The 144,179-nt window shown below is 34.9% G+C and overlaps 1 long non-coding RNA gene and 1 other non-coding gene across 3 annotated transcripts; one reads left to right on the plus strand and one right to left on the minus strand.

Annotated features, from left to right (window-relative positions):
* The first annotated feature begins 1,734 nt into the window (after positions 1-1,734).
* LOC120614278 (uncharacterized) lies at positions 1,735-113,405 on the plus strand. 2 transcript variants are annotated; one of them, XR_005655924.1, is made up of 3 exons: positions 1,735-1,950; positions 4,350-4,444; positions 45,150-45,195. It is a non-coding gene; the product is annotated as an uncharacterized LOC120614278 (long non-coding RNA). The 2 variants fall into 2 exon arrangements; XR_005655925.1 differs by lacking the exon at positions 1,735-1,950 and adding an exon at positions 113,248-113,405 and having other exon boundaries at positions 4,384-4,444; positions 45,150-45,179.
* On the minus strand, positions 84,878-84,996 carry LOC120614297 (5S ribosomal RNA). The gene has a single exon (XR_005655930.1). It is a non-coding gene; the product is annotated as a 5S ribosomal RNA (ribosomal RNA).
* Positions 113,406-144,179: the final 30,774 nt, after the last annotated feature.

The following is a 144,179-nucleotide window of genomic DNA, read 5'->3' on the forward strand; positions in this document are numbered from 1 at the left end:
TATCTGACTATTTTGTTAAGCATGTAGGAGAGACATATATTTCATTTGCAGGAATTTCATTGTCTGAGATGACTACTTTCTAAGGATTTTCTTCAAAGCTAGTATAACCAACTTGTCCTGGATGTTTCTAGGTTCGAGCATTGAAAGTCTCTCTTCCAGGGACTTCCTCAATTCCAGACAAACTGGGAAGATTGGTCACCCTAAAGCCTTATTCTTTTCTTTTTCCTTTTCTTTTTTTTTTTCTTCCTTTCCTCTTCCACAAATGTTGATTGAATGCCTGTTGCACCAATTTCTGTGCTGGGTGGAGGAGAAATATAAGTGGTGGAGAAATAGCAGTGAATGGGACAGACACATTTAATGTTCTTTTTTAACATACAGTCTATGGTGGTAGATAGAACCCGAACAAGTAATTTAAGTGTGAAGAGAGAGTAGAAAGGCAAAGTACAAGGTATCCTGGAAAAGAGTAATGGGACCTGTGGAACCTCCATTTGGTTTAGTGGGTAGTGAAGAATCAACTGAGAACAGGAGAAAATTCTTACTCTCATGGATCACATTCAAGTGTATGTGTGTGTGTGTGCAATCGCACATGTGTGTGTAGGCGGTGTTGGAGGAGATAATCAACAAGTAAACAAAGTGAATACTCTAAATAAAATAAAACCAGGCAATGAGATAATAACTTGGAAAGAGGTCAGGTGATCAGGGAAATTCTCTTTCAGGTGACATTTTGGCTGAGACTTGCACATAGGAAGGAGGTAGCCATCTGTAGTCATGGGAATAGAAAGGAGGCTAGTGTTATTGGAGTTACAATAATGAGTGGTAGGAGATGAGGGCAAATAAATAGGCAAAGTCCAGATCACACAGGACATTGGGTTTTATAGGCAATGCTAAAAAATTTTATTCTAGGGGCGATGGGTGTGTTTTATGTGACCTGATCTCAATTCAAGGCATGGTTCCCTTCTTGAGTCAGATGATTAAAGATAGAGGTAATCGCAACTATAGTATTTAACTTAGAGGGATTAGAAGGTTGATAGTGTCATTCAACATCATAGAGAATTTTAGAAGTGATATCTTATGGAGAAAGAAATTGTTTCATATTCAAGATGTTAAATTTAAGAGGAGCAATAAAGCATAAAAATTATTGGCTAAAATTTTTAATTTAAGGCTAATTTTTAAACTAATATTTGGAAACCACTGTGTATTTGTACCAGTGGTTGAAGAGATGTGATCATATTAATTTCTCAGAGCAGTGAGAACAGAAAGAGGATATGAGAGAACCTAGGATCATGTGAGAAGACAAATCCAGTTTTACTACACCAAATGTTTTAACCTTGGTTTTGAGGCATTTATAATGGCAAAAGTGTCTTGAGCTCAGCAAATAAATGATCAATAACAATGGTTTACAGACACCGAAGAGCTATATTTGACTATGAACAACCCTTGCCTCAGGAAAGATGATCTGATTCTCACACTTTTAAAGTAATGCTAATTGTCCATGGAAACTGCATTCCAACTTTAACTTGAGCACTTACACAAAATAGATGACTAGATGGTATTTTTTTCAGAATGGGAATATTTCAAGTGATGTTTTAACATGGAGACTATAAATTTTATGGAAACATCATAGACAAATATTATGAGTCTAGTCTGGGTCAATTTGCTGCTCTTCTTTAAGAGCTGATGCTCAGCTCATTCTTCAGAAGAAGACTGACAAGGGAACAAATGAAGAAGTGGTAAGAGAAGAAAGAGGAGGGACCAGTGAAGAAACAAGGAGTAGGAATCTGAGAGTATACGGAACTAGTCTAAGGCGATCTTTATATGTTACTTTAAGAGGTAGGGAGTGGAGTAATGGACTAATCTTCTTTGCCAGTATGAAGGACAGTCACAGAGAGAGGAATGAGAGGAAACTCACATTTCCTGCGTTTTCGTAACAAATGACCTGAGTTCAATAAGGTAGGTATGAATTCTGTGTATAGATGACATAAGGGCATGGTAATATGTATAAAATCTCAGAGATAGTAAATATAGAACTAGAATGAGCGCTATAGCAATCATGTGTTCCTAATTTTTCAGCAGAATTATGATTTCAGATTTTTGCTAAATGATACCCATGGAACATTTTTATTTGTGAAATCACATGTCTTAACTTACTAGAAACCATGTATTTTAGATCCTGGCCCAGCACTCTTTCCACTGTACTTACCACAATATCTCTCAGAGGAAGTCTGTCAAATTCTGTTACTTTGATGCATATTACCCAATTAGAGGTTTACCCAACTGATATCTAACAGAGAAGTGAAATTCTTCTCACAGTTGAGATAATTTACTCTTAAGTTGTGGGTGACCACTGGGCAACCTGTTTGAGATGGAAACTTCTGAAATATGACCAAGCCACTAACAAAAAAGCATTTATTTTACTCCGGCAGTAGATATCATGGAAAAACGAATCATTGGTTTTGTATGGAAGAATAAGGGGAAGCATTTTATCTTCCTAACTAAAACATTGGGACATTTTGGCAGTGTAAATGAGAAAGATATTGGAAATAGGACTGAGATGTATATCCCAGAAAAGGAAAAATGCCTTGGCATGATACTAATCTACTTATTCTTTAAGGTGAGAATGTCATCTGTGATTTGATGTTTAGGAACTATTTTCTATTAAAAAATAAAATTTTAAGGCAGAATCATTAATAATTTGGCCATTGGAAATTTCAAAGTTTAATAATGATTCAAGAACATAATAAAATGTATTTTGAAGCAAAGCATCTTTATTGGTGAGAAATTCAAAATGTACAGACCATATTTGTGAACAGTAGCTTGTTTTGGATGTAGGTAATATGCAGAGTAAAGATTCTGATTTACAATAGTAAAAGTCTTTGAAAGTTTAATAACTTCTAATAAATAATTTCTTATAAGAATGTCTTATCTGTTTACCCTCCATTAGAAGCACAGAGTGTCATGTAAGCTGGCAATAATTAGAAAAATAGGTCTTGTGGAGAATCTACAGTATTTTTTGCTGGACAACAGATGGTTGAGTTTCAATACTCTTATTGAATATTTCACTAGGTAATGTAGAGGCTTAAAACTAATCTCAGAGGGGTCTTTGCCCTCAAGAAGCTTATAGTCAAGTAATAAAGATAAGATATATAAATATAAACAGCCAATCAGTCTCTCTTTGATTCTTATCTCCATTTACTTCCTATCATCTATCTAATTTAGGCAAACCGTATTATTCCTATTTCCACAAAATACTAAAACACTTGAATCTTCTTGCCTTTACTCACAGTTCTCATGTCTTAGAAAAAAGCTCCTTCTCTTAATCTATGCATAGCCATATCCTATCTTTCGGGGCCAACATGTGATTATATTTAGCTAAGATGGAAGAAAGGACTTTAGAATTGAGAAAGTTGAGAAATTAGACATTGAGACATTGAAATTGTTGAAGTCACTGAGAAATGATGACTGATGGTAAGATAGAAAGGAGGATTATGAGCAAGTGGAAGACACAATGAAGAGAGTGTTTTAGGAATTGGTATTTGATGGAAAAGAGGGTGAGGAAAAGATGGCATAAATGGAGAGTTTCCCTTTAGAAGAGGAAAGGCAATTGAGAGGGAATTGTAGAAAAGTGGTTTGGTAACAGAGTTTGGAAGGAAAAGGGAACTTTTCAATGAGCCCAGAAGTGGAGTATTTAATGCTGGATATGTAACTATCAGCTTTGTGGTATCCCCAATTGATAGTTTGGTTACATTTAAGAGCTGAGGTGGAAAGGCCCACCAATCAAATAAAAGCCTGAGGCTATAGAGATGCTAAGACTTTGTTCCTGATTGAATAGGATTTCCACAGAGCAGAGTGCGAGACACAGATCAGGCAGATTAGGTGTTGACTTTGGATGGACCATGCAGAATAGGGAAAAGAGTATGGAGGAAATTGAAGAAGGTGGAGGCTTGCTCTGAGGATGCTGAGAATGAATAACTGGATCAGAAAAGGCAGCAGATTAGGAGACAGCTCAGAGGATATAGTAAAAAAAGCAAGACATGGATAGAAAGAAGTTGAAACTCTATATTTTTAAGTATGATTATTTACTAGATTTGAAAACCATGGGCTGTGGATTTCAGTACCAACTCTATCAATGAATAGAGCTTCCATGCTAGTAAATTAACATGTTTAACTCTTTCTTAATCTTTATTGGGATCATGACACTTGCCAGTCATTTCTTATGAGTTGTCTTGAGAGTTATATTAAATATAATAATGTTAAATATACGTACTGTTTTAGGGGAAGTAATCTTATTTAAATTAAATTAATTGGTAAATTGTTGTTTAAATTTAACAATTATATTCATTTTTTCTTAGGTTAGAATTTATCAACCCAGAGTTCCAAGTGGAATGATGATATTCATCTGAAGAAATTACTTTCTCCATTCAAGATATCGACATGTCCTTCTCAGGTGAATTGCACTAGGTGAAACAGGGTTCAGCAAAGTTGCCACAGGGAATTGAATCTTGGAATCTAATGAAAGATGGAAAGAGATTAAAATTAGTGTGGCCTTATGAGCTGTAATTGTATTTTAAATCTTGGTGTTTTCTTGGAACTGTAAAAAAAGAAAAAACAAAAACCTTTATATCCTTTTTCTATTGATCATTAGATATCTGCTTTATCTTCCCATGTTCAAGCTGATCATTCTGTTGAAAATTGTCGCCAATGCTGTGTGCACTGTTTAGGGAAAGGGTGCTAGAGGGGAGTAATTACAAGTACTTCTGGCCTTTCATCCAAACCCAGGAATCTTAAGTGACAGCTGTTTGAGGGACTTGTCATTCAATTAAGTGGTTGGAAACCCTCCCTATGGGTAAAAACCTGTGGTTCATGAGTTTGCAGCCACTGGGGCCCATACTGTCTCACCAGAGTACTCACATTTCATCGGAAACCACTGCTTTGTTGGAGCAGAAGGATGCTGGGCAGACATCCTGACCATGATGTTTATTTCTGGAAGGCAAAAATCACAGTGGAAACTGGACCTGAGTCTAGCAGAAAATGATCCTCCCCTCCCCCAAATATATAACATGGCAGTTAGAAATGTAATATTTGTATATGTTATTAGTCCACAGTGAAGATGCAGAAGGGTTAGTATTAAAGGAGAGCGAGGTTTGCTTTATATACTCTTTTTTCCTTCCCACCAAGAAATCTCCATTTCTAACTTCAACTGATAATGATTAAATTTCTCTTTCACAAATGGTATTGCACTAGGTGCATGTGAGATGAAATGAAAGTAGAAAGCAAAGTACTTTCTAGAATTTGCAAATTACTGGGATAGTTACAATCGATAAGGAACAATTAATTTCAAGGCAATTTGTAAGCCCCAGTGAGATTGTTAAGAACTGATGAAGTCCATATAAGCATAAGTTAGGAAATAAGCTCCTTTAAGTGTACTTTCTAATGAACAAGTTTTTCAGAGAGAATGACAATGCCACGAAGCCCACGCTGTAAGAGAGGGAAGTAGTGCTTCCCCGAACTAGTTCTCTAGAATCAGTCTGGTCCATCTCTCTTTGTTTCCTCTGTTTTGGTTGGCCTCTGCTTTGCCTTTTTTTTTCTTTGTTGTAACTGTATTGCCCTACATATGGGAGGCCAAATATTTATTTATTATCCATTTTCCATGGACACATATTGTTTTTTGCTCTGAAAAGTGGTTAGGATTATCTCAAAGAGGTCTCTTTCATGGAATAAATTCCTAATCTTAAGGACTTTTAGTATATTATGTCAAAACCTTTTAAGAGCTATTATAGATACATAGACTTATTTATAATAAATAAATATAATAGAAATAAACAATACATAAATGATTTCTTACAGACTGCTGTATAGGATGGTAGAAATTATGCAAAATGTTCTTACCTCAGTTTTATGCTATTGCAGTTAAAAAAAACATATTGGATGAGTGTTGTGGGACCAACATAAGATAAAGATACTTAAGTATAAAAAAGCAAAATGAGGTTAACCTACTCTCGTTTTATGTCCTTCATTGATGTCATCCAAATTACCTAGTGCCAGAATTATATTGCCTTTCTTTTAAATTTGGTGGCCAAGCAGGAAGCCTTTCTTATCAATGCCTGTCCTTGCACCACCAATTTACGAAGCCTATTCTGTGAGAACAAAGGACATCCCCGTTCACAAAGTTGCCCCCTGTAACCCTAACCTGATACCTGTTTGCCTTTAAACTTTCCACAGTAGATTATTCCTCAGGCTCACAAAGGCAGATCCTCTCCCAGCTCCACATTTATCAACAGAAAAAAAGCAAACATCGCCATTTCACAGGTACACAGTGTCTCCACACCTATTACAGCTGAGGGCATTGGTGACCTCACCCTGGCCCAAACCACCCACGAGTAGTCTTTGATGTTACTGGAGCCTCATGTTTTAATACAGTCTAAATACACCACATTTGAACTGCAAGAGTCCTGTTTCCAGCCATGTTAGAAGTGATATCAAAGACAGTCACATTTTAATGGTCTTTCAGTCTCAGACAGGGCAACGGGCAGGGGAAAACTTGGTGAGGATGTGTTTCTTCCCTGTTTTTAACTCTCTTGCCCATCCACACTCCATCTTTCCTACCCCGCTCTATCCAGATGTCACACGTCTGTCATTGGAGGGATTGACTGCTTCTGGGAAAAGAAAGAGCCCTCAGAGAAAATGAACCCACTTCTTTTTACAAGTAAAAAAAATTCTTAAGAGATAATTCTACATGGACTTTTCCCAGCAGAGTGGCTGACATTCATATTTGGGGTTAGGCACTTGGTGGATTTATAGCACAGTGGGAGAGCAGTCACAATAGGTCACTAATTAGCCAGTGGGCCAAGGAAGTCAGGGGTCTCAGACTTAAGGCTGATGATCATTTGAGCAGGAAGAAAGTTTAACAATCATATTGTACAAGAAATTTATTTTATAGGTAAAGGTTTTCTTAGTATGAAATAGAGTCAAGCCCTTTATGGAAAAAGACTCAGTGATCAAAATTATTTCAGGTGAGGGATGATGTTGAAAGGCTCTGAGGAGCTGTCTGTCATTATAATACACATTCACATAAGGTAGTTAAATTATATGTTCAGACTCTTAAAGGTCATTTTTGTTTATGGACTCATAATAATAATAATAGCATGCACTTACTATATGATTATATGTCTTATACTCTTCTAAGCCCTTGATAGATTTAATTCATTTAAACCTCACTATGACACTGTGAGGTAGGTACTATCATTATCATTTCAATTTTCCAGATGGGACAACTGAGGGATAGAGAAGTTAAGTGACTACTTCAAGATCACTGAGCGAGGAAGTGGCAGAGGTAGAGTCCTAAGCCAGGCTTTTGGCCCCTGAGTTCGTGCCCTAAACCACCACATTATATTTGTCTCTGATAGTATCTGACATAGAAAATTGGAAATATATGTATTTTAAATTTCTCATCAGATTTAAAATTAAAATTATTAGGTTAGTTTTTTTTTTTAGAAGAAATATATACTTCTATGTTTGTGTTGCTCTCACTGTGTCAGTACAATGACAGATAAATATTCAATTGATTAACTTCTGTGCTTTCTTGCCAGGCAACAATGTTAACAAGGAAGAAAACTCTTCCGCAGCTTTGACTAAATTGTCCCATTTGTATACCTCTCTGGAGGGAAAAATATCTTTGAAAATTTCTTGACAATACTTTCTTTGAATTGTTAAAGTCTTTTATTTACCAAACAGTGTACACTGTTAAAAGTAAAACTTCCTCTGTGTTCTAAATTTTTGGTTAATCTTTCAGGAGTGTTGAAAACAGGGCTTTAATTAGCAATTTTATCAGTTAACCTAGTCACTCATCTCCAGTTCTTATCTGAATCTGTGGTAGTGCAGGCACTTAGGGACATCAGAAAAAGGCCGACTTGTCAGTGTGACAGTTGAGAGGACTTCTGTGGAGGAAAAAAGAAAGATCTCAGAAATGGACAGTATTAAATGGAATCTGATACCAATCCAAAAGAAATTATCTCACCAAGGGAAGCTAGAATAGGACTTGGTTTCTCTTGTATTTCTCTGTAATCCTCTATGGTATGTCACCTTTGTTAGTCAAGACCGAGTCAGGGCTCCTGTGTAATGTGAAGATGGGTCCTAAAAAGAGAAAATTTCTAAACCAGTTAGTCACTGAGTTGAGCATAACCCCGGAGTGGTTTTTCAGTATGCAACACCAAAGGATTGTTTGGGGAATTAACATAGGACTTGAAGAACTCAGTTTCCTTGTGAAAGTGAGAAAATACCAATAATATGAAGTATGTAAAAAGAATATTAACTTTTCCATCTCTAATGCAATCCAATCAGGGATGCTTGAATCTTCCTGAAAACACTTTATGTTCCCTTGTGATATCATTTATTGATTATATTCCTAATTTACTAAATGTCTTGTTTTTCCTGTATTTGAACTGTATTAAAATGTATCATTACTTGGAAATAAATCTCTACCCTTAAGAAATGAAAAGCACTTAAACTATAAAAAGAAGATCCATAATTTTGTTATCTCAGCATGGGCCTGCGATCATTGCAACAGCAGTGCAAGTAACAGGAAAAAAAATTCCATAAGGGATACATTGAAGCCAGGAGATATATATGCTTGCCTAAGCAGTTCTGATGATTTGATAGTTGAAATGTTTATGCTTTTGTTCACTTAGATAATGTACTTAGGACATCTATTTTAAACAACAGATAATCGTAGTGTTGTACTGAGGGGGCTGACATAGTGGTAGTTGGTATCTGAGGATTATTAAAACAAACAGATGGTTGTAGCCTAGGGTGACTATTTTTGGCAAAGCAATTATTTAATGTTTCATGCTAAGAATGATAATGTTTTAGATTTATTATGAAACAACAGAAAAACACATTTTTCTTCAGAAGCAGAAGGGTAGGACATTATTTAGAGCTTAAGGAAACTTAACTTTGTTCTTATTTTTCTTTCAGCCAGGCTTGAAAGTAAAATTGGTATATAACCTTATTTTGTCTTTTATTCTATATATGTCCCTGTTTATTGTTTAATATAATTTGAAGGTAGCTAAAAGTATGAAAATCAAAGACCAGGTTAAATTTTCCCTAAAGGATATCGAATGTCATGATCATTATTCTAATAATAAGAGGTTTGTTTAGCTGCTTTGATTTCCACAAGCTTGATAGCCACTGCTCTGAAGAAAAAAATGCATCTACCTAAAGTTTTCTCACAAGTAAGCAAGCTAAATATCACGCCAATCTTAGAACTTGTAGCAAGTTGGAATCCCTGTTGCTTTCGATTATTTATTGAGATATAGGGAATTATTAGCAAACAAAATACAAAACTTGGCTTAATAGACTTTATTAGGCTGTGTTTTCTATAAATATACATTATAGGAGACTTGAATCTTATACTTTGCTAGTTCTAATAATGGAAACTTGCAACACAATTCCTGACTCATCACAGGGTTAATGGTTTCTCAGATTTATAGGATGACTATAATTGTCATACGTATAAAATATATAATAATATATGCATATGGATAGTAATAACCTTAAGCGGTTGTAAATCTCTTTCCTCATAATTTCCCAGCTCACACCCTTTTGTACCCAGACACTGACATCTACCTGGGATCTACAGTCTGTTGTTCTATCATCTTTCATCGTCCTTTCCTACTCTCATATCCCTCCTTTCTTCTTTATCTGACTTACAGTCTATCATTATAATCACTTACTTGCATACACCTTCAACTCTTTGCCCCTTTCTGGCTTTGTTGTACTGACTTCTTGCCTGCTATGATCCTGTGCAGCTAAAAACGGCTGGAAAAACACACATAAGCAAGTTGAATGACCTCATTTGAAACCCATGACCACTAACCGCAAGTGAGCATCAAGATGACCACAATCTGTTTACATTTTCCTAATCCATTCACTCTTTTGTCTCTCAGTAGAGTCAGTGGTTCTTAACCTCTGGAGGACATTGGCAATTTTGGAGTTGTTTTTGGTAGTCACAACCTGGAGGAGGGTGTGCTACTGGCATCTAGTGGATAGAAATCAGGGATGCTGCTAAACATCCTATGATACACAAACAGCCTTTCCCCACCCCCAACTAAGAATTATCCTGCCCCAAATGTCTATAGTGCCAAGGTTGAGAATCCCTGTGTAAAGCATTTAAATCTTTTCTCTCTTTAAATGCACGAAACTCTCTCTTATCTGTACTTTCAGCTAATCTTCCTTTTTCATCTGAGAAAATAAAAGCTATTTGAAGAGACTTGCTCAAGCTCCCTCTAGCACACCCATCCACCTTCCTGTATCTGTGCTTTCCTTTCTGTTACTGTGGAATTCCTTCTCTGGTCCTAGATAAGGCTGACCCTGCTACCTATGTACTAAACCCCATACCTTCTACTCTACTCAGGGGCAGAGTGGCAGTAATTTTCCATTTTCTCTCTTGAATTACCAATTTCCCTTTGTCATTCTCATCAGGAAAACAACTTGTTGATAATATCTCCTATCTTAAAAATGAAAACAAACAAACAAAAATGCCAAATCTCTCAAGATTTTACATTTCCCTTTAGGGGCTTCATGGTCCCTAATTTTCCCTCTCTCACTCTCTCTTGAACATACTCCAAACAGATTTTGATCTCCTCAACTCAAGAAAAGCAGTTTTTATGAAGGTCAGTAGTCATGTACCCATTGTTTAATCCAGTAATCATTTATTTGTCTTCAACTTTCTTGTGCCATCAGAGACTTTTTATGCATCAATCACTCCCTCTTTCTTGAAACTCATCCTTCACTTTGCTTCAGAACACTACAGTCTCCTACTTTTATTCCTCCTTCATCTGTTTCTTCTCTCAACTTCCTTTGTTGGTCTATCCGTATAGTGTAATAAGAAAAATATTTGATCTTTGTCCTTGGGTTTCTGGTATTGAGCTCCTAAAATCTTTAGAATTTCCTGAGTGATAAGGATGGTAGGAGCATCTTTTATTCTAATGAGGTGACTCTTGGTGGGCTCCTAGAGAGTTTCAGGGTGGGGGATGGTCACCAGAAAAACCAAGTCTTCATTAGAAGCATAAAAATTTAAGCCCCCAATCCCCAACTTTTGGGGAGGGCAGAAGAGGTAGAGATTGCGTTAATCACCAATGGCCACGATCATGCCAGTGTAATGAAACTTCCATGACAATCTCTTAATGATAGGATTCAGACAGCTGCCGAATTGGCAAATACACCCAAATGTAGGAGAGTGGCATACCTCAGCTGCATGGGGACAGAGGCTCCTGCAATTGAGACACTTCCAGACTTTGCCTTATGTACCTCTTCATTTGGATGTTCATTTGTATCCTTTATAATAAACTGTAATAGTAAGTATAGCATTTTTATGGTTCTGTGAGTAATTCTACCAAGTTATTGAACCTAAGAGTGAGATTCGCGGGGATTCCTGACTTTTAGCCAAGTTGGACAGAAGGGTGGTAGCCTGAAACATGATATTGGCAACTGGTGTCTGAAGTGAGGGTAGTGTGGGATTGAGCCCTTAAGCCTGTGGAGTCTGATACTAGATCTGGGTTGTTAGTGTCAGAATTGAATTAAATTGTAGGATACGTCATTGGTGTCAAAGGGTTGGAGAGGTGGTTGGTGTGAGAAAAAGTCACTCATTTGGTGTCAGGAATGGGATTTGCTAGAACAACCCTGGTTCATGGAAACATGTGGTTTGGGAAGAGAAAGAATAATAGAGCAGAGAACGAGGAGCCTTTTACTCCTGGATAGCCACCTGACCTATATATGATGCGGAGCAGCAACTGTGCTGTGATCAGTTACTAAAGGTAAAAGTTACCAATGGCATTTAGAGATGGATGCAACACTCAAGTGATTGGTTCATTAGATACATAAGAAAAAGAAAACTATAAGAAAAATAATCAAAGTATACAATCCCTTGGTTTTTATTACCTGTAATAGCTAAAATGAAATTAAAAGAATGCTGGGTCAGATCTTGATGCTAGACCAAGCTCAGATTTTGCTCAGTCTGAGCTTTGACCACTAGCGTCAAAGCTGCCTCCCGAAGGAAAAATTATGTTGTACAATAAAGAGTACTTCTAAACTCTCTGGCACCAAGAAGGTTGTCATGTTGGGGAAGGCAAAACCAAGAAATTATTGACATGAGGGGGTATGGTGTAAAAGAATTTTTTAATTTTGTGAACTGGTATCATTACCTCTCTAAAGAATCTTTATTAAAATGGATTGTGAAAGTGACAATTTTAGCAGAAGTGTCTTTGTTATTGAGTGCTGTGACACATGCTAATAAAAACATTAGATTAATTAACAATAGAATAGAGGCAGAGGAGAGAGTCAAGGGACTTGTCACAGCAGGCTGGACATCTTTAGAAAGATTAAGAAATCAGGCGAATAAAATAGACATTGATAGGGTTGCAATAAATATTTTAAATACAGCACTATCAAAGGTTAGCTGGACCAAAGGGATCCCCTGCTGGTCCTCCAACATTAAAATGCCCTAAATATACCTCAGTTTGGAAAAATTTAAAAAGTCATAAGGCATATATTATGACGAGAAACCTGATTTGCAGCCGCTTCGGACAATATTCAGGCAGATAATCAACATAAAGATTGACAAAAGGTCTTCAGTCCCTTGACCTTTTCACCACTCTCTGAGGCCCCTAACTTGATGATTGCCAAGCTAAGTTCTCAGGACACAAAACAAGACAAACAAGAAGGCAATAGCTGTTCGTGGGCGAGAAAGAACCAATAACAAATGGGTACCCAAAAGCAAATTCATAAATCACAATTCAAAGATCTAATTTTTACAATAATTAATTTGCCTGTCAATCTGAATTTGGAAAGGAAGGGACAGTATGAAATTTTACTTTCTTCTCTTGAACAGGCAGGCACCTCAGATAGAGATCTGGGAGAGCTGACTTTAGTGAGAATTCTTACTTTTTGCCAGCTTCTGCCAGTTATCCCAGAATGCCATATATGCAGGCTCTGGAGCAAGTAGGGTGTTCCAGCTGGTCTTATTCTGGTCACCAGAAACTATAGAGAAGGAAAAATAATTTTTCCTTAATGCTTTCTGGTGAGTTCTTGGCTGAGACCTCTTTTTCTCTAGGGCACTTAGTAAATGGATAAGCTTATTTAAGATGGTTAAAAGTTCCCCACTGTGGCCACTGTTGAAGATTATCTTTGGTAAGGTTAACCTGCTGTTCAGCCTTAAAACAAAATTTTATTTACCTGAAGCCTCACACTGGACCCAATCCAGCTTAAGTCAGACTGAGTATGATCCCAGACCTGGTCTGGTTTCTAAGTTGAATCAAGTCCAACTCTGGACATGGTCCGGTTTTTACGTCGGACCCAGTCTGACTCTGATTGTTTTGAGACCCAGTCAGGATAAAGAAAAACTCAAGTAAAGTCTGAAAGCTCATAATGCAAAGCTCTGGAGGATCTGAGAGGGACTTACATTTGACCTCCAGAGGCAGAGAGAAAAGCAGCGAGCTCAAGAGGCTCAACAGGTACCCATGCCTGGTCGATTATTGCTTCTGGGGGTTGTCAGGGGTCTCCTGCAGTTCTTTTTTCTGACACTAGAGCTGTTAAAAGGTAAACTGAGGCATATTAAAATTTTTTAAGAGTTTATTTAAACAATAATTAATTTGAATTGGGCAGCATTCCATCTAGCAAATAGGAAGGAGCTCTGAGGAACTATATAAAGTGAGACTTTTAAAAGCAGAAGGGAATGGGAACAAGGAAGTTAGTTATAAGAGGCAAAAAAAGTGGTTGGTTAGTCAAGTTACTTTTCTTTAAGGGTCAGCAAGGGTTTGTCAGGCAGATTACCTTACTAGTGTTGATTAGCTGATTCCTCATTGACTGGTTTAAGATTCCATTTCTGGGAGAGCCAGAACTGTAATTAAGTCAAGGCTCAGTTTGGTGATGTGGGGCTTAGCACAAGTGACTCTATTTTGGGCTTCTTTTCTTGTTTTTAACGCTGGCAACTGGTGTTTGAAGTGAGGGCAGTCTTGTGGGACCAAGCCCTTAAACTTGTAGATTTTGATGCTAGCTCTGGGTACTTAGTGTCAATATTGAATTGAATTGTAGGACACATATTTGGTGTTGGAGAGTAGGAGAATTGGTTGGTGTGAGAAAAAAGCCACTCACTCTGGGTCTGCCTGACCTCTAGATACTGACCGCCACATGTCTCAGCCTTGAATCTCTTCTCTGCTCTATCTACACTGGCTACTGATTGGAGATTACATCTAGTTTCATGACTTTAAAATATTATCTATATATTCTTGAATCCTAGGTTTTGATTACCACTTTAAATTTTATTGTCAATTTCAGACTCTTTTATCCAAGAGTCTTTTTTTTTTTTCATATATTCACTCTTGATATTTAGTGCATCTATAAAACCTAACAAGTTGAAACCAAACTCCTGTTCTTTCTTCCCCCAAATTCTCTTTTCCTAATTTTTCTCAATAACTGGAAAATTTATCCTTTCAGTCACTATTGGCAACAGCCTAGGTGCCATCCTTGTCCCTTCTTTTTTTGTGATCTCACATCTTGCATTCAGTCTATCAGCAAATTCAGTTAGCTTTGCCTTCAGAATATTGGAACTTGACAACTCCTCATCATCCCCACTGCTTCCATCCTGACCAAGCCACCATTATCTTTCACCTGGAATGCTGTAAAATATACAGCTTTGGTCACCTCTCTTTCACTCCCTCTGCAATCTACTCTATTTTCAGATGCCTTCCATATAACTCAGAGTAAAATCCACAGCCCTTAAAATGTAGCCCGCATTCTAACCTAACAATCTCTTACCCATTAAAGACATTCCATTCCTGGCCTTGCTGTTTTTCTAACGTGCCTGACTTGCTCCTGTCTTAGGGCTTTTACACTTGCTTTCCCCCTCTACCTGTGATGTTATTCCTCAGATATTTCAGTAGTCCTCTCTCATTTTCTTCAAATATTTGCAGAACTATATCCTTCTCTACTCTGGTCATCTTATTTAAAATTGTAACCAAAATTGAAGCCTACTCTGGTCATCTTATTTAAAATTGTAACCACAACCAGTCCCAGCATTCTGTGTCACTCATTTCTTTTTATTAAATTTATTGAGGCGACATTAGTTAATAAAATAATATACATTTCAGGTATATAATTCAGTAATATGTATATGTATATTGCATTGTGTGCTCACCACCCTAAGTTAAATTTCCTTCTGTCACCATTTATTTGATCCCCTTTACCCTTATCTACCTCCCCACCCCTCTCCTCTGGTAACCACTAAACTGTTGTCTGTGTCCATGAGTCTCCATTTGTCTTGTTCATTTGTTACTTTCAGTTTTATATCCTGCATATGAGTGAAATTAGATGGTTCTCAACTTTTTCCATCTGACTTATTTTGCTTAGTATGATAATCTCAAGATCCATCCATGTTGTTGCAAATGGCAGTATTTCATTTTTTGTTATGGCTGACTGATATTCCATTGTATGTATATACCACGTCTTCTTTATTCAATCATCTATCGAGGGGCACTTGTCATTCTTTCTTGTTATGCTTTCTCCATAGCAATTCTACTAAAATCTTATACCATATGTTTTACTTTTTTGAAAAAAAATCTATATTCCTTGATGACCATAGAAGTATCATATATATCAGGATTTTCTGGTTCTGCTGTGTTCACTGTTGTATTCTTAGCACCTTGGACATTCCCAGGAGCATAGTAGATATATGACAAATATGTGCTAGAAGGTAAGTGAATAATAAAATTGTAACTGGATACCATACAGGCTATTCAGTGATACAAAGTCTGTCTGGCTTAAGAAAAAGTCCTAAAAGACAGTATTAGAGGGATAAATGTTTCAGTGAAAATAGTGGAGAAAACGGAATGAACAGCCATTGACTACTCTGTTTCAGGTGCTATGCTAGTTTCTTTATATACAGTATCAAATAAATTTATAATAATTCCTGTGATATGGGTATTAAATAATTTTATAGAAATGGTAACTAAGAGGAGTAAATTGAATAGTTGAAGGTCACATGGTTAGTAAGTGGAAGAACTGATATCAAAGCTAATACTCATTCCAACTATCATAAGCTTTCCATGTTAATTATACTTTTTACAAGGAGACAAAGAAATAGCGAAAGACACTGAGATGGGTTATTAGTGCCACAGCTTCCTCTGATGGACATCATTGAGTTTTGATATTTCTTTTCCAGAGTTTCTTAAAAATATTCATATCTAAAAATAATCAGATATCACAGGATTTGGATAATACTTATAGGAAAATAATCAAGTGTTTAATCAACATTATCATAATTAAATTACACTTTTTATTTTAGAAACTCCTTTTGGGAAAATGATCTCAAGATTATACTGTTGTATAGAGTAAAATTCCATTGAAATATTAACCACAACTCGGTGGCATTTCTTTCTGAAGGTGCAGAAACACTTTTATCTTTCTGACTTAAGTAATTTTTAAAAGTTGCATCACTTTATACATTTTGAGATAGCTTCTATTTTCTGTTCTATTATAACGATGCACTATACAAAATACAGTGCAACACTTCACTTTCTTTTGAATTTGTTGCTGTGCCCATGGGGACATTTCCCAACACCTACCCTCACAAGCTTCAAAAGAAGATGCTTTTACCCTTTTAACAGAGAAAGTGAAAAACTAGATAGTATTTAATGAATTCAGTTGATTATATGGATGGGTTCCCTTTTGGAAGGGGAAAATTAGATAACCCCATAATAGATTTATATTTTATTTTTGACTTTACCATCTTCAATTTAGGGCAGAGAAATTAATCATTTTGTATGCCAATAGAGGTTATAGAGCAGTCAGTGACTTGATACCAATGTTTGATAATTCATACTGGTTCTTTTATTTTGTAACCTTTTACAGGACATTTATTAACTTTTGCAGGATACCTTTCTATGGGATGTGAGAAAGGTTTATCAGGTGGAACAAACTCAAAGGAAGATATTAACTTGTATGGGGTTGAAGAGCACAAAATCAGTGATCCCTTACTCTAAATGGCGGCTGAAGGGTCAGCACATGATGAAGAAATAATTTTTTATATGATTATAGGATCACAAAGTTCTTTGAATCATGTAATGTCAAATATTGAAAAAATGGAAGTTATATAAAAAGGTGAAAAATTAAAAGCATAGTTTTACCATGACTTGGAACACCAAAGAATCATAAAAATTATAATATTGAATAATTACATGAACATGGGAAATTGTTCCCAATGTAGTGCCAGATAAAAAGACTACAAGACAATGTGTACAATAGGGCATACATACTTTTTGGAAATATATATCCATATTCGCACATAAAAATGTTTAATGTTTATACTTGAGAAATGGTATATTCCTTAAGGTAATTCTGTAGCCACATTAATTTTACTAAATCAATTGCTGGCTGCGGGGACAGACAGTTTGGGGTGGAGCTATTCCACATAGTCATTCCAAGATTCAGGCTGATATAGGTTCCACCATCTTTAACTCAGGATTTCCAGTGTCTCCTGGACATTGACAATCAACTGGCACATGGGAAAGAAGGACAGTGGAAGATCTCTGGAAGGTTTTATGGTCAGGCTAAAAGTGGAGCAAATCACTTCTTCCACTTTGACCAGAACTCAGTTCTATGGCTTCATCCAATTGTAAGAGGGATAGAATATATAGTTTTCCTATATGCCCAGGAGATAAAGAAAATGGGTTTTGGTAAACATAGAGCAGTCTCTGTCTCAGGTAAGATCCTGGGTAATATGTAGCCATTCTTATACTTTACTCTGTTTTTAAGTGGTCTTCGGATTTCTATGTACCCATAAAGTCCTATAGATTGAAGGCATTGTCTCTGCCTCCCAGACGTGGTAGTAGTACCAATCCTTACTACCTCTGCCACCACCAGAACTTGAGGCTGGCAACAGGGTTCTATATAAAGGGACCTAAGGTGGACACTACCTAGGATTGGCTTTAAAAAAAAATTATTAAATTTATTGGAGTGACATTGGTTAATAAAATCATATAGGTTTTAAGTGTACCATTCTAGAATACATCATCTGTATATTTATGTGTTTACCACCCAAAGTCAAGTCTTCTGTCACCATATATTTGACCCCCTTTACCCGCTGCTACCTCCCTCTCCACTCCCTTTCCCTCTGGTAACCACCATATTGTTTTCTGTGTCTATGAGATTTTGTTTATTTGTTTGGTTTGCTTGTTCATTTGTTGCCTTCAGTTTTAAGTCCTACATGTGAATGAAATCATATGGTTCTTGACTTTTTCACCTGACTTATTTCACTTAGCATGATATTCTCAAGATCCATTCATATTGTTGCAAATGACAGTATTTCATCTTTTCTTATAGCGAAATAGTATTACATTGTGTATAGTACCACATCTTCTTTACCCGATCGTCCATCAAAGAATACTTAGGTTTTTTTTCGTATCTTGGCCACTGTGAATAATGCTGTAATGAACATAAGGGTACATATTATATCTTTAGAACTAAGTGTTTTCAAATTTTTCAGATAGATACCCAGAAGAGAGATTGCTAGGTCATATGGTCAATTTATTCTTAATTTTTTGAGGAAACTCCATACCGTTTTCCATAGTGGCTGCACCAATTTACATTTCCACCAGCAGTGTATAAGGGTTACTTACTGTTTCTTAACAATCTCTCCAATACTTGTTATTTGTCTTGTTGATAGCAGCCATTCTTTAAAATATAACATTGGCCATGAATACTCTGTTGTGTCAACCATTATTTTATCCTGAGTCAGTCTGGACAACTTGTCATCAATTCCTTGAGCATATAAATCATAAACCATAACAACAAATAACCATAAAAATGAAATGGCTGATTGCAGCCACAAACGTTTTATGTACTTGGCATTTGGTGCCTAGTTGGCGCTAGAGGCATGCTTGTTACTGACTGATAGGCTTCCTCAGTTTATCCGAGTGGTGTTCTTTGCTGTCCATATGCCAGTAGCCCCTGGAAGGCAGCGATGGTGCTTCCATTCTGTACATCTCTGTTGGAGCTTGTTTGTTTATTGGTTCTCAGTCTTGTACCACGTGATGGAGACTCTGTAAGTGTATGTTGTTAAAACCAGATGGAAAGATCTCTGGTTTTAGCGGTAGAAGCGTAGCTTGGGAAATTATCACCCTCTAAGAGGTCCTTAGACACAATGGCATTCGTTAAGTCTTTTTTGGATGATTTAGGCAAGTAATTTCTCCTCTCTGCCAATTATTTCTTCATCTCTAAGATTAAGATAATACTAAACACCTGCTCTATCTCTGGTATCCCTGTAAAGATTAAACTGTTCTTAATTTTTAATTATGAACTTAAAGCATGTATGTGACCTATCTAGACTTCAGAAATATGGGCATTTACAATATTCAATTAAATTCTGTTGGATGTTCTCTATTTGCCTTTCTAGATCTATTATTCAGTCTTCTCCAACCTTCTCTGTTACCCAAGAGGCTGACGTCTATAGATTATTATCAGCTAGGCACTCTTGACCAACGGGTTAGGCCAAAGGGAAGTATAACTACAGATTGGATGGCTGGAGGAAAGAGAATTTGGGGTATTTATTCTGTAGCTTCTTTCCCTCAGGGTCGTGGGTTGGCAGTGGCTGTGCTCCTCTACCAAAGGTTGCAGCTCCTGTCTGGTAGGTCTTTCCTGTAGTTATAGCTTTTTTCAGGTTCCTATCATGTCTCTTTCCCCATGCCCTTTTAAGCCTAGGGGTGGTAGTAGTCTCAGGAATGCTAATCTTGCATGTTTTTATAATCTTTGGTTGCCTTTACCTCTGCCCATACCTTTGTTAGTGGCCCTTCATTAAACTCAGATCATTCACCCCTTTTGAGTGTGCTGTCTGTATCCTTCTGGGACTCTGACCTATATATACTCCAAAGACATCTGTGCTGTATCAGCACACATAATGTGCCACACTTAGGAAAATGATAGTGCTTAATCCATGAGCCATAACAAGAGATTTCTTCAGATGTAGAAGTAACTTTCATAATCCCCTATATGGATTATGTAGTAGCAACACAGGCTAAGCCTGAATACAGGAAACTGAACAAAATTCCTGACATTTACAATTTTAGGGCCTTAAAACTTCACAGACACCATCAACTTGGAAAGAAACAATGAAAAGGCATATAAACATTGATAAATTTCAGATGCAAACTATTTACAAGTTGTGCAAATATTGTGCATGCCTAACGATATAGGACATTACACATTTATCTAGGTCAGCTCCTAGGCAGAAGGCTCTTCAATTTCCTCCTGCTTGGGTAACTTTTAGCCACCTCCTCAAAGAAGTTAAATTTTTCCCCTGAAGGGTTCACCTTTGGTGTCCTTTCTTCAAAATGTTTCTCTGGCGTAATATAGGGGTTTAATATATAATTAGGTTGACCCTACATCTCAGTTTGAGACAGTTTCAACTTAATTAGGTACCAGTTTAATTATTAGAAGGCCCTCCTTATACCCTAAAAAGTTTCCCTGTTTGGATAAATTATATGGCTCCCTATGTATAATGATCCTTTACTGCCATTTGTGGAGCTCTTGAGCTATAAGCTATCTATAATCTGCATAAGTTTTAAATATACAGCCTCATTCTGCTATACCATTTCATTAACATATACTCTTCTAGTCTGTGACTCTTGGTTTGTTTCTGTGATTGGCTACTCAAGTATGATACACTTAATTCTCTGGTCAGTTTTTCTTTCTTGGTCCCAGGTTTAGCATTGAATTCTACATTAAAATAGTTTGGTCTGTAGGTATTTCAACTTTATATAAGTCCTGCAGTCTTTTCTAAGGCCGCAAAGTTCTTTGCTTTTCTTAACTACATGCAGTTTTTCTCTGATAGTTTGACTAACTATTTATTTTTCCTCTTCTGGAAGTCATTTTGAATTGTTTTATTTCTTTGCTTTCTCTGTCTCATTCTGTTCTCCAGTTTTCAATGTATTATGATGCTTCCGGATATCTCTATGCACCATGTAGAATTTCAGTTTCTCATTCTTCAAGTTTTTCATGTTTTTGAACTCTATTTCTCTCTGAAAAGCCTACATTTTACTTTAGCAGTACACTTCCTCCTTTAAACCATAAATATAGTTCTCTCACACTTTTTTCAATATAAACATTCATAGATTTAAAGCCCACATTACATTATAATTGTGTCAACCCTGGGAGATGGCAGAATTTTGATTATTCTGGGGAGTTTGAGGAGAGGAGTTTTAACCATGACACATCATTGAAGATTTCTGAAATATGAATCCATAGGCAGAATTTTATCTTTTCCAGTCATTACCACATTGTCAGAGATAGAATACTTATTGAAACTCTGAGATAGGTTGCATGGAAGTTAAATAACCTGGCAACTGCATGACATTTTTCCCTCTAGCAAATAGTATTTGTTAAATAACCATCTAGTCATGAAACATATATCATCTATAAAATATTTCATGTTTTCAAAGATGTTAAATAGTACTAAAATATCTGCTGCTCCAGTTTCTATATTTTTTTAAAAAAAAATAGTTTGATTAGTCAAATACGTATTTTGTTATTTATTTATCCATATACTTCTTTAGTTAAAAATTATTTATGGAGCACTTTCTGTATGACAGGAACGGTGTAAGGCTCTGGAGATAAAATGGCAAATGAGTAAGACACAGTTTTTGCTCTTAAAGAGCTTATAGACTGGAAAACAAAGGGTACCTGAAGAACAGTGTGATAAGAGATGTGCAGGTGTAAAAGTTGCACCTTAATGAGAACTAGCTCTCAGACAAGGCTTGCTGAGAAAAGTCCAGTTCAAGCTGGGCCTGAGAAATGAGTGTGAGTTAGCTAGGCCAGAAGTGGAGGAGTTGGGAGAAGGAAAAGGGTGGAAAGTGTTCCAGGAAGAGGACAATATGTGTATATGTTCATTGGTTGGGGAGACTGGGACACGTTCAGGAAACCAAACAGTCTGGTTAGAATGTAGAGTGTAAGGGGCAGGGAGAAGTTAGGGTGGGGTTGGAATGAAAGCAATTGTTAGCCAAGAAGAGGAGTTCAGGCCTTCTGGTAAGGCTAGTGGGGACATATACCCTTCTTGACATCCAGAGCTTTCAAGGATCTGACCCAACATAATTTCTGGAACATATTCCTACCGATGATCAATATGAGCTCTAGGTCAGGCAAAGTAGACCAGGGGCTGTTTCTCTTTCAGGAGAGTCCTCTTCTATTCAACTTTCCTTTATTTCCACAATTGGAAAATGCCTTCTTTCTGTATATTTCTTTTTGAGGTTTATCCCATAGCTTTATGTTTATGGCAGATCTTAGCTCCCCATTGGATGATGCCTTGAGGACAAAGATTTGTCTTATTCATCCATTTTAATATCTGATAGTGATTGTCTAAGAAAAATATGACTTTCGTTTGGTCCATATTCATCTCTAATGAATCCATTACAGGACTCATCCTCACACAATTCAGATGTTGGATTTTTGGGACCTTCTTTTTCTCTATCTTTTTCTCTCAGTATATTTGTAGCACCCTTGGAATAGAGGAAGCTGTTGTGAACATCATTACTCTGACCTCAGCAGAGAAAATGTCAAGCACCAGTGGCAACACTACCTTTGGGGGCTGTGGCAGTGCTTGCTCTTCTGCTATTGCAGTGACAGTCCACCTTGGGGCAGGAGAAGGAAAATTGATGTAAAGTATAGACAACAGGGTTAGCTGATATTTATTTAGCCTACTAGACAAAGTCTGTGGACTCCCAGGTCTATTTGGGGAAAACTGGAAGATTAGAGTTTTTGTGAACAGATGGCAGTTAAGCTAGAGAAATGTTTTTTTTTGTAAGACTGCCTTTATGTTCCAGTTTTTAACAGGCTGGTGTGCATGGTAAACGCAATTACCTATATTCTACTTCATTTATTTCCTCAAACGCACATATAAACATCCCCAGGAAGGAGACCCTAATCCTATGGGACTATTGAGCTGCATGATTAGGGAAGTACATGACCCTGGTGTGATAGGAGCTGGAGTATAATAGCAGGATGACATTGCAGAACCTGTCTCTAGCTCTAAACCACTAGCTCACATTGTGTTGTTGGTGGTTGGCATTAGCCTCTCTCCAAGGATGATCTGGGTTCTGGGGTCCAAGCAATGTAGTTGCAGTGTATGAAGTGGCAGACTCTTAGCCAGGTCAGCCTCATCAGTGTTGAAGGGAGTATCAATCCTTTTCCTGACCTGACAGGGAGCTGAAGTCCAAACCTTGCTATTGACCAGTTTTGATTGTTTTAAACACTTGGCCATAGCCAGTTTCCATAGAGCTTTGCACGAGGTTACCCTTTTCTCTGAGACTTCACCTGCAGGTAACATATTTTGGACAAGTTATTTCTAATCTCTCTCGCTTTCCAAATATGTGCAGTTAAAGATGTTGAAAAAGTTTCATTGCCTTTTTATAAATGATTTAATTATTTTACTCTGCTTGTACAATGTTTAGCTTTGTAATAGGCACAACTCAGTTCTTAGTTTTTTAAAATTAAAAAAACTTATTTTTATATTGCAAAAGTAATAATGCTCTGTGGAAAAATTGAAAAATTCAGATAACATAAAAGAAGAAATTAAAACAGAAGTTGTGGTTCCACAGATTTTTCTTTCTCTGGAGAAAAGTATACACATACATACACAAACAGATTTGCATGCTGATGTATATATACATCTTAACCATAATTTTCTTGATAGTCTGTAGACTTCATATAAAATGATACCAGATATTTGAATATTGATGTTTTATATAAGAATTTCATTCACAGAGAAGTGCACATATATATGAGCAAACTTAGGAGACTATTAGGAGTTACTTATGGTTAGATAATTGAATTAGATTATAATTGTTTATAACCAAAATAAAGAAGACCTACATAAAACATAGAATAATTTTGGCAACAAAAAGCTAAATGTTAGCAGAATTGTAAATACACTTGGATAATTCTATCAAATAGTAAACTTATTAACTAAAAAATAGTGTCTAATGGATTAGAGAGCCCATACTGAGAAACTATCAAGTGACAAGGGTCACCATGAGATAAGGACACAGATCATGCTGGTAGGTTCCCTGATGTAGTGCCCATTTTTTTTTCTATGTTAGCTAAGGCTCTTTTCAGATGGGTCAGCATAGCTGTGAAAAATCTTCAACTGAGGTTTTGCTGTTCCATTTGGGGAGAAAACACTTCACCAGGCAGGTAAAAGTTATTAAGGGCTAGCTTGTTGAGTTTTAATATTGATTCTTTTCTCTGAGGCAAGGAATTTTGGAGCAATTTGTGTTGGTTATAACATATCGTTTAACAAAGTAAAGTTAAAATAAATTTTTATTTTTTTCTTTCCCTTCACTGAGAATTTTAAAGGAAAAAATGTAAGCCACAGAAAAAATATCGACTTCCAACTATATAAAAGGAAAACACGTGGATGGAAGAAGGAGTAATTTGTTGAGAGAAAATGAGGCAATTCATCTATAATATATAGAGATCATCAAAGTGATGTTCTTGGATCGTAAAATTTCTTGGTGGCTGCCAAGCTTGTATGGCATATCAGTGATATTTAACATTTATTATTACCAATATTACATGAATTCTGGGTAAAAGCATTGCCTTGAAAACTTGAAATCTAAATTAAACCAATTCCGATAACTAAAGAAATAATAGCTTTCAGGAGAACCAAACGGATTCAAGATGAGATACCTACAAAGAGCTTGCAATGAGCAATTTCAGTCCCTTCAAGATAAAAATTTGTAAAGGATAAGAAAGATTCTTTTTAGATAAAAAGTTCATTTTTTGAGTAGTTGACATCTTGTATGTGAATAGCTTGTTGATATGGAATGGGTTATGCAGAATTAAGGCAGTGTTCCACAGAAGATAATTTTAACACATCAATGCTTTTAATTTTAGAAATTTTTATTATTATGAATCACATGCCTAACTAGGGGTTTTATTTTTTTTATTATTTTTTTAAAAAATTAAGTTTATTGGGATAACATTGGCTTATACAATTATATAATTTTCAGGTGTACATTATAATTTGACAGCTGTATATTCTATTTTGTGTTTACCACCCAAAGTCCAGTTTCCTTCAGCTACCATATATTTAATCTCCTTTACCCACTTCACCCTCCCCTCCCCCACTATATTTGATTTCCTTTATCCCATCTACCTCACTCCTCCTCCCTGACCCCTTACCCTCTGGTAACCACTAGTCTATAGTCCATGTCCATGAGTCTCTGTTTGTTTGTTCTGTTCATTTGTTGCTTTTATGTTTATATCCCACATATAAGTGATATCATGTGATTTTCAACTTTTTCTGTCTGGCTTATTTCACTTAGCATGATCATCTCGAGGTCCATCCATGTTGTCACAAATGGCAGTATTTCATCTCTTCTTATGGCTGACTAATATTCCATTGTATATATGTGCCAAAGCTTCTTTAGCCAATCATCTACCATAGGACACTTCGGTTGCTTCAATGTCCTGGCCACTGTGAATAATGCTGTTATGAACATCAGTGTGCAAATATCTTTTTGGATATGGATTTTCAAGTCTTTGGGGTAAATACCTAATAGAGGGATTGCTGGATTACATGGTAGATCAATTCTTAGTTTTTTTGAGGAACCTCCATACTGTTTTCCATAGTGGCTGTACCAATTTGCAGTCCCATCAACAGTCTAGAGGTTTTAAATACAAATCATTTGAAAGATGATATAGTTCTTTTTGATCACTTGGTGTCACAAAAGTGAATAGCAGATATCAGTTGAGTGTAGAAACAACAATGCCCTGAGGAACTAGAGAAGTAGGTAATAATTTTAAAAAATCTCTTCCTTGAAAAATTAGAATTTACAGCCCTCCTCTCTCATGTCTGTTATCAATGTGATTTCTCACTGTTGTCATAGTATGGTACTACTTCTAAACTGCAGGTATTTTTTTATTAGTTCTTTTTATTTTTTTCTCGAAAAAAAAGTAATTCTGCTTCTCTTGACAAATAAAGTTTACGAGTTGTGAGTATGTTTTGTTTTGAGGCCTTCTAAATTCATGGGTGTGTTCTCATCAACTACAGAGTTAGAAGCATGGAATGAAAATAAATGAATATTTTATTTATCTTTACTAGGAAGAGTTTCTCTAAAATCACTTAGAAAATCTTAAAAAGGTTTAGTGCCTATCATCTAACTGTTAAGATTTATCAGATAAATCCACAGAAAAATGAAGATATTATTTAAGTCCTAGACTTATAATCTACTTCCAGTTTTTTGACATTGACAACTGGAAAGATTATTTGGAATTTTTGCAAAGTTGATGGTATAAACAAACACAACTAAATGCTCTTAAATTTTAAGTTGTTTACATTGTACTCTGTAAATATCTGTTATTGTATAATTTTAGATGTCACTGATAATATTTTATCTGTGGTGTCTGAATAACATCACAATCAAATCTTTTATTTCTCTTTCACACATGGTACAAATTCAATTAAATGAGTTTGAACTCAAAACTTTGTTTCTTAATTCTCCTTGAGCAAGTAGTTTTAATTTTTTCTGCTTAGTAAGAATCTAATCTGATGAATTCATTCTGGGTTCTTGAGTAATCTATGAAATTTGCTGACTGTTATGGACATGCTGATTCCAGTGTATCTTCCCTGTTGATATTTGACAAATCTCTGCCATTAGCTCCTTTTAGTATAAGTATCATTATCCGATTATTTTGATATCTTCACATTACACATATTGTGCCTATGAAGGTTAATAACTCTTCTGTTTCTGAAGTTTTGCTAGTGTGCATGTACCTGCAGAAGTAGATGGGAGGATAACTATATTTTGATAAGGGTTTGAGGTGAAAACTAGTTTGAATATACGTGGCTACCCGGGAGAGCTGGATATGATGGCACACAGTGACACACAGTCCATTTATGCCCTTTTATGACTCTATCTCCTTTCTTTTCTACCTCCTCTCATAGGTAATCGTTATCATGAATTTTGTGTTTCTTATTTCATTAAGAATTATACAGTTTACCATATTTAGTTTTGCATGCTTTTAAATTTTGTATGAATGGAGTTATACTTTCATAACTTGCTTTTATCACTCAACATTGTTCCTGAGATTCATTTATGTTGATGTATGTCACCATAGTTTATTCACATTAATTGCTATGTAGTAGCGTATTATATGAACATACAACAATTTCTCTGTAAATATATTTAGTTTTATCTATATAAAATTGTTTTTTTTAATGGTTGTAAATAATGCTGCTATGAGTATTTGCTCTCTTTTAAAAAAGATTATTTTTCACTCACAGTTGACATACAATATTATATTAGTTTCTGGTGTACAACACAGTGATTAGATATTTATGTACCCTGATAAGTCTAGTACCCTTCTGACACCATCCTAGTTATTAAAAAATTGTTGACTATATTCCCTGTGCCTTACTTTATATACCCATGACTATTATTATAACTGGAAATTTGTGCTTTTTACTCTCTTTTACTTTTTATTTTGGTCAGCTTACAATCTCTTATTTTTTATATTTTACTCCTACAGCACTTGGTCTTCCTAGGTGGTCTCCCACCCAAGTACTAACCAGGCCCGACCCTGCTTAGCTTCTGAGATTAGATGGGCTCAGGGTGGCATGGCTGTAGACACTTTTATCTTTTTCATCCATCCTCCAGTCATCTTCCCATCTGGTGACCATCAATTCGTTCTCTGTATTTATAAGTTTCTTTCTATTTTGTTTGTTCATTTATTTTGTTTTTTAGATTCCATATATAAGTGATATTGTATGATACTTTCTCTGTCTGATTTATTTCACTTAGCATAATACCCTCTAGGTCCATTCATGTTGTTGCAAATGGCAAGATTTTATTCTTTTTTATGGCTGAGTATTTTTCCATTGTATATATGTACCACATCTTTACTCATTCATCTATTCATGGACACTTAGGTTGCTTATGTATTTTGGCTATTGTAAATAATACTACAATGAACATAAAGGTGCATGTATCTTTTCAAATTAGTGGTTTAGATTTCTTTGGATAAATACCCATAAGAGTAATTGCTGGGTCATATAGTAGTTCTATTTTTAATATTTTGAAGCACCTCCATACTATTTTCTGCAGCAGCTGCACCAATTTACAATCCCACCAACAATAAATGAGGGTTCCTTTTTCTCCACACTCTTGCTAATACTTGTTTGCTAACATCGATAATAACCATTTTGACAGTTGTGAGGTGATATATCTCATTGTGATTTTAATTTGCATTCCCCTAATGGTTAGTAATGTTGAGCATCTTTTCATGTGCCGGCTGGCCGTTTGCATATCGTCTTCTGAGAAACGTCTATTCCATGTCTTCTGCCGATTTTTTAATTGGATTTTTAATTGGATTGTTTGTATTTCTGATGTTGAACTGTATGAATTCTTTATATATTTTGGATATTAATCCCTTATCTGATATGTCATTTGCAAATATCTTCTCCCATTAAGTCAGTTGCCTTTTTGTTTTGTTGATGATTTCCTTTGTGGTGTAAAAGCTTTTTAGTTAATGCAGTTTCATTTGTTTATTTTTGATTTTATTGTCTTTGCCATAGAAGACACATCAAAAAAATATTGCTAAGACTAATTTCAAAGAGTTAATTGCCTATGTTTTTTTCTAGGAATTTTATGGTTTTAGGTCTTACATTTAAGTCTGCTGTGAATTTTCTTGTACGTATTACCTGGTGTGTGCTAGTTTCAATAAGGCTGTTTTTCAAACTGTGGTTTGTGACCCATAATTGAATTATAAAATCAATTTAGTGGGTCATGAGTAGCATTAAAAGGAAATTCTTACAGTAAACTAGACTAGACTAGAAAATGTCAGAGTGAATTATATATATATGAGAATTATTTCATAAAACTTTTGCTTTAGTGCATGTGTATGTAACATATATGCATGCATTGAATTGTGATATAAAATATATTTTTTATTGGGGGTCATGGCCCGAAATTTTGAAAGCTGCTGTTCCAGTGTACATGGTTAGGAGTAGGTTTTGATGTCACAATTTACATCTTTTTACATTGTGTGTCCATTAACAATTTATTTTAGCTGTAGCTATTTTTAATGCTTTGTCCTTTAATCTTTATATGAGAATTAACCACTTAACACACCACCATATTTCAGTATTAAAGTATTTTACCAGTTATTGTATATTTTTACATGTTTTCATGTTACTAATTAGCATCTTTTCATTTCAGTTTGAAGAACTCTATTAAGCATTTCTTGTAAGGTAGGTCTAGTGAGAAACTACCCCAGCTTTTGTTTTTTGGGAAAGTCTTTATCTTGCCTTCATTTCTGAAGGACAACTCTTTTTGGGTAAAGTGTTCTTGGTTGGTAGTTTTTTTCTTTCATCACTTTGAATATATCATCCAACTGAGTCCTGTCCTGCAAAGTTTCTGTTTAGAAATTTGCTGGTTGCCTTAGGAGGGTTCCCTTGTATGAGAGAAAAATGTCTTTTACTGCTTTTAAAGTTCTTACTTTTTTGATTTTAGACAGTTTTTAAAATAATGTGCCCTTGAGAATATTGTTTTGGATTAAAATTATTGGTGACCTATTATCATCATGAACTTGGATGTCTCAATCTTTCCCTAAATTTAGAACGTTCATGTGCATTATTTCTTTAAAAATGTTTCTGCCCCTTTCTCTTCTTTTTCTTTTAGGACTCCAGTAGATTGTTCTTAATGGTGTCCTACCAGTCCTGTAGGCTTTCTTCATTTCTTTTCATTCTTTTTTCTTTTGCTTCTCTTGCTGGATTATTTCAAATTACTTATCTTCAAGCTCACTGATTATTTCTTTTGCTTGGCCCAGGCTACTGTTGAAGCTCTCTATTGAATTCTTCAATCCAGTCATTGTATATTTAAGCTCCAAAATTTCTGGTTTTTTTTTTTACATCTTTTTGTTAAACTTCTTATTTTGTTCTTGTATTGTTTTTCCGATTTTATTAAATTAACTGGTGGTGTTTTGTAGCTCTCTGAGAATCTTTAAAAACAATTAGTCTGTATTCTTCATTGGGCAATTCATATATCTCCATTTCTTTGGGTTTAGTTATTAGAAGTTTACTGCATTCCTTTGGTGATGTCATGTTTCTTTGCTTCTTCATTATCTCTGTAGTTTTGTGTAGGTGTTTGTACATTCGAAGAAGCAGTTATCTATTTCAAACTTTATGGACTGACCTCAGTAAGGAAAGATCTTCACCTGTGGGGAGGGGCAGATGCTATGATTCCATGTCTAGTGGTACTGGGCATCAAGTGCAGAGTTTGTGGTGGCTCTGGTTCAGGGGGTTGTGATTGCTCATTGGCCCAAGCTACTGAGATCCACAGCAGCAACAATTGCATGTTCCTTGGCAAGTGCTGTCATGGATACACAATGGCTTAAAGGGCTGCTGGAGTTCTCAGTAGGACCTCCAGATGCAGTCTCTAGGGATCAGGGCAGACAGCAATAGTTGTCGGATCTGCACACATTTGGCTGTGGGTACCAGCTGCAGGGGCCTGTGTAGTGATAGGGACTGGTTGCAGACATACACACAGTGATGGAGGTAGAGCCAAGAGGGACCCTGGCTGTTTGTGTGCCCTCTTGTGATGATAAGATCTCACCTCAAGTGTATGCACAGGAGTGGAGTTGGGCCAGCAGGGTGTAGGTGCACAGCTGAAAGGGCTAGTTGCAAGCAAGCCCAGCAGTGAAGGCCAGTGATAGGAAATGGGGCCAGAGCTGGATCCACAAGCAGCTGAGGGAGTCTCGACTGTCAGTGTGCACTCCCGAGACTATAGGTTCTCACCCTGGGCACTGAGCAGTTTAGGCCAGTGAGAAGAGTCAGGCTAGTGGTATGCAAGTACATAGCTTGAGGACCTAGCCCCAAGTGTGTATGTGACATTGAGGGTCAGCCTCTGGGGTCTCTGCTAGTGTTTTGCATTTGCACAGCTGCAGAGGCCTGAGCTGGCTGTGGGTGTACATTCCAGGCACTCGCAGGAGAGAAAAGGAAGGAAGTGAGGATAAACTCACATAGCCGGCATCTGCAAATATGAATATGTGTTGGGTAACTATTGGTGAAATCTATGGGTGGGGGGCGGTCCTCCACAGCTGTGCTGCCTGCCTGCAGAGCAACTGCAGTTGCTTCTGCTACGTGGCTGGTACCAGTGACTCCTGCCCTTCTTCCTTGTCCCCACTCATCTCTATATATTTCAGCTTTGCTAGTCTCTGGGTAGAGTGAAACCAAACTAGGTTCCTTTAGATGGTGCCTGGAAAGGCTGAGGAAGCTGGTTGCTCAGCCTGCTCTCCCTTTCCCAGTGAGAAAAACTCTCTCTGGGAATCTCTTTTCGGCTCTGAGCAGGGCTGGCATAGGAGGTAAAATGATGCAGGCAAAATAAATTGTTTTCCCTTCTCTTTTTGTGAGGTTTTTCTCTAGTTTTTCTTTCTTTCTTTCTTTTTTTTTTGTTCCTCTGTGTTCTGAAGTTTCTTGTGTGGATTCTTGAGCTCTCCCAAAGCCGTTTTTGTTCATGGATATCTGTCTAAGTATTCATCTTTATGGGGGGATAGAGTTCGGGGTTTCCTACTTCTTTCTGGTTTCACTTCCTTTTTGATTCTTTGAATATATAAGATTAGAGATAGCTTTATGTGGGTAGATGAAGTGATGTCCTCAGGATTTCTATGTAATAGTCTCAATTTGCACTGAGATATGTCACACCTTACATTGTTGCTCATATCATTCTTGTCTCTAAGAGTAGGTTGTCCTATGAAATTCTAGTCCTGTATGCTTTGATTTGGCAGTCAATAGCTCAGAATAAAAATTATTTGGTTTTAAGTCTCCCTGAATTGAAGTCATTTACGTAGATTATTCTTGGTCTTTGTTGATGCTTCGTTAGTCCTTAATCACTAGAATTCTCTTATGGACACTTCATCTCCTGGCAGGAGGAGGAGGAGGATGATGAGGAGGAGAGAGAGCTAGAGAGAGAGGGGGAGGGCGGAGAGAGAGAGAGAGAGAGAGAGAGAGAGAGAGAGAGAGAGAATGGGAGAGAGGAGAATCCATCATGTATAAAAATAACTTTCAAGCTTGCCTTAAATATTTTGGCAGTCAATTTCTATATTAAAAAATAACTCTTAAAGTATCTACATCATCTCATTTCACCTTTATTTTGTTATAATCTTTCCCATCATCTTCCAACAGCCTTCCAAATTTTTATAAAATCTTTTTAGCATTTGTTCTATAAAATACCAGCAGTTCAATAGAAATTACTCATGTGGAATCAAGGCATATATATTTTAAATAATCTCAAACTTAGAATCACTATTATTTTCTGAAATATATAAGGTTATTAAATGAAGAATCACTTCTTGGACGTGATCTAGACTGTCTAAACCACAGCGTCTCTTATGCAGTTTTATAAAAGTTGTGGGTTCATTGGATCAAATTGATATATTGCTTTCAAACGTCAGACATGAGTGGATTTAAAAAGTAAGAAGATATTTACCGTAAGTATGGAAATAAAGGAATAAGAAAACTCCAGGTGGCTGCTGTGGCTCCTCACCTGGCCCTACTTGGGAAACACAGGAAAAAGAAAAATGAGAGATCAGGACAGAGCCTGAACACAGCCCTAGGCTAGGATTTGCCAGTGAGTAAACAGCTTCTGACCTGAACTTGGGTTTCTAGCATCTGTCTCTCAGAGAGAGACCAAAAGTATTAGAGTTCTATAACATTTCCTTAGAGTTTCCCTAAAAAGGTAGTCTTGTTTTCATTTTAGTATCATTTAGTATCATTTAGTCTTCATTTCATTTTAGTACACAAATCAGCTCTCTACTTTTCTAAAGGATGCTCACCTGGCACCTTCTTCTTACTCTTTATGTCTCACACTTCAAAAGGTACTTCCTCCTTGAGGCATCCTCTTATTACTGAGGAAAGGCTCTTACGCCCTCATTGGCTCCCAGTACATGCTCTACATATGTCTGATAACTGAATGGATTATTACCATAGTGTTATGCAGAACTCTATTTCCTTGAATTTCTTTTCAAAACAAAGCAAGCAAGCAAGTAAATGAACAAACAAACTGCCCAACATCTGTTTTGTGGTCAACTAATTTTGGGAAATTTATTATAGACTCCTCTTACATACTTATTATGCAAATTTCAGCATTAATGGTTCAAGAAGTCATTCAAGAAAGGAACTTAATTTTACCCAATATTCCTAGAATTAATTGACCATGAAAGATCTCTTTTGAGAAACATTTGTCTGTAGATTTCTCTGGAGCAAGTTTGGGAAATGCTGTCTTATTGTATTGTGATTTGTTTTCTTTGCACTGCTTCTCCACTAGGCCATAATTACTGATATCATCAGTGCTTGGTACAGAGCCTGGCACATAGTAGGTCCTTAATGAAATTATTTCTTAATAAAATATGGGAGAGAGAAAAGGAATGACTTCCATATTTGAAGCTTGAGCAAACAGTTATTTATTGTTGCATAACAAACCACCCCAAAATTTAGTGGCATAAAGAAATCCTTTTTTTTTAATGTTCATGGTTTTTATGGGTTTGGAATTCAGAAAGAGCACAGTGGGGACAACCCCCTATTTGCTTCAAAATATCTGGGACCTTTGATGAGATGACACAAATGGCAGAGGCGTGCTTAGAGTGGCTAGGGGCTGAAAGGCTTGTGCTAGAGGACCATTTCTAAGATGATCTCCTCACTCACATGAGTGGCCAGAGCACCTACATGTGACCCCTCAAGCATGATGGTTTTAGCATCATCAAACTTTCTGCATCATGGCTCAGGGTTCCAAGAATAAGTACTCCCAGAAACCAGGAAGCAGCTGCTAGTTTTTTAATGACTCGCCCTCAGCAATCTCACTTATGTCATTTATAGCCATATGTCAAATTGTCACAGTATCTATGAGGATAGTGATGCCACTTATTGACGTAAGAGATTCAGGAGAAGAGAGTTTGCTGGGTAGGAGAGAATGGTAAAAGAATGTGTTTGAGTGTGAGACACATGTGAACATCCAGGTGGGGATGCGTAAGGGCATCTTAAGTATATCTGGAGCTCAGGAAAAAGGTGGGAATTGAAAATTAGGGTTAAGGTGTAACCCATATAGTTGATACTGCAAGCATAAATAAAATTCCCTAGGGAAATTTTGCCGAGAAGGAGAGAAGAGAGTCTCAGACACAGACTTGGGCAGATGTTAGAGACTGAATGTGTCCTCCCTCAAATTTGTGTGTTGAAATCTTGATGCCTAATACAAAGGTGTTAGGAGATGAGACCTTTGGGATATAATTAGGTCATGAGACTAGAGCCCTCATGAATGGGATTAGTGTCCTTGGAAAAGAGACCCCAGAGAGCTCTCTCATTCTCTTTTTGCCATATGAGGATACAAGTCAAAGACAGCAGTCTGCAACAAAGAAGAGGGTCCTCACCAGACCCCAACCATGCTGGCACTTCCAGCCTTGGACTTCCAGCCTCCAGAACTGTGAGAAATAGATTTCTGTTGTTTATAAGCCACACAATTTATGATACTTTGTTATAGAAGTTCATACTCACTAAGACAGCTGGGTAATGCCAACACATAAGGGGAAACTGGAGGAAAATAAGCAGGGAAGGGAGATGAGAAGCTGCAGCCACAGTAGTGGGAGGAATAGGATGGCATGGTCCTGGGCAGCCCAGAGAAAACAGAGTTCCAAGGACAGGATGGTCAACAGTATCACATGCCTTAGATGAGTCAGACAAGGAGGGTCAAGAAGGGTCCACTGGATTTGGCAATAATAGAATCCTTTAATAAGGGGAGTTTCAGAGAAGAGAGATGGAGGACAGAGGTGGTGGTGGGGACGGTAGTTGAGATGTTGGGATGGGGGTTGGTGGTGGGAAGCCTGAGTGCAGGGTGCTGAGGGAGGAAGCTCTGCATTCAGGTGGAGAGAGAGCTCCTTCTCTACCCTCAAAAACCTTTCTTTACAATTGAACCACAGAGTCACACGGCACCTCATTCACAATTGTTACAAATGTGTAAAAATCATTGAATGGAAAAAGCTTTTAGGAGTGCAAGGCAGCCAGGATGGATCACATAACAGCCCAAACAAGTGACACATCCCTAGATAAGCCTGAAGCCACAGCCAGTAACAGCTCTGGAATCTGCCAGGGAGTAGCTGATGCGAGGAGCAAATATACTTCCTCTGTTTGGCATCCGCAGGCTGCTGAGAATGGCAGTTCGCCAAGTCCGTTTTCCTGAAGGGTTCAGTGTAGTATGGGCTCTGTGATTGTAAAGTTACGCTGCATGGCGGGGACCGAATAAGGACTGTTGGGATAGGGAAATGGTGTATCATCTTACACTTTCTACTAGTTCTCCTGATATTTCTCTTTCAGGAAAAGGCAAATGCAAGCCTATAGTAGAAACAATGTTCAATCTTTTTGACTCTTTGGGACTTGAACATGGCTGTTGCAAAAATTTTGTTGCAGTAGGTAAATTGTGATTAAATGAATTAATATACCTAAAGCTCTTAGAACAATGCCTGTTTTAAGAATAAACACCATGTATGTGTAAAATATTACTATTAATACCATTTTATTATTATGTCATAGCTTTAAATACAGGATTACAGTTTGATTCAAAGGAAATTCTTCTTCCCCCTTATCTTAAATTTCATAGATAAGATAAACTTCATATTATGAACCCTTTCAAGAAACCTTATAAAGATGGGGGTAAATTTCTTTAGCCCTAAGTAAAAGCACTATTACCAGAAAACAAAGTGACAACCATCCATATGTACTCAAAATAGTCCAAATTTGACAACTGAGTGAATATATTTAACCTAAGAGGATGTTCTTTGTGGCTGGTGGGCTTTGATTTCAGCGACTTGTTTTTGACTCTTATTATCCAGCTTGAGAGAGCTCCCTTTTGGGAAAAGCAGTGTTCTCAAATGATAAAGCGTAGGGGTGTAAAGTGATCCAACTTGAAGGCTTACTGAAAATTAGGAGCCCCATTGTCTTTTTTGCTCTCTCAGAGAGAGAGAGAATGCTAGCAAGTTCAGGTCAGAAGCTGTTTACTCACTAGCAAATCCTAGCCTAGGGCTGTGTTCAGGCTCTGTCCTGATATCTCATTTTTCTTTTTCCTGTGTTTCCCAAGAGGGGCCAGGTGAGGAGTCACAGCAGCCAGCTGGGGAGGTCTAGAGTGAGATCTATGGGGATTATTTTATCCTTTTATTCCTACTCTGAAAATAACATCTTATCTACCAAAATCATCTCATGCTTGTACTTTTGAGGGCAGAATTCCATTTTGATTCAATGCCTCAAAAGTATAATATAAATCCACATCGTGCTAGGGAAAAAGTTGAAGATGTGACTTCTGACTTTAAGAAATTCATAATATATTTTAGATATGTTGAAATTCGTAGCTGTCTGTCTGTCTGTTTACCTATCTACCTACCTACCTACCTACCTACATACCATCTATCATCTATCTGATATCTATCCTATCAATTACATATATACACTTACAAACATGAGTGCCATCACTGGACTTTTCCAGCATTTTCTGAGTTGAGGATGAGGTGGACAAGAGTCATCTATTATCATAAGAAGGATGCTGTGGTCTGACAAATATATGGACTTGTTCTTCCAGAGAATACAAATAGGGTGGTCTCTGATGCTTAAGTAGAGGGGATTTAAGTTAATCTCAGGGACAAGCAGTGTGTTTTGTACACAGCAGGTGTTCTGTAAGTGCTTGTTGTTCAAAATGTTACTCACATCTGAATTTGTAAGGGTTTCATGGACACTAAATTCCTGAAATGCCTTTATTCTTTTGCTGTTAGTGTGCTCGTACATGCTTAAAAACCTCCTGGAAGCTATAATGCTATGCCCAGACTGGGAAAATGTCATAGATATGTCTAATTCTTCAGCTTCTTAGGAGAATAAAGTCCACAACAGAATTTTGGAGGCCCTTGAATTCAGGTGATATGTCTGTGAATATTGGTCCTCAGTAATTTACAAAGCTAGAGTCTCTTACCTTTTATAATGCTATGTCTAAAGTCAACTGTTCCTAAACAATTTTATGGGACTTGGAATATAGTTAGTTTCTATGTCTCTGGAACTCACAACCTTGTTAGTCCAGAGACTAGAGTTTGTGTCTTTAGAAAATGAGACAAGACCTATTGATGGTCAGAAAGCATTAATAGTAAACCCATCTGCTCAAGTCAAGTTTTGCCTGACGAATGTTTGTAGCAAGATCAAATGGAATGCTATATTATTTCTAATTTAATTTTTGATTATCCAGACCAATGAGGATAAACCAAGAGGTAAAGGAATGCTACAGAGGAAAGTAAACTCTTTCTCTTCTCTCTCTCTCTTTTTTCCTCTCTTTCTTTCTGTTTCTCTTCTCACACATGCACACACACACATATACATATACATTTGGAATTTGAGTGACTCAAGAAGAAAATAATTAGCCATATTGGACTTTGCATCTAAAATACTCATTTGAATTAGCTATCACTAATTGTAACAATATTTTATAGGGGGCATAAAATTGTTTGGTGACCAATGAGATAATTTTCATCATCATAGTGAATGATATACAAGATAATGATACAAGACACTAACTACTCAGTTAATGGTCTAACCCAAAGTACAAGCCTTTGATGTCCAATACAGCAATCACTAGCTACATATAGTACTGAGCACTTGAAATATGGCAAGTGCAACTGAGGAGCCAAATTTAAAATTTTACTTTAATTATTTTAACTGTAAATTTAAAAACTGATACACGGTTCAGTTATTGGATAACTTTTATAAATGTTTGAAACAACTTGCGTATGTCAAGTTACTTTTTGAGTAAATTCTATGAAGTCTAAATACAGAGCAAGAATTTCCTATGAAAATTTAGTGTCTGGAATGAAATGTGTTATATGTGTAAAATACACACTGGATTTTAGAAACAATACAAAAGATAATGTAAAATATCTCATCAGTAATTCTTTTACATTAATTACATATCAAAATGGTAATATTTGGATATTTTGAGTTAAATGAAATATATCATTTCATTTAATTTTACATGTTTCTTTTGAAGTTTTGTGATGTGGCTACTGGTAAATCTAAAATGGCAATGTGGTTCACATTATATTTCTATCGAAATAGGAAGTACATGGTACAGTATTTAAAAACAAAAAAATTCAATAAAAGCATGGAGAAGATTTGGAAATAACTGAAGCTTTTCAGTACTCAAAGAAGAAGAAACATTCCAGATAGAGGGAATGATATGTGCAAAAGACGCAGGTGGGAGTGTGTGCATGAGGTTCTCTGATACAGAGTGTGTAGTGTGTGCACTGACTTGTTGGGAAATTCAGTTGTAGAGCTAAATACCGATGAAGATTGATGGTGCAGGGTGCTGAATGCCAGGCTAGGTTTTACTCTCTAGACAATGAAGGAGCAACTGCAGGCTTTTGACAAAAGAAGATATTTTCTGGAGATTAATTTTTTTTTTATTTGAGTGAAGAAATATTGGAAAGGAGAAAACAGCTCAGGGAATATTATAATATTCATGGTGTAAGGAAGACCTGATTTTAATTGGGTGGTTGTATGGGAAATAGAACTAATGTTAATGAGAATAATAATAGCTAATATTTATTAAGGGCTTATTTTGTGTTAAGCATTGTACTAAATGTTTTTGCGAGTTATCTTATGTAACTCTCGTAATACTTCTCTGAAATATGTTCTATTTTTGTCCCCATTTTATAGCTGAGGAAAATGAAGCATACAAAAGTTAAGCATCTTGATGACAGAGCTAGTAAGATCACACAGCTAGTAAGAGGTAGAGCTGGAATTCGACTGAACTGCTGAGATTGACCAATAATGATTAGATTCAATTTTGGGAAATAGATGGCATCTTTTTTCCTGTTTCTCCCATCTTCCTAGAGGGTATTCACTCCTCAGGAGACGGAGGAAGGGACACTTTTCTCTCTGTCATCTAATATGTAGAGTTTGAGGAAGCTCTGAGTTAGTGGTAAGCACACGCTGGCTCTAGGATTTAGGATTAGCTATCAGATCAACACTTGTGTTCTAAGACTTGGTTTCTTCCTCTCTTTTTTCAGAATCTTGGAATATCAGACCCGTTAATCCCACAAATTGTAATCAAAGAGCATAAAATTTGAAACCAAAAGACCTGAGTTTATTCACTTTGACTCATAATAGATATATGACTTTAGGTAAGTCAAGGTGTGAACTTCAATTTCCTCTCTTATAAAATGGTGCTGATGATAATCCTGACTCCCAGGAGTATAGAGGATGAAATGAAGTCATTCATATGAAAATACTACCACAGTGACCTGTAAAACTTTAGGGTCAGGAAGTTTCCCATTCTATATAGTCTATAAAGTACTAAAGACAGAGGTAACTTGTGGTGAAGAGAACAAAGGTTTGTTTCCAGACTTGTCATGGGCCAAGTTTCAGATTTTCCAAGTTTTGTTATCTCTAAAATGGGAATAAAAATGTATTCCTTGTCTACCATTAAGTTCTTTTAAGGGTCAAATAAATTAACATACACGATTATGTGATTTTGGTTTTAAAAATGACACAATGAAATATAGATATGAATTGATGATATTATTGAGTACACAAAGTTTTAAAACACAAGAAAGTCATTCGCTGGATATTCAAGAAACATTCAAAGGAAGAAAAAAAGCAATAATCTGGACTCAGGAAAAAGACCTTGAAAATTTAAGTGATCTTGCCCATAGTCACATAATGTGCTGATGGAATGAGGAGTAAAATTTTGTCATTTTGAGTTCCCAGTAGCTCCTTCAGTCAACAGAGTCTCGATGCCTCAAATATCAGATAATATGAAACCTGAATCAACTAAAGTGTTTTTAAAAGGCAAGTTGCCATATATAGAGTGAATTCCCACTTATTTGTGGGTAACTGATGTGTACATGTGCACATGTGTATGTCTGAATGCTTTTAAGAAAGAAATTAAATGTTAAATTAAGAAGATAATACGAGGGATTTATAGTTAGTAATTCTCTATAAATGCTATAATGTCAATATAGATGCAGTTCAGTATCTTATAGCTTTTTCCTATACAAATCAGTGCAATGCGAATTAAGTTTTATATCCATGACCCAAAGATGCCATAAATCAGAAATGACTTCCTATATTATTTAATAAAAATTATGTTCTGTAAAATTATATTATTGAATACATTTGGTTATATTTTACTGAAAATTGATAATCCATATATGCATTACTGGCATGATTGCTTTTATAGCCAGCATTATATTTTTATTAAAATGTAATCTAAAATTCATTTTCTCTTGGAAAAATTCCTCTCTTTTTGGTAAAATATTTTCTGGTGTTGACTGAGCATTTTGTGACATCAAGCCCTGTCTACATGAACAGTATTAACTACATGAAAACAAGAGCTAAGTATGAAAGGTTGTAAGGGATGCTCTGAGATGCTGTGCAGACACTCACTTCAGGACAAATCACTCATTCTGCTAGATGTCTGATGGTTGATACATGGTATCTCACTGCAGTTTCATTTTCCATTTCTCTTACGCTGGAAATTGTCCTCAACCAGTGGGTGCAATCTCACCCAAAGTTAAGCCTCTTCCCCTGGGGCAGCGCACATTCAATGAGTGATCAGTGCAGGGTGCAAAAGTTCAGAGTCTTTGCCTCAATGTGGTACAGCTCTGAAGGGCCATCCCAGCTCCAGAGCTTGTTGAGGAACTGGCTATGCCCTTTCAGCAGCTGCATCACAGCTCGATTTCTCTTTCTGCTCTACTGCCCTCGTTCCTTTACAGGCGTTGTTCTCAGGGTACTCTTCAATAAACCTCCTGCACAAGAATCCCCTATCAGGGTCTGTTTCCCTAGGTTACTCCATTTAAGGAGAATAGGGTTAGTTAAGTTAATCCTGTCAAGTCAAAAGAAACTTCAGACTGGGGAAAGACAATCATAGAGGTTTTGGAAACACACATGGTTATGCCACTAGTGGGTATCTTTCCCTTTTTTTGGACTAGCAGGAGGTAGAGGTTGTTCTTTTATGTAGTTGATTAGGGAAACCTTCTCTGACAAGGTGAGAGTTGAGTAGAGATCTAAAAGAAAGGAAAGAGTAAGGCTTATAGTTCTTTGGCAGAAGAATGTTCCAGGGAAAGAGACTATTAAGTATCAAGATGGTGAAGTAGGACCATGCTTGACATGCTCCAGGAATAACAGAGAGCCTCAGTCCAGTGTTGGCTGGAGCAGAGTAAGCATGCAGGAGAGTTGTGTGGGAGATAAGGTCATAAATGCAGGTGTGCCAGACTAGGCAACATCTGATGCCATTATATAACTTTGGATACTAAGACATTGGAAGAATTTTAATAGAAAATTGACTTCATCTGACGTATTTCAAAAGAATCACTCTGGCTAGTGTTTGAGATTCAATTTTATGAGATAAAGATGGAAGCCAATGAGGAGGAAACAGTAGTAATCCAGGTGAGAGATGATGCTGGTTAGGAGCAGCATGATAGAGGTTGAGGTAAGTGTTTACATTCTAAATACTAAAACCAACAAGATTTGCTGATATATTGAATATGGGGTGTGAGAGAAGGAAAATTGTCTAGGGAGTCTTCAAGATTTTTGGCTTGAACACATGGAAAGATGAAGTTGCCATTTTCTGAAATGGGGAAGAATATGATTAAAACAGAGATTTTTTTTTGGAAAGACAGAAATCAGAAGTTCTGTTTGGAGCATTTAGGGATTTCTATTAGCCACCTATAGTGAGATGCCAAGTAGACAGTATACTATATGAATCTGTAGTTCAGGACACATATTTAGGCCAGAAATAAAACTTTATTATTAATGCCGTCATTAGTAATATAGTTTGTATATAAAGTAAGAAACTGGATGAGATCTCTGAGGTACGAGTATAGATAGAAAAAAGATCTGAGGTCTGAGCCCTGGGATGTTTCAACATCCAACATTCACAGGTTAGAGAGATGAGAAATCAGCAAACAAACTGAAAAGAAATTATCAATGAGGTAGGAGGAAAAGCAAAAAATGTCCTGGGAGCCATGTGAAAACTGAATCTAGGAGGAGAGAGTGATCAACAATTTCACATACTGCCATTAGGCCAAGTAAAATGACTTGGGAAATGTCCATTGATTTAGCAAACTGGAGGTCACTAGTGACTTTGACAAGAGGTATTTCTCTGGCGTGTTGAGGAACGAAGACTGACTGCAAAGTTCAGAAGGGAGTTTCGAGGAAGGAAAAGAAGATAGTGAGTAGAGATGTTTCCTGTGCTGTAAAGGAAAGCAGAAAAATGAGGTGAAATCTGGAAGGAGATATGAGGTAAAGGAGGATTTTGATTTTGTTTTGTTTTTAAGAGGGAACGTAGGGTGCCTGAAGGTAAATGATTATGTGCGTGTAAGAGAGAGGGGAGATCTGTTGGAGTTACATCATTGAGCAGCTGAGAGAGGATGGGCTCTCATGTACGAGTGGAGGAGGTGGCCTTTAGGAAGAACAACAGTAGTAACAGGCATAATGTTAGATTCGACAAGTCGATAGTATCAAATCATTAGTAACCAATTTACCAAATTGTACCTCAGATTTTTTTCTTTAAAAATATATTCTTCAACATATCTTCAGTCTGGCAAAGAAAAAGTTTGATAGCATAGTATTGGAAGAGTGTACAGAAATTATTTCTCTCATACATCGCTGGTTGGAGTGTAATTGGCACAGCCTGTATAGGGGAAATTTAACAAATATTTATGAAATTTACAAATACAAAATACACTTTATACCAGAAATTCCACTACTAGCTTATTCTATAGGTATGCTATAGAATAAGGAAACAATATTTATTTAAGAATATTTATTCCACTGTTTGTTCGTAGGAAAAGATAACCAATTGAAATATTTATCAGTAGTGTATGTTGTACACTGATGTAGTTGTGGTGCACTCATTCAGTGGAATTGGATACAGCTATAAAGCAGGACTATGGAAGCTCTTTATTGATGTAAAAGATCTCTGAGAAGTACTATTAAGTAACAAAGTGAGCTATGGAACAGTGTGTACTATTTGCTACCTTTTGTGAAAAATCAATATACATATATGATTTTTATATATTTGCATATGTTTAAATATCTCTGGAAAGATCTACAAAACATTTAAAATTTAAATATTACATGGAAGGTACTGTGGTAATTCATTGTTCATATGATATTGTTTTAATCATGAGGTTTATTACTATAAAAATGAAAAAAAGAAAGTATGAGAATTAAAAAAAGTAAACAAGTTTACAACTTTAGTACTTTTGATCAACCGGTAGCTAAACGTTTTAAATATAGACAGCTACCAATTTAAATCTAAAAATATCAAGAAATGAAAATATGTATTACAATTAATAAATCAAAACAACCATTTTCACATTTACTTTAAGCAATAGTAAGAATACTATCATTTTTAACTTCCAAATAAAATATAAATTATAATTTTTTATAAGATGTGGTATGTCTTTAAAATATTTTAACAAATTACATATAATCTAATTTATTACATTTAAAATTATATTCAACAGTATATTCAAATATATTATTCTAAATATGTTAATAAAATATTAAATGCATTGATGGATTTAGAATAAACAATTTCAATATTTACCAATTTTCTTAGATTTTGATTTTTTATAAGTATATATATGTTTTTATTAATTATTGCAGCATTGCATCAGAAACAGGCTATATAGTTGCTAGAAGAAAGGGCTATTCTTCTAATTTAACCCTCTTTTTTTGGTTCAGTTATATTTTTTTCAGATTTTAGGCAATTGGAACCTGGCTTTGTTTTGTATATTTGACCTAGATCAATACAAAGAACTTATGGCCATTTACTTTTCCTTTAATTATTTAAATTGACTAATTTTTTTTTTCTTTTGGCTTCCTTTTGTCTGGGGAACAGAGGCTTACTTTGTAATAAATATGTCATAACAAATGCACATTGAAATTATACTTGAGAATAAATCTTTTAGATTCCTTAAAGTGATATCACACCAACCAATGCTAAATATTTATATATTTTAGAATGTCGGGTTCTGATTTTCAGCATTAGTGACTGTACTTTCTGACGTACCACTTGTCAAATAAATTCATTTCTAATAGTCAACAAATGCTGTTAATTTTGAGATTTCTAAAATATAGTCTTGAAACACTAAGCGAAATCTTTTGTCAGAACAAAGTACTAGTTGGCAATTCAAAGACATACCTATTTTTGAATGGTGTATTGTTAAGAGGAAATACTTGTGAACAAAAGGTGGAAATAACTGAACTGGGAATCAGGTATCACAGGTTGAGAACAAGAATAGCAAGTAGAGTATATGGGCAAAGTCTAAGAGCTTGAATGACAGCTCAAAGACAAGATGGGATTTCACCCGCTTTCAAAACATTACTTTTGTGTTCTACTTTAAAGCACCGGCTGCTTTTCTTTAATTCAAATGATTGTAAATGTTCAATGCTCAAGCATATATATAAGTTTCCATGAACCCAAGGGTTGTAGAAGTATCTGTATCTTATTGGGCTTCATTCGACAACTAGATCTTTTTAAGATTCACATTCTCAGTTGTATTTTGTATATTAGTTCTTTACATGTATATGCTATAAATATAGTTTTATTTTTCCTCAATGGAAATACTAGGATTATGAAATAGAAAATATTATAGTCACATATAATTTAAAAAATAATGAATCTATCTCTAAAAGCTGAAGTCAAGAAATAAAAACACCTATTAATATGTTAAAGCATGTAAATAATTTTAGCTGTGTAATTTTGAAAATACTCAGGAATATTTTATGTTTCTCCTTTATCATGGTGCTCTTCTAGGAAACTCATCTGTAATTATTTAAGTGATACTAATAAGGGCAATCTAGAGACCTGGAATGCCCTTGCAAAATTCCTAGCAGAAGAAAATTACTAGACATTTGAAAGACATCAGTATTATCACTGGTGTTTTTGTGAATGAAAGATAAATATCACATTATCAGGAAACAAATACCCAGGGGAATAATAAGGTAAAATAACGTAATATAGGGCAAAAGACAACAAGTGTGAAATGCACAATCTGAGGTAATTATGCCCCTTTTCTTTCTTTTTAAGGGTCGCGAATCCAACTAATACAAGATCAAGGTAAGTAAAATGAAATAATATGGAAATATCATGGTAGAAGTTGGCATAGGATTGTGAAGCTAAGGCCATTTTTAAAATATGAATTTTATGTTGTGATAGTAATAATGAGAATATCTAATCTATTTACACTATTATGTATTTTTTAGAAAATAAAGTTCCTTAGTTAAAGCTAAGAACATTTTGATTAGTTAAAATCATTTGAAGAGGGGTAGTCAATTGGCAAGTTTTAATTTTGGGTATTTTACTGAATAATTAGACTATGAGAAAAGTTGGCTTAAATATAGTTGACCATAAAATTTTAACAGAGAAAATAGAATACAAAATTAATATAATCAGAGGTGTCATCCTTAATATATTTATGCAAAGAGCATTTTGGGGTTTCCTTTAAGGTAGATTAAAATGAGAACAACCAAAACAAAATAATTCTGTGGTGAACTTGAAAATCCTAGCCATCACTCTATCTGAGTACATTTTCATTTCAGCTTCTTAACATTTTCCTTGAAGGGAACTAGATTGGAATCTGCATACTGTGTAGTACAGCTTTAGAAAGGGAAACTCATCTTCAACCCATAGGATTACTAAAAAAGGCTAGTACTTCACTGGATTTTGGAAGACGTATATATTTGTGAATTTTAGAGCAAAAAGGAGGAAACTTTGAGATTTTAGAGTCATTGGCTGTGAGAAGCAACCTTGGTAGACATTTACTATGCCTCATTTTGATATAAGTGAGGTCCAGAGGGATTAAATAATTTTCCCATGGTAATGTAGCTAGTTAATGGCAGAGCTGTATAGTGACTTGGACTTCCTTATTAACTTCTGAAATTTTGGTTCCTTCTGAGGATCATTCACATAGACATGTGCCCTTGCATTCTGGGCCATCATCTTGCTTGTGTCTTCACCGTCTTCCACCTGGTCTGCTGCCACAATGCTATTTCTAAGATGTGTGTTTCAGACTTCAGGGGCTGCCCTGCTGTCCTCTACGTAAAACAGTGAACTGGCAATGACGTGGGAGGGTGAGGATAGATAGTCCGTCTGGCACCCATCCTCCATTCATCTATCTGTTCATTTGTAACAGAGGTCTTCCTTCCTGCTTTTATACTCATCCTTCTAGTGGTATGTTGCATCCTTTCTGTGTTTTCCATGTTAAGACTGCCCCCAATGTTCATATTAATTTGATTTCATCTAGTAAAATGCTCCAGATTTTTTTGGAGTGGGGAAAAACAGAGCGATCATAGTTAAAATATGTCCTAAACCCATATCTTCCAAATTTGCCCCATCTGTGATACTCATATTTGCTGACACCCCATCCCAAACTATCCCATATACAACTTTCAGGTTAATTATCTTAAAGCACACATTCCCAGCGTTATTCTTGTTATTAAAATATGAAATTACTCTATATTTACAGAAAGAATCCCGTAGTTGGATGTTTGAGATTTTCCGTGATCTTTCTTCCAAGATTTTAATGTCATCTCTAGCCATTCAAATTAATGAACATTCTATTCCAGTAACAGTGGTGTTATAACTCACTGTCCATCCAACAAACTATGTTTTTTCCTCTCTCTTTTATTAGATCAGATTGCTGGTGATGAGAATACCATGACAGGTGAATGTTACTTACTAATGTGGGCAATTAAGAAAACTATTCAGCCAATATTACCAACACTATCACCATTACCATTATTATTTACCATGGCAGGGTCATAAATTTAACTCTTTTTATAACTTATATGTGCAGGGAAAAATAATTTATTAATTTTATCGATAATTAATTTGGTCTCTCTACTCAACTCTAGGTAGTAGGGACCTCTATCCCTGAGATCCCCTTACCTTGAGTAACTAGACTAAATGTTCAGTTGTCTTTAAAGCTTAGACCAATTGTAATTTAAATATCCCACTTGAGTAATGTTCAATCTCTTCAGGATCAAAAGCTCAGTATCTTAGATGTTGTAATCTTCTATTGTCTCTCCTTTCTTCTTTCTAAGATGGTATCTGTTATATAGGTGGGGGTGGGTGGTATAATGTCAGAGGGTAAAACTAGGGCCTTTGGGCAGTGTCTCTTCTCTGATCTCTGAGTCATTGTCCCATGCCCATATTGTTGGTGCTTGTCTCGCTCACTTTTGCAGATGAAGTCAGTGTCTGGTGTACTTCCTGGACTCCCAGGCAGATTCAGTCACATCTCATCTTATGATGGTGCCACAGACTTCTTTGGGACCTTTATGCATGGTGAACTTTGCAGTTGTTAATTCAGAGCCTTCCGGGCCCCCAACATCTGCAAATTCCCCACACAAATTCAGCTCTCTGTGGTCCCATTAATGCTATGTGGAAACAGCTGAGGAAAACCACCTCTAGGATTTCCTTCTACCTAACCATAATGCATCATTTTCTTAACTTTTTGGGACTTTGCTTCTGCTGTGGGGCTCCCTGTTCAGAGCCACAAAAAACTGGAGGAAATGTGGGGGAAGAGACCTGCCTGACCTTCTCTCAGTGCTAGCTCCCTTGTCTCACGCTTCTTGCCTTTCCAGGGCAAACTTGGGACAATGTCCTGACTACTGCTGTGTGTCTCCTACTGCTGTCTCTTATTTCACAGCATATATTCGTGCCCAAAGTGACTAGCCTTTTGTCATGTCTTCTAACTTACATGCCTTTGTTGTCACCCATAGAGAGAGGCATGCTTCATGGCCTAGCTGCTTTGCATCGTGTATAGGCTCTCTGAATCATGTCTATAAGTTGGGTCCTGATGTGGGCCAAGAGGTGATTGTCTCTTTGTTCATAGTTATCTCTCATTTCAAGATCAACATGTTTTAAAGAGAATTAATAACATTTTCCTTCTTCGTGCCCTATTTCTGTTAATGGCAGTATAATTCCAGTTTGTAAGAAGTTTTTAGTTCCTTATTCTCTAAACTCTACTAAATTAACCTTTAACTTTCTCTAGCTTCCTTTAAAATTATTCTACCTTTTCCTATTTCTGAACTTCAATCCTCTTTCTCCTATGTGTCCTAGTTTCTTAACTGATTTTGCCACCTTTAGAGAATTTCTATCTCTAAACCATTATCCACACTCCTACACTGTCAGAATGATAAAATACAGATCTCAAAATTTCCATCCTGAAAAATATTTGGTTCTCTATGGCCTAGGTATAAAAACATTTACTTGGCAAATATTTATTCAGGGTCTCCTATATTGTACCTGCCTTTTCAATAGCTGTCAAATCTGTTACTTCTCTCTCCATCCCGACCACTGCTATCCTATTATCTCTTGCCTAGATTACAACACTAGCCTCCTATCTGGCCTCTCTGCTTTCCTCTTGCTCATCTCCAGTTTATTCTCCAAAGAGCAGCTGCAATAATCCTTTACTGATTATTGTTCCTATATTATATTTCCTCAAAAAGTGTTCAAGAATTATTCAGCAATTCCTCCCTAGTTTCTAAGTGTTAATGAATATAATAATATATGAATTTTAAAAACCATAACTTAAAACGATGAATAATATTAGAAGCTAATATCTACCATATAAATGGACTGGGTGTGAAGGAGGGAAAGTTCAGGATGACTTAAACGTATTCTGTACTTTGTCTGGTTTCAAATGACACCATTCCAGGCACATTTCCTTTGAGACAATCTGTCACACTCACATGCTATACCTTGCTATACTTACTGCCTCCCAGTAAACACTAGAAACTTTCTTATACCACCTTTGATCTTTGTTATGCACTAAGCCTGGAATGCCTTTCTAATTACCATTGTCAAAATCAAAGTAATCTTTTAAAGTCAGAGAGAAATATTATTCTTTCCTCAAGACTTTCCTCTTCCTTGGTGTTCCATAAAAAATCCAGGTTTTTGGGAACATACATGATAGATTACACAATGGTTAAGATGAATTTTTTATAGTGCTCTAGAGTGTAAGTTTAATTGTTGAGGGAAGGCATTCTATCTTATCTGTGTATCTTCCCTAAACCCTGGTTCCCTTTACTGAGTGCACTGTGTGTGGTAGCACTCAATAAACATTTGTTGTTTCTTTCCTATATTATCTATACTAAAGACCAGGCATTTCATAATGGTACCCAAATACACACTGGTGGCTCCGTATTTTGAGATCACCAGTTTTCTGGGTCATGATGATAAATGGTCATAAGGTCACTAAATATATGCTTGCCTTTCTTACTTGCTATTTTTTTCTCTTGGCCCACTGCTCATTTTTCTTTAATTTGATGAAAGATTCCATAATAATGATTCAGAAGTTTAACTCTGTGGAAAGTAAGTCATGAAAGGTTTAGGCACTAAAAGTTTTTGGCCACATGATTACCAATAGTAATTTAATCAGTTCTGAAATGTGATGGAAGCCATTTTAATTTTTATAATACCTTATGTAAAAATAATCTTACAATATAATCCATTTACTAATATATCTTTGGGAATGAAGGCTATTGATTTATGATGACTCTGGTTCATCTGCCTTCAAGACATAACAAAATCCAGAGCATCTCTAATATGCAATTGGAATAGGAACTCCTAAGTTGGTGTGGTTTTAGAAGTGTCCACAGACTGCACTTTCCTTTATTGTTCCTGAAGTTACTCATTAGTTTAAGTTAAGGTATTTAAAAATGCAATTATAGTCATTAAAACTTGGAAAGTAGTTAACTAAAATTGATAACCAATTCTTGAGGAAATATAATATAGGAAAGGTAAATTTTGAAGAAAAGTAAAGGTATTATCTCAGAGAGAGGGGTTCATAACTCTTAGTTTGAGTCCGGCAGGAGACTGGGGTATAGATTGCTGAAACAGAAGCCTAGATAAAAAGAAGAAAACAAAGCAGAAAAGGGGAAGAGGAAGGGAACTGATGTTTGCTGAATGCTTACAATATGTCAAATGTTGTGCCAGACTTTTGTTAGATCATTTAGCCCCGAGGGAGTCACGAAGACTAGCTCTGCCTAATTCATAATTTTATCTAGTCTTTCCCTGACTAAATCTGTTTCTCATGGATAGCCTTTTACTCATTTAGCAAGAACTTATTTTTCACTTCCTGCAGTTTATCACTTTCACTAATGACCTGCATCTTTCTTAAGTATTCCCAGTATTATCCATGCCCTTTGATAGTGCCCTCTTACACTGACTCTTAGTATGGCCATGGGACTTGCTTTGGCCAATTGACAATAGCATATGTGATAGAAGTGGAGGCTTAAGAAACACTTGTACATTTTTACTTGTCCTTTGCACAACTGAGCTCGCTTGCTCTCATATCTCTTCCTAGTCATGAGCTAGTGCCTAAATTAGCTTGCTAGAGGGCTGAGAAGTGCTTGTGGAGAAGAGCTGAAGCCAAATGACACTGAAAATGTAACAGAATAGTCAGGGAACAGCAGAGCCTATCCAGTCCACTGCTCACTGCAGATTCAAGAGTGAACCCAGTTGTGACTAGGAAAAAAAAAAAAACACTCAGTGACCTGCTGACTTATGAGCGATAATAAATGATAGATTTTTAAGCCATTGAATTTTGGGGTGATTTGAAACACAGTATTATTGTGGAAATAGATAATCTGCTACATACCAGATGTTGTGACATACACTGGGAATATGAAGATAAATAATAAATGGCCCTGTCCTCAAGTGTTAATTTTCTGGTGAGGGAGCCAGTAACAATGGAATCACTGCTATAAGAATAAATAGTAATTATAGTGCTATTGGAATCAAGTGGAGGGGCACCCAGGCACCTGAGAGAGTGACATTTAAGCAGATTCTTGAAGAGTTGGAAAGAGTTGCCCTATGAGAAGAGAGAACATTTCAGATAGAGGGAAATATATGTACAAAGAACTAGAAGTATATCAAAAGAAAAGGCAAGAGGAATTGTAGGAGATGAGGCTAGGGACATTGGATGGGACCAAATGGGAGGGATCTTGGGTGCTTTTGGTATTCAAGTTACTACTAGAGAATCCAGGACACATGTTTGTTTGTAAATGTTCATGATAAATCCATTATATATGTCCTTGTGTAAACTGTGGTCATTTTGTCCGTTCTATGAAGCTATCATTATTGGTAGTAATAACAGCAACAACTGAAAATTATACATAGTAATTATAATGAGAATCAATAGTATTAGGTTTATAGATTTATCTGTGAAGAAAAGAGGAGATGGCATTCTCTGATTGGGTGGTAGTGTTATACCCTAATTGCTTAGAAATAACTCTCCTCTCATTTTATAACATCTATGAGGAACAATGATTTCTTGAGAATCTCTAAAATCTCTATGAACCACTGTTGTTCACAAGGCATGACTCTCCTTTCTGGGGAGGTCATCTTCTTGTTTTCCTCTTTTCACCTACTACATCTGTTACCTTGAATATTCTTCTTTATTACCTGGTGTGTATAGTAATCTTAACTTATTTTATTAGATAATTAAGATACATATAATTAAAGTGAAAACGAATAGTAACAGGCCTAGTGAGACTGGAGTTTTAAAAAGTTATTTAATGTTTTTTAAAAAAAATTCCTAGTATATGTGACATAAGAGGAAGAAAAGAAAACCAGAGGTTATATACAGCAGTGACGGACACTGCTGCTTTCGAGGACTACCTCTGCTAGATTTCTTCTCCACCAATTTGGACTGAAAAGCACCTTATAGGAAGGGAAAGTGAAGATTCTTTTGCATAGAATGCTATTCTGCTTTTTCTGTAATAAAATGCAAAGTCCTCCGGGAAATACTAGGTCCTGAATCAATTGTCACAGAAACAATGTCTTGCACATTTCTTAGCAGTAGAACATCTCCTATCAGTTCTCCTTAAAAAAGTCACAACAAAATTACTACAGAACAGCACAAATGGTGGAACGGAGCAAAGTGTAAAGATACAGGCAGCTCATATCACAAGTAAATGGCCTTTTTTCTCTTTAAACACAGACTCAGTCAAATGATTTAATTTTAAAGGAGGGTTGAAAACTAAAAGTGACTTTAAAGCGGAAATATCTTTTTTGGTCTACTCATTTCACTTTCTCTACCTTCTGGATAACAAATGTTAATCTTTTATAAGCAGTAGTTAATTTTGGAATTTTACTCAGTTTTGTTCCCTTAAAAAAAAAAAAAACCCAAAACAAGAACTCCACAAATTCATAATCTTATCTCTTCCACTTCCATTTTTCTTTTTTTCTTCTTAACATGTACAATTTTGGTATAAGAATTTTTGTCATTGTTTTTGGTATCCTGGGATTTATATTTTTAAAGATTGATTTACTTTTTGTTAGGTGGCTTGGGGCAGTGGCAGTGTTTTAGTCCAGGAGGTGTATTTATTAGTTTTATCTATCTCTGTTTTTTCAAAGAACTCAGGATACAAAGAATTTAAACACACAGCACTCCTTTAACACAACAAACAGTAGCAACAGAAGCAGGGCTGGAGAAATGAAAAAAGAACATTTTCTTTTACTTCATAGCTCTTTGTTCTGTATTTTAAGGTGGTAATTTTTAATTCTGTGGAAAGTTCAAAAATGCAGTATAGAGAATGCATAGAAGTTCAAGTTGTGCAATATTATTTTTATCTTTTTAAAAAGAATAATAGCTAGCACTTACACTCAAATATTGACTCATATAGAATACATTTAGTACACTCATTGCTTTTCTTCCTTTTAAAAAACTTTTAATTAAAAATACATTTTAAGGAAAACTTTAGAGCAGCATATCAGTGATCGAACCTAATAAAATCTTACCTTCAGGCAAGCCTCTTGTATATAAAATCAGGGACTGTAGAGCCAGAGCTTTCTATTAGTACCATCCATTTTGTTAGCATTTTTTCCAATTTATCTTGCGTTACTAACTCTCAGCGTACTATGCCTATTGTAAATATTTAAGCATTACTGTTGACATAAAGATAATACTGACAAATTGAGTTAACATTTCTGTTGAGGATTACCAACCATGTGTAGCTCAGAACAACTTTAACACCCGCACCAAACCCTATACTCAAGCCAAATTGTGTTTAGTCTACAATACAGCTCTGTTCCTCAAATGAATTTTTAGCTTTGATTTACACAAAACATGAAACAACCTTTCTTGCATCAATTAATTGTTTGACTTTCCTAATACATTTCCATTTTAACTAGATTATGTCTGTATCAAAGGAAAAGGGATGTGTGCAAGATGTCAGGGTCGTGGGCTCACATGCCCACCCATCCTGGTGTATCGTGGCTTTGTGTGATCTGAATAAAAGCAAATCTGTTCTATTTCTCAGCACTCTCACCTGAGACTGCTTTCTCTGTTGCTGTACCTTAAGTTATATACATCTTTCACATTGTGACTGGCTTTAAGATTATTTAACTGGCTGTAATAGCTTACACAAAAGGGAAATAATTTGAAGAATTTTATCTTGTGGAAGAATGCCAGATCCATCAATGAAAAATTACTAAGTGAAGTGAGAAAGACTAGCAAAAGGTGAAATCTCATTAATATATATTGATATATTTCTGGTAACCTATTAGGAGATTGATTTCTCCTATTGCCCAATTAACCATAAAATGGCCATTGTGAGATTTATTTTAGTTGATATCACATCAATCTTAATATCAGTCTTAGCTCCATATTTATAAGATAGTCATATCCATAAATATATTTAGAGAGAAAGTTTTATAAAAAAAATGCAATGGCATTCTCACATATCACTTAATTATGGAGGCATTTTGGAATCCTGGTCTTTTCAGACTATAATATGTTAATAAATTAGCGTGAACAATTCTCTTTCCTGTTTTGATTAAAGTCAGCCTCCACAGAAAAGCTTCCTACTACCAGATTGATCAAAACACACATTAATTTGAGTTATTTCCTTTTTCTTAATTCACTGACTTATTTGAGAAAATGGTAACAAAAGCCTGGTGACATCAGGAAGGCAAAATTATAATTGGGTTAAATTGCATCTTTCTTAATTGCTTTGCAATTTAATTTGCCTCATTGCTTTAGTTTAGAGCCCCAGGATTCTTTACAATTATAGCTTACCCTACAAAGAAGAAAAGCTATATTCTTCAGCTTATTCTTATAAAATAATTTCTGCATCTACTAGTTTATATTTATTTCTTAGAAATTTTCCAAATGGCTATTTTGGCAAAAGAAGCCCTTTATTAAACCTTTTTCTTTCTATATATTATAAGATATTTTTCTCAAAAGCTTATATTCAGACCTGCCACATGAGGTAACGTATGTTTTTTTCTTAGAAAAATGTCATTATTACAGGATTAAAATAAAAAAATTAGATACTATTGCAAAGGTTTTATTTCCTCAGAATACTTCCTATTTGTGACACAGTGGTTAGAATTAAAATGTATCGAAAAGGTAAATATGAGCAAGATACCACATTTTGAACCGTCTGACTAATGAAGCTGTTGGGAAGCGATTTACTATTGAGATGCTCTTCAAAAAAGGAAACTCAAGTTGCGAGAAACTCTAGAAATGTGATAGAGGTCTATGAGGTCTAAGATGCCTGAGGTTCTAGTTTCATTAATTCCTTGGGGAGATCTATAGCCTTCTGTTGGGAAGCAAGTGGCTTTGTTGAGACTCATCAGGCTTTGTGACATCAAATAGCTCTTACAAAACAGCAGTGGTTTGAAGAAGCAGAAACAGATGGATTGAATTTCCTTTGAAACACAATAGGGTTTAAAATGATGGAGAGAAAAAATAAGTCCAAATCCTCAACTTTTGTAAAAAGGTTTGAACCATTTCCCAGCTTCGGAGTGCTGTCGTGTTCACTTATCAAAGCACATTGACAGGATCCTGCGGAACCCCACCTGTCTGTGAAAATGCCACAATTGAATCAGTTATTCAGCTCCCACAATCTGCCTGACCAGGCCATAGACATCTCATTTCAAAAGAAATTATACTTGCGCTTCATACTGAGCTCCAGTTTTTCAAAGTCACGAGTGAATGACTTTGGTAGAGTTTTTAAGGTTTTAATTTAAGAACAAAATGTATTTTTGGCTTTGAATTAGAAAAAGAACCAAAAAAGGATAACTTCCATGACCCTGGGTATTTGAAATATTGATGACAAACTGGGGAGGCATCTCATATGGGGTTTTCAACATCATCATAAATAAGAAATGCTTTACATGCAAATAAAATAAGTTCTAGGAGAGACAAATTTAATAAATACATTTTGATGATTCAGATGGCTGATAAATGGAATTTGAGCAAAGCATTGTCATGATATAAGTTTAATTAAGATTAGCCTGGCTATAATATATGATGCATTGGATTTGGGCGAGGTAGTAATGATATCAGCAGCTAAAATTTACTGAGTTCTTTTAGTTGCTGAGTATGATGCTATGTCTTTTTATATGTATTATGTCATCTCATCCTCTTGACAACCCTATGAAGTCATTTTAGAGATGAGAAGATTGGAATTTAAGAAGGTAAACTTGCTGAAGGCTACACATTTTGGTCAAAGCCAGTCCTGGAATTCAAGGCAATATTTTTCAACATTTTGCTGTGGAGAAGTGTCGAGTATAGTATATACAACAAAAATATTATAGTTATTAATTCACATGCTAAAGCCCTAGAGATGAATACATATTTGGAAGGAGACATTTATAGGCATGAATGAAATAATGAGAGAGAGAAAGATGAAGTTAGGATGTCAAGGTTGAATGACCAGGAGGAATGTGCAACTTTTAATGGATGATGAAGTTAAGGTGAATTGATTCAGAAGTGAGAGAGAGATGATGAATTCTGCTTTAGATTTTTTAAAGATTTAAAGAAGATTTTTAGATTGAGTTTGAGGCATCTGCAAGACATCACATGTCCAATAGACAGAAAGAGGAAAAAAGGGTCTCTTTTAGGAGAGAGAGAAGGCCTGGAGCTATAGAATGTTGAGAAAGTAATGGAAACTGGGAATAGATGAGCTCTTAGATGGAATGAACATGAAGAGGGAAGAGTCAAGGACTAAAAATTTAGCCTCGAGGGATGCTAAAAATATATCTTCTATTTTGTTCTAGAATATTTCTCTGATGATTCAATATGGAAAAATAAATGGTAGAGGGGGAACTTTCAGGGTTGCTTCATGGAATGTAGGTGATCTCTGTTTGAGTAGAGACACATTTGATGTTCAATATTTTTATACTTTTGCTTTTAACAATAGCTGATACTAGTATAACAACCTCTCCCATGTGATATTGATTCCTCTTGTATTTGTATAACTATGTTACTTTCTGTTCCCGTGTTGCATTTCCTACTTTTCCTCATTCATTTTTAAAGAGAGTTTATGGAGAAAGTGAAATGTGATGGGATCATGTTTGAGCCATGATTATAGCTTCAGTTCTTCATTAGGAAGCTTCCAATGTTTTCCTTATTGTCTGATGTAAGACAGAAAAACACACCACATTCTAACCGAATGATGACCACTGTGCTATTTCATTGAAACAGATGCATTTCAGAAACTTTTCTAAAATGGAGCAATAGTGGGTCAAAATGAACATTTTGGTTAATTATTTCTAAGTAAAAAATATGCCAGTAATTTATATGGAGAAGTAGTATGAGTTAGGAGGAAAATTAATCAGAGCTGAGAACAAAGATATCTGTTAATAATTATGTAACCTATAACAATTTACCAAATATTTCCTATCCCCCAATATTACTGCTAGAATTAATGAGCTGTCTCCATTTGTTTTTCAGTTTGTGCAGTCTTCTGTGTTCGTTTCTTCCTTTTTTGTGCCCACTATTTCAGCCTTTTGCTGGGGTTATTATAATTATACCTGGTCTCTTTCTTCTTTCAGTATCCTTCAATTCATTAGCTTATTGCTCCAGAATAAAATTTTTAAAATTTAGGTCTGATAATTTCACTCTCCTGTTTAAAGATCTATTATTTTCTATAAAATTATATCCAAATAAATTAGTATGGCATATAACATCCTCTATTACCTGGTTTCAACTAAATCTCCAGCCTTGTCTTTCTACTACTCTTCCTCACATTTTAGGAATCTAACTGGATTCCTGCCAAGCTCCCTAGACACCAGTAATCTGCAACCTCTGGACTGTTAATTATTGCAGAGCCAGCCTTCTACCCCTCGTTTTCTCACACGTGAGTTGGTTTTATGTGGGAGAAGCATCTATGAGAAGGCTTTTTGGAGATTGTTAGCTTAGCGGAGACATATTCACTCTGTAGAGTGTACGTTCCCAGAGAGCAGGAACAGCGTCTTCTACATCTCTTTTTCCAGTTCCTAGCACAATTTTGGGCACATAGTAGATGCTAATGCAATACCAGTTGGTCTGAGATTTTTTAAACTAGTTCCAGGTCCCTAGAATCAGTGTGATGGCATAATAATAATAACAACAAGGACAGTGACGAGCAAAGGACAACATGGTCCTGACAGCTCAGAAAGAGCTTGAGAGGTTATCCTTTCAACAGGATTCAGATCTGTCTTTGATTAGAGGTCATGTACAGAATCAGTCAGGATTCCAGCAAAAAAACCAGATGTCACAGTCAAAATGGTTTAAATGGAAATAATTTAATGAGCGGACTATGAACAGAGGTGTGGACAGGGTTAAGGAAACCAATAAGGGATGGTGAAATACTCAAAGACCAGTTAAGCTGGAAGCTGTTATTGCCATTTCAATTTATTAGAAGAAAGAATATTCTACAGTGAGACTTGCCGGCATAATCTTTTGCCATGAAGTGACACTTGGACAGCTAGGAACCCTTCCATCAACACTTTCTTGTCCTAAATAATTTCAGAGAAAACATTCAAAGCAGTCATACTTTAGAGTGGTAATCGTGGCAGCTTTTTTTTTTCCCCCCAGATATTATACAACAAAAACCCTGCAAAAAGATTAATAAAAACATTTGTTCTCCTGCAAAAAAGTTTCTATGATCTTTTACATTTTTATTAAATCTCCTAACCTCACTTTAACAGCTCCTAAGACATGTCAGGTCATCTGAGCTCAAGATTACAAGGTTTAAGGAGCTGCAGCTATACAGAAGTTTCTCTAAAAGTCTAACACAAGATAATGGAGAGGCAGAGGTTAATGTGTTGACTTTCAAGACTGACTTCTTTTAAGCTTCTGATCTCTCGGCTGAAAAACTGGAAGATGGTGTTTATTTGACTTGTCTATACTGTGAGGTCAGTAAAGCACCCCAATACCATCTTATTTTTATTTATGAATTCCATTTCCTAACATCAATATGACAGTCATTTCCTACTATGTGTTATTAGGATATGATTGAAGAGTTCAAGTGGCTAAATTGAGTTGGTTTGGAGCTTAGTGACTCAACACTCATACTATTCATCAGTTAAAACAGGCCTGCCTATCTGCTTGTAATTTGGCAAGCAGCATTTTGTCTTCCAGAAGCACTCAGAAAAATTCTTCCATCAGAAGTGAAGGATGAGGAAAAGTTTTCGATGAAATCAGCAAGTCAAGATACTTGCCCTGATTAGACAGCAGCCTCAAACTTGCTACTGGGGTGCATTTTCCATGGCGATGGCCATTATTACATGTAGAGTATGGAAAATTAATCTTACCGAATAAATCTTACTATATCTCAGTCTCTAGCTGTTAAATGAGTAACGGCACCTATGCTGGGAGAATAAAATAGATGGTGACTTCCAAATAATATTGAGTTTTGGTGGAAGAAAGCTACTCCATAAATCCAAGCTGGGATTAAATTCATTGTTATTGTTTTTGTACCCAAGAATAAACTTGTTTAAACAATATGATGGTATATAATTTCCTTTGTAGTATAAATCATGTCACATCATTTACCTGCTGACTTACGCCTTCCCTCCTGTTGCAATTCATGTAAAACTAAAGGTTTTCACGTGGTCAACACAGAGCTAATTGAGGTGGCTTTCCTACCTCTTCAGCACTGTCTCCTCCCTTTATTCCCTCTGCTTGTAAAACTCTGGTCACACTGGCTCCCATCATTTTCCTTGAACTGGTTAAATTCCTTCTCATTTTAGAGCCTTTGCATGCATGCATTACTCCCTAAACCTGGAATATCTCCCTGGGTCTTCATGGACCTGACTCTTTATTTTCATTTAACTCTTAGTCCAAAGGACATCATCGCAAAGTAACTTTCCCTACCTATCCAATTTAATGTTGCTCTTCAGATGCTCTTTCTAGTAGCACTGTAAGGAGGTTGATTTCCAAAATTAGATTAGCATTTCTCCAATACGTGTCATCCTTCTAAATCGACATAAATGGAAATACTTGTGAAGCATTCTTTATACATTTTATTTTTATTTTCAGCGAATCTGTTTGGCATAATAATAATTACATTTTCAACATTTGTATCAACCTATATTAAATCATTCTAAATTTGCATGCTACTTCAGTTTTGAATGATCTGAGTAGTTTTTCACAGGAGGCTGATGATGTAGGAGTCATCCTCAAGGCATACTTTAAAGTTGTCCTGAAGAATTAATTAAATTCTAAGCAAAATCAAAGTAAGTTGGGCTAAGTTCTCTAAATAATACTAGCTATGCATATATCATTGATTAGAAAGAGTGAAAAAGTAATTTATTGATTGATATTTATTAAGGGAAGGTGACGTGCCACAATCCTCAACATTTCATGACAGATAAAAATGAGGTTTAAAATAATATCACTTTTGTGTTTGTATTTTAAGAGCAATGTATATTTGGTGTAAATTTTGGTGGATAAGAGCATGACTTCGATGTCTGACAAACATAGATTTGAATCCTGGCTCTGCCATTTTCTAGCTACGAAGTCATAGGAAAGTTATTTTACCTTGCCGATTCTCAGTTTTTTTTTCATATAAAAAATGAGGATAATCATACTTCTCTCACAATGTTGTTGTGAGGATTAAATAGGAATATATGTAAAGCTCTTAGCACAGTCTCCAACACATAGTAGGTACTAAATAATTGGAGGCTATGATTATTTGGTTGAAAACTTCTGAAGTCATATTTTAAATGGTCACCCTCTTATGACATGTAAAACGGATTGACTGAAGTTTGTGGTTTCTGTGTGTTTATAGGAAAGCTCAACTGGAGTCCCTCTTGGATTGTCTTTATCTATTTCAGATTTGTTTTTTAATGCAGCCACTTTTTTGTTGTTGTTGTTAATGTAGCTTCAAGTTTATTAATTCATAGTCAATCATTTTATGTATATTTCATATAAACTTTCAGAATGAAAATAAGAAAAAATAATTTTGTCCCTAGAGTCTGAATCTGTTAGTTACATTAATTAGTTAAACAACATTTTAAGAGTAGTCCCTATAGTAACATATGTTATTTTGTTTTTAAAGATTATTGTATTCATTTGACAAGTAATTTTAAGAACTTTATTTGGTTTCAAAATGTATTTTTGAGTAGAACATAAATAAGCCATGCTTTCTTGTATTATTATAAGAGAGATAAGACTTATTCAAGAGTAATTATATATATTCAAGAATAAGATACAGTCACCGTTTGGTAAAAAGAATGTGATTGGTTCAGAAATATTTGCATTTAGAAAAAGAAAGATGACATGTCTGTGAAAATTTTAATGGAAAGCATGCTATTAATCTGAGGGATAAATAGTAGGGCACTCAGGAGAAAAGAACAACATAAATAAAAATGTAGTAGAGATGCAGAGAAAGATCAGCTTGGTGAAACATGGTCTCACATAGGCTTAGAGGAATGCTGAGAGATAACTCAGAGGTCCCTGAAATAAAGACAAAGAATATGTACCTTTTAATAGACCACAGGGAACTCTTAATGGCTATTCTAAGTCAGGAAGTAATTAATTCTAGTAGCAATGTAGAGGGTAGGACATGATGGAGAAAATTCAGGCAGGAAAATTCCTGGAAAAGAAGGAAAATAATGGATAGACCTTGAGATAATCATGCTAAGTGAAATAAGCCAGACAGAAAAAGTTGAAAATCACATGATATCACTTATACGTGGAATATAAACCTAAAAGCAACAAACAGACGGGGCTAACAACCAGAGATTCATGGACATGGACTATAGATTAGTGGTTACCAGAGGGTAAGGGGGGAAAAGGAGAAGTAGAGAGGTAAAAGGGGTCAAATATGTGGTTACAGGAAGAAATCTAACTATGGGAAGTGAACACACAATGCAATATATATATATATATATATATATGTATATATATATATATATATATATATATATAACTGTTGAATTGTACACCTAAAATTTACTGGATTTCATTAACCAATGTCACCATAATAAATAAATAAATAAATAAATAAATAAATAAATAAATAAGTAAAAATATATATAAAAAAGGAAAATAATGAGGGAATTGGTGTCTGATTGAAAAGATAAATGAAGAAATGATAGGGTTGAAGGAGAGTCTGAGAAATCAAATTTATACAATAAGAAAAATTGTTCTACGATTACTAGTAATAAAGAAGTCAAGATATGAGTTTGGATTGAGAACACATATGATAAAATGAATCAAAGTGTTAGCCAAATAATCTTTAGCACAAGCAACGACTAAAGGGTTTGTTCGTTTGTTTGTTTGTTTGTTTTTTGATGAGTGATGTAGATAGTGGTCAAAATGTCTATTATTTGGATCTTAGCCTTTATATCTAGACCCAACTGGTCTGGAACTTTGACTCAGAACAAACCACTTTTTGCCTTAGAGCTTTTTCCTCAGTAGACTCGGTGTCACATCTTTTCCTAGAAACACACATTTGGGAGGTTAAATGGTACTGATTTATCTGTTATTACAGATAATTCTAGTTTTTTATGGACCAAGTTTTATCTCTATCTCTGTGTCTCATATATTCATTTTATTCAGATGATTACTTTTCACTTAATGTAATTATCGGTGAAATAAAGTCTATACATAAATGTTCCTAGCATTTGGATCATTTGATCAGTGTTTGCGAACATAGAATTGACATTCACATGGGTCTCCTAAAATTACCTTTTGGGTAGGAAATTTCCATGCTTTTTCTTTATTCAAGTATGAATTTTTAAAGTTAGGTTTCTGAATCTGAAGCAATGTAATCTGTTTGGCTCACCGAAAACTAAGAACTGGGAACAACTTAAAAACTGTAACTTTCCATGTGGTTTGTGCTCACTGAGAAAGAATCTCTTGGCTAATTTGGGAGAAAAGAATGTTTAAATAAGGAAGTTAGAAGTGAATCAAAAATAACATTTGAATATGAGAAGCCAGAAATGCCCACTTCCTTTAGTTATGAAACTACTTCTGTTGACTATAAAGTATCATAAACATGCATTGTCATCATCAATTGCATTGTGTAGTCTGCGCTAATGGTTTATCAGTCTCCATATATGGACCCATTTTCTGCAGCAGTGTAAATATTCTGTAAGAATGCTGGAGAAATAGAAATCATCTTCTTTTATCTCCCCATTCCTTCTCTTCTCTCCTCTTGTATTTACTAAATGGAATGGTGGATGCTACTAACATAATTTATCAAATTATTTAAATGAAATAAAGCAGGACCGGAATAGATATCATTATTACTTTCTTTTAATTGGTAATGAGTTCTTTTATAGGGATTTTATTTGGGAGAGTGGGGTTTATTCTGGATTTAGATCCTGTGGTAGTATATCACATTTTTAAAACTTAAAAAAACTGATGGTGACATAAAGTTGTCTTGAACAGGGTTCAGAAATTCTGGTGAGCCTCCGCATTTTACTGTAAATCTCCAGTTACATGTTGTTACTGCATTATCATGAATGGTATCATTTCCAAAGGAATTTTATAAATGCTTTAGCCTACATAACCTTCAAAAGCAAGCTGGGAACTTTTTTACCCTCTGGGGCCTTATTCAATAATTCTTGTTTATACTGTATTCTCTATATGCTTAGAAAACCAATGGCCTATATCATACCATTTCCCTTTGATCATATATTTTATTGTTTTTCTCATTAGGCCTTAGCAGTGGTCCCCCTGATATATGCCTTCTGATATTCATGCACTTGTGTTATCTCCTCCTTTTGAATGTGGGTGGAAACTGTATCTTGCTATATATTCAATAGAATACACAAAGGTGTTGTGATGTTACTTTTTTGATTATGTTATGTTGTATCAAGCTCCATTTGGGTTGCAGACTCATTCCAGATAGACACTTTCTCCTTAGTGAACATCGAGGAAGTATATGACCATGTCGTGAAGCACAGAGCTGAGAGTATCCCTTATGAGCTGAGAGAAACCTCCAGATGATAGGCAACAAGCTAGTGCCCTCACTGTGAGAACCACAAGGAAATGAATTCTTCCAGCATCCTGAATGAGCTCGGGAATGGATTCTTCCCCAATTCAGCTTCCAGATGAGAAGGAAGCCTAGATGACATCTTGATTGCAGTTGTGTGACCCTAGGTAAAGGACCTAGTTAGGCCATGACTGGACTCCTGACCCACAGAAACTGTGAGATAATATATGCATATTGCTTTAAGTTAATTTGTGGTAATTTATTACACAGCAATAGATAACTAATACAGTCATGTCTTATTTCCCAAATACGGTTGAGAAGGCCTTATGGAGTAAAGCTGTTGGTACCTCAGTTAGTACCTCAGTTGGTACTATATACATACCAAGTATATAGTAGATGATAGGTAAACATTTGTTAAATTTTTATCACAAAAACTTCTACAATCTAAAGCAATATATTTAATTGCTTCAAGTCAATTAATATAATTGAAGCAATATTGAATGTATGTAGATATTTTGAAGACAGAGACCCTGTCATATTTATCTTTGCATCTTCTTTGCCTGACAGGGATCTGGCACACACTTGGCATTAAATACATATTGTATCAATTGAAGTGCAGTCAGTGAGTTATAACCACTACAAGATATGGAATATGTCAGCAGATGATGACTCACTGGTCAAATCTGGACCACTGCCTATTTTTATACAGCTTTTGAGCTAAGAGTGCTTTTCACATATTTAAGTGGTGGGAAAAAATCAAAAGAATAATATTTTATGATATGAAAATTATATTAAATTCAAATTCAGTGTCCATAAATAAAGTCTTATTGTAACATAGCCACATTCTTCATGTACATGTTATCAAAGAATGTGTTTATGATAAAAAGCAGAGTTGTAGGTGCAAGAGATATGATATGTGGTACTCTCCTCACTTTGCCCTGCTGCTTGGCACACTGCAAATGACAGTGTTGCAGTTATAACTTGGCAGTGTTCAAGTACCATGTATATTGTCAGCTTGTGATATTAAAAAAAAATTAAATACATATTTATTATAGTAGTGCATACTTATTGTGTCAAACCAAAAAAAGTAGACTTTGAATATTGCTCTTTCAAGGCACAGTAGAGTGTGAATTATTTTGTTATTCAAGTAGATATCAAAGCAGTGTGTTTTTGTCTAATAACACTATAGCTGTGCTAAAAGAATACAATATTTATCAGCATTGTCAGACTAAGTACTTATCACAATATTTCCAACTCATCAGAAGGCAAAAACCAGAAAGATTTGATAATTTAAACTGGAATATCTTATCGCAGGATAATTTGTTCAGAAAAGTAAAAAAATGAAAATGAGACTACGACCAAAGTAAGTTTCTGGGTGTCTCATTTGTTAGCAAAGCAAAGAAAACTGTTTAACAATAGTGAGTTAATGGTATTGTGCTTGACTGCAGCAACCAAAAGAATGCGTTCAGAGAAAATAAACTTGTTTAAGACTATTAACCTTTTGCAGAGAGCAGTTGCTTGAAAATTGAAGATATTGGGAACAACATCAAATCAATTAAAAAACAAGGCGATGGATTTTGAATGTTTTTCCTTGGCTCTTGAAGAATCAATAGGTATTACTGATACTGCTCAGTTGTTTATTCGGAGTCAGTGCCAAGTTTGAGTTGATTGAAGTATTAGCCCATATGAATAGTCTGTGTGGAACAGCTACAAGTGACAATACTTTCAAAGAATTTGAGAAAACACTAATTTATTACAACCTGAAGTGGAGTCTGCTAAGATGTACTACTACTAATAGTGATAAGATATATGTGGAACAGAGAAAGGGTTGGACAAATGGACAAAGCTCATAAAAATATAACGTGTTTAAAGTCTGTAGTTATGCATTCTACTATTCACCAGAGGCATTTTGTTTTTAAATACTTAAATTTATCATGTTTTTGAACCCATGACATCAGTGGTAAACTTCGTTAGCTCTTATAGACTCGACCATTATCAATTTTATGAATTTTTGCCAGAAATAGAAGCTGAGTAATCTAACTTCTACCACATAGCAATGTAATGGCAGCAGTGCTAAAGGTTTACTGTGATTTTTTTTTTTAAGCTCATGGAAAAGAGTGAAATTTTTTTGAATTGACCTCATTCAGTATTTTTGCACACTGCATGACTTTGGAAATTAGCTTTTGCTGAAGACTTGATGATGTTTCTTAATGAATTTAACTTAAAATTACAAAGGCAAAACAACACTTATCTGTTATACTTATACTATGGTTAAATCATTTAAATGACAACTAATATTGTTTCAATCACGAGTTAAACTGCTTTATACACATAAGTACTGTTAAAAGTTAAGACAAGAAGCATGATCTTCATTTCTACACGAATTTGTGGCAGACATATTTTCTAAGCTTAAACTACAGTCCAGCAGCTCTTAAATTTGTTTTTATCATGGTAAAATATACACAACATAAAATTTACCGTTTTAACCACTTAAGTGTCCAATTAAGTAACATTAAGTATATTCACATTATTGTGCAACCATCATCACTATTCACTTCCAAAACTTTTTCATCACCCCAAATTCTGTACCCACTAAACAATGAGTCCCCATTTACATCTCTCCCAAGCCCCTGACAACCTTTATTCTATGAATTTGCCTGTTCTAGGTACCTCATATAAGTACGATCATACAATGTTTGTCCTTTTTTTAATCTGGCTGATTTCACTTAGCATAATGTTCTAAAGGTTCATCCACGTTGTAGCATATTTCAGAACTTTATTCTTTTAAAAACTAAGTAATATCCCTTTGCATGTATAAACTACATTTTGTTTATCCATTTATCTGTCAATAGACATTTGGATCGTTTCCACCTTTTGATTACTGTGAATAATGCAGCTGTGACATCAGTGTATAATTATCTGTCTGAGTCTCTACCTTCACTTCTTTTGTGTATATACCTAGAAGTGGAATTGCTGGATCGTATGATAATTCTGTGCTTAGCTTTTTGAGAAACTGCCAAACTGTGTCCACCAGTGGCTGTACCATTTTATATTCTCACCAACGACAACATGCAAGAATTTCAATATCTCCATATCCTTGCTAATATGTGTGTTGTGTGTGTGTGTGTGTTTCTTCATCCTAATCAGTGTAAAGCAGTATCTTATTGTGGTTTTGACTGATTTTTTTGAGTTCATTGAAAAGAATGAAATTTTTCTGAAGAACTGACCTCATTCAGTATTTTTGTACACTGCTAATTTGGAAATTAGCTTTTGTTAAATAAACACTTGATAATGTTTTTTAATGAATTTAACTTAAAATTACAAAGACAAAACAGCACTTAGTGATGTTAAACACCTTTTTATGTGCTATTGGCCATTCGTATATCTTCATGGAAGAAGTATTTATTCAAGTCCTTTGCTTATTTTTGAAAATGAGATTAAAATTTGGACTTAAGTTTTCTGTTTTTCAGTTATAGTTCTTTATGTATTTGAAATATTTCCTTGTTAGATATAGGCTTTGCAATTATTTTCTCCTATTCCCAGCAGGCACTATTTAACCCAGCAACTGGAAGTAATTAACCTGTAATTTAGTGACATGCTAATGGGCAAATATAAAGACAAGAATCTTATAGACCTCTATGAATGCCTTATCAGTGATGAATATGCTCAAATAATATTGTGTGCTCAGGGGTAGGGGACACTAACTTTGAATTTTAATAAAAAATGATGTCCACCAAAATATTATTCTTTTAATTAATAGATATATATTATAAAAATTGTACTCAATTATGATTATTTTATTTTGAATTTCATCAATAAGAATTTGTGAAAATTTGTTTCTCTCTTGTCATATGAATGCTTATTTAATATACTTGATTTTGCTTCCTGCCTTGTGAGGCCTAAAATATTTGCTCTCTGACCCTTTATAGAAAAAGTGAGCCACCTATCATAATAGATTTATTGTAGGAATGAAACCTTACTCAATTGTAGGAAGAACTCGGAAAGTTATAGTCAAGGAATTTTTTCCCATGCTGTTTATAGTCAGGGTTAAACTGAGAAATCCATGTTCAGATTCATAAGTCGTATTGAAGGGAAAGGCAAAAGTATGTGGAGAAGAGGGAATGGTGCTGCTATCCACACCTCTGTGGTCCTATACCAAGTATCTGGTGGTGTATCTGAGCTGGATATGGGGTGGAAGAGACAAAGACAATTTAGAACCCATGGATACCTTTGAGCCTATCACAACAACTAACCACAGTGACTGACCGTCAGAAAGTAAGGCTGCAGCCTCACTCTGCCTTCCAAGTGTCATGCAAATTCCTCTTTTTGCCAATTCTAACTCAGGGTCATAGAGTCAAAAGGATTGATAAAATAATTCTAGCTTAATCAAATTAACATATATAAATAAAATATTGACATACATAAAAATGATGAATGAATAAATGGATGGTAAATGATTGCAGGTTTCAGTTACATTATTTGGGATATTTGAGTTAATACTCAAAACTTTTTATCATTCAGCTCTTTTTATTTTACCACTTATTTATAAAATAAATATTTTCCTTTTAAAATCAACTTTATTGAGATATATGAAATAAAATGAATGAATTTTACATGTACATTTGGATGGGTTTGACTGATGTATATGCCTGTGTAACCATCACTCCACTCAAAATATATATTTCCATTATTCCAGAATTTTTTCCCATGCTGTTTATAGTCAGTCACTATTCCAGTAGACCTAGGCAACTACTCATCTGCTTTGTAACACCAGAGATTGGATTTGCTTCTTTTACAGTTTCATTAAAATAGATTTATACAATATGTACTCTTCTCTTGCTAAGCATTTTGTTTTTGAGATTCATACATGTTATGTGTATCAGTAGTGTGTTTCCTTTATGGCTGAATAATATTCCATTATTTGAATAGATCACCTTTTAATTATCGATTCACATGTTGTTGGACATTTGGATTGTTTACAGATTTGAGCTATTATGAATATTTGTGTTCAAGTTTCTTGGTATACCTATGCTTTAATTTCTCTTGGTAAATATTGAGGAGTAGCAAGTTTCATTCATATGGCTAATGTTTAACCTTATAAGAAGCTGCCGAAATGTTCTCCAAAGTAAATTCACTATTCTACGTTTCATCATCAATGTATGAGAGTTTCAGGTGCTCCACTTCCTTGCCAACACTTGTTATCACTCTTTTTAATTTTAATCTTCTATGAATGTGCAATATTAGTTCATTGTAATTTTGCATTTTCTTGATGACCAATGATAATAAATTATCTTTTCATATGGTTATTAGCCGTTTGCATATATTCTCTAATGAAGATTTTAAGTCTTTGGTCAAATTAAAAAAAAAAACTAGATTGTCTTTTTATTATTGAGTTTTAAGTGTGTGTGTGTGTGTGTGTGTGTGTGTGTGTGTGTTCTGATATGTTCCTTGTCAGAAATATTGGCTATCTCTTCCCTCCTCCCATCTCCCCTCTCCTCCCAGTTGTGGCTTGCCTTTTCATTTTCTTAATGGCATATTTTGAAAAGTATTAGTTTTAAACTTGAAAAAGTCCAGTTTATTGCCTTTTTTCTTAATGATTTACAGTTTGTGGTGTGTGTATGTGTGTTTGTACACATTTTGTGTTGGTTAAGAAGTCTTTGATTAACCTAATGTTCAAGAATATTTTTTCTTATGTATTATTTTAGAAGTTTTACAGTTTGGACTTTTATGCTTAGGTCTACAATCCATTTTTTAAAACCTAATTTTTGTGTAGCATATGAGATAAGGGTCAAGATTTTTTTTTTTTATACAGATATCCAATTGTTTCAGCTTCAGTTGTTGAAGACTACCTTTCTCCCATTGAGTTATTTTGACATCTTGTTTAAAAATCCATCAATCACGTTTGTAGGTCATTTCTGAACTCTTTATTCTGCGTAATGATCTATTTGTCTATCCTTATGCTAATATTACATTGCTCTGATTGCTGTAACTTTATATAATAGGTCTCAAAATCAGGTAATATAAATCCTTATTTTTGTTTATTTAAAGAATTTTAGCTAATTGAGGTACATTGCATTTCTATATAAATTCTAAAATTACATTTTAATTACTATTGGAAAAAACAATTAAAACAAATAACCAAAAAACTCCCCCAAAACCCCACCCTAAAACAAACCAACACAACAGCAACAACAAACCTTAAGAACCCAATTGATCTGGAATTTTGATTGAGAATGTGCCCAATTTACAGATCAATTTGCAAACTTACATCTTAATACTATTTAGTATTTCAATTCATGAACATGGTATAATCTCTCCATTTATTTAGGTCTTCTTTCAGTTCTCTCATCAATGTTTTATAGCTTATACTTAAATATTTCAGGCTTTTAGATGCTATTATAATTACATATATGTTGTATCCTGCCACCTTGGTAACTTCACTTATTAGTCCTAACAGTTCTTTTGTGAATTACATATAATTTTTAATGTATATGATCATGATCATGTTGTCTCTGAATAGACAGTTATTATTATCAAATGCAAATATTCATACCATTTACTTTTAATCTAATTTTTTATATTGTTGTGTTTAAATCTACTATTTTTTAATTTTTTCTTTTGTTTTGTATGTTTGTTCTTTTGTTTCTCTTTTCCTCTTTTATGTTTTTTTATGTATTGAGTTTATTTTCAGTGTTCCATTTTATCTCCTTTATTGCCTTATTTAGCTATCCCTCTCTTTTCTAATAACTTAGTAGTCACCTGAAGGTTTACAGTGTGCATTTGTAAGTTATCACAGTCTTTCAAATAATATACTACTCCTTAGACAAATGTTTTACAAATTATTTCTTTTAAACTTGTATTTTTATTATTTTAATTAAGAGTTAAACTACTAAATCTGTTTTTAAAATGAATCACTCAATCTTGCAATGTTTTCCTTTTTCTTTTTCACTATTTGTCTTTGTGTGAGTATTCTGCATACACAATCACCTCTTGCTGTGGGTCTCTGTATTTTCCAGGATGAGTCATCATCATTCCTACCAGGCTTTATCTAATCTCTTCCTGAAGTTCTGCTAATGTTAGCTTGACCATCTTTAGCAAGTTTATTTCAGAGATCAGCTGGTCAGATTGTGAAGAAGAGGTATGCTAAGGGTAATCTTCAGCCAGCCCATCTTTACTCCTTTTTAGACAGCGGGAACTTACTTATTTTTATATTATGTTATTTGTCTACTCATTTGATTAACGACAAAGCTGCTACTGATTTCATTGATGGGGAGACTTTTGCAGAGTGAGCTGTATTTTTGAAGATAATGCCTGAGGAACCTTGAGGAAGTTTCTCAACTCTTCTGACGTTGGACATGACATTCTACAATAGTAGTTTTACTGTATTTACCTCCACTTAAGAAAAACTTTTCAGCTGAGGTAGCCTTTAAAACAAAATGCCCACATCTTTTTTAATGTATCAATGTAGTTAGGGGCATTTTTGGGTCTTAACTTTAGTGTAAATTGTTATTATGTGAACAGTGGTAATTTGGAAGAAAATAATACAGATTTAAATAATTCAACATTGTTGGAAAGTTGTTTTTCCTATAGACATAACATTTGAATCTTTGTATTTTAGAGATTCATTTCATCATATGGTGAATTAACCTGCATGGCATCCTCATATTACTGGATTTGATAGTTAACATATTAGCTAGATAACCTTGAGATATAATGCTTTGTGGTTTAGTTACCTTATCTCTAAAGCGGGGGTGATGATAGCACCTAGCCCATCAGGTTGTTCTGAGGATTAAATAAATTATTATATGTAACATGTTTGGAAGAGTGTTGGACCTACAGTTTTCACTCAATATGTGTTAACTGTATATACCTATTATTATTTTAGAAATATTATTTAGTGAGCAAGAGAAGAAAAAAATAGAAAAAAGAAACCTAATCTACCTGGTTAAGGGAATAAAAAAAGATCAGTAAAGAAATTTGGTGGGGTATTTACCGGAGAGAATAGGAAATGAAAACGTAAGATTGTTTTGCTTAATGGAGAAAGTCTGTCACACTACTTTTTAAACGATAATAACAAAAATAACAATAGCAACCAAACAAACCAAACAACCCCTTGGGAAGCTCAAGTTATTAATAGTTGAAAGTCAACTTGGATTTTCTTTTTGAAATAACCCCTTTTCAAATATTTGAAGTTTGCTTATTTTCATTATAGTTACACAATTTGACATTTATTTGCTTTTCATAAACAATAGGAAAACAAAGTCTATTCAGTTTATACTTATCTCTGTCCCACATCAGTTCTTTCCCATTTTCCTTTATTTGTAGTTATAGTAAACTCATCAAATAACATCTTTATTGGTTTGCCACTACTTGTATTGTTATGTTTGTTTTTATTTTTCATGTATTGAGAGTTTTGGGCTACATTCAAGTTCATTTGTTATAGTAAATTTCCTTTTGTCTGAAAAATGTCTTTGTGGGTTTTATAACACTAACTTTTCATGATGAGGATGTTGTGAACTCTCCTCTCTTCTCTACCAAATAGGAGACAGGCTCGATCAGAGATAGTCCAGCATAATGACTATGGTTGGTGTAGTCTACTTAGATTTAATATTTGCATTGAATACATTAAAATTATTTACTTGAATATATAATTAGTAGATTTTTACTTAAAATTTATTAATTATATTATAGGGACATTTATAAAGGGTGTACTAAAAGTTAAACAAAATATCTACCTATTCATTTATCATATAATTTGGGAGGCTATATTTGGTTACTAGTTTATCCTCATTACTTTTGAGTATGCGTTTTTATCCCTCTATAAATTCCAGAAAGGTTTTGAGGATGCCAGCTGCTTGAATTGACATGAAAATGATGGAATCATTAGAAAAAAGGGTTAAAGGACAATAAAATAAATATTAAATAAATATTGAATTGGAAAGTTAGAAAGGCTTGAAAACTTTGGTTAAAAAGCAGTTACTGCACTGAAGTGTTCAAGTCAGCTCTGAGTTTCCTAATAAATGAAGCATAAAGGTATTAAGGAGAGAGAAATATTTTTCTATGACTTATACTAAGAAGAATTTACTACACGGAACTTATTTAGAGGCACTGATATTAGCAGCAATTTCACTGAAGACATAAATATTAATCATATTCATTCATCATATGAATACATCTCTCCTTACCTTCTTCTTGTTTAGAAAAGTTTTAATGAAATGTAATCTATATACCAACCAAAAACCATACATGCACAAATTGTAAATACAAACAATGAACTTTCACAAAGACACACCCATATAACAAGCTTCCTAGATCAATCATCAAAATAGCCCTGAAAAGCTCCTATAGTATCTCTCTGTAGTCATGGTCTTTCTCCCCAAAATAACCACTATTCTGAATTTTAACAGAGTATATTAGTTTTGCTTGTGTGAACTTTACATAAAAAGAATCAAGCACTATGTAGTCTTCTGTGTTGGTACCTGACTTTTTTCTCTCAATGTTATGTTTGTGAGACTTATTCACGTTTTCCAGTGTAGCTGTAGATCATTAATTTTCATTGCTGTGTACTTTCCCATTATATGAATATAAAGCAATTTATTTGGACATTCCGCTGTTGATGGACATATGGGTTGTTTCGAGGGTGGCTATTATAGATAGTGCTGCTTTGAACATTTCTATAGATACCCTTTTGTGATATATGTATACATTTTTGTTGGTTATATATCTGAGTGTAAAATTGCTTCGCTATAGCATATATATACATTTAGTTTTAATAGATACTGCCAAGTAGTTTTTCAATTTTCATTCCTGCCAACAGTACATCAGAGTTCCATTCTCAACACTTGTTATTGACAGTCTTTCATTTTAGCCATTTTGGTAGGTGTAAGATAGTATCTTATGGTGGTTTTAACTTCTATTTCCCTGATGACTAATGAAGTCGAATATCTTTTCATATGTTGATAAGTCATTTGGATGTTTTCTTCTGTTAAGTGTCTTTACAAATCTTGTGCCATTTCTCTATGAGTTGTCTGATATGGTCCTCTATTAGCAGTTTGTTTGAGTCTGGGGCCACCAAAGGATCCTGAAATATGGGAATTCTATACTCTTGATTGCAAAGCAAGACAAATAGTTTAGATGCCAGGCATAAATGCAGAAAAGTTAATACTTTATTTTGAATATTGTGAAGACTGATGAAAATTACTACCTAGTAGAGAGACCATGTTACCCTGGCACAGGCTTAGATTGGAGAAATAATTGTTCAAAGGGCACCTCCATTATAAAAAGAATAGGTTGAGGCTCGGAAAAGGTAACTTTTTTTCAAAGGGCCTGACAGCATGAGTTGGCTGCAGAATATGCTCCTGATAATAAATAAACTGGCTGTGGAATGGAGTTTTCTAATCTTTTAAAAAGTTATTATTCATCTCAATACTGAAAATTGTCTGCCAAAATGATGATTTTGGCATAGATGATATGTAGACATTGAAATAGATTGAGACCAAGGCCTACAGTTTATTAAGGTTAAAAATTGCATGGAGATTTAAGGGGTAATCAGTTTTGATGCAATGTGGCTTTTTACTTTTAGCTTACAAACGGCTCTCATCCTTTTTATATTAAATGAGTTAACATATGTTAAGTGGGTAAAAGTGCTTGGCACCTAGTAAGCATTCAGTAAATTTCGATTATTGTCATTACTATTATTATATTCTGCTACTTCTTCTGTCACTTTGCTTCTGCTGCTTGAAATTGGTCATTGTTTGTGAACTTCCATTATCTTGTCTAACTTAACCTTCCAGTGCTGCTTTTGACATCTCTAGGAAAGGTCTATGATGTGTAAGATGATGCAGATCTGGAGTCCTTCTTCTTATCTCTCATCTGCTCCTGATCATGTATTCAAGACTCCTCAAGAGACAGGCAGGGCTGGCATCTGCCTCTTCACTCTTGTATGTTTAGGATCTAGCACAGTGCTTGGCTCTCACAGGAATCTCATACATGCTTTCCAAATGTTTGCTCCACTGCATCTCTTACTGTGCCATCTGCTGCACTTGAGATGTGTGAATATCTCATGGGTTCAAGGTCCATGTGGATTGAGTTTGAAGAAACTGTTGGCAGAGTGGGAAAATGTGGGTTTAAGATTCAGGTGGGTCTGACTTGATTCCATACCTACTCCCTCTAAGTATGAAACCCTGGACAAGTGACTTAAATTCTTAGAGTTTTGGTTTCCTCATTAGTTAAATAGAAGTAAAGAATTCCAAACTCTAAAAGTTATTGTAAGGACTAGGCATAACCTACTTAAAGGACTAGTAAGTGCACATTTCTCAATATCTAATAACTCATTTTTAAATTACTTGCTCTAACCTGTGCTTTGATCTTCCCAGTTTCCTTTCTATTTTACATCCTTAAGTATTTTTTTTTCTGTGTTATTTAAATAAGGACATGAAGCTCAAATGTCCACAATATATTGTATGACACTGATATTCCTTTGGTTCACCCTTTCTTCATAAAAGTGCATCAGGAAATGGGACAATATTTACTAACTGTTCTGGCCTACCAGGCCCCTCTCATATCCTCTCATAATGCATTATAAAAATAATTATTTATTTTACAAATATTAGGAGACAAAGCTAAATAAGAGATTTATAGTTCTCACTATATCATTGTTTGCAATAGACCAGGTAGTTTAGCAAATGGCACACCAAAGGAATATTCCATCATCTATTCTTTTACTCATCCAACAAATATTTTTAGGTGCTTAATTACTACATGCCAGAAAGAGGCAGGATGGCTCTGAAAAATTGTGCATTCTACATGTTGTAGTGAGGTTTCAGCACACTGTGATTATATTAAAGGTGAGGGAAAAAATCATTTAATTTGTGATATGAGGAAACTAAAGTTCATTTATTTGTTTTCAAAGAGGTTTATTATATTAAACGTAACTGTTTAAAGTGCTCAGACACCTATAATTCCTTTCACAAGCAATTGCTATTAGAAACAACCAGATTGACTGACAATCTTGTTTTCCTAGCCCGACTGGAAGAATTTAACAGTTCACAGTATGGTAGAAAGAACTGAGAATGATGCCTGGTGAATCAGACTCCATAAGTGTAGGGAAGACACACAGTTACATGGTGGAAAGTACAACAAAAAGCCTAGGGAGTTTCACAGAGGCATATGCCAGAGACAGCAAAGCCATTGAAGGGAACTTGCAAGCCACACTTTAACATTAATTTTAAAATGTGGTACATACTAGGATGGTAAACTTACATGACATAAAGAATGTATGAATTTAGGTGACAGCACTTTAATATGTACATAGAATTTTTTCTTTTTTGCATTATTTCTACATACACGCTACACACATTAGCTGTTTCAGAACGATAATTCCAAAATAATATCTTGAATGAAACATAAATATTTATTACATTGCATAGTTTGTCATAGCCCCTACTTTTCAGAGCAACCCAAAACAGGGCCATCTAGTGGCTACTAACTTGACACACAGTCACGTGATGACTTCAATCCCCAGAAGCTGGGGCTAAGGATTTCAACTCATTATGCAGTTACTTGAATATTACAGAAAACTGTATTTTAATATGGTGTTCAAGCGCTGTTTGAAAACATTTATGGAGAAATATGATGTGGGGCAATATTGCTATTGTGTTATACATGAATCTCTATAGGCTATTGGACCATATTTGTTCACTGTTATTTTGGAAATATTCATTTCAGTTAAAGATTATGTACTTAATTACCGTCGTGTTTGAATTTTTTTCCCTCTTGATGTAATAGCCATTAGGCTCAATGAAGTTTATTTTTAAGTAGACAGAGACTTCGAAGAAAAGAGGACGGGGTTGCAAGTGAATGAGAAAAGATGACCAAGTTGATGCAAAAGTAAGAAAACACTAGGAAAATATCAACATGTTCTGCACAGTCAATCACTGAAAATGTGTCAGTAAGAGTGAGGCCATTTTGAATAAGTTACAAAGATAGCTGAAATAAATGATATAAGAAAATTCAGTTGAACTCCTAAGTCTGACCTATCTCTTAAAAGAAAACAGTAAGAAGTAAGACCAATTGTGTCTGAAAATTTGTACAAATTACAATAAAGCAAAAATATTTCTTGCAGTAGGACATTTTCAGTCCTAAAATTTAGTTATCTGGAATTATTTTTAAAGGACCATACTATTAAATCTTTTGAAACAGAGAATTGTCCTTTTAATAGGAAATCTGTATTTGATTGTAAAGATGGAACACTATGTCCTTGGCCTGGCTGTCCTTGAATTATAGGCTTAACATATAGTAGAGGCTGGGATTTCTGTAAATCTATTTCAGGCATGAAAGCCTGGAGGAATAATGCACATATATGAATAGAAGAGTGTAACAGTGTGCTATCTACTTCTAGTATAATGAATTCCATGTAAGTGATGCCATCAGACTCCTTGTTTCATTATTGTGATGCTGTAAGAATGGAGTTAATTCAGCAATGGCTGTAATTAGTTACTGGCAAATTAAACTGCATAATGAGATGCAAAATAGCTCACTGGCAAGTTTATACAAAAAATAAAAAACAAAAAACGGTCTGCCAAGAGACAATATTTTGCTTTTTTCAAGAAAAGGAAATCATGCACTACTCTAAGACAACATGAATCTGTAATACATGGAACAAATTTAAAAGGAGAACCAGAAGTTCAAAAATAACTCCAATGTTTTTTAAAGGGGACTCTATTTTATTTTTTTGTTTAGAATCTATCCAGGAGGTTAGTAAGTGGTGGTACAGTGCTGGTATATCTTCAGCTAAGGTTTACAGTTTTCAAGATAAATCAGAAAGGTGTCACACGATTTATAAAAACTGATAAGATGAAGACTTAGTCACTGGTCATATGAGAATGGTGACTTTCCCAGTTGTACCCACAGTCAGTGCCTCTCCTTATGGCTTAAGGCCGAGGATCTGGTAGGGCTGCAGACTTTAAAGATGATAATGTTTTGGAAAGGAGAGACAAAGGGTTGTGGATGAATTAGAGTTTTTTTTAATGCTAGAAATCTCTAGAGATTTTATTTTTTCCCCTTAGGATCGTTAGCCTTTCAAATGGTATTTCTAAGACTTTTTACTTCTTATTTTATCAGTAACAATAAGCACCTGAAAGACCTAGGGTGAGAGAATAAGAGGAAGTTGGAGGGTGGTATCTAAAGGAAGTTACCCATATTGACGGTGTGTGTAAGTGAAGCTGAGTATTTTCCAATGACTGCCTGATGAATATTGGTAGTGAATTTTTGATAGTCGTAATGTTAAGCTTGATTTTAAGCTTGTCCATGGATAAGAAATGTTTGTAATGCTTTCCTACTCCTCAGCATTCTTATCAAACGTCTATGTACATTTTAAGTCATAGTATCATGGAATTATAAATAATTTTGTCTGATGAACTGACAAAATCACACACATAGAAAATATAAATGTTTCTGACTAGAGGAGAAAAGTAGAAAAAAAGCTGTAAAGTTCTCCAGAATTTCAACATTCAAACAATAGTTTTGTCAGAGACTTTGCCTAACGAGATTTAAAAACTTATGCACATAATTCAAATATTAGTAACTTAAATTTATTTGTTGTGCAGAAATTTATCCGATATTTCAGAAACTCAAATATCTTGTTTAGGATTAAAAAAGTCCCATGAAAAAAGAATATAAGACAAAATTAGAGAAGAGACTACCAGGGCTATTTTAGAATACCATATAAATCTTATGATAATTATTTAGAAAGTTTAATGCTTTAATTATTTAGAAAGTTTAATGCTTCTGATAACATTTCCTTATATGATAAAACTATTTAGACAATGTCATATCTAGATAACATTCAAAATATTTTTAAATGTAAGATTTTAAAATATATTTTTGGCTGTAAGAAAATAATCACATCAAAATCCAGAAGTCTGAAATGGGTTTCACTGGGTTCCAATGAAGGTGTCAGCAGGGCTGCATTTCTTATTGGTATTGTTGCTAACCCTATTTTCGCTTTAGATGTTGCAGTTAAAATGTGGGATGACGTGTGCAGTGGTATAATTTCAGTATTTCTGAACTTTGTAATTCAGTAGGTAACTTGAGATCCAAGACTTGAATGTTGTCTCTTCTGGTCAGCTTTCATAATTAAGACCCCAACAGCCCAAGATTTGGTCACATCATGGAAGAGTGGTAGGACTAAGGTTATATTTCAAAATGGCACGGGATGTGCATTTACCGGGGCAGGAGAGAAAGTAGGAATTTAAAAAAGCGGTGAAAGCAAAAAAAGGAAAAGGAAAACAGGGATAGAGTATTTTTAAAAGTGAGTAAAAACAAAAATGTAAAGATGTAGTATAATGATATATATCAACAAAAGCAATGGAGCAGAGGAAATTCACAGAAGGAAAATGAAAGTTATACAGCAACTACAGAAACTTAAAAGAGAGTTTGAGGAAAAACAGATGTAGGAGAAAAAAAGTTCAAACACCTAACATTGGGCAATGCAAGAGAAAGTCCAGTAAAATGGTGGAGTAAATGTGAGCCAGAAATACAAGAAAGGTTAAAATAATGTTTGCTTCGCTTAGCCTTAATAACAGGAAAGGGACTTACTACTGCCTTCTTATAGTTCTCCATTCAAAAATTAAAATTTGTGGCTAGTTCTACAAAGCCTAAGACCATAACAACCACTTGCCTCCAAAAATTTCTACTTACTTAAAAAAAACATATAGTAAATTTCATCAATTGGAAGAGTTCTTTGGGAGTTTTTTTTTACTCTGTGTATATGTTTATTATTATTTTAATTTGAATATATCATTATGTTTTTTAAGTTAGTAAAGATAAAAAATTTCAAATATATAAAATTACCATGAAGCATTATCTCCCTGCTAAGAGATGGCACATATAGTTTGACATAAAACTTGGCCAAACATGTTGATTGAGATGAACTTGAAGCCATGAGCCCTGTTTGCCTGGGCAGAGTGGAGATGTGTCCTGTTTGCAGGCAGATAGGTGGGTTAAATGACACTTTTGGATTCTTTCTAGTTTTAATATGACCATTAAGATTACAATCTGTAAACACTCCATTTTCCAGCTGGTGGGCCAATTAGCTCTTCTCTGCTTTTAAAATAAAGTTAACTTTCAATTATCTGTACTAATTAGGGAGAAGTGGCATGGGATAGATAATCCAAAATGATAGTAAGTCCAAAAATTATTTTATTTTTCTTTGAAGAGGTTTTGTAGTTACATGTAAAGTGGTGCTTAGGAAGTTCTGAATGTGTGCAGCTTTTCAGATAAAATGAACTCTTTCTTATCAGTGACCTTCTCTAACGTTATCCTCTTTTAGAGGGTAGTATAGGATCTCGCATAACTTCAAAAAAATGTTTGTTGAATTGAAATTGAAAATACACTACCAGACCTGACTACGGAGCTTGCATCCTGCTCCCATCGCATCCAGTTCCTCTCCTGTTTCCCGTTCTAAGTGGGGAATGAACATCATTGCTCATGGATGAATCAGTGGTGGCTGAAAGCACAGTACGCTTCACTGCTAGCATTTGGGCTAAAAGAGATTTTCCTTCAGCTTTTGCTGTTTCTCAAACATACCAAGCATGTTCTTTATTTAGTGCTTTTCTACTTATAGTTCCCTCTTTCTAAAAGGTTCTTTCCTTAGATAAGCATATGGCTTTCTTGCTCAGTTTCTTTAGGAATCTGTTCAAATGTTGCTTTCCTTAACCCTCTTACGGAAAAGAATTGTACATACCCCATTCACTCACTGTCTCCCTTGCTCTGTTTTATCTTTCTCTGTAACAGTTATCAACATTTAATTATCTGACACGCTATTTACTGGTTTATTTGTTTATTGTCTGTCTCCATACATTGGTATAAATTCTCCGAGGGCAGGAATTCTGTTTTGGTTACCTGTGTATCTATAGTATCTAGAAAAACATATACATATGATAGGTAATCTATAAATGTTGAATGCATTCATTCAAGATCTTTATATATGATACAGGAGTGAAAAAATACCACATTAAAAATGCTGCCTGCTTCTCACTTCCAAAGGACAGGGTAAGTCAATTAGGAGTGCTGCCCACTATCTCCACTTTACAGCCCCAAACTGAGTATCAAAGACATTAAAGTTGAAGGTGGTTTAGCAAAACCAGTAACTCAAAATCACATCTGTCTGGCTCCTAGGTGCTCTATCATATGGTATAAATTTCTCTTATTTTCTTGGAAGCTTTGGAGGGCATAGAAGTTCTGTGAAGGGATCTGAGGAACAGAGCAAGATAGGGCAGAATGGCTCCAGGGTCATCTGAGTGAGCATGGCGAGAGAATCTTAGTAATGCAGAGAAGCAAAAGTCAGAGTAGTGCCCATCATCTAGTAAGCTGAAGACAGAGGCACGGGTATAAAAAGGAAGTCTAATTATATAATCCAAAACTAGAAGTGTCAGGGGAGGTCAAGATGCCCAGGGCAAAATAGGACAGTACTAAGGCTAAAATGATGCCAAGATGTCAGATGCTAACTTCTCTGTGATGATGTGTGTGGCCTGTGAGTGAATTTGAAGGCTTATGGATGGCATAGACCTAGATGTGGAGTTGTCAAAATGCTCCTTTGAAATATTAGCTCTGCATGCATTCTCTGATTAGTGATATGGCTATCTGCCCCTGATGTAAACACACTTATTTCATGTTGCTCCCCTGGCCATGAAAGCCTATGCAGCGAGTCTGTGATTTCTGAGTGATGCAACATCATCTTGTTTGCTCCTCTTGCCTGGCAGGGCTGTATCATGACTAAGTACCTTTGCCTTTGTGTGCCCTTTCATCCATAAGGTATTAAAAATTATATTTTATGACTCTGTTGTCCTAAAGAAGAATATGTTAATAATATACAGTAAAACATTACCTTTAACCTAAAAGTTTATTTTTTTTTTCTGATTTCAAAAGGAATTAAAAAGTATTTTGGGGACCCTAAAAGTATTGTGGGTCCTAGGTACTATGTCGACAGTGGCTAATTGATAAGGCAGCCTTGGCTTATGGGCTGCCTAGTTGTTTTAAAATATAAAATAATCGTGACATTCTTAGTTACTGTAACCCTTGGACCTTAGATTCTCAGATCATAACTGAAACAAGTGCATACAGCATTTTTCTATCTAGCTACAGTCAATCTTTGTCAATATGGGGTATCTAAAAGTAGCTGTGGAGGATATGGAGGGTATCTTAAATTTCCTGGAAAAATGTGAAATGTCATTCGATTGCGAAATTCACTTTTAGCTCTCTATGGCCCTTGAGAGCCAGCAGCTTGATCAATAATTTCACACAAGAAAAGTAAGAAACTAAAGCTAAGAGACTTTTATTTCTAGAAATGCTGAGACCTACTAAATTTAAGATTACTTAAGAAGATGTAGATGTTCAACTTACTGAGAATAGCTGGAAATGGGGTGGTTTAGTTGTAGTAATAACAATAATGATAATTAATGATCAGCATCATCCGACCCTCATACGTGGAGTTTCTACCCGTTTCAGGCACTAAACTAAGTATTTAATGTATTTTTTAAACCCATTCAATCCTAACAGGTAGTTACTATTATTAATCCTAATTTATCAATGAGGAAAGAGGATTCTAGAGGTTAAATAACTTTTCATTGTCTGACAAAATCAGGACTCAACTAGTTTTATGTGATGCCAGCAACTATGTTTCTAACCCCATTTATCTACTATCTTTCCCATTGCTTCTTAGAACTATTAGGTCGTTCCTTGGAACTTTAATAATTTTTGGATGCAGCCATGATGAGATTGGTGGCAGAAGAAGGGTGTTTAGTTTAATAAACGCTTGGGAGCATTGTGGGGACTTAAAAAAAGCATGATGATTTGATTTGACCTCTCTCAATTAATTGTGGGTTCTCTGAAGGAGGAGAAGAAAATGTCCTCATTTCTCTCATTGCCTGACCTGTCTCCAAAATAATCTTTCTATTAAAAAATGAACTCATTTTAAAATTAATTTTTTTGGAAAGTATAATAAGAAATATTTGCACTAACACATGGATAATTTTTATGTAGACAACATGTATTTAGCAAGAGTCAATTATGTGTGCGATGCTGTGCTAAATCTCAAGGGGAGTGCTTTGGCTGCAGTACTGTTATTATGCTCCAGACTTGCACTATTCAATAGGCATATAACGTGAGTCATATATGTAATTTAAAAATTTCTAATCATATAAAAATAAAAAGAAACAAATGAAATCAATTTTAATAATGATTTTAAACCAATATATTATCATTTTAGCATGCAATTAACATGAAAGTTACTGAGATATCTTACCTTTTTTGTACACTATCTTAAAATTTTAGTGTGTATTTTACATTCAGAGCACATCAGAACGCCAGATTTTCTTTAGAGATACTAAGATGAATTTATATTTCACAAAATCAACAGTTGAAAGAGTAGATTCATGTACCCAGGTTGTTTCTAACATACTTGAAAGTTTCCAGATGATTGAATGGGGCATGAATTTTTAAATTTAATTTAGATTAATTAAAATAAAATAAAAATTTAATTTTTTAGTTGAGCTAGTCACATTTCAAGTGTTCACTAGTCATTTGTGGCTGGTGGCTATCATATCGGACAATTCACATCTTAGAAATTCTTTATAGCTTATGTTCTTCCTGAGAATCCCACTTACGAGGGTCTTTTTCACTTATTAACTGGTGTTTTGCAGACAAAAGCCGTTTTCTGATTCAGAGTTTCCATTATTCCATCTATTTGGTGTAAATCAGTTAGATAATTTTGTCCTATGTTTTATTTCATGTCTGCTTAGATAGCAAAAGACAGTTCAAAACAAAAGTAAACATACTTTAAAAAATATTGTTTATTTTGATATTGCTTAAATCCCCTACATTTTCCCTTTCGTACCCATCCTTATTCTTTCTACTTTCCATATTTAGAAATAGGAAAATATAGGCAGGGCTATAAATCAAAATAATGTTCGATACTTCTTCATCACTCTCAAAATCCTTTAAATGTCATTGGCAAGCTTTAGTTATTAGTAACATAAATATTATCCATTACTAGAAAATGAGGTAAGTGTAAATATTATTTTCTTAGCTCTTCTTTTGGGCTTTGACAAATGCTATTTTTGGGTTCTTTGAGGTAATATTACTTTATGAATGTGTTTGTCTTTTGGTTAGTACTTTTGATGACTAAAACTCCCTGAATGTTATTTAAGATGGGAGACATTCAGAGTTGTTGGAGGCTGGGCATGTAATGCTATGGTAGTATAGGAAACCAGACACTGGAATGACAATAATTGAGTAGTTAGTATCAAGGTGCTCTATGGGATATTATATGTTGTAAAATTCTATACATACAATGGACAACAATGTAATACTTATAGCATGTATAAACAACTTGGGGCTGGGGTATAACAGATGCGGTTTTCATTAGATCAATTCATTAGCTTCTGTCGGTCACTGGGCTGACTTTAGACATGATATTAGTTTATCCTTAGCTGGGAGGATTCTGTGTGTTTAGATTGGGCCTAGGATGTTATAGCTATGCAGTTAGGGAAAGGCATCCTAAAATCACTCCGACTTATTGGAGTACTGCTAGAGGGACCACAGAATAACTGCCATCTCTTGTGGGGGTTGTTAGGACCAAGGACAGTACAAAGATTAAGACCAAGGACAAAAGGGCCTGATGACTTAGGCCCATGTAGTCTGAAACTTTATCTATGAATTTAGGTGTTATTCTAGGGGCAAAAAAAAAAAAAAAAAAAAAAAAAGTCTTGCTGCTTCCTATCCCCTTGTCTCTCAAGTGTGGCAACTCTCAGATTGGGTAATTGGGCAGCTTTTTTTTTTTTTTCAGTTAGAATTGATAGGGATAGTATTACTGTGTCCACCAGTCTCTCTCTCACCTTACTTCCTTTATGTCACTGCCATGACCTCTGTGAAACTTCTTAAATTCTTCTCTGGAAGCACCACATATTTATTTTGAAAGCCTAGCCTGAGTTTTCTGGTTCTGCTGTATGAAGATATTTACTCTCTACCATATGTCTTCTCTTCTTCCAAGCACTGTCTGGATAACTTCAGTGTTCCCTGAGGGACTTGGAAGAGTGGATTGTTTTGTGCCTCAGTATGTGTACCATCTACTTCTCCTATGAGAACTTTCATCTACTTTAGTTGTTGCATAGTCTGTCTTTGTTAATTTTAATGTAAGTTTTATATTGATACATTCCTTATAGTAAGAGGTCATAATCTAACCCTAGTTTTTGTTTTAATGGAATTGAGAAGATGAAGCCAGGAAACATGGTATTGGGAATAATTTCACTGCCTCTGGACACTCTATATCTCCATATCTAGAAAATGTAATATTATCTGGCTTTTAAGGATACATATTTTAATTTTCATTACTTTTTGATAGAGGTATTGGTTGATTGATACTCTGCTATTAGTGCAATCCTTAAATTTGTCTCAAAAATTGAGAAAGCATGTAAGAACAATGGTCCTCAATGCATAAAGTCAGAAAAGGGATCCTTACTTAATATAATAGAATTCCACTAAATTTCTATAATTATAATGTGATTTTTTATTTTTATTTTTATTTTTTTATGCCTACAGCACCTGGTATTCCTGGATGGTCTCCCATCCAAGTACTAACCAGGCCCAACCCTGCTTAGCTTCCGAGATCAGACGGGATGGGGCTTGTTCAGGGTGGCATGGCCGTAGACATAATGTGAAATTTTAATTCTTTTTTCACGGATCCTATTCAAAAGTGTTATTCATATAAATACCAGTAGGATATTATGATAGAACAAGTGTCTGTATATGTTATTAGAATACTACTCTATCTAAAATATTATTTCTTAGTTAAAAACTTAAATTTATTAATTAAAGAAATAGTGAGCAGTAGAATATAGGACTGAACAACTGATGGAAATGAGACATATAATTAAGTAAATAAATGTGAAAAATTACAGTAAGTTTGAGATATGGATGCAGTATTGACAGATACCAAGAATGTGAAATAATAAAAAAAATAGGCAAGTTAAATGGATGGATATTTATAAAGTGTGAGTTTTTCTTAGTACTGAATCTTGAGCACCTATTAGAAAAGATTTTACGTGTTACCTAAATTCTATGAAGTTATTTCTACTGTAGAGATGTGAAACAAAAAATGCAGATATGCTGATTAGAGTACAGATGAGGGAGTGTCTGTTCCATTTTGAGGAAGATTATTCTTCTGAGCACTATTTTTATGCAGAGACTTTACCCCGTTTTAGCTTACTGTGATGGTAAATTGCTCATGAGAGTTCATCTGGATTTCCATGAAAACAAATACTTAACTTTTATGAGCATGAGCAGAGTAGAAATCTCTGTTCTTTATAAATTGAGTGATAGAACACAGATATTGTGGTTTAATTTTACCACATGGCCATAACCAGTACTGATGGGAAATAAAAATTCTAGTGGAATTGGACGAATCCACTGTAGAATTCCCAGCATCTGTTAAGCTAATCATCATTATCTCATATGCTGGTGGTGATGCTGAAATGTAGAGAAAAGTCATCAGGATTCATAAAATTGCAAAATAAAATGGCAATGGTCTTTTTGTGTTAGGGAGTGTGCCAAAATCAATTTGGATTAACTAATACCATCTTTAGCTTGCACATGAGAAAGAGAAAGGTTGCTTAAGGGCTTCTAAGTGTGGCCTTTAAAAAATTGGGTGTTACTGTTTCATAATGGAAAGGGAAAGCAGTCCATCTATGGCACTGAGTATCAGATTGACCATTGCTTGACATACCAATTTCTTAGGAGTATGGATGGAAGGACTGAATCACATTACATGCATATTGCATATTTTTATATTATGTATCCAACATATTTTTATAGTTATAATTATTTTTATACTTCTGTCTTTTAACTTCTATACCAGAATTAAAAGTGATTTGTGCATCATCGTCCAGTCTTCTTTTTTTCCACCCTGGGAGCTCCGAATCACATGGTTCTGTGCTAGGAGGAGGGATTATGACGAAAGTGTGCCATGAATTTTCCCACAGCATTCAATGCAGCCGATTTCATGCCAGCTTGGGGTGTAGGAGCCTCTTCACTGCTTCCTGAATTTCTCATAAAGGAAATTGGTTGGTGTATTGTAGTTGAATCAGTGTTTTGGTGAGAGGAAGAAGGGTTTGAGGTTTCCTACTCTGCCATCTGGCTGATGTCAAATCCTCTGACTGTCTAATTTTTAAGGCAACTTGTTCATTGTAGATTAGACCCTAGTTAGAGGTCTTAGAATGGGCTATTGTATCACAGTATCAAGGTTGGTATTTTATTTGGTAAAATAAAATTTTATTAAGAGATAGTAGAATTTCAATTTTCATTATGGTGAACAGATTTGTGCCTGTATCAGACACTTTTGATCTCTGATACACATCTTCATTTTACTCTTGCTTTCAAGCATAGCGACTATAGCAGACAGTTTTGTGCAAACTCCAAATTTATCTCACACTGGTAACATCGTGCCTTAAGTACTCATATAGTTCTTTTGTTTTCTGTTCTGGACTGCTCCAGACTTCAAGTATGTACCTGCTGGTCAGAAGTGTGGGAGCATTGACATGCTCATAAGGGCAACCTTAACCACTGAGAGGCAAGAGACAGTGGACAAATAATTCTAGTTAATCCTTGGGTAGACAATTCTGAGAGAGATCTTATAAGCTCCTTAGAAGTTCCAAGGTGGGAACAAGCTCTGTTTTCCCAAATACCAGCAGTGACCTTGGTAATGAATTCTTTTATTGATCTTTACTCATTTCCTCAGTCTCTCTGGTCTGTTTTCCTGCTCCTTGGGATTACTCTCAAGTAAACAGATTGTACAAAAATCTTTGACTCGGACTCTACTTTTGGGTACAGCTAAGGCAAGACAAGGCTTTTAATCTAAGTCTTATCCCACTTTATCAATGATCACCTCTAAGGATTTTTTTTAAAAAACTATTAAATAGTAAGGTAAAATCCACAACGACCAAGTTCTGCAAACTATTGGCACTTAAGTATTGATAAAAGTTATCCTATTTCAGACTTCAAGAAAAGACTGATATCAGTGATCAAACAAAGGCTGAACTGGGGACAACCCTGAGACAGGAAAAAATGTTAAAGTTTGGTGAGCCTGAGGGTCCTGGCTGAGTACTGACTGGGAAGATGATGGAAGGACCTTTCATGCCTTTTACTGTTACCTTTGATGCCCTTTTACTTCTATGATCAGCTTTGCCTATTTCACTGTGGGAGGAAAAGAGTCTGATGAATTCATTCACTGTGCAGTGTAGTGACCCTACCTTAGCTGTTTTAGGAACATTTGCATTGTAAATGAAGGTAATGAAGAATATGTCTTTAAAGTGACATTTTAGTCACAAGTGAGGGTCACATTATGCAGGCCACTCACTCTTTTATCTTGTACCAAAGCTCGTCTTGATGGTCTGGGTCAAATCAATATTATTGAAGGAAAAAACCTATTGTATGACATTTAGTTAAAATAGCTTTTCTTTTCAGATATTTTTAGATTCTTTAACTCTCCCAAAAGTACCATAAAAATGTTATTTCAATACAGCCTAGACAAGCTGAGCTATTCTAGGGGACTTGGAAGATGTGATAGAGCTGGCCGCTCCATGAAGATGTGAACCCTGGCTAAAGACCACTCCAGTTATGGTCAGCAGACTCTACCGCAGCCTGGTCTTTCAGACTGGGGACCCTCCAAGGGTACAACAGAGAGCTGTTAGGACTATTTCAGCAACATGGAGGATTAAGCAATGCTAAATATTGCTATTAGAAGTTCAATTTGCTTTCAGCACTTTTCTAGAATTAATTCCCAACATGCCATATTGGCCAATTCAAGAAATTTTATAGCTACACACACTCTGCAGCAAACTGTTCCAGATTAACTGTTCCACATTAACTGAAGGCTTTTTTTTTTTCCTCTACCATTTTGATTAAGAGATTCTGATTATGGTTGGAAAATCCTGATTATGGAAATTTTTTACACTGTTGATCACTATGAAATGTATTTAAATACACTGAAATAATTTGATTTTTCAATTCCAACTTTCTAAGGAAGTCATTTATTAGGTATATGGATTCTAGAATTCTCTTTTGACCCACAAAGAAACTTTTTTCTGAGATACTCTCTTACAGCAGTTTAAAAGTGGGTCCAGCGGCTTGAGGTTGCTCTGATTATATGCCTAAATGAATTTATGAATCTGAGTTTATCCAGAATGCCAAAACGATGCCAAATTTAGTTGTAATACTTTTAAATCTTATAAGAATATTTATAAGCTTTTATGAGAATACTTAAATATATCATGAAAAGCTAAAGAGGTGGGAAAATCTGTTTCTTTGATGGCTTATCACAATGGATTGTTGAATATTGCAAAATTTAGAAGAGAAAAAAAAGCACCAATGCTCTATTTTCATTCAATTTGTACTAAAAAGTAAATAACATTTCTTCACTTTAATATTCTACTTATTCATCTTCTAGCTTTTATAACTTAGTGTTTATGAATATAAACAAGTCTTGAAGCATTTATTATATCTTGGGCACTTTGATAATTGCTTTTAAATAAATTATTATTTTTTGTTTTGTGAAATATTTTATTTCCTATTTTTATTTAATTTTTTAAAATTTTTATTTTTTTCAATTACAGTTGATATTTACTATTGTATTAGTTCCAGGTGTGTAGCATAGTGGTTAGACATTTATAAGCTTATGAGGTGATCTTGTTGATAAGTCTAGTACCCACCTGGCATCATACATAGTTATTTATTTTATTTTGTATAATCTTCATAATCTGTGTAGATTATCACATTTTAAAGATGAAATAATAGAGGCTCACATAATGTAGCTTATGAAGCTCATGCAGTAAGCAAGGGGAAAGTCTGGAGACAAATCCTGTTTACTATTTTCAGGTCCAGGCTTTTTGAAATACACCATACATTTCTAAACAAAATTTATGCCCAAACACTGAATACTATATGCCTCTGAAACTGACCTCACTGGTTTGTTTGAGGAGTTCCCTGTATTCATAGACACAGAATAATGGAGATACAGACATGAGTGGTGTACAGATGGGAAGGTTAGCTTGAGCCATGAAACCATGTTTGGTACATTTTGCTCCAGGTTACCTTGGCATTGGGGTTGGGAGTGGAGGAGATAGAGTATATAAATCCAGAGCGAGACAGAGGGACCCAGCTAGCTCAATCTTAAGGCAGAACATGGGGAGAAGCTATAACTGGATTGAGGGGATCTAGTGAACATTGACATTAGATTAAAAAAAGGCTCCATTCATGCAAAAAGAACATTTCAAAAAGAAAATAAGTATTAGGCTGTTATTTTATTTTTTAAATAATTAGAAAAAATTTAAATTACAGTTGGTATACGGTATTACTTTCAGGTGTACAACATAGTGGTTAGACATTTATGTAACATAACAAAGTAATCACCCCGATAAATCTAGTACCCATCTTATATCATACATGGTTATTACAATATTGTTGATTATATTCCTTTTGCTGTACTTTGCATCTCCATGACTATTTGTAACTACCAATTTGTACTCCTTAATTCCTTCCCCTTTTCATCCCCCCCAACCTCCCTCCAATCTGGCACCAATCAAAATGTTCTCTATATCTATGAGTTTGTTTCTGTTTTGTTTGTTTATTTTGTTCTTTAGTTTCCACATGTAAGTGAAATCATATGGCATTTGCCTTTCTGTGTCTGACTTACTCCATTTAGCACAACATCCTCTAGATTTATCCATGTTGTTTCAAATGGCAAGATTTTATTCTTTTTTTATGGCTGAGTAATATTCTTTTATATACATGTACTACCTCTTCTTTATCCATTCATCCATTGATGGACAACAGTATGTTGACTGTTGTAAATAATGCTGCGATGAACATATGGATTTAAGTGTCCTTTTGAAGTAGTGTTTTGGATTTCTTTTGATAAACACCCAGAAGTGAGATTACTGGGTCTGTTTTTGTCTCTTGTTATAGCTTTTGTTTTAAAGTCTATTTTATCTTATATACGTATTACTACTCCAGTTATTTTTCTACTTTCATGAAATATTTTCTTTTATCCCCTTACTTTCAGTCTGTGTGTTTCTTTAGATCTGAAGTGTCTCCTATAGGCAGCATATGTAAGGGTCTTTTCTTTTTTTTTTAAGGTCTTGTTTTCTTATCCATTCAGCTACCCAATCTTTTGATTGGAGAATTTAGTATATTTACATTTAAAGTACTTGTTGATAGATACGAAGTTATTGCCATTTTATAATTCATACTTTTTATCTTTCTTCTTCATCTTCTTAAAGAAGTCCCTCTAACGTTTCTTGTAGTACTAGTTTGGTGGTGATGTGTGTTTTCTGCTACCTTATCTTCTAAATCACTGATTCGATCCTTTGTTTCATCTAATCTACTGTTGATTCTCTTAAATGTATTCTTCATTTCAGTTATTGTATTCTTCATTTCTGACTGGTTCTTTTTATGTTTTCTATCTCCATTTCTATGTTTCTTATCTCTTTGTTAAAGTTCTCTGAGTTCATCTACTCTTCCCCTGAGTTCATTGAACATCTTTATAACCAGTACTTTGAACTCTGCATCTGACAGATTGCTTTTCTCCATTTTTTTTTTCTGTAGTTTTGTTCTGTTCTTTTATTTGGGATGTTTAAAAAGAAGGTAATTTTTGAAGCATAATGGAAACTCTAGAAGCTAATAGTAACAATGACCATCAGTAAGAAAAATTCAGTGTTGAGGAAATTATGAAATAGGCTAATAATATGACTGGGGGGATATGTGCAGAGGTTAGGAGGAATGGATTGAGAGGAGCATGCAGGTTAACATAATTGAATTGCTGACTTTGAGACCAGCAGGTTGAATGTTAAGACAAGGTTTTAAAAGGCCTAAGAAACATTGAAATATCACTTTATACCCATCGGTAAGGCAAAGTTTGTATTTCTTGAAAGAGTTCCATAGCTATTAGATGTTTTAAAATTATTCTCTTTATATTTTTGTTTGGAAAGTTTCTATTTACCTACCTGCAAGCTCACTAATTCTTTCTTGACCATAAGCATTCTACTGATGAGCCCATCAAAGACATTTTTAATTTTTCTAGTAGTGTTTTTTATTTCTAGTATTTCCTTTGGTTCTTTATTAGAGTTTCTATAGAGATAGAAACTTATCTCTTACTTTATGCATTTGTTCTTGCATGTTGTTTTCTTTTCCCCATTAGGGCACAAAACAACATAACATAACATAGCAAAACATAACATAACACATAACACAACAATATAAAACATAACATAACATAACACATAACAGTTATTTTAAATTCCCTGCATGATAATTACACAATCTGTGTCATATCTGAGTTTGGTTCTGATGCTTGCTTTGTCTCTTTAGACTGTATTTTCTTTCCTTTTATCATGCCTTATAATTGTTGTTGAAAGATGGGCATGATGTATTGGGTAACAGAAACTGAGGTAAATAGGCCTTAACATGAGGTTTTATGTTGGGCTATAGTTAATATTTGCTATAGCTTTAGGTACCAGAGGCTTCAAATTCCTCCAGTGTCCTTATTTTGTATCTTCTGTTGTCTTTGGTCTTCCCTAAGAACTCCTTACATAGAATGCATCTTGTAGCTCTTTCAGCTATAATTTACTGTTATACTGGAGTCCTGTAGGAGTGGTGGTGATGTATGGAGAAAGAGAAATGTTCTATACTACCATAATTAAGTCTCAGTTTTTTAGCAGGTTGTGTCCCTGGGCTGTGACCCTTATTTCCTACTTTGTAAAAAAAACACTTCGTATTTTTTTCCAGCCATAGATGAAATGGGAAACTAGAGAGAGGGGGATGTAGTATGGGAAATTTCCTCCCTCAGGAGGGACGAGTTTCCAGTAAAGTCTTTTAAAGGATTTTCCCCTGGAGAGTAGACCTTTGTCTTGGAGAGTGCTCTGGACAGATTTCATGGTGGTTACTTTCTCCCTCCTTTATCAAAGCCATGAGGGGATTTTTCTTGGATCTTCACTATGAGAACCAGGAGGTAAAGCCCATGAATATGTGGAGTTGGAGGACTTCCTACGACTATGGTTTCCAGGAGTTTCTATTCTTATGCTAGTTCACACTCAGTCTCCAGCAGTTTTTCAAAATAATCATTTCAGTGTCCCTACTAGTTTATGGTTACAGTGGCTTCTGCTCCAAATTAGTAGATATGGACTGTGACTCTCTGAATTATCCTCTCTTTCCAGGTTTCGAGGTGGCAATTTGCCTTACAACCTCAGTTCTCTCATAAGTCTAAGAAAAGTCATCGATTTTCAGATTTTTCATCCTTTTTTCTTATTGTAAAGATGAAGCTGACAACTTCCAGGCTCTTTACATTATGAAGGTGGAACCACAAGTGTTTTCACCAAGGCACATAAAAGGCTAAGTTTAAAAAGGTGGATAATAGGAAGTAGTTACGAAGATGTAAGAAAGTGGGAATTCTTATAGAGTGCTATAGAGAGTATTAATAGGTATAGAAGTTTTGCAGATACCTGTCAGTTTTATTTAAATCTTCTTTGACCTTTCGAATCAGCAAGGCCACTCCTAAGTATGTAACCCTATAGAGAGGATGTGTCTCAGTATATTTATTTTTGACATGGTTTGTAAGCACTTAGAAATTGTCAAAATAGATATTTATCATTGCTGAAATGAATAAATAAAATATTGCCAATGCCACAGTGAAATACTGCATGGCTGTTAGAATCACTGTGGATAGATACTATAAAGACAGTGTTGAAAAAGTTTGAAAGAGAATCATATCTATAACATAGCATTCACATAAATAAAAGAAGAAATATATAAATAACACTAAATATATTACTAGCATACATGAATATTTAAGGACATATTTTAAACATATTAGAATTGATGTATGTGGAAAGGAAGGGAATAAAAGTGAAAATGAATAAGAAGGGAGAAAATAAACAAGAGAACAGCCTTCTATGGCTGATAAGGATAATATGCAGTGAACTGAAGGATAATATGCTATGAACAGAAATGTAACTTCACTCTTTGCAGCTGAGTTCTAAAATTCTAACCAACCCATCAATCACTCCTCCCTCAATAAATCTAAATAAGCATAGAATTTGAAAGCCCAGTCAAGCATAAATTTAGTAATGTGAAGCTGGACTCAAATGTAAGAAAAATATGTTTGTAGAAATCAGCAAAGGCTAATACTAACGTATTTATGGAACTTAAATTTGCATATGTATTAGCCAAGAATTTGTACCACTTACTTAGTACTGTATGATATAGTTGGCAACTTTAAAACTGTTCAAAAGTGATGAAAACTACTCATTCTTTACTTGTTCGTTTTTGAATTCAGACTATATGTAATAAGCATACATTGACAGCTTTAAACTTAATTCCACTTTGGTTCACTTAATTCCACTTTGACCAGGGGTAAAATTTCCTTTGATGTCACCATTATCCCTTATGGAAGGCAAGTCTTTCACTATCAATACAAGGGACTTACAGGACTTATAAGTGTTCTGTTGAGTTAGTTATTCAAAGGAGACCACCATGTTAATTGAAGAGCTATGTCCTTCACTGAGCCGCCTTCCCCATCTCCAAACATTGGAGTGCTGTTATCCCAGTTTACGTGGACTCTCCATCACTTTCTGTCTCCTCCCTAGGGTTTCCCTAAGAACAGAATAGCTCAACTTACAATTCTGTACCTAATAATTTTTAGAGTGCATAGTCTTTTGTTATTTTTCCACTAAAGGTGACCTGTCTTTCCTAAAGTTTTATGGAGGAGAGGACCAAAGGTGAGAGGATGAAGTTAGGTGGGGGGGTGGGGGGGTGGGGTGGGCAGGGCATTGTTGGTAGCAGGTAGGAAGAAAATTAATACTTGGAACTGTCTTCTCTGTGCATACCTAAACACAAATATAAGAGGCATAGTAAGATGTACAAAATGAATGAAACAGAGATATAAACTTTGAAGAGCTTACAATTTAGTGGTGCTATTCTTTCATTCCTTCATGCATTGAATAGTTATTTATTGAGCACTACTCTGTTCTAAGGGCTGCACAATAGACACAATGCCTTCATTCAAGAAGCTCAGTCCTTTGAGGGAGTCAGCTATGCACAGGAATAATTCATGTAGAAAATAATAAATGCTAAAATAGAGATGAACACAAAGTACTGTGGAAGCTCCAGGAAAGAAGGTCAAATTGTTAATCTGTTAATCTTTAGAGGAGGTTGGTGAAAGGTGGCAAGAGCCAGCATAGGAATGAATGAGGATTAAGGCAATCTTAAGTAAACAGAAACTTTTTATTTTGGTATTTCGAATGACTTCAGATTATTAATACTGAAAGAGGGAAGAACATATGAAGTAGTTATTTAGGTGAGTATGTTTTAAAAAGAACAGCCTGTGCAAATGTCATTAATTTATTCATTCATTTATCAATTTATATAACAAATGTGCCAGGCGCTATGTAGAACTATGTAGATCCATTTCTGAAAAATAAAATGAAGCACAACTCCCTCCTTCAGGAACTTCATGGCAGATCTAAACTTTACCATTGTTTCCAGGGACATTCTCCAGGTGTAGGATTTTTTTTTTAAGTAGGAAAATTTCAGATTAAAGAAACATGAACTTTTTTAAAGTAATCACTATTTTCCATGCCTTCTGCTGCTTGCTACCTATGTTTTCTCAAGTATGCTACCTCATTGCTCTGGATGTTATGATGAAGTGGATATTATTATTTCAATTTTACAAATGAGGACTTGCAGTGCACCTGCAAAGTAACATAATCAGGATCCTCTGTATCTGGGTCTCTAACTCTGAAACTAATATGTATATTTGTTTCTCTGTCCCACTGCCTCTATTTAGTTATTTAAAAATACTTATTTTTTTCTTATTATAAAAGTAGAACGTATAGAAAAGTGTAAAGATGAAAACAGAAATCACCCATATACTCTATTCTTGAGGTGTACTGCCCAATAAGATAGCTATTAGTTACCTGTGGCTATTGAGCACTTGAAAGGTGTCTAGTCTGAATTAGATGTGCTGCAAATGTAAAATACACACCAAATTTCAAAGACTCAGTGTGAAAAAACTCAAAATATCCCATTAATAATTTTTAAATATTGATTACATATTGAAATTATATTTTGGATATATTGAGTTAAATAAAGCATATTATTAAAATTTATTTCACCTCTATTTTTTACCTTTTTAAAGTGAATATTAGAAAATTAAAAATCACATATGTGGCTTGCATCATATTCCTACTGGACAACATTGGTCTGCAGGATATATGCTGTCTTTTTCCTATACATTTACATAAATTAAAAATTTTGATATTATTATACTGTTTTATTTTTATTTTTATTTTTCATTTATTTTATTTTCTAACACTGTTAAATGTTTTCTTATTACATCATTTAAAACTAATAAATAGTATTCTATTACTTTGGATATAGCATATTTATTTAACAAATTTCTTATTTTTGGACATCGAGGTTATTTCCAGTATTAACTCCAGAATGAGAACTACTGTATATTACTCTATCTGCATCTCAGTTTACTCATTAGGAAAAATTCATAGAAGTGAAATAACTGTAAATATTTTAAACATGTTTAAGGCTTTTAGTAGTTATTGCCAAATTGCCCTCCAAAAAACTGTTTTATACTCCCAGTCCCAGTGTTTAAGAGTGTTCATTTCTCTCAGCTGTCTACTTGATTTTTGCTAAGGGATTTCACTTAGTTTTAGAGGAACACAATTTCATTTGAAAAATAAAGAGCTATTCTTTGGAAGTAATTTTTGTTTTCTGAGAACCTTTTAGTCTGCATGAGGTTTAATTATTCTGAATCATCATGTTGTTGCTTAAAATTATTCCTGAGCTGCATCTTCTAAGTGAAAAATGAGTTAGCTATATATTCTTTAGGAAAGTGACAAAATATAATTTCATGCAAAGGATTCTTTTTGATGGTCACTAAAAATATTTTAAAAATTGATTTTTTAGAGGTGTATTTTTATTTTCACACAACTACTTTCTTTCCTTTATGTGTCAGATTAATTTAGTGCTTAAGTTTTTTCTCAGAGCAGAAATGTCAGAAAAATCTCCTCCTTCTGGAACATGCAAAATAAACAGATCTCCACTGAGGTTCATGGGCTGCTGGAGTGATATTTACACCAATGAGTTCATTGAATAGCGGAACATGCTGTTTCTGTCATATCAAACTTGAGCCAATCTGATAAATATGCCTAACGGTTCTGTGGTTTCAGCGAATCTGAGTTACTCTAGTTGACATTTCTCATAGTCAAGACCAGAAATTACATCACAGGTGTGACTTGCCTCTCCAGGCCACTTCTTCCTGTTGGTCTGCCTAGAGTTCAGAATTACAACTTGAGTACTGGGAGCCTCAGCAGGCAAACACCATATGCTGTGATAGTTCAGGCTGAACTTAATCATTATAGGATGTGAAGAGGACGTTCTTGTTGGCTTTGATTTCTGTTTGACTGCCTTTATCAGTGTTCATATTTATCTGGGACATTTGGAATTAAAATTGTCCTTTTAAGGAAGGGATACGGGAAAAGAGACAATCTTTCCAAAACAAAGCCGTAGTGACAAAAAGGATTCTTAAAAACAGTGTGACCACTGGTGTCTGTGTGTGTGCGTGTGTGTGCGTGTGTGTGTGATTTCAATCAATTTATAATGAACTCGATTGGTTTAGAGCTTCCTAATGATTTTGTTGTGACTAGATGAGTTGAACAAATATTTTGAAATGTATTTTGGCCAAAATAAGAGTTTGCAATAGTAAATTTTAATGGGGAACTGAAAACCACATGTGGAGAAAATGTTTATTTCTTTAAATCTCAGCCACTGACCATCTATCTCATAGAGCAAGGCTGTCATATTTATTGCTTACCTAAATTGTGGTCTTTCATTGTCTTGTGACTTCTCTTAGGAAACAATTCTGTCCATCTGGCTGTGATTTTTCTCTATGTGCTTTCCTTTCAAATATCACTGGAAAACCAAAATTCAGGAGATAAAAATGTGCACCATATCTCCTTGGCGATTAGTATAGGAAAAACTATTGAGGTTGTGCATAGGATAAAATTGATGTTGGCGAAGTAAAGAGAAGAGAGATGAGATGGTTGAGTCTAATTAGCAAGTAAGAAAACTTTTCGTATGCTATTAGGAGAGAGCTCTTGTTATTGATGTTATGACTCATAAATTTTCTCCTTTCGCCTATAGTTGTTAATTCTTTCTCCATTATAATCTTATGACATAAATACTTTTATGGTATAATAAATACCAAAAATGTCTGGTCACAGGAATAGTAATATTGGTAAAAATCCATAAATGCATTAATTCTTGCATCCAGTACCCTTACGAGTTTTTCTTCAGTATATATGTGGTAGGTAATGAGTGAAAACAGATATTTTTGACAAAGATGGCCAATGGCATTATGCTAGCTGTGCTGAATTAAGTTTTTGTAGAAATGGGAAAAGTGTAATAGTTTAAATCATTTTAAATTGTGGTACAATTAACAGAATTGGGCATTTATTTTATTTTTATTTTTTAAAGTATAGTTGGTATATAATATTAGTTATATGAGTTTCAGGTGTACAATATAGTGGTCTGACATTTTTACAACTTACAACGTGATCACCCCACTAATTCTAGTAATCATCTGTTACCATGCAAACTTATCACAATATTATTGACTATATTCTCCTTCGCCGTTTTTAGCTATCCTTGCTCTGTTAACCATCCCTTTGGTGTCTGAGTCTCTTTCTGTTTTGTTTTGTTTGTTCACTTTTTTTTTTTTTTTTTTTAGATTCCATCTATAAGTGAAACCATATGGTATTTGTTTTTCTCTGTCTGACTTATTTCACTTAGCATAGCACCGTTTAGGTCCATCAATGTTGTTGCAAATAGCAAAATTTCATTTTTTTATTGCTCTATAATGTTCTATTGTGTGTGTCTATATTTCTATTATCTCTATCTATCTCTATCTCTATCATCTCTATCTATCTATATATCTACCTATCTCTATCATCTATCATCTATCTATATCTATCAATATTATCATCTATCTATATCATCTATATCTATACCACATCTTCTTCATTCATTTATTCTGTTGATGGATACCAAAGTTGCTTCAGTATCTTGGCTATTGTAAATAATGCTGCAATGAACGTAGGGGTGCATATACCTTTCTAAATTAGTATATTAATTAACAAAATTAAAAAAGAGCAAAAACACAAGAAACACTAGAAAATAAATACATGAATAAGGAGTAGGAAGATGTAGAATTTTTTGTTTTTATGAAAAAATATTCTAACAAATACTTTTTATGTTAGTTGATTTGTTGATTTTATTATATACTTTAAGATTTTCAGATAAAATATATAATTGTTGTGATACCGTCAAAACAGGGATTACTTAGGGATTTTAAAGTGGAAATATGAATACTTTCCTTACTGTCTAACAAATATAGTCTAGTCAAATTTTTGGTCTAACGACTAGATCGCGCTGTCTAGAAATCAGTGTTTCTCTTAGTGTATTGTTGTGATCCATACCTAACAATAACCGGTCAATTAACCCAACACTTACTAAGTGCCAAACATTTATTCATTCATACATTTATCCAAAAAATATATACAAACATCTAACATGTGCATCACACTCTTAATTTCAGTAGGAGATGCAATTAAAACCAAGTTGTTTTGTATCTTAGGGGAATTTACCATCTCATAGAGAGAAGACATTAGAGCAATTGAATAACTGTGAGCTAAGTTAAGACTTAGATCAGCGGGGAAGTTAATGAATAGCTTGAATAGAGAAGAGGGAGAAACCACTATGAGGTGGACTAGTCAGAAAAAAACAAGTTGAAAATAGAGTCATGGTATTCATGAGCAGCTTTGTACAATTTCCATAACATCTATAAATAGTTTCATTCTAGAATTCCTCTACTCCAACTCTTTTATTTTACTAGTGAAGAAATTGAAGACCAAAGAATATAAGTAGTTTGGCTGAGGTGCAATTCAGTGGTGGTTGAAGTGTGGCTAGAACCCAGTTTTCTAGACCAATGGCCCAGGGTGTTTCTTTTAGAGCAATTTAAGAGATGTGGACCAGCACAGATGGTGTTAATTTCTATTTTGTTGTTAATTTTTCTCTGATATTTTCAAAATTTTAGGTTTGAAGTTTATAGTTCTGATTTATTGTTGAAAACTGCATTAGTGTTTCCTGAGAAAAGACATGACCATTTATGTGCTGTTTGCTGTACTATGAAAGTGAGTCTCACTGAAGGTAGCATGAACTTGTAATTTAGAGTAGAGATATGAAAAAGAAATTGGTTTGGGGCTTGTTACCCCCCACCCTTATCCTATACCTCTCAAGGCCCTAAGGCCTCCATTTTTTTCCCTCTATAAAGAAGTCTTTCAACAGCTCTCCTACATGCCTTGTATTTTCTTGACAAAACCTACCAGGAAAGCAGTGTTTGAAAAGTTCAGTACGGCTTCCAATCTCAGACTTTATCTTTGAAATTTTGCACACTGAGTTAAATATTGCTACATTTGTGGCCTGGGATCGTCCCTGCTAATTCCATATGAAGCAAGAGTGCCAAAGAACTCTTAGAACTCCCCTTGTGAATTTGCTTGGTGAGCAGTTCTGGACTTGGCGTTTTAATCTCTCCATCAGGATCAATGTGATCCTGTGTTAAAGCCAAGGTCAAGTGGGATAAGCAGTTGAACTTTCTCCTTCGTCTTGCGTGGCTCGTTGAAACATGTAACCTTTATAGCTTGGTTTCTGCTTTGGAGGAGAATCTAGAGTCCAAGCAGATGTTTATTTCCCTCTTTTGGAAACCCCTTTTCATTTTCCTAGGCATGGTGTCAAAGAAGCAATTGGGGGTAGATTAGGTAGGAGGTGGAAGGTCAGTGTTTTCTTTGCTAATATTGCAAAATAAGAGGTTTTTGTGTTTGTTTATTTTTATTTTTTGCCAATTGGGCCACCGAGAGCAAGTCATTGATTCTGAAAACATAGGTTTCCTTCATGGGTCAGCAATGGCTATGGAGTCAAGGGAAGTAAAGAAAAGGCAGAGTGGCAGCCATCCGATCGCTTTTGGTAGGCAGAAAATAAAACCCTTAAGCAATTGGTTGCCACCATTTAAGGCTTTTCCCTCCAATGCAGTCAATGTAAATGACTCCCTTCACAAAATGCTCTAATGTTTTTTGTTGCCAATAACCTAAGAATAAAACAGTAGCTAAGCTGCTGTTCTCTTTTAATGCAGTCCTATGTTTTCTTAAATGAACCACCATGCACACATTGTCTTTAATTATGAGCGACATTTATGGTCAACTTTATAGCTCTTGTCATTTCACACAGCTCACTAACAAGCCCTTTAAAATAACTGTCCTATAACAACCTCAAGTCATTGGCCTTTTGATTGAGAACAAAACATGGGACAACCTAGAAACCGCCTGTGGTGTTTGAAGGCAGAATGTCATACATTCGATTCTACCTTTTTCTATCTAGAGGCAACAGTCTAAAACCTCCAATTCATATTTTCTGTAAAACCTATATGGATAATGGTAAATGATTCCCTGACTAATTTCATGGGCACAAAATAACTTTAAAAAAAATGGAGGATACATATCAAGATTCTAGGAATTGTATGGTTGGGAAGAGATTTTTGTAATGAAATTGTGAATTGTTGTTGGGTACCATGGCCAGAATGACTGCCACATTTGGACAGAAAATAAGTATGTCTGAATTCTTCTTTTAATTATTTCTTTTTGTTTTGCCCTTTTCTGGTAGCCCAAATTAGCTTTCCATCGCTTTGCCATCAACTGAAGGGTACTACAAACTCCTTGACTGGATAAATGAGATAATGTAGGTCAGATAATCTAGACAGAAGATGAGTTTTCAACCCTCGTTGCACATTAGATTCACATGGTGAACATTCAAGAAATACTATTTGTTATATAGGCCCTGATTCTTGGACTTCTGATTGAATTGGTCTGATTTTGAGGCGGGGAGGAGGATAACATTGATTTCTTTTTCAAAGATCCCTAGATGATCCTAAGGGACCAAGTCTGAGAACCATGGCAGCTACAGGATGTAGAGGATATTACTTCAGTTAGGTCATTTGGATTATTGGCAAAGGTAGATTCTCCTTTCAAAAAAAAACATAGTCATTTATTTTCTCTATATATTCAACTGCATTGTCTAGGTTGAAAAATTTTTGATAAAATTAAAAACAAGCTTTGTTTTATTCTTCGTGAACAAAAATGTATACTGACATAGATAAATATTTCCATTAAAAGAAAGTTTGCTTCTTGGTCCAGGATTGTAAGTTATGATAAATTTACAGATTTTTTTTTTTTGTAAATATAAACCAATAAATGCCCCCCTTTTTTTAGCCTAAGCTAGTTTGAGTTGCTTCTGTCACTTGCAATCAAGATATCTAGGCCCAAATATGGGATAGACAAAATGTATTGTTTAGATGTGGAGGAAATGAGATTGATGACTGGAGAAAAATGAAGGCTTTTTATAAAGTGCAGAAACTGGGTTGCAAGAATTTGGATTAACTGAAGAGAGATGAAAGAGAATTCTGAGTGGAAATCATTCACTAATTTATCTGAATTCTACATGGATGGTGGCACAAATTTCGAAATTAGCGAAAACCCAAAGATGCTTTATTTTAGCACAATAGCAGTTACTAACTTTATGACAGCTATTACAATGTTATTATTATTACTTAGCTATGACTTCAGAGGTTCCTGACACTACATCTTTCTCTTGTTTGAGCATTTAACATTTTTTAAGTGCTTTTGGGTTGAGCATATAAATGTTTTCTGCTAGCATTTGAAATCATGTATTTCTAGCTGGACTATAAGCTCCTTGAAGGTGATTTAATATCTTTTATTTTTAAACATATTTTGCAATGTGTAGCTCAAAGCATGGCCCACTTAATAAGTACTTCTCAATTGACTTTTCAGACCTAGGAAGAGGAGAATAAAATAGTCAAGACGAAGAACTGGCTACGCAGATTATTAGTTGAATATAGCTTTTGTAAGACTGAAGACAAAATAAATCTATCTTGAAACTTCATTAAAGATCTAAGTGCTGAGAGACAAAAAGATCTAGAATGAGGTAATGAACTGAAAAAGATACTGAAGAAGTGTAAGAAATTCTGATAGTTCCTTATTTACTTAGCTAGTTTTAAGTGCAAACTTTGCAGTCTTTGGCTGACTGTGAGCTATGGCAGTGTGGTCTGGTGCCAAAAATGTGGCCTTTTGACTCAGAAACAGTCAAGTTCATATCCCATCTCTGTCATTAACTAGCAAGGTGATCTCAAGCAAATGACTTAGTTTTTTTTTCAGATTCTGCTTTGTGAATATGTGAAGAACACAATCATTACTGACCTTTTAGGATTATAAAGGGGTTTTGAGGAAATAATGTACAGTACACATAATAGATGCCGAAGATTGCTATTTGGACATTATTATAGATTTCTAGGAAAGGCCATTCTGTGAAGGACCTAAATTAGCAGTCTTTTTATGCATTTTCTTGGCGTGCTCTGGCCACTCCTCTTCCCTGAGCCACTATATATCAGGAAAAGGCTACATGGATCAGATATAAAGCAGGGATTATAATTCAACTCTTACATTTGTGTAGACATAGCACAGTGTAGTGGAAAGAATATGGGTATTAGCATCTGACGACCTAGGTTCATATCCTAGCTCTGGCCCTTACTACCTTCTGTTTCCTTATCTTCCTGATCTACCTCTCAAGGGTGCTTTGGGCAATAATGACAGAACAAATGAGAAAGTAATTTTGCAATTGTAAAGTGCTGCCCAAATGTAATTGTAAAAAAAAAAATAAAATGAAATAAATAGAGAAAGAGAGAGAGAGAGAGAGAGAGAGAGAGAGAGCGAGCGAGCGCGAGTGAGCACATTCCTATTCTTCTAACTTAGAAAATCTGTAAATAGGAGGGGTTAGGGCCTAATCATTTTGATTCAGTACAGTGATGGTAAGTACACCATTGAAGATGTGATAGACTGGGTACTATTTAATTTACTCTATTCTTATTATGAAATTAGCCCTGGAAATAAACATAATTTTCAAAAGGATCTTTGGCTGCATTGAACTAGAGATGACAAAAAAGCCTAAAAAGAATATTATGATCCTAAAAATAACATCGAAATTCTCACTTGAGCACAGTGAGCCAGCAAATTAATCCTTTATTTGAAAGTAATTACCTACCTTGTGGCTGAAATGTTTATAAAGTAAGCTCAAAGCGTTTAGTTGCTGTTTGTTTTTGTTTAGGTTTGTTTTTCCGTTGTCTTGTCCTGGGTCTAAAGAAAGCCTGTGCATAATAGGAATGGCATGGAGCTATTTTAAAAAACATGGCCAGAGGAGGAGCTAGAGCCGAAGAACTGCCACTGCAGAAATAAACAGTATCTAGTTTTATGACTTTAATAACAATGGGACTCACAGAATACCTCCCACCACTACAGGCAGGGCAGTGCATCCCTTCGTGTCACATTCTACATTTATCTACCCACCAAAGGTACCTATTGCCACAACTATTTCCAATGCCAGGAACGTTTACTTTCCTCCCTGTGAGCAGGTTTGGATATACTTTCTTTCTGGAAATATATCAAAGTCAGTCTCTAGCCTGCGGTCTAGAGTGCAGAAGAGTTTAGTCATAGCTTGGTCCAACTTCTGAACAACGATAGTAAGCTTATGATTTCTGAAATGTTTACGTTAGCCCTAGCCATGCTGTTTACTGCAATTGTTGACACTAACACTGTTTGGTCCAGATGAGAGAACAAGATCAGCAACTGAGATTGTTTTGTTTGTAAGCTCTACTTGCAGATGTCCTCAAACTAATGAAAGCCAGAGTGTATTTCTTTCTCTGATCACATGATCAGAAAGCCAAGGTTGTTGGGGACATCCAGGAAAGCTTTGTTTTTCAAGGTTAACAAGCTATTGAGAGAAATAACTTGCCTGAGAGGATTTAGAGGTAGCTTGCTTTCTTTGGTATATTTCTGAAGCCCCTCATAAGCCTTGTTTGTATAACCGAGTGCTGTATTTTAGTAGCGTCTGCTTTGCTATTACTTTTTAAACGTCAAGGATGCGAATTGTTTTTGGTATGTAAAGCAAGCATCAAATTCAAGTAGCTTTCAATCAGCTAAAAAGCTGCTTTATTTTCACAACAAGTTTGGCTTTGTAGACATAGTTTTGGAGCATACACGCCTGGTCTTAGAAATATGCGTAGAAAGAACCTTGTTTTATTTTTCCTTTTGTTTTCGTTTGTTTAATATTATACTAAAGGACAAATTGGGCCAACTAAAGAAAGAGAAAAAGAGGCAAGTTAAGAGAGGGGTGATTTTAATTAACTCTTTTTTAAAGCTGCCGAAATCTGCCCCTTGGATTGGCAATACTTTCCCATTAGAACCAGACAAACCCTGAAAAATCGTGAACTTTTACTTTAGTTTTTTTAAAAAGTAGCTTCTTTGGCAAGAAAAGAATGATCTTTTACAAGGTTTCTCACATTGCCCTTGAGAAGCAGGGATAGTTTTAGACCTTTACTTGAAGAAAAATATTTAAAGATACTGGTAGATTGCATGGGCTTTATTTCACGATAGAAAACAATAATACAATGGGAATGCTATGCATACAATAAAAACAGTTTTAACTTGTACATCCCTGAAGCTGTGTGCTTCGCAACAGGATGATAATGCAGCAAAGGAATATGGACAGCAGCTTGCGGTTTGCTATAATAGTATTTGAAATGCAACTGTTTAAAGATTTTGTTCTAATCTACTAAACTTGGATCTTTGACTATTCGAAGTCTGCAAAACACCACTTTAATTCTTTTTATCATAGTATTATTAAAGAATATGCATAGATAATCTTTTGCTTAGAACTCTATTTTATAGATCTAGCCATTAAGTGTATTAAGCTTAGTTTTTGTATGTGTTTCCCAAGCAAGTGTCTTCATTTAAGAGAAACTTTATGAGTAATGGTGAGAGCTAACATTTGTTAAGTACTCATTGCATGACAGGAAGAGTTCTAGGTACTTTGCATGTGGCAAAGACTGGCTAATTTTCTCCCATCCTGTTTCCTCTTCTTGACAATCCAAGTAGTACATTTCCATCCTCATTTGTAATTAGATGTGGACGTGTGAGTTAGTTCTTGCTAATGGAATAACAGTGATGTGTACCACTTCTAGGCCTAATCCATAAACTTTCCCACGTGAGATGCTTCTGTTCTTTCCTTTTCTGCTTGCGTGATGCAGACAACACAACAATCTTACAAGTGATGTGTTGAAAAGGGTGGGGTTACGAGATGCAAAAGAGCCTTGATTCCAATATCCCTTCTTGGAACATAGCCCCCTGACAATCAGGAATACCCAGTTAGGATTGTATGTGTGTGGGACATACATTTTTGTCATGTTGGAGTCATATATTTGGGCATTTATTCATTGTAATAGCTAACATTACTTTAATAGATATATATTGTTTAATCCTTTAGCTCTTTGAGAAAAGAATAATATTTTGCCCATTCTATGGCTCTTAGAAATTTTAAAAAATAATGCCTAAGTGGAACATAGTTCCTATATGGAAGGGCTTGGACTGGATCTATGTTCTTTTTTTTTTTTTTTTTTAGATGCCTCTTTCTCTGATTGTAGTTAGTAAAAGATAAGACAATTCTGTAAGCTCCTAATAGTCTGCACTATATAGCTAATAGTCTGCACTATATAGCTAAACCTTTTAGAATTGAAAAATGTCGTTTGCATACTAGGCTTTCAATAAATTAATGTATTCAACAAACTTTGCTGTTAGTTTTCAGGTTTCACTCATCAAAATTTCGTGCAGATAATTGGAAAAGTTTTTTCAAAAAAAATTGAGATTTATTTGTTATATAACACTCAAATACCTTAGAGTGAAAAAGAGTTAAAAGACATTATATTACCAGGTTGTCATTATATGAAGGTTCATAATCGACATTATCAAATAACACAATAGTGTGCCCTTTTTCAAATCATTGTTTTTTTCTTTTTGGTTAAATTGATTATTTAAAACCTATTATGAGCAACCACTTTTATTACTACTTAATGTTTTACTGAAGTTATTTTCACTGAACTATTTCACGGTTTCAGTCATAGGAAATCTTTATAGTCATTTTATGTCTGATGACATCTGTAGTTTTAGATCTATGTGTTTCATTGTCATTCAGGAGGCTGTGGGCTCCTCATATCTATCAAGGGATAGCACTGTTAACTGCATCATGAAGTTTGGATCATTGGAAAAGATGTTTTGAACTATTGCCATAATATATGCACAGTCAAGTTAATAAGCAAAGTAAATACATCACAGGATAATATGGCTTTAAATGTAGAGGTGTTGCTTGCTTGCTTGCTTGCTTGCTTGCTTGCTTGCTTATTTATTTATTTATTTATTTATTTATTTATTTATTTATTTATTTAAAAAGAAGACAAAAGAACCAGTATTTGAAGTCTTGGATGTTAATCAAGTACACGTCCAATGAGAAAAAGCCTACTGGTTAGTGGAAAAACTTAAACATCAGTTCAATCTAAAAAAGCATTCTCAAGATCCAAAACAAGAAGTGCAAGAAAAAAAATGAGGAAGCTCACAATTTGTATAACAAAATACTTGAAATACCAGAGGAAATACACTTTTGCTATTGTTTTATAAAATAACATATTTTTTCATGGTTAATAACTAAGTATAACATTCCATGCTAAGGACCAAAGTCCTTCATTTTCTTGTTGAAATGTTGGAATGGTTTTTCATAATAAAAAATGAAAATGAAAACTACTTCTCAGTAACAGAATGATGAGTTTGTTTCACTGAAGAGTGAGTGTTGTTTGGCAGTTTTCTCTTTATCTCGCTAAAGGCTCCCTGCTAATTTTTAGCATTGCTTGTTACTCTTGACCTCATCACTCTAGGAGTAGTGTCTAGTTTATGGGCCAAACTTCCTAGAGGAACACCAGGTCCTACTCTTTTTTGCATATAAAGTTCCATTTAGTCCTGGCAATGCAGGGCTTTCTGGTTCAAAGAGAAGAGTCGTATAAGACTTCTTGGACACCAAATAACTCTTACAAAACAACATTTTGATGAATTAAGTGTAAATGAATCAGAAACATATGGATTAAATTTCCTTTGAAATATGCATGCCTTTTCCGAATTAAGGGGGAAAACGTTTGGCAAAATGTATTTTGCTGAACCCAAAACACTAGAATAAAGCTCAGAGTTTTTCCTAGACCCCCAAATTATGCTGGAATCTCTTTTCTTTTAAAATTAATTCATGTTTATGCTTAATACTGTTTCTCTTTTTTTAATTTGAAAATGGCTTTACTCTGACCTCTAATTACTTCCCTAAATTTGTGCTTTCTTTTGTTCTTGATAAAACCCCTGATTCTCAGAAGTATGCACACAACTTTATGTTTATGTGTCATCAAACTTTCAGCAGAAGTACACTCCACTTCCCTTTCAATTTTAATAATAGTGCAATCTTAATTTTACATCTTATTCAAACTTAAAGATACTATGTAAGTTGCCTGGATTTTTCCCCACTCTGCAGTCAGTTGGACAAGGCATAAATCACAGGACTTTTTGAAGATGCAGAGGAAAGAGACATCAGGATCCAATTTTGCAGAGATAAATATAATGACAGCCAGTGAGGAAGCTTGTCATTTGGTGAAAGTAGTTCTGCACCGATTCTGCTTCTATAAAGAGTATGTCCACTCCTTTTTCCACCATCCTCATTATGCCATAGTGATAGAGGAGGAAATGAGCACAGTTGGCTTTTACTGTTTCAGTATCCTTTTTCCATCTTAGATTTAATTTACTTCTTTGGGTGGGCTTTTGCTAAGAGGGGACAGAAGAGTCAATGCTTACAGAATTAACTGCTGTGCATATTGGCAGTTAAGATTCTCCGATTCTTTCACCTGAGCTTTAGATAAGTATTGCAAGACTTCTGACCTCTCCAGTTACTCTAAATACTTATTCTTTTCTTCATTAAACTGTAAGCAAACAAGTCTTCTTCATTTTCTCACTTAAACCAAACTTTTCCTTCTTTAGGCCTTGGCACATGCTGTTTCTCTGAGCTTGGAGCACTCCTCTACTTTCCATCTCTCAGCCGCTCTGATGGCTAATCTAACTCAGCTTTCAAGTGACATTTGAAATGTCACCACTCCAGAGAGTTCTTTCCTGAACAGTCTATCTTGAATTAGGTTCCTCTCTCTTCCAAAGCTTTTCATTTCCTTTAAAGCATTTAAAATCACAATTTGTAATTATTTTATTTATGCGTTTGTTCACCTGTTTTCTATCTATTTCTTAAAGTCAAGGACTGTATTTTCCTTGTTTATGAATTTTCATCTCAGTGCCTAGCAAAGTGCCTGGCACACAGAAGGTATTGAATAAGTGTTTGTTGCATGTGTGAATAAAAGATTGAGGCATTAGGTACTCTGATCCTTCTCCTTCAGAGTTGTGACATGCAATTTCTGTAGCAAACTTGCTACAGAAATAGAATAAGTACTGGATAGAATGGGTTGAGCAGGTTTGCTGGGACATTACTAGTTTGTATCTGTTGTCTTGGTTTAATTTTTAATAGTAGTTGCCTTCACTTTCAGCAGTGTCCTGGTTTGGATGATTAATTATATGGTTACTCCAGTTATCTAGTATTCTGAATCATATTTACTTCTTTTATGTAAAGATAGTGTTCCCTGCAATTGCATATGGGTATGGTGCTTTGTTTGGATATACCCAAGAAGAACATATGTCTGTGTCCATCTGTGATCTCAAAGGCACTATACTGTCCAGAGAGGGTAAAGAATATTGGTTCATCATATGCAGCCAGAATGAGAGATGGATTCAAAAAAAGACAATGAAGTTGTGTATTGTCTGGTTTCTGAGCAGACATATAGCAGTGATCTCAAGTAGACTTTTGATATGAATATAAGCATAGACAAATTGTGATTGAAAAAAAAAGTAAGAATATACCTACAGCCAACTCCTGTGCACGTAGTTTCTGGAAATTTGTAGGCTAACTGTTCAAATTCACCTCTAGAAGTTGTGATTTGATTCCTCCCAGGTGGAAAATATATCCTTTCTAACCCAGTAGTGAGTGCCAAGTAAACTTAGTGTCCTAGTGCCGCCAAATGGGACCTCCTGGGAGAAGGGGAGAGGTTGGCTAGAACTGGAGCACTGGACACCAGATGGCTCCTCTAAACACAGGGCTTCTGCTACAAACATTTTAACCCTATATATATATGTTTTATCAATGACAACAGAATGGTTACAGAAATTAGTTGCTATAGAGTAAGACAATAGTGGGTGAGACTATTGGAAAATGAATTGTATTCGAGAAAGGAGAAGCAACCTATAAATGAACTTTTCTGTTCATCCTGAAGTGTTCGGTCCACTTCGCTTCTGTGAGCACATAGTTAACAAAGCAATTCTCGCATTAAAAAATCAGCAAATGCTCTTTTGTAAAAAAATAGAAATATGAGTGACTTTTAAATCATAAGTGTAGGTGGCTTAAAAATGACTCAGGTATGTGCTTCATGCCTGTGTTTTGACTCTCTGACCTTTGCATGAGCAGGAAGAGGAAGTACGAGTCTTGTCGATATAAGGTAAAAGATGTCCTCACACATGGTTAATGTCAGAGGCTTCACCAGCCAGCATTTGAATTGTGAATATTGCAGTTCTAGAAAGAGAGGAATGAAAATAATGAATGAGGAAGACAGAGGAAGATCATAAGTTATGCCTACACAGTTTGTGGCAATGAAAATCAGTGGAGTTTAGCTCAGGACGGGTATGTGCAGGGTATAACTGCAGGTAGTCATTAAAAAAACCACAAAAACAAATTGAGATTGATGATTCATGCAGGGAAAGGAAAGTCATCATGATATGCACCATTTTAGTTACTGAGGTAATAAAGATGTAAAGGACTTTTTTTTTTTTCCTAGTAATCGAGGGGCTGATAAGCTACTTCAGTAAGAGACATACATGTAAAAAGTTAAATAGATAATGTATATCGTGTATAGAGAAAACATGCTGCAGGGCCTCAGAGAGTAGATTCAGAATGTTTGGTTACCAGAAACTAAGAGAAAAGATCTGTGGTGAAGTACTCAGAGGTTAGGTTGGTAACATGGGACCAAATTGTGAAGAACCTTCTTTGACTGAGATGTGTAACTTGAGCAGAGTGGGAATGGAGAAGAAGGAGATTAGCTTGAGAGATATTTTTCCATCATTTGAACAACCCAGAAGTAAATTCAAGTTCAAAATATGAACAAGTCTAAAATAGCTGTTCTGTTTTTGAAAAATCCCAGTGCAAATACTTGTAAAATGTGGGAAAGTTTTTTTTATCTCAACACCTTTCTCAACTTTTTCAAAGATGCAACAAATATTCTAAACTATGTAAGTTTCTAATTTATTTTCATGTAATGCTTTCATTTTATGGATTTATAATTGCCAGACAATTTTAAGAGAATTGCTTCTTTTCTTAAGGGCCATATCAGGTATTTGCAAGCTCCTATTTGATTAGTATTTCCTAATGTGTGTTCCATTGAACATTACTTGTGTGGCATGTTATGGGTGTTAGGAGGAAAAGGGGTTAATGGTCAAATTATTTTAGTAAGATCTGAAATAAACGAAGTCAAACAGATTTATTTTTTGAAAGAGTTATCAGCAACTTTAATGTGTTAATTTACTTTGTAATTTTAAGAATCAAATGCAAGATGCAGAGTTCCTAGCACTTTTTTAAAAAAATTAAACTTACATTTTTAGAGCAATTTTAGGTTCACAGAAAAATTTAGGGGAAGGTACAGAGATTTCCCATATACTCCTTGCCCTACCCCAACATGCATAGCCTCCCCCATGATTAGTACCCCCACCAGGTGATACATTTTTTTGCAATTGATGAACCTGCATTGACACATTACAATCACCCGAAGTTGATAGTTTACATTATGGTTCACTCTTGGTGTCATATATTCTGTGGGTTTAGACAAATGTGTTCTGACATATACTCATCATTATGGTATCATACAGAGTATTTTCACTGCTCTAAAAATCCTTTATGCTTTACTTATTCATCCTTCCTCCACACCCTTGAGCAACCACTGATCTTTTTACTGTTTCCATAGTTTTACCTTTTTCAGAATGTCATATAGTTAGACTCATACAATATGTTTTTTGATCTACTATGACACTCTCTTTCAATTGGTGCATTTAGACTATTTATGTGTAAGATGATTATTGATAAAGTTAGATTAATATTTACTACATTTGTTATTTTTTTCTGTTTGTTGCTCTTGTTCTGTTTTTGCCTTGTATTCTTTTTCTGCCTTTTGTGGTTTTAATTGAGCATTGTATGATTTTATTTTCTCTCCTTTCAGTTAAACTTTTTTTTTTCTTTTTACTTTTTTTAAGTGGTTGCCTTAGAATTTGCAATATATGTTTATAGCTAATCTTAGTCCACTATACCACTTCGCGGGTAGCGAGAGTATTTCATAATAACAAAATAATCCTAATTCTTCTCTCCTATCCTTGTATTACTGCTGTCACGCATTTCACTTATGTATGAGCATACATATGTAAGCATGCACAAGCATGCATAATTCAAATACATTGTTAGTATTATTACTTTAAACAAATTGTTATCTGTTAGATAATTAAGAGTAAGAAAAATAAAAGTTTATTTACCTTCATGTATTCCTTTTTGACATTTTTCCTTTATGTAGATCCAAATTTCTGACCTATGTTATTTTTCTTTCTTTCTAAAAAAATACTTTTAACATTTCTTGAAGGCAAATCTACTGGGAATACATTGGCTCAATTTTTGTTTGAAAAAGTTTTTATTTTCCTTCACTTTTGAAGGATAACTTTGCAGGATATAGAATTTTAGGTTCGTGACTTTTTTCTGTCAACCCTTTAAATACTTCCCTTCACTCTCTTCTTGCTTGCATGGACTATGGAGAAGTCAGATGTGATTCTTATCTTCATTTTCTTAGGAAAAATGTTGTTTTCCCTCTGGTTTCTTTTAGGATTTTTAAAAAATTATTTTTGATTTTCTGTAGTTTGAAAATGATACACTATGAGTATGTATGTTTGTTTGTTTGTTTTGCATTTATCCTGCTTCATAATCTCTGAGCTTCTTGGATCTATGTTTTGATGTATGACATGAATTTGGGGAAATTCATAGTCCTTATTGTCTCAAATATTTTTTTGTTTCTTTTTCTCTTCTCCTGGTATTCTCATTACATGTATGTTGTACCTTTTAGAGTTTTCCCACAGTCTTTGGATATTCTGTTTTTTGTTTGCTTGTTTGCTTTTTATTCTTTCTTTATTTTTTTTTGTTTTTGCTTTTTGGTTTTGAAGGATCCTATTGATACATTCTCTAGCTGAGAGATTTTTTTCTCAGCTCTGTGCAGTCTACTACGGAACTCACCAGAAGCATTCTTCATTTCTGTTACAGTGTTTTTTAACTCTAACATTTCCTTTTGGTTTTCAGGATTTCCATCTCTCTGCTTACATTGCCTATCTGTTCTTTTATGCTATCTACTTTATTGATTAGGGCATTTAGCATATGAATCATAGTTGTTTTAAATTCATGATCCGGTAATTCCAACATCCCTGCCATGCCTGTTTCTAATGTTTGCCCCTTCTCTTCAAATTGTGTTTTTGCCTTTTGATATGCCTTGTGATTTTTCCTTGATAGCCAGACATGATGTACCAGGTAAAAGGAACTGCTGTAAATAGGTCTTTAGTAATGTGGTGAAGTATGGTGGGAGGGAAAGCTTTCTGTAGTTCTATTACTAGGTGATAGAACTTTTTAGTGATCCTATACCTCTGGACTGTGAACTTCACAAGTGTTTCTCAGTTTTTTTTTCCTTTCTCCCTTAGGTGAGACAGAATGGCAAAGTGAGCTGGAGTTGGACATTTCCTTTCTCCCTTATGGAAGGCTAGAGAAAGCTGAAGTAGGGTATTTCGCTTTTCCCAGGTCAGGTGAGCTCTGATAATATCCCAGCTGTGGTTAATAATGGCTCTGGTTAACTAGCTTCCCTGTGGGCAGGCCCTATTAAGAAGAGCAGAGTTCTTTGATGTATTTCAGAATGGTTCCTTTTCTTCTCTCCTGCTGGAAGCACAAAGGGATTTTTCTCTGATATGAACTGTAGGGAGCCGGTTGAGTTCCTGGAGGTAAATCTCACAATATTTGGGGTGCCTCTCCATGACCGGGTATCTCTAAAATTTTAAAATCTTAGAATTGCCCACACCGAGCCTCTAGCATTTCATCAATTATAGTTCAGGTTTTCCTTTCCCAGCACTGGTTCCCATGGAGGTTCCTGCTTGCAAATCTCTGCTCTGGTAAGTTGTGACTTTCTGTATTTGCCTGTCTGTCTCTCCAGTCTTGGGGCCAGTTGGCTTGCTCTGTCTTCTTTTCTCTTTTGAAGAGTTGTTGTTTTTCATTCTGTTCAGCTTTTTACTTGCTGCTAAGATGGATTGGTAACTTCTAAGCTTTTTACATGCAGAACCGGGAACATTTTTAGCACTTTTTTAAAAGCAGAGGGGTGAAAATGGGATTGGGCAATGGGAACTCTCAGAGTGTGGGGCAGATTTGACAAAGTCTCTGCCAGCCCTATGGATACTGGGGAGCATGGATTGTCCATCGGAGGAGTCCTTGGTTGGTCCGCCATGGCTGGGCCTTTGTGCCAGTCACTGGCTGGTGGCACCCTGAGAGGATTGTGACTTTCTAAAAGTTTTATAATTTTAACTTTAGCCTTTGCATTTAGTCTTTGATCCATTTTGAGTTAGCCTTTGTTTATGTTGGGAGGTAAGGTAAAGATTGCGAATCTTTATTTTGCATATGGATACTGAATTGTTCCAATACTATTCGTTGAGAGATTCCTATCTATCTATCTATCTATCTATCTGTCTGTCTGTCTGTCTGTCTGTCTGTCTATATATCTGTGTGAACTTGCCATTTGTAATGTTGATTGCAACCCTGGTTTCTCTGGTGGTTAAGTACCCTCCACTGGCCTCGACTGCATCAGAGCCCCCAATATCTCCATTGCTATCAATGAACCAAATTCTACTATGGTGTCTCTTCTCATAAACTCTGATCTGTATAGGAGACTCACTATGAATTTCTTAATAATGATGATGCCCCTCTCAGCAGTGTATTTCTGATGGCTTTGGTGAATGGTGTGTACTCTGGGCTTTCTCATGGCCTAGAATACTTGGATAGGTTGTGTGGCTTTACATAATATAGCCATGCCAGTATGCCTGATTCCTTAAACCTTTTATTCCTTTTCTATACCATCTGCTATGGCAATTTGAGCATTTCAGCCTTGCTCAGCATGAGTCATCAGTTTCTTTAGGTTTCTAGGAGCCATCCTAGCCGCTAATTTTACAGCATCTACTCAGGCCCTTTCCAGAGCATTAAACCTATACTCTGAGACAATGTCCTCTTGTCAATTAACACTTAAATACAGGTTTATGGCACAGTCTCCTTGGTCAAGCATCCTTAAAATTCAGTCAGTAGGAATTATCTCAGGCTCTGCTAATACATACTGGCTAATTCTTGCACATCTTTTAGAGTATAACTCCTTTTTCTTTCTTATCAGGTTCAGCTTGCCTTGGCTGGATTATCGCTATTGGTGACCTGGCAGATCCTAAGCTCCTGTTGCTTAGTAGAGCAGGGGCTTCTGCAGATCATTCCTATATGGGGGAAGGACTAAATCTTAATAGGGAGGGTTAAGGTACATTTGCAGGTTCTGAACTTAAGAGTAGTCTAGGAAAACATTCTTCACAGGCTTCTACCCAAGGGCTTTCATTTCATGTGTCAGGGTCCCAGTTTTTCCTATCCAGGGATCAAATTGACATAATAGACCTAAGTCAACTGAACATTCAATCTTTAAAATTAGGAGACTCTTACTATTAGATCTTGACTTTGGTCTTTAGCTTTTCCTGCTCTCATACTTTAGAAAAAAAAAAGGAACAAAGGCTTTTTTTATAAGCTGCCAAAGAGGCCCTATGGACTTCCCATTTCATTTTCAGTTGTTTAACTGTCCTCAGCTTATCATAATTCCTTATAGGGGTTGTAATTTAATAACTACCAGACATTTCCATTGACCTTATATTCTTTGTTTCCCTATAGTTTTCAAACCCTTGACTCACATCACATTGGCCAGAGAACTCTTCTCCACAGGTAAACTTCCCTAAGTTTTAGCCATTGGGCTCTATGAAGGGCCTATCTGTGACATGTGCACCACCTGGAATGGGCCCTTATTGCCAGCCAGGCAGTAAGTTACCCAGTCCTGATACTTCATTTTACTGCCTGCTTTCTTGGACCACTGTCTACTATGTTACTTAGATTCTCTAAGAAGCAGATGATGAACCAGCGTTGAGATGCAAAAGATTTATTGGGGATTCACACTTGTGAAAGAGAAAAAGACAAAATAAAATTGGGCAGTGGGAAATAGGATTGCAATGCAGATCTGACAAATCTCTCAGCTCAATGGGAAACCTGAAGCAAAGAGTGCTGGTTTTAGATGAGTCTTCTATTACGTATTAAGCGGAGGGGCCCTTACTATGGTCTTGCTCAGTCATTGGCTGATGCCACCTTGCAAAGGTCATGACCTGTACACAACAGTTAAGGCAGATATAAAGGAGTTGACGTGCCTACGGGGGCAGATAACTGCAGCCTTTAGCTCTGGATAAAGAGTTCCATTTTGCGAGGGAGTCTGAGTGTCACATCTCTATGTCTCCAGTAGGATGTCTTGAAGGTCTAGTGTTCTACGGGACACACTTCCATTCTGGATTCAAGAAATTCTAATTCTATTCTGCTAATTATAATGTAGTAAAACAGTTTAGTCATGGGAAAGCATAATTATTGATGAATCTTAATATAACCTAGCAATATTTATATAATTGCACAAGTTCAGTTACAACTTGATTCTTTATGTTTACATTAAACTTCTATTTCCTATTCAGATTTTATGAGTCAAGAATCTTAGGCTTATTCGTGACTTTTGAAGATCCCCAAGTGGATTTTTTTTAACAGTGGTGTTTTTTTAACTGAACTTTGTCTTTTCCTCTTTAAGTATGGGAGTAATTCTCTGCATTTTTTCTTTTCCTCTTATCTCTGTCTTTGCAGAGAGAAATTACAATTGCTCACTAATGGTTGTGGAGTTCTGGTCATGTTCCATGGTATCTCACCAGGGATCCTCTGGAGGAGAGTGTAGGAAGATGGGAATTCCCTCCCACTCCCACTGGGAGCCTGCGGGGGGACTTCCTCCTGACCTCATTCTTTCAGCAGACATTCCTGAATGTTTTGCTTCCCTAGTTTACCCCCTTCTAATGAAGAGCTTATTTAAAACTAATTTATATTTACTATACAGTTTCTTCAATAGAATGTTAAGCTTTGCAAATTTCATTTATATTTTTTTAAACACAGAGTTGCTTTTAAATTAATTATGACTTTTTTCTGGAAAAAACACATTTAAAAATTAGTATTATAGGTTTTAGATTTCTTTTATTAAAAATTATTATTTTTGAACCTTTGAATTAATGACATCCTTGTGTCCAGAAAAGGGTTCCACAAGAAAATAGGGAACAATTCTGAATCTGGGCAGTGGTTAGAAAGAAGAATGGAAATAAATACAAATTATAACATTTTGTTTTTCTCCTTGCACATGGATGTTTTCCAAGACAATAAAAATAATGACTTTATAGCCAAGGGCAGAGTTTGATACCAAGCTGGAAATGGAGAATATTAAAGGGATGTTGTGTGTGTGTGTGTGTGTGTATGTGTGTGCATTTATGTGTGTGTATGAAGACTTCTACTTTTAAACCTGCATTTTAGAACTCATCAGAGAGTATTGTAGCATTGGATTAGGTTATCGCAATTACTAGTATATCCTCTTGCTTTCAATAAACATCATTCATGTCAAAACAATTATTGTCCCACTTTTCAATTGCTTTTAAAATGATTTGGAGCAAAATCCATATTTTTCACGCAACTCTACTAAAAAGTCTAATAAATATTTCCTTGTGTCACAGTTAAGGAAAATAAAAAAACATTAAAATCTGTAACAAATAATTGAAGAAATAGGTTTTGTAATCATAAATTCCAAGTTTTTATTTTTCCAAATTATCACACTGCCTTTTATAATTCTCATTATATATTCAATACATTTTTTCCCCCTAAATCTTAAGTATATGGTGGAAGTTATTAACTAACTAGTGATGGATTGGTAGAGAAATACGTATATAACTTCTGTTTTAAAAAAGACTTTATTTGACTTATTTAGAATTTGTTTAAAAATCACAAAGTTAATATAAATTCTAACTCTAACTCTTACCTTAACACAGTTCTTAATATGTTGTTGAAACTATTTTTAATCACCTAGTCTATCTCATAAATATTGACATTTAGATGTATAAAACATGATTTACTTTTCCTACACTTAGAGAGAATTCTATAATTCAGGTCTCTCTCTTTACTAGGTCGTAGAGAAAGGGGAAAAGTCATCATAAGAATTCATAGCTTTCATTGTTATCAGTTTTCCATTTACCAAGGAAAACTATCATGCTCTTAGCATCCTATTACTTTAATGCTGATTTCTCAAAGCAACTATGGAGACTGTTGTTTCTGAAGTTGTGTGGGAACACATAATCTCCTAGGATATGAAGGAAAGTGAGTAAGCATTTTTTCATAATTGCATCCCCCTTTTTATAAAAATAATGTGTGCTGTAGTAACTTATGTTCTAGAGAGCTCTTGGTTAATATTTGATGAATAAATAGATTACTAATGATCAATTTCTCTCTCCACATTTTTCTAGAATTTAGGACAAAACACAGATAACTTTTTCAAACACCTCTGGCCTAGAGGTATATACTGGCGTGTTGATTTCCTTATCATTTTATTTAAAAGAAATGCAGGATTTGGGGCAAGGTAGTGAAGGCTTCTACTTGTTAGTACTTTTTCTACTTTTTCTTGCCAGGATGTGTGAGGTATTTCATGAGTTATTTTATCATTAAACTAAAGACCAAGGGGATGTATATCTTCTTTGAAGATGTCATGTCTAAAATTTTGCGTGAGTGGTAAGAGTATTTCTGATGCCTAATTTGTAGCTGAACTTTGATGAATCACACAATTCATAGCTTTTCACCTTTGGTAGCTAAGGACCTTGTTAATTTTATGTATAACTGTTATATCTGGGGCTACCTGGTTTCTAGGAAAAATAAATACAATGTGTAAGAGAATGGAACTTTGGAGTTTAATCTGTAATTTTTTAAATAGTTCTATAATTTGGGGATGAAGCTAATTTAAGTGTAAGCCATGTTCAAATAATCATTTTTTGAAAAAGCCTATTATCCCTAGTTAGTACTTAATAATGAATAAGACTATATCAGAAACAATAAATTTAAATGTCTCTGGGATGGTGCAGCTGCAAGGTTTTAAATGACTGTAGCAAAAGTGTATTTTTAGAAACCATCTTTTTTTTCAATGAAACACGAATGTAGTTTTTGTACAAATTATCATTGCCTAATAAAAGACAAATGATTCAACTCTATATATTTGTGAAGTGGTAATTGATAAACTTTTACTATAATCTCAGACGTACTGGAAAATAGAAAATCAAAGGTTTTATAAGACCCAGTAATAAATAGAATTTTATATGATTAATAGTATGTGTGATATATGTTTAAATTAAAACTTTGAAATAAAGATTAACTATTAATAGTTTTACTTGATAATATTTAAGATGACTACATAATTTTGCTTACTGTCTTAGGTGCCAATATGTTCATTATTTTAACTTGAACCATAATAAATACAAAACACTTTGGATTTATCTTCTCGTATCATTTAAAATATCTCAAAGCATATTTTATTTTGTGATTTATAATTTTTTTCTCCTCAATATAAAATTGATTGTATAATTCAGTTTACATAAAACATGTTGCCTTTATTCAAAAACATTTTCTAATCTCTTTTTCTGCTTAGTAAGTTCTCTGTGTAAATATTTATGAGTTTGCCCTTTAAAACAAAACAAAAAAGAACTTTTAAAATTCAAAGCAAAACATAACAAAAGAAACAAATTAGGAAAGTATTTTTTTCTTGGCAAGAGATCTTTTTGTGAATATTTGGCTTTGGACACTATTGAAAGTTGCGACATTTTATTCTTCTGGGGCAAGGGCTTCCCTCTTCCTTCCTCCAAAGTAATTCTGAGTGCTGGTTCTGCTCTCTGTTTATTTTTATGCAATGATGACAGCACATCCTTATTGACCGATTATTGACAAAAAACATTTTTAGGTAAACAGTGACAGTTGTGCTAGCAAATGTTTCCATTTTGTAAATTTAATCTACTATGGCAGTCTTTCTTTGGTACTATCTTCCAAATTTCTCATGTCTTTTACTTTATCCCTTTCCCAAAGTGTAAATTACTATAGTGCCTGAGAGCTTTGATTGTTATCCTTTTATGACATGTGTTTATTCCATCAAATGCCAGAAGACAGGAATTCTTAGCTACTATTCACTTAGCCCATTAACTTTCCAACTCCTAATTCTCATCTAACTTGATATTCCCAGTATCTTTTTATACATGACACTGCAACATACTGTTGCCTTTTGGAAAAATCGATTTAATCTACATCTCTACTGAATCAATCTTTTCGTAAGAAATTATTTGGAGTTTTATTCACATGTTTAGTCATGTTGGCTTTTTGAAGATGTATGAAATGCATGCTCTGGGGTAAAGGGATTGACTAAAAAGCAAAGACCACATGAAACATTTTGATTTTTACATTGTGCTTGTATAGATTACCATGAAAGTCCAAAAACTAGTTATGTTGTTGACTAAGACCAATTCTTTTGGAGACGGGAACCTTAAAACTATTATGATGCCCTAAGAGTAATATATAAGCATTTGCCATTTAGAAAAGACTTTCAACTTCATGAAGAAAGTGCCCTGCTGATGGACTTATTAAGCATTAGAACAGCTTTAGGAAGAAGACTATCCTGTAAGTGTTATTTAAAAACATGGGATTTTCACCTTTCTGAAACTCTTTGAGAGGACACAAAAATAGAGGCTAAAAAAGTTAGAGGTTTGCCATGTTTTTACCTATTGATAATATATAGAAAATGAATATTACTGTAACCATTTTGAGCACTCTCAAATCATTGGGCATTAAATGTGGATTTTTATTTTTTATTATCACTGTACTCTCTCCAGTCTCCCTACATTTTCTGTTATGTCGTAGACCCCTTTAATGACATCCCAGTTTGATTCTAAAGTTTCACTTACTTTCAGGACCTGAAATATTACTGATTCTCTTATTCCTATCTTATTTACTTTAAAGCTTCCTTCTCCCACTACACCTCACAGTCCCCCTCTGCACAGGCTGAACTGTGGGCTTAAAGTGCATGTGCTTCTTTGTTACAATATGCACCCTGCTCCCATACCCTGCCCTACCTCTTTCCTAGCTTATCCCTCTGGTGCTCATGATGGTGGAGGAAAGGGGCAGCGTTCTCTTTACAGGATTTTACTTGGTAATATCTTCTTTTTTTGGTGTGTCATGGTTGCTCTTTGGCTTTCCATCAGGCTGCTTAATGTGAATGGATGGTGCCCTCTGGTTCCACTGACAAGGGACTTAGTCTTGAGGGGATTTGTAGACTAGTGATCTTCAGTTATGTCTTCCCACCAACCCCTACCTACTGGTTCTGATTCAAGGACCTCTTTCCTGCCTTCAAAGTAGCTTATTGAGCTTCAGGATTTCACAATCTGATTTACCCTCTAGGGCCTCAAAGCTGTGATATGAACACAAGCCAGCCATGTGTCCTTTATCAGTGTTGGAAGTAGTAACTTTTTTCCCTAATAGTGTGCTATATCTGCTGTAATGTCTGCATTATTTAACTTGGAAAAGATACCAATCACCACTTTACCCCTTTAGTACTCTAAGATAAGGTAGGCACTGGTGAAGAGAATAGCTTTATATGAGAAATTAATCACTTTGAGAAAAGTACAGGAAAGGCAGTTAAATGTTCATTCCAATATATTCCCTCACTCCCCTTTTCTCTCAGTTTTTTGTCTGGTGATCTTTATTTCTAGTTGAGCACTGCTCCCCAGAACATTCCCAGGTTTCTTCCTCCCCCACCCCCACCCTGTTGAATTCTGCTCTTGCCAGATCTCTACAAGGTAGACAAGATCATTTCTAAGTAAGTAGAGTCTATAAAAGTGGCCACAGATTTTTTATTAGCTCATCTAAGCCAAAATAGTCTGTATGTAGTATCTAAGCTTAAGTTTGCAAAGATTTAAGATTAGGAAAATATTACTAAATATGTATATCAGTAGGTGTCGTCAATGATGTGGGACTCGTGGAGGATGCAGTTGTCTTTATTTACTTTAACACTTTTTCCTCCCCTGAGTAAAAGCTTTAGAGATGATTGAATCTCCAGTCAAGTCTATATAAATTCTATCCAATTGGAGGCAAGTTGTATTAACTACTCAAAATACATGAGGTTTTCTATATGGAGGATACATTTTCCTCCCTATTTGTTTAGTTACCTGTGGCAAAAGGGCAAGAAAACAAAAGCTGGATGACTTAAGGCTAGAATTCACAAACCCTAGTGTAGAGAAATACTCTATCTGGAGGTATCAGGTAGCATAGGCATATCCACGGGGTTCAATGAACAAATCTGTGGAAGTCCAGCACTAGGAGGCTAAGCAGAAAGAATTAAAGGCAGGGTCTTTATCCAGAAGTAGAATGGGAATATGGCCAATCTTAAAAGTCATCATGTGGTAGGAAGAGTGCCACCATCTGTCAGGGGGGTCTAGCCCTAGAGAAGAAGGTTTAAATAGACTACGAAGGAGTCAGTTTTATAGGAGGACCTAGGGTAACAGGCACTGAAGTCACCAGGGGAGGAAGATCAAAGCCAAAGTGAAGTGGGCTGAGTGAGTGAGGAGTACTGGCTCTGGGCCTATACATACACCAGGGTGAGTGTTGGTCATGATGCTTCCTCTGTCTGGTGGATAGGAATAAAGAGAACTTAGAATGGCTAACCAGTTCAAGTCTTTGTATGTGATCTAATTCCCAGACTGACTGGTATCATGGACTCTGGGTGGTAACATTTTTTCCTGTCCTTTCACAATGGCCCTCAATTGAATTAGGCCTGAGCTTGCAGGTGAGCTCATGGGGATATCTGAATGAGAAGTACTAGGGAAGGCAAGAGTGGGAAAACAGTAGTTGTGCTAAGACGATGGAATTCTCTCCTTATGTTTTGGTTTCAGGGAATATAATTTCAGTGTAAAAGAGTTCACAAATGTCTGAAATTGACTGAAGAGGTGAAACTATTTGGCTATAGGATATAAGCTTAAATATTATTCCTTTAGGGGAAGGCAAAATTTAGATAGACACTCCTGGATAAGTTTCTGAAAAGTGTTAGAGGACAATGGAGGATAAATAACTTAAGGCAATTAGTCTGGTAGGAGGTCCTGCCATACAATATAGTTAAAAAAAAAAAGTGATAATACTTTATTATCTAGTTATTGGCAGGTAAGGTCTGGAATGTGCAAACTATGAATATACATAAGTGTATTCCTTAGTGACCATTTTAGCTTGCTTTTATTTATTTATTTTTTGTCTCTAGTTGATGAATTTTTGGCTCTACATTTAGAGGTTAGAAAAATTTCCACACAACTCAGTGGTATCAGTGTTCATCTGTGCTGTGAGATTCACTGGTACAATGAAATTTAATGTCTCCTTATATATTTTGTTAACTATTTAGATAACATATACTTAGAGTGTCATCAGTATTAGTTTTAGTTATTCAAAGTAAAGTATGAGGAAACTAAAGGAAGCTACTTCAACTTGAGCAATTTTTTTTAAAGAGAAAATAATAATGTTTGAGTATGGGAATAAAAACATTTTTTAGAGTGTCCTGTCTGAAGAACTAAGACTTTTGGATTTAGAGGTGACAAATTTTCTACTGATAAGCATATTTTGTTTGTTTTTAAAGAAATAAGTATATATACACATCAAAACACTATTTCTGTGTTTTTGGAAAAATTATTGGTTTAGTTGAATTTCCCTACTTTTTTAAAGAAAATCTTGTAAACTTGTAGGTTTTAATTATTTTAGGAGGTTTGCAACACCACCAGTTTCATGCCATTATTTGAATAAAGTCTTTCCCCCCTATAGATCCTATTTTATTTCCTATATACTGCACTGGGCTGTGAAAATGGCTTAAAACCTACAGGTCCATTTGATTGTTTTTATCCACCTAAATCAGAGTCATTTGTAAGACCATCAAACCAAGATTTAAGTCAGCTAATCCTGAGTCCCTAGTTGCAATGACTTTCAAGTTTTAGAACATTACATTAAATGCTGAAAATAAAAGAAGGCCAATGTATGTTTGCCATGAAGTCCATTAAGGACAGATTAGAATTAAATTCATCATTTTCTTAAGCAATAATTATTTTCTAAATTTATTCGTTTTCCCTTGGAAACTTTATTTTATTAAATTTATTGAAGTGACATTGGTGAATAAAATTTATAGGTTTCAAGTCTACAATTCTATAATACATCATCTGTACATTGCGTTGTGTGTTCAACATCCAAAGTCAAATCTCTTTCTGTCACCATATATTTGACTTCCTTTACCCTTTTCTACCTCCCCCCGTTCCCCCTTCCCTCTGGTAATTACCATACTGTTGTCTGTGTTTGAGGTTTTGTTTGTTTGCCTTGTCTGTTTGTTGCTTTCAGTTTTACATTCCACACATACGTGAAATCATATGGTTCTTGTTTTTTTCTGTCTGACTTATTTTGCTTAGTATATTCTCAAGGTCCATCTATGTTGTTGCAAATGGTAGTATTTCATCTTTTCACATCTTATGGCTGAGTAGTATTCCATTGTATATATGGACCACAACTTCTTTATCCAGTCATCTACCAAAGGACACTTAGGTTGTTTCCATGTTTTGGCCACCATGAATAATGCTGCAATAAACATAGTGGTACATATATCATTATAAATAAATGTTTTCAAAATTTTCAGGTAGATACTCAGAAGAGGGATTGCTGAATCATATGGTAACTCTATTCTTTTTTTTTTTAAATTAAGTTTATTGGCATAACATTGGTTAATACAATTATATAATTTTCAGGTCTACATTATAATTTGACATCTGTATATTCTATTGTGTGTTTACCACCCAAAGTCCAGTTTTCTTTAGCTGTAGCTTTATTCTAAATTTTTGAGGAGCCTCCAAATTGTTTTCCATAGTGGCTGTACCAGTTTACATTTCCATCAGCAGTGTATGAGGGTTCCTTTTTCTTCATAACCTCTTCAACACTTGTTATTACTTATGTTGATAATAACCATTCCAACAGGTGTGAGGCGATATGTCACTGTGATTTTGATTTGCATTTCCCTAATAGCTAGTGAAGTTGAGCATCTTTTCATATATCTATTGGCCATTTGTATGTCTTCTTGGAAGAAGTGTCCAGATCCTCTGCCCATTTTTTAGTTGGATTGTTTTTTTGTTTGTTTGATTTTGAGTTATATGAATCCTTTATATATTTTGGATATTAATCCTTTACTGGAAGTGTTGTTTATGAATATCTTCACCCATTCAGTTGGTTGCCTTTTGTTTTGTTGATGGTTTCTTTTGCTGTGCAGAAGCTTTTAAATTTGACATAGTCTCTTTCTTTTGCTTTTACTTTCCTTGCCTTTGAGGTCAAATTCATAAAATCCTCTCTAAGACCAAGGTCCTTAAGTTTAGTACCTATGTTTTCTTCTATGTATTTTATTGTTTCAAGTCTTATATTTAGGTCTTTGATCCATTTTGAGTTAATTTTTGTATATGGTAACAAATAACAGTTTAGTTTCATTCTTTTGAATGCGTCTTTTTAAATTTCCTATCACCATTTATTGAAAAGGCTTTCTTTTTTCTATTGTATGTTTTTGGCTCCTTTGTTGAAAATTATTTGCCTAAGTATATGTGGGTTTATTTCTGGGCCCTTAATTCTGTCCCATTGGTCTGTGTGTCTGTATTTCTACCAAATATCATGCTGTTTTGATTATTGTTGCTTTGTAGTATAATTTGAAGTCAGGGAGCTTGATGCTTCTGGCTTTGTTCTTTTTTTCTCAGAATTACTTTGGCTATTTGCGGTCTTTTGTGGTTCCATACAAATCGGCTGATATTTTATTCTTTTTTTTTTTTTTTTTTGAAGAATGCCATTGGGATTTTGATGGAGATTGCATTAAATCTACATATTGCTTTGAGTAATATGGCCATTTTAACTATTTTGATTCTTCCAATCCATGAACATGGACTATCTTTCCATTTCTTTGTGTCTTCTTCAATTTAATAACGTCTTGTAGTTTTCAGTATATAGATTCTTCATAGCCTTTAAATTTATTCCTAGGTATTTTATTATTTCTTTTGCAAATGCAAAAGGAATTTTTATCATTTCTTTTTCTGAAAATTTGTTGTTAGTATTATTTCTTTTGCAAATGCAAAAGGAATTTTTATCATTTCTTTTTCTGAAAATTTGTTGTTGTTAGTATACATTGAGTTTTGTATCCTGCCACTTTGATGTATTTATTTATTGTTTCTGATAGGTTTTTTTTTTTTTTAATTTTTTTTGGTGGAGTCTAGGATTTTCTATGTAAAGAATCATGTTGTCTGCAAAAAGAGATATTTTACTTGTTTATTCCTAATTTAGATGCCTTTTATTGCTCTCTCTTGCCTGATCGCTTTGGCTAGGACTTCCAAAACTATGTCGAATAACAGTCATGAGAGTGGATACCTTGTCTTGTTACTAATTTTAGAGGAAATACTTTTAGTTTTTCACCATTGAGTATATTAGCTGAAGATTTGTTGTATAAGGCTTTTATTATGTTGAGGTACTTTCCTTTTGTACCCATTTTATTGAGTGTTTTAATCATAAATGGATGCTGTATCTTGTCAGATGCTTTTTCTGCATCTATTGATATGATCACATGAATTTTACCATTTATTTTGTTAATATGGTATATGATATTGATAAATTTGCATCAATCGAACCATCTTTGTGCCCCTGGAATGAACTCCACTTGATTGTGACGTATTATATTTTTAATGTATTGTTGTATTTGATTACTATTATTTTGTTTAAAATTTTTGCATCTGTATTCATCAGAAATATTAGTCTGTAGTTTTTTTTGTGTGTTATTTTTGCCAGGTTTTGCTATCAGGGTAAAGTTGACTTCATAAAATGAATTAGGAAGTATTGCCTCTTTAATTTTTTGGAAGAGTTTGAGAAGGATAGGTATTAAGTCTTTTTTGAATCTTTGGTAGAATTCTCTAGTGAAGCCATCTGGTCTGGGACTTTTACTTTTTGGGAGATTTTTGATGATTGTTTCAGTTTCCTTACTGTTGATTAGTCTATTTAGATTTTCTACTTCTCCATGATTTAACTAGGAAGGTTGTATGTTTCTAAGAACTTGTCCATTTCTTCTAGATTATTGAATCTGGTGACATTTAGTCTTTCATAGTATTCTTGTATGGTCTTTTGTATTTCTGTGGTGTCCACCATAACTTCTCTTTCATCTCTGATTTTGTTTATTTGAGTCTTCTCCTTTTCCTTAGTAAGTCTAGCCAGAGGTTTTTCAATTTTATTAATCTCTTTAAAAAACCAGCTCTTTGTTGCATTATTTTATTTTCTATTTTCTTTTTGTTCTCTATTTCATTCAATTCTGGTCTAATTTTTATCATTTTTTCTTTCTGTTTACTTAGGGTTTCATTTTTGCTACATTTTCTAGTTCTTTAAAACGTAGTATTAGGTTATTTTAGATTTTACTTGTTTCTTGAGATAGGCCTGCAGTGATATATAAACTTCCCTCTTATTACTGCTTTTGCTGTATCCCAAGTTTTGATATATTGTATTGTCATTCTTGTTTGTCTCTGCGTACCCTTTGATCTCTCCTTTCATTTCTTCTTTTACCCAGCCATTATTTAGTAGCATGTTTTTTATCTCCACATATTTGTTGTTTTTCCTGCTTTCTTTTTGCAGTTGATTTCCAGTTTCAAAGCATTGTGGTTAGAGAATATGATTGGTATGATTTCAGTCTTCTTAAATTTGTTGAGGCTAATTTTGTTCCCCAATGTATGACCTATCCTTGAGAATGTTTCATGTGCACTAAAGAAGAATGTATAATCTGATGTTCTGGGATGAAAGGCTTTATAAATGTTGATTATGTCCATTTGGTATAATGTATCATTTAAGGCCAATATTTCCTTATTGATTTTATGTTTAGTTGGTCTAGACATAGCTGTCAATGGAGTATTTAGGATCCTTACTATAATTATGTTTTTGTTGGTTTCTCCCTTTACTTCTGTTAGTAGTTACCTTACATATTTTGGTGCTCCCTTATTGGTGCATGTATATTGATAAGTGTTATGTCTTCTTGATGTATTGTCCTCTTTATCATAATAAAATGTTCATCTTTGTCTCTTTTAACTTTTTTTAAATCTTGAAATCTATTTCATTAGATATAAATACAACTACATCTGCTTTTCTCTGGATGCCATTTTCCACCCTTTCACTTTGAGTCTATGTTTGTTCTTGCAGCTAAGATGTGTCTCTTGAAGGTAGCATATAGTTTGGTTTTCTTTTTTTTGGATCCAGTTCACTACTCTGTGTCTTTTTATTGGTGAGTTCAGTTCATTTACATTCAGGGTGATTATTGATATATGGCTGTTTCCTAGTCATTTTACCTTTGTTTTCTGGTAGTTTTTGTCTCGATTTCTTTTCCCTTATGTTTCTGTCTTATAGTTTGGCGGTATTCTATGATTTCTTTTGTTTTCTGTTTTTTTATGTTGTGTGTCTCAGGCCTAGAATTTTTTTTGTGTGTGTTTACTATCAAGTTTATGTAAAAGGAAGTTTTATATATACAATAGTCCTTTTTCTTCTGAATATATCTTATCTCCTCTCCATTCCACTCTGAAAATTCAGACCTGTACCCTCTACCCTTTTATAATTTTGTTGTCACAAATTATCTCTATTTATGCTGTGACTTCATTTCCAAATTGCAGTATCTATTTTCTTCCCTCTCTTTTAACAATATTTTTACCTCCTTTAAACTTTGTTATATTTAAGTGTATAATGACCTATTCTGAATAAGGGCTGTAATTTCTTGCTTCTGTCTGTGATTCCCTTACTTATAGTTTTGTATCTTTTTGTCTTTTTGTTTTAGGTATAATAATTCCCTTTTGTTTTTCCTGTAGTACAGTTTTTTGTGGTGGTAAATTCCTTCGGCTTCTGTATGTCTGGAAATTGTTTATTTCTCCTTCATATCTAAAGGGTAACTTTGCTGGATATATTATTCTTGGCTGGTAATTTCTCTCTTTCAGTAGTTTGAATATTTGATTCTACTCTCTCCTTCTTTCAGGGTTTCTGATTAAAAATTCGATGATAATCTAATGGGATTTCTTTTATAAGTGAATGTCTTCCCTGGCTGCCTTGAGAATTATTTCTTTGTCATTAATTTTGACAGTTTTAATATAAAGTGCCTTGGGGAAGGCCATTTTGGATTGATAAGTAGGTGTTCTGTTTGTTTCTTGGATTCAAAGATCCAGCTTTTTCCATAGGTTTGGGAAGTTCTTGCTGACTATTAGTTTGAATAGGGTCTCTTGTTTCCTCCTCTCTTCTCCTTCTGGTATGCCCATTATTCTTATAGTGCTCTTCCTAATGGAGTCAGATTGTTTTTGCAGAGTGACTTCTTCCTTCCTTCCTTTTCCTTCCTTCCTTCCTTCCTTCCTTCCTTTATTCCTTCCTTCCTTCCTTCCTTCCTTCCTTCCTTCCTTCGTTCTTTTCTTCTTTCCTTTTGTTCTTTTGTTCTTACTCTTGTCTCTTTCTTCTTCCATATGTGTCATTTCTAGATTTCTACTATCTTTAATATCACTAATTCTTTTCTCCCTCTGGTCAGTTCTATATCCTAAGTTCACTAGTTTGTTCTTCATTTCTTCTGAGTTCTTCACCTCCAGATTTTTTTTTTTTTAAGTTTCAGTTGCTTTGGTGAAATACTCCTTTTGTTTATTGATTTTATTTCTGAGTTTTCAAAACTGCCTATCTGACTTTTCTTGTATCTCATCGAGTTTTTTCAGAACTATAATCTTGAATTCTGTGTCATTTAAATCACCTAATTCCATGGCTTTAAGTTTATTTTCTGGAGAGTCTTCATTTTCTTTCTCAGTTGCCTAGTTCCCTTGGTTATTCATAGTATTTGATGGATTATTTCTCTTCCTAGGCATTTATGGGAATGAAATCTGCTTTTTTTTTAAAGAGTGATACCTCTATTGAGTAGGTTGATAAGAAGAGGTCCTTCTTTTGTTTTCCAGTAAGTGGTACTGAAGTGCAAGTTTTTATTTTCTCTTACCCTGCTCTGGCTTCTTGAAAATCTGTGAGGTGGTACAAAATGTCCTGTATTTCCTGTGGAGGTGGGTGTCTCCTCTATGACCAGGTCTCCTTGGTCTTAGGACACCATCCCTTGTGGAAGAATGTTGTAGACAATTGGGTTCTCAGTCCATGAAATCTCATCGGTGTCCCCTGCAACCAGATGCTATTGGCAGTGCTGCACTGCCTTCGGTGTCCCAGATGCCCCTACTGAAGTCAGCCTAGGTGGGTTGGGGCTGGGTGGGCTGGGAGAGGCCTGCTAGTGCATTTTTGGCTTTTTTCTCCTCCCAGTATGGCAACTGCAAGACCTCAAGTGCCTCACCTCTGTATCTCTTTCCTGTCACTGGGATTAGCCGCAGTGAGTATCTGCCACTCAGGGAGGATGATCCTGTCTCTGAAGTTCTCAGGGCTGCAGATAGTATGCTTTGTAACCTGACACTCACTGCTACAGCTTCTTCTGGGGCCCACTGCTAGCTTTGGGAGGGTCAGGGGAGGCAGCCCGGCTCTGTGGCTTTGTTTTCTGTCTGGCAATGGTGGCTGCTAGATCACACCTGTCGTACCTTTGTGTTCTGTCTCAGCCCTAGTCACTGGATTCAGCTGTAGTATGTTCCGACCACTCAGGCAGATATCTCAGGGCTACAGTGAGTGTACCTATGACCTGATTTGTCCCCTCTCCCGAGATCCTGCAATGAGTTTCAGGCTATGTCTGTGGCACCTGTCTCTGCTCTTCTCCCTTCTCTCCTCCCTGTTTGCTCTGATTTACCCACTTTCAGATGTTTTTATGCATGGATCTCTCAGACTTGTGTGCTGAGCAGTAAATCCTTTGTTGAATTATAGCTTTTCAACTTGTCACGGCTAGAGACCAGGAGGACCTCTCTTGCCACCATGCTTTTGACATCATTCTATTTTCTAAATTTAAAGAATAATTTTTATACCAACATAATTCGTGAAACATCTACATACAATCTCCTTAATAGAGGGTGGCTTATATATAAGAAAATATGATTGTCCTTTTAAGGAAGGAATTATTTAATTCTTTCAGATCACATAATTTTTTGACACATGACCTTTCTGATTTTCATAGTTCTCAAGCATTTATTTCATCTGAATTTTTGGTCATTTTTTTAGAAAGGTGATGCCTTGAATTTGCGGTTTAAAGGAGACATTTCTCTTCCTCACCTCCAGATTTTTCTATTTAAAATTTCTCTTAAAGTATGTTATCTGCTTCAAAAATTGACTCAACTTATTTGTTATAAAAAATAATTCCCCAATAGTGAACTTAGCTTTTGGACTAAAGTTATAAAAGAAAACAATAATGCTTTCCATATTTTTGGTTACATGTAGAACTTCATCTTGGGCTATTTTATCCTTGTTTTGAAATGGGTAATGGGGAATAAATTCCAGGTGAAACACTAAGGAATTACTTGGTTATCCATGCCATTTATTTAAAATGACTGAGTTCATATCAGGAAAATATACTAGATGCTTTTGATTTGGACACTATAATTCCAACATTAAAATTAAGTCTTTGTACAAAATCTTCCTGACCTAAAAAGCTTTCTGGAAACTTCCTGAGGAAAAAATAATAATTCTTTTATTTATTACAATATCTCTTTGAGGTAGTTCCTATAATACCTCATTTTATAGAAGAAGAAACAGACTCAGAATGATAAGTTGTTTGAGCTAAGTGGTATGGTCAGAAATTAAATAATTTCTTATTCCAGAAACTTAAGCTTTTTGCTTATAAAGTCCCTTTTCCCTTCCTTCTGGTCTTGTGATTTTTTTCTTAAAAATTCATCTACATGTCAATCAATAAAGAGACTATGCTTATTCTCTATTGCTGCTATAGAAAATTGCCACAAAGTTAATGGCTTAAGAAACACAAATATATCATCCCGGAAGTCCAACATGGATTTCATGGGCTAAAGTCAACATATCAGCATAACCATATTCCTTTCTGGGTGCTCTAGGACAGAATTCCATTTCCGTGAACTTTCTAGCTTCTAGAGGCCACCCACATTTCTTGGTTCATGCCCTCTCCTTCCATCGTAATGACCAGCTATGTTGCATCTCTATGACTGTACTGTAGTCACATTTCTCTCTGATCACAGCTGAGAAAGTGTTCTCTGCCTTTAAGAATCCATGCGATTAGTTTGGGGCTACCCAGATAATCTAAAATAATCTTTTCATTGCAAGGTCCTTATTGAAATCACATCAGCACCGTTTCTTTTACCATATAAGGTAACTTATTCACAACTTCCGGGGATTAGGATATAGACATCTTTGGGGGCTATCACACTGCTTACTACACTATAGGAATCTGTTAAAACAAATAGTTTTGAAAAACACTGATTTAAGCTATAGCCAAAATAAAGGAAAAATAAGTTAAGCACCAGAGTAATCTCAATAATATTGATATCTCTGAATGACTTTTTGCTGGCAATCAATTTCTTTAGCCCTAGACCTCTATGTATATATATATAAATAATTCATTCTGAGTCTAATGTTTTCCTTATTTTTGTTATAATTACTTAAAAATTACTTTATTGAAATATAATTTGCATCTAATAAAACTCATTCATTGTCATTGTACAATTAAACGCATTCGTCACATTGTTTTTTATATTTAAACATTTAAAAATTTAATTTAAATATACATACAGAAAAGGGAGCATATCATAAGTGCAGAGTTTGATGAATTTTCACACACTGAACTCATTTGTTTAACAGTAATTGGGTATAATTTACATACAATAAAATTAAGCAGTTTAAATTTTGACAAATGTATACAATCATCTAACTACCAAGACAATCATGATATAGAACATTTTTGTCATTCCAAAAGTTTCCTTGTGCCACTTTGCAGTCAATCCCCATTCCTCACCGAAAGCCCTTGAAACCACTGATCTGATTTCTATCACTATGTTTTTGCCTTTTCTTGAACTTCATAGATAATTACTGTATAATTATGCAGGCTTTCATGTTTAGCTTCTTTAATTTAGCATAATGCTTTTAAGACTCATCCATTTTGTTGCCTATATCAGCAGTAGATATACCATAATTTGGTTATTTCTTTACCAGTTGAGGAACATTTGGGTTGATTCTTTCTATTATGAACATTCCTATGAAAATTGTTGTGTGGACATAGGTTTTTATTTTTCTCGAGTAAATACATAAGCAGAATTGTTCAGTTCTATGGCAAGTGTATTTTTAATTTATAAGAAGCTGCCAAACTGTCTTCCACAGTGGCTATACTATTTTGCATTATCACCGACTGTATCCGAGTTTCAGTTGCTTTCTCCATCCCATCCTTAATAATATTCAGCATTATCAGTCTTCTTAATTTTAGTTATTCCAATGGGTGTATAGTATCTGATTGTGGTTTTGATTTTTATTGTCCTAATGATGAATAGTCGTGTATATTTTTAAATATACTTGCTTATCATCAGCATACCTTTTTGGCAATTTCTTATTTTAAATTTTATGTCCAGTTTTTTTTTTTTTATTAGTTGATATGTCTTCTTCAGTTGAAAAGATTTCTTCAATATTCTGGATACAAGTCTATTGTTAGATATTTTGCAAATATTTTCTCCTAGACAGTGACTTTCTTTTCATTTTTGAGATAGTATCTTTGAAGAGTAAAAGTTTTAATTTTGATGTTTCAATTTATCACTTTTCTTTGAAGACTCGTTTTTAACATTTGCCAGAGTACATTTATCTAGAACAGCCTTTAGTTGAAGTTTAATTTGGCCCCATTCAGAGGTAAGAATTTGTGTGTGTGTGTGTGTGTGTGTGTGTGTGTGTGTGTGTGTGTCTGCTGACTTGTCTTCAAATTCAATAATCCAGTTTTCTGTTGTTTCCAGTCTGCTGTTGAGTCTACTTAATGCATTTTTAAAGCTCAGATACTGTATTTTGTCTTCTTAGAATGTCTGGAAGACACAACACTATTGAAATTCTGTATTCTTTATCCATTTTGCCTATCCTTTCTCTCCTTCTTTAAATATATTAATCATAGTTCTTTTGAATTTCTCATCTGTTAACTCCATTACTTGAATCAATTTTGTTTCTGATTCTATTTATTTTATCTCTCAATTATTGAACTTTTTTTTCTTTCTGATTCTTTTAACATATTTGATAACTTTTGATTCTATAACTAATATTGCATATATGTTGTAGATGCTTTAAATTATATTATATTCTACAGAATGCTAAATTTTGTTTAGGCAAAGAGTAAAATTACTCACAGATCACCTTTATTTTGCTCAGGTAGTTTTAAGCTTTATGAGAGAAAGTCTGTTTCCGTTTTCCTCATAACCTTTACACCTAGAGAGAGAATTTTATTTCACATCTTAGGAGATAGCATTTATGGGATCTCCAATGGATGCTATAGGTCTCTATCTCCTGGACCTGAACTCCTTGCCTTAGAAATCTCTGTTGTACTTTCCAGCCACCTGGTGGCTGTTCTTGATTAGGTTTCCAAAGCTTTGCTCTTCATATGTGCATTTTAGAAGTTGACTAAGGACCTGAGGAGGAAATTTTACGCAAATTATTAAAGCTCTATCTCTATAGTTTTCAGCCACTTCAAACTCAGCTCTTTTGGCTATCTTAAATTCATATCTTTGTCTCTCCTGTCCAACAAGACTATTGTCTTTACTTAGGCTCTATTTCCCTAAGCTGTGGTTTGGAAAATGCCCCCAGGAAGAAATCTGGGGTTTATGTGACATTTAATTTGTTTGCTTCTTTTCTCTCAAAGACTATAGCCCTGCATTGGCTGCTGTCCAATGCCTGCAAACAGTTGTTATATATGTTTTGTCTAGATTTTATACTGTTTATAGCAAGAAGTTAAGTCCAATAATAGCTACTCTATCATGGATGAAACTAGAACATGCCCATGTTATTTCTTTTTAGTTCTGTTTGTACCATCTCCTACTTCAGAACACCTTTGTTCTACCATTTCAATGATCAGAATCTAATAAATTTCTTTTTGTCTCCTATCATTCTTCAAACAGCTGCAAATTCTTTCTCCATATCTATAGGTTTATCTTCTAAGGCTACAATTTTTGTATGTAAGAAGTATAAAAGAGATCGCCTAACAAAAAGCTTCTATTACTTTAGAATAGGACTAACTTGTGTTCTAGACTTTGGATCATAGCCAGCTTTGATTTCTACTATTTCTTACTATTTCCCCTTGTTAACCTACTGGCTTCCACTGTCTCTAATTAAGTCACTGGCTTCCTGGTTCCTATGTGACTTCCCAGCTGCAGACCTTTTGGTATGAAACACTGACTGAATCTTATGCAGAAATTATCTCTTGTTAGTTTCGTACCTCACCTCTTCTGGCAGGCTTTATAATGACCACAGCTCTGATGTCAACAGAAAATAAATATTAGGTAAGAATTCATGTTACAAATTATATTGCTATCAGGATAGATATTTAAGAAAATATTTGTTTTAGTTTGAGCTGCTATCACAAAAATACCATAAATACCATAAATACCACAAAAATACCATAAACTGGATGGCTTATACAAAAAACTATCTCATAGTTCTAGAGACTAAGAAGTCTAAGATCAAGATGCTGGTATACACATTGTCTGGTGAGAGAGCTCTCTGGCTGGTTTGCAGACAGTTGCCTTTTTGCTGTGTCCTCACATGACACACAGAGATACCATCTCTCTCATGTCTCTTCTAATAAGAGCATTAATCCCATTCATGAGGGCTCCACTCTCATGACCTAATCACCTCCCAAAGGACCCTACCTCCAAATACCATCACATTGGGTTTTAGAGTTTTAACACATGAATTTTGGGAGGACACAAACACTCAGTTCATAGTGATATTTAATACGTTTTTTGGTTTTTATTATGAGCATAGAATTCTGTATATATTAGCAAATTGTATGGATGCATATTGAAAAGCCATCTAAACTACCTGATGCTATATATTTAGTAGAATATTTGAGGATGTAAAAGAATTAATGAGGAAATAAAGACTTTTTTTAAATCTAATAGTGGATAGATGAAGGAAGATGTCCATTTGCTATGTCACAGGAGAAATAAAACTAACAGGAGACATGCTAATTTAGCTACACTATCCTAAAGAACAGATTACTTGAAATAGTCAGTCATAAAGCTTGTCTATAAAAATTTTTCTATTTCATCAAATCATCATAAAGAATGTAAAATGAGAAAACATGGAACAATTTCCAAATATGAAGAATGAAAAGATTTCGGGGATGGAGAAACCAAGAATGATGAGTCAAGGATATCAATTTTGAACTTTTTATTGACTCAAAACAAATTTTACCTGACATTTACTTTGTCTTTATGTATTTTTCCACTATCTCATTATAGGAAATGATGGATTCAAACCAAATTTGGCAATGAATTTAGATTGTAGTTCTTCCGTTAACTTAAATAATAAAAAAATTTGGAGGGACAACTTTTGTCTCTCTATTGAACACTTTCAATAAAGTTGCAGAAATAAATTCTGGTTTTTTAAAAAAAACCTTTATCTTCTGAAATACAATGTAGTCATAATACTAAAATTTTACATGAAGTACAAACTCTTTTCTTACTTTATTTGATTTTGGACACATACTTGAACTTGTTAGAATTTAGGTGTATGTTTAAAGATCATGCTCTCAACAAAATTGATGCTTATTTTCTGTTTCTCTATTGTATTTATTTTATTTGTGTATTACAATGCAATAATTACATCTGTTAGCTATAGTTTCAAATGCCCTAGTAGTGTGCTCTTAGGACTATGAAAACAAAAATAAATCCCTTTAATTTGGGGAGCTATACTTTTTTTTTTTTTAACATACTGGGTTGTGGTTCAACTGAGCAGGTGTCTTTATGTTGTTAAAGACGTTTTTAAAATTTGTTAATTAAAACAGTTTCCCCAGTTAGAATTTACCTACTACCACAGCCATTTCTTCTTTGTCTGTTTTATTACATTTTTAAGAAGGAATAGAAATATTTGATTTGAGGCGATATATTAATTTGCTGTAACAAAGTGCTACGAACAGGGTGGGTTAAAGAGAGAAATTAGTTCTAGAGGCTACAAGTCTGAGATCAAGGCGTCAGCAGGGTTGGTTTCTTTTGAGGGCTGTGAAAAAATGTTTCATGCATTTTTTTCAGTTTCTGGTGTTTTCTGGCCATCTTTGGCATTCTTTGGCTTTTAAAAGCATCGCCCAATATGCCACCTGTCCTATTGGATTCAAGACACTAAATAACCTCATTTTAATTTGGCTACCTCTATAAAGACTTTGAGGTACTGAGGGTTAGGACTTCAGTATATGAATTTTGGTGGAACACAGTTCAAAACATAACAGAATGAATTTTAGAATATTAATAATAATATAGACTTTTGCTGAACAGTTTTCATTCACTTTTTCAGTTAGCAGGATAACATTTTGTAAATATAAGTAATTTTGTAATGTTGTGCCCCATCCAAAGCTCAGTACAAGAGAGCAGAGATGACACCTGTTTTCTGCTGTTTTGTTTTACAGTAGCAGGCTCTAGTAGTAACCTTCAAGTTGTTTTGTCTGCAAGATCCAAACAACATAAAGGAAGATAGATACAGATACTCAAATGCTTACTATTAAACAATGCTTATGTTTACGAGAAGTTCAAAAAGATGTAAAGATTTTTTTTTTTTTTTTTTTTTTTAAGTGTTACTCCTGTTATAGGGATGTGAGTAGAGACGTCTTTTCAGAGAGCAGCACAGTTTTAGACTCCATGCTTTAATGGCAGACTGGTCGAAAATGGAGAACCACTCTTTATTTATGGATATTTGACATTTTAGAGAACTGGTGACAGAAGATTATTTTTTCTTACGTAAAAATTGCCTCATTAAATGTGAACGCTTTGGTAAGTAACTTATTGTGAAATTTGCCAAACGTCTGAAAATACAACAGTTCAAAATGAGGTTGAGAGAGTAATTCTGACCAGGATGTTCTATTTTGTTGGTTTGGCTGCTTTGATTAAAACCTTCTGTGAAGCAATGGCCCTTGCGTGATAGGCCCAGACACAAATTAAGACGACGACAGTATGTTGACCTACTAAACAAAAAAAGCACAACAGCTTGGTAACTATGAACAGACACAGTTACTTCACTGCTGAGTTAAACTGCACCACCATTCCCCCACCCCCAAAGGAAAGAAAACCTGTTTCAGCAGTGGCTTCTTTTGGACATATGTAAATCCCTTCATGGAAAGTTACAAAACCCCAGGAAATCCCACCTGTGAATGATTGTAGTATTTAACCCTGAGGTTAGTTTCTATAATTCTCATTTCATGGAAAGCCCCAACTCTCAGTTTTAGTGGTTAGTTTGTATAAGGCAAGCTCAAGACTGTAAGCCTGAAAAGCCACAATTTCCCAACAGGCAGGATTTCCAGTGAAACAGTGTGAAGGTGACAGGGTTAACAGGTTAAACTCATAATTCAGAGAAACCAAAAGTCTCCTCTAAGTATGTTATAGGCCATGATAACCTTGGAGTTCTTCGAATGAGTTTTCACATGTGACATATATAATCGTATATGTAATTAGTCATTAATCTGTTCCTTGTATGTGTATTCTATACTTACATTTATGTTTTAAAGCCCCAAATACCACTTTGTCTCTACATGAGACAGTACAAGTAAGTTGCTGGTATAAGGACACTGGCATTCTGAAGGTCACATGTTTGGCAACTTACTCAAGAAAAATTGGACATAATATTTTTTTCATTGTCCCTTTTTTTTTTAAAAAAAACATAATTTTATATAAAACTGTTTAATCTGTCTTTGGTGGTACAGTATTTACAACAGAAAGGTTATATGTTAAATGGTTGACTTTTCAAGCAACTCAAACACCTGGTTAGCATAAATCTTTTAATAGCAATGCCACTTCATTAACTCTTTTGTTACCAAAACTTGAAAATCTCTTTTCTAAAGAGCTGGAGAATGACTGGCCGAGCAACTGGCTGTATGAACCCCAAATAGTGCATGGCCGTGAGAATTAATAAATATTGTTCATATTAGTATAAGAAACTTTATAAGGAACACAATCAAGTTGTTTCTGGGCATCAGATTATTAATCTCATTGTCAAATAGTCTGTTTAGTTTATGACTTTATTTTCCTATTTCTAAATTCCATATTCAGGCACATTAATGATTTCCATATTGGAAGTAATTTCTTGAATGCAGGAAAATAGTTTTTCCCATTACAGAAAAAAATTCAAGATTATAAAGATGGAAACACAAGGAAGAGATACACCTTGAGATATCCTCCCTACGGAAATGGTTACTCACATTTTTATTTTGTGTATAATGAACCAAAGGTATACAGAGTTAGGGTGGAATATGAATATAATTTTTTGTATAGTCTGTTATATAATGTTAATTAAATGCAATCAATGGTTGCTTTAGTCTCTTAATGATGTGTATGTACTCTCTTGTAGAGATAATCACTTTTGGTTATAAAAAGTTAAAAGGAGTGAATGTTAATTGCATTCTGATAAAGTATATAAAATATACCTTTACACATACACTATCCAATTATATATAAAACTGATAGAGACTATACTGTGGTAGGATCCATAGTTTTATACAATGTTCATTCATTTATTTGTTTATTTATCCTTTATACAGACATTTAATGAGTATCTACTTCGTTTCCAACATAGAGCTGAGTTCTAGAGATATCAGATACTTATCAAAGAGAGGTGGTCCAGGATACAACACAAAGAGACTATTTGAAACTATAAAACCCCTAATCAAGATGATCAAGAGAATCACCTCTTTGTGATGAATTCCCAATTTCTAGCTTAAATTTGACATCACTCCAGAGCTAAAACTCTCTCACAATTTTCCATATATGTTTTGTAAAAGCTTATTAATTAAATTAATTTATACCAGATATATTCAGAGTTTTCTCTATATCAGGTATCATAGTGGGTGTTATAATTTTTGGCCAAATGTTACATTGAATATATCTTGTTAAAATTAATCAACTTCCTTGGTCAGAACTGTGCAGTTCTTTAAATTTAAGTTTGCAAAAGTTTTCAGTCCTTAAAAAATTCATGTCCTTGATCAGAAGTTTGCAGTGTAATGAGGGCTATAGACATGTAAACAGTTGCAATGTGATATGAAAAGAGCTGTGACTGCTCTGTGAGCTTATATATAAAGGATGTGGTAAACACTTCTGTCTGAGTGTATCAGAGAGGACTTTTCACAGAGGATGATTTTTGACCTGGGTTTCGATAGATGAGAAGTGATGGAGGGCACTGGAGGCAGAAGGATTGGCAAGTACAAAGGCCCAGAGGCATAGAATTAATCAGCCAGTTTAGGCAATTGTGAGTAGCTAAGTGTGACCTTAGCGAAGGTGGTATCAAAAATGGGTAGGCAGTTATACTATTTCCCCTTGACAGTCAAGGGCTCTCCAATCACACTCTAACTCAATTTTTTTTTCCAGTTTACCCAGTGCTATAAAGAGCCAATAATGGCTAGGTGGTACTCTCAGTTTTTAATTCAATGGAACTTTTGTCACACTGTTTTTGATTGGAAGTATTTTTCTAAGTGTTAACATTTAAAAAAATTTAGTAAACTCTAGAGTCTCAAAGATGGAAAACATAAAAATTGTAAATGTGTCACTTGATGTAGAGAAGCATAGCTCTCACTTCTATCCCTTGGTTCCCAGACTCAAACTTGCTTGTTATGGAGAGAATAATATTGGTCCTTAGTCCAGACCATGTATCACATCCTATGATTCTATCATCTACCCTTGAAAGATCTGGTTTCCAAGCTAGAACCATAACCAAATCTTGTCCAACTAATTATTAAGAACTTGCTCTTTAAGAATTTATTTTGATGGCCCTTCGTGGCACACAACATTTTTATGCTTATTCCAAGAAAACCACCCACATAGCATACACTAAACTTTCTTGTCAATAGTCTTGCAATATTGTTCCTTTTGTATCCTTGACTATTCAATTAAACCTTTAGCTACTAGCTAGAAATTCATGTACATCTGTTCTTCAAATTGTGTTGCTCAAAGTTCTGCCTTCTTGAGAGCCCATTTTCAGAGGCACTGTATCTTCACAGACAGCCACTTACAGCTATTGTCACAGATGCCTGGAAACTAATCTTGGGAGTGTACCTTTCAGTCAACTTATAAGGGTCACCTTATGAGATCTTAAGTGTGAGCTGAATAATGCATGGTAGTGTTGCAGGTGTGGGCACATAGGAAAGTATGAATGACCTTCCCCTAAAACCTACATCTATCTGATTTAGTACATCTATTTGATGATAGAATGTTGTTACATGTGCCTGATTTAATGGATGATTTAATTGTTCAGAAAAGACTGTTGGTTGTCTTCCCAAATTCATTCTCCCATTTTCTCATATTAACAGTGTTTATGTGGATACATGGTTGCTTTAACTAGAGAATATATTTCTCAGTTTCCTTTACCTATGTGTTTAAGTTCTTGCTAATGATATGTAAGTGGAAGTATGTTTTATTTCACTAGCTTAAAAATAAATAGTCCTGGACTTCCTTTGCTACTTTGCATTAGCTGGCATGTGTTGTTGAGCCAGTTTTTGTCTTGAAGATAAGCATATACTTTAGGAGATAGTAGAGAAACGACAGAGAGAGACTAGTCTAGAACAGAGCTACCTTTCGAATGTGGATCACTTCTAGATGCCTCTGGACATCCCTGGATAAGTAAAAGTAGAAGAAAAATGAGCAACTAATTTTTGGGTTCTTTTTATATCAGCTTGTACTGTGCTGTATTGAAATACCCGATTTATTCTTGCCAACTCTAATCCTTTCATCACTTAGTATATCATAGTGAGACATTCATAGTCATCAGGGCCCAACTGTACTGCAGGAGATGTTCTTAAAAGGAGACTACATAGTTAGTAAAAAAAATTACATTCTGAATATGGCAGGAATTTGCTCTGAACTTTATAGATGCTTTGCTTTGCTTTGGCTCGGGATTTGCCACATGCGGCATTTACCATCTGATCTTTACATACTTTGAGCACCATTGTTTAAAGCATCTGGATTCTTTGTTGCAAGCCAGAGAATTTATTACTGGCTAAGTAAAGTTAAAAATGAATTCATTTGAAAGATATTGGATGACTCATGCAAAATCAAGGAAAAGGTAGGAGAATCAGATGTGGAAAATGGGTAGGTGAGGCAGTGGATATCAAAGCTGATATCACAGTTGTAGGAACATGCTGGTTATAGTGCTACTGTCCTCAGTCCTGTTGCTGGACACTACTGAACATTTGATACTGCCATTGACACTGAAAGCCATCACTGCGAGTCATTTTTAAAACTTTCCCAGCATCTTAGGTGTCAGCCCACATACCTCAGGCTTTACTATCTTGGTTTGCTCAGGTTGAGCTCTACCTACCAGTATCTACATCTCTTTGCTTGAGAATTTTCTCTGAATCTACAATGACTGCTCAATTTCCATGTGGTAGGCTGAAAGTACTGGTGAATTAATATCTCTTAGCCCTCAACCAGTAACTGATGGGAACTGGTGTATAAATACACAGATTTCTCCTCCCCATAGGTAGAATTACTCTGTGTTTATTTTATACCATTTGCCCAAGGAAATTAGCTCTGATCACCTCACTGTGGTAGCTGGGTTGATAACTCCTCCATCATTGATTGTCTTTCCTTCTTTTGTTTCACCTTTCCTCTCTGCTACTGGTGTTCTTGCATTTTCCAAATAAACTATTGGCTCTTAAATCCTTATCTCAAAGGCTGTTTCTAGGGGAACACAACATAAGATAGAACCAGTCACTCAAAATTCAAATCCCAGGTGAGAATTTTTACCTGACTAAACCCAGGACAGATTTGAAAAGTGCGTGTGGTGGGCGAAATATGGGGATATTTGGTTTCCATTGCGTGAAGTGGGTCCTTGCCTCTTTCTATGACTCATAAAATGGAGAAGTCTTCAAAATTTGGAAGGGGCTTGGATGCTAGGGATTAGAACTACTACTTATTTCAAACCTCATTTTTTTCCAGAATATATTGCAATATCCTTCTAATTGGTTTACCTTTTCCCTTAAAATTGAAGGAGAGAGAAAGGGAAGGTTGAAGTATGGAGAAAGGAGCCCCCAAAATTAGATAAATAATCACAACACCCAGTGCTAGCCTTTTCGGCCAAACACTGCCTTACCACTCTGTGATTTCAATTCAATCACCTTAACTAAGTATAAGAAACCCTTTCCTTTGAGCAGTTTTCAAAGTAAGTATTAGACCACTAATATTTTTTTACTCCACTTTTGTCAAACAGCAAATTTCACAGCTTGGACAAATATGGCAAGTTTTTGAGAAATTTTTTAGAATTTTATATGCCAAAAAAGTCTTAGGAAATGTAGCGTTTGAACAAATAATAGATAAAAATGCTCTGAAGCCAAATTTTATTTTCTCAAAAATGGATTAATGGATTTTAATATGTCACAATAAGCCTAATGTTTCTCCATCATTCATCCACTTATTTGTCTTTATCTTTAATCATTTTTATTGCTCTGTTAATTTTTATTTGTCGTAAGGCAGTATCGGTATGATGTATGCGCAACTGTATTGCATTCCTACCAGGAAAGGGTGGCACCTTCTGACTGCCCCATTATTTCCCTTCAGTGTCAAAACAAATGTTCTCTCAATTCACCTCTTCTTCTTCTTTGAGGGGAGAAAAAAACTTACGCTGCTATGGCTAACTCCTTAAGCTAACACTAGACTAAGATGGATAACTAGGTGGCATTATAGGAAGCAGACTTCACTGATCCCTGTTAGGAATATGCCCCCAAGAAAATTGCTTGTGGGAGGCCTCACAATATGTGGGAGTTTCTAGCACCTCAAAAAATCACTTCCAGAACTTTATTTAGGCTCCATCTTTCACCTGGTATTTATCTAAAACTGTTCCCTTCAGAAAAAGCAAGGCATTAAGGAAGGATGGGATTGGGAAGAGCATACAGAGAGCCACATGTGGGATGTGTGTGTTTGGTGTTTGTTTTGAACCAGAACGATTCAGGGACTGTAGTAAGTCTTATTTGTTTTGATAGTTCTCTGTGTAAAATGTTCATTCCTTCACTTATTCCTTCATTCACTCTTTTGTTTATTATACAGTGCTTGCCATGACTTACCACTGTGCTAATTACTAGAGATATAAGTAATAAAAATAATCACCAGGTTATTAAACTTGTATACTTTGCTCACACTAGAGCAAAGTGAGTAGAGTGGGTACAGTGAGAGGCAGTAGGTTTTAAGGGTGGTTTAAAATTTGTATGTGATAGAATAGAACAGTCTTATTTTACATTTTCAAACACTATTTGAACATTGTTCAAGTTGACTAATAAATATATATACTAGAACTTGAGGTGAGTAAAAAG

Source organism: Pteropus medius, unplaced genomic scaffold (assembly GCF_902729225.1).
Source record: "Pteropus medius unplaced genomic scaffold, Ma_sr-lr_union100, whole genome shotgun sequence".
NCBI lineage: Eukaryota > Metazoa > Chordata > Mammalia > Chiroptera > Pteropodidae > Pteropus > Pteropus medius.